Source organism: Lathyrus oleraceus, chromosome 2 (genome assembly GCF_024323335.1).
Source record: "Lathyrus oleraceus cultivar Zhongwan6 chromosome 2, CAAS_Psat_ZW6_1.0, whole genome shotgun sequence".
In the NCBI taxonomy this organism is placed as follows: Eukaryota; Viridiplantae; Streptophyta; class Magnoliopsida; order Fabales; family Fabaceae; genus Lathyrus; species Lathyrus oleraceus.
The window spans coordinates 22,155,155-22,299,333 of record NC_066580.1 but is presented as its reverse complement, the minus strand read 5'-3'; the positions used below and the strand labels follow the sequence as shown (position 1 = coordinate 22,299,333).

At 36.8% G+C, this 144,179-nt stretch overlaps 5 protein-coding genes and 2 pseudogenes across 5 annotated transcripts; 5 read left to right on the top strand and 2 right to left on the bottom strand.

Moving 5' to 3' along the window:
- The first annotated feature begins 44,927 nt into the window (after positions 1–44,927).
- On the top strand, positions 44,928–46,154 carry LOC127117781 (glutathione S-transferase F9). Its single transcript, XM_051047889.1, has 3 exons — positions 44,928–45,236; positions 45,314–45,362; positions 45,506–46,154. Exons 1-3 carry the CDS (start codon positions 45,093–45,095, stop codon positions 45,961–45,963), a joined length of 651 nt encoding a protein of 216 aa, XP_050903846.1. The 5' UTR covers positions 44,928–45,092; the 3' UTR covers positions 45,964–46,154.
- Positions 46,155–65,329: 19,175 nt separating this feature from the next.
- On the top strand, positions 65,330–66,810 carry LOC127117780 (transcription factor JUNGBRUNNEN 1). The gene is made up of 3 exons (XM_051047888.1): positions 65,330–65,692; positions 65,861–66,174; positions 66,336–66,810. The coding sequence occupies exons 1-3, from the start codon at positions 65,500–65,502 to the stop codon at positions 66,762–66,764; spliced, it is 936 nt and encodes a 311-aa protein (XP_050903845.1). The 5' UTR covers positions 65,330–65,499; the 3' UTR covers positions 66,765–66,810.
- Positions 66,811–66,896: 86 nt separating this feature from the next.
- LOC127117779 (uncharacterized) lies at positions 66,897–71,143 on the bottom strand. Its single transcript, XM_051047886.1, has 10 exons — positions 70,976–71,143; positions 70,767–70,874; positions 70,473–70,534; positions 70,293–70,376; positions 70,126–70,157; positions 69,938–70,019; positions 68,282–68,510; positions 67,963–68,190; positions 67,535–67,827; positions 66,897–67,369 (listed from the first exon to the last, which is right to left on the bottom strand). Exons 1-10 carry the CDS (start codon positions 70,985–70,987, stop codon positions 67,021–67,023), a joined length of 1,479 nt encoding a protein of 492 aa, XP_050903843.1. The 5' UTR covers positions 70,988–71,143; the 3' UTR covers positions 66,897–67,020.
- Positions 71,144–82,119: 10,976 nt separating this feature from the next.
- Positions 82,120–97,327, top strand: LOC127117778 (anaphase-promoting complex subunit 5). Its single transcript, XM_051047885.1, has 20 exons — positions 82,120–82,536; positions 82,618–82,780; positions 82,889–83,010; positions 83,567–83,813; positions 84,025–84,202; positions 84,305–84,383; positions 84,481–84,566; positions 85,640–85,766; positions 85,937–85,969; positions 86,200–86,448; positions 92,696–92,773; positions 92,864–93,126; positions 94,215–94,274; positions 94,633–94,700; positions 95,020–95,125; positions 95,222–95,363; positions 95,494–95,592; positions 96,457–96,721; positions 96,809–96,876; positions 97,017–97,327. The coding sequence occupies exons 1-20, from the start codon at positions 82,366–82,368 to the stop codon at positions 97,176–97,178; spliced, it is 2,766 nt and encodes a 921-aa protein (XP_050903842.1). The 5' UTR covers positions 82,120–82,365; the 3' UTR covers positions 97,179–97,327.
- Positions 97,328–110,324: 12,997 nt separating this feature from the next.
- On the top strand, positions 110,325–110,424 carry LOC127124287 (uncharacterized; annotated as a pseudogene).
- An 11,772-nt stretch (positions 110,425–122,196) lies between these two features.
- LOC127124286 (uncharacterized) lies at positions 122,197–122,296 on the top strand (annotated as a pseudogene).
- An 18,159-nt stretch (positions 122,297–140,455) lies between these two features.
- LOC127121703 (uncharacterized mitochondrial protein AtMg00860-like) lies at positions 140,456–141,686 on the bottom strand. Its single transcript, XM_051052152.1, has 2 exons — positions 141,519–141,686; positions 140,456–140,977 (listed from the first exon to the last, which is right to left on the bottom strand). Exons 1-2 carry the CDS (start codon positions 141,684–141,686, stop codon positions 140,456–140,458), a joined length of 690 nt encoding a protein of 229 aa, XP_050908109.1.
- Between the last annotated feature and the right edge of the window lie 2,493 nt (positions 141,687–144,179).

Sequence of the window (144,179 nt, the reverse complement as noted above, 5' to 3'; positions counted from 1 at the left end):
CGTCCGAGAAGATACGTATGCATAGGATGCGATATCCTAGCGAGCATGTGTCGTTTCCCCCAGTCCGAACTACTTCGACTCTGATGTCTATGCCTGATAGACTAAGTAGGCCCAGGATGCGATATCCTGCCGAGTCAGTTTCAGTCTTGTTTTCTTGTGTCTCTTTCAGCCAGTGTGTGTGTTTATGAGCAGTGTTTTAGCAACCATATTCCTTCCTTTTGTGCGTTGATCCCGTAGAGTACTACGGATGCGTAGGGGTGCTAATACCTTCCCTTCGCATAACCGACTCCCGAACCCATTCTCTTTGGTCGCGAGACCATGTTCTTTCCCAGGTTTACTCTGAGCGTTTCCTTTCCCTCTTTGGGATAAATAACGCACGGTGGCGGCTCTGTTGTTCTTTCTTTTCCCGCCGGTTTTTCGCGTGATGCGACAGCTGGCGACTCTGCTGGGGACATAAGAGAAGTTGACCTGTGCTGGTCCATCTTCCCTAAGCGAGTCTCTCCTAGCGCTCTCTAGGTTAGGGCTTTGGTTGCTTTATGCTGTTTTATTGCATTCTTTGTATATATTTGCATTTACTGTTTGCATTTATTATTTGCATTAATGTTTGCATTCATTCATATTCATCTGTTCATCTGGCTGTGTTTCTCTGTTTGGGGTGGGAATTACTCAAGGTAAAAGGCCCAATACCCAGGCTATGAGTGAAATCTAGGAAACCTAGGAATAGAGTGATTCATGGGAAGCGGGTGGTATGGCGCCACTTAGCGGAACATTGATATCACGAGCAGTTCAGACCCTGGTGGGATGCTGTCGTTACATACTTCGGGTGTGTATATGACAGTATTCTGCGAAAGGTTATTTATGCTGCGTTTCTCTCAAGCTTTACCCTGGCCTAGACTACACCCGTGAGTGGGGAAGGGTTATTTCATTACAGGTACCGTTGGTGACTCGGTTCTGTTGGTGACTTGGTTCTGATGGTGACTTTGTATTCAGACAGTGTTCAGTTGACCTTAAGTTGGATTTATGTTCTGATTTTGACTAAAGCTTCGACCTAGTGATCAGAGATCGCACAACCAGCCAGTCCAGTCTGCATCATGTGCATCATAGCATATTTATTTTTCAAAAGAAACGCAATAAAAAAAAATCAAAAAAAAAAAAAAAAGAAGAAGAAAAAAAACTAATCTCTGCATGCATATCATTTCTCAGGTACATTCCCGAGCTTGTCTACTGATAGAGATGGCAACAGTTCCCGAGTTGAAGCGGAAGACCTGTTCCTACAGTTTCCACCGTGAGCCGTTGACTCCCCTAGTTGAGTTGGGTAGCCTTGTTACAGACGATCATCTGAAGAAATTCGTTGGGCGGTATGGAGATATTCTGACAGTGTTGAAGACGGTAGTAGATCCAGTGCCTCTGCAGACACTACTTCAGTTTTATGACCCAGAACTCAGATGCTTCACATTCCAGGATTACCAGTTAGCACCCACTCTCGAAGAGTATTCTATCCTGTTGAGTATCCCTATTCAGCGTCAGACTCCCTTCTTGGACGTCCCAAAGGAGGTTGACTTTAGATTGATTGCCAGAGCTCTCCGGTTAAGTGTTGAGGAGGTTGGTAAGAATTGGAAACCCTGTGGGGAAGTTGTAGGTCTGCCGTTGAAGTTCCTTCTGAGAGTTGCTAGAGATGAAGCCGAGAAGGGGAATTGGGAAGTTTTTCACGCGCAGCTTGCCACCATGATCTATGGGATTGTCCTATTTCCCAGTATGCCAAATTTTGTTGACCATGCAGCTATCAGTATCTTCATTGGAAGGAATCCAGTCCCTACCCTTCTAGCAGATACTTACTATGCCATTCACAGCAGGCATGGTAAGGGAGGAGCCATCAGGTGTTGCCTACCTCTTCTGTTCAAATGGTTCATGTCTCTTCTGCCAGCCAGTGGACCATTTGTGGATACCCAGAGCACTCTTAAGTGGACTCAGAGGGTCATGTCGCTTACTTCCTACGACATCAGGTGGCAGTCGTACCGGATGGATGTGAAGGATGTCATCATAAGTTGTGGTGAATTCCGGGGCGTGCCACTCATAGGGACCAAAGGCTGCATCAATTACAACCCAGTTCTTTCTCTTCGCCAGCTAGGGTTTGTTATGAGTGAAAGACCGCTCGAAGCAGAGATAGCTGAGAGTTTCTGTTTTGAGAAGAAGGATGACCCTGCTAAGTTGGAGCAGATAGGGAAAGCCTGGAGAGATGTGGGAGTGAAGGATGGATCCGTCTTGGGGAGGAAGTTTGCCGTTGCTATGCCCGATTACACTGATTGGGTCAAGAAGAGAGTGGAAACTTTGTTGTTACCCTATGATAGGATGGAGCCGTTGCAGGAGCAACCACCTTTGATCCTTGCTGATAGTGTGCCTGCTGAGCACTATAAGCAAGCCTTGATGGAAAGTCGCCGTTTGAGGGAGAAGGAGCAAGACACTCAGATAGAGTTGTACAAAGCTCAGGCTGATAAGCTGCACTTGGCCCATCAACTCAGGGAGGTGCAAGGAGAGGATGCTAGCAGACTGAGAAGCAAGAAGAGATCCTACGAGGAGATGGAGAGTATGTTAGATGCAGAACACCGGGAGCGCTTGAGGCTGCAGAGGGCTGAGGCCAGTTATCAGAAGAAGATCAGAGACTTGGAGAAGCAACTCAGAGACAAAGATGCTCAGTTGAAGAAGGAGATGGAGTTGAGACAGAAATCAGAGGACCACCTTGGAGGAGAAGTCTTGGAGCTGAGAAGACAGTTGAAAGAGAAGATTACCCCTCTACCAGAATGTTCAGAATGCACACTGTTGATAGACCAGTGCCATTACCTGAAGACCCTCATTCCGGAAGACCGTCTGTCTTAGTTTGTATCTCTGATTGTATTTTGTTGAGAATCACCTCCAGGCTTGTTGGATGGGATTCATTTGCGTGTAAGCCATCTCTTGGATCTTTTGTTGAGAATCACCTCCAGGTTTGTTGGATGGGATTCTTTTTCTTTGTACGTTGTTTATTCAGATATTCTGTTGACATTGGTTGTATGCCTTTTACCCTTATGTATATATAAGGATGTCAGCATTTCCTTGTATCTGTTTGTTCTCTTGTTGCTGCAGGTTGCCATCTTTTCAGGATGGGTCAGGCTCTTTGAATGCCTGAGAAATGAGCATATCATGTGCATCATACGCATCATTAGCATCATACTCATATCATTTTGCATAACAGGTGTTCTTGATCGTGACTTCTCACTCTTGGTTCCTGTTCAGGCAGGATAGCTGATCAACGTCCGCACCGCTACTCAACAAGACTGAATCAACAGAGAAGTATGGATCAATTTCAAGCTGAGTTGGCTGAGATGAAGGCTAGCATGGCCCAGTTTATGAATATGATGCAAGGGGTTGCGCAAGGGCAAGAAGAACTTCGAGCTATGGTTCAGAGACAAGAGGCTGCAAATCCACCGGTCAATCACGCTCCGCCAGAGGGAGGCCCGGTCAATGATAACAATGTTGCTGCTGCTGTACCCGTCAACAACTATGCTGTAGGTGATGAGTTGGGGGGAATTCGAATCAACGGTCAACCTATTGTTCCAGATGCCGCTAATGCCAGAGTAGTCCGTGCTCCGGCCCGTAACCCTGTTCCGATTGTTGACAGACAAGAGGATATGTTCTCTCTGCTCAGTGAAGACGAAGACGTTCTGGGAAGGGTTAGTGAGAGAGACCGCAAAGTTGAGGCTCTTGCTGAAAAGATCCGTGCTATGGAAAGTCAAAATTCTCTCGGTTTTGATGTTACTAATATGGGGCTGGTAGAAGGTTTGAGAATCCCTCACAAGTTCAAGGCACCGTCCTTTGACAAATACAACGGTACTTCTTGCCCTCGCACCCATGTGCAGGCTTATTATCGAAAGATCTCTGCGTATACTGATGATGAAAAGATGTGGATGTATTTTTTCCAAGATAGTCTATCTGGGGCTTCTTTGGACTGGTACATGGAATTGAAGAGAGATTCTATCCGCTGTTGGAGGGATCTGGGTGAGGCCTTTTTGAGGCAATACAAACACAACATGGACATGGCACCGAGCCGGACTCAGCTGCAGAGTCTATGTCAGAAATCCAATGAAAGCTTCAAGGAGTATGCCCAGAGGTGGCGTGAATTGGCTGCTAGAGTTCAACCCCCTATGCTGGAGAGGGAGTTGACAGATATGTTTATCGGTACTCTTCAAGGTGTGTTTATGGACCGGATGGGGAGCTGCCCATTCGGTAGTTTTTCTGATGTTGTCATTTGTGGAGAGAGGACTGAGAGTTTGATCAAAACTGGGAAGATTCAAGATGCTGGTTCCTCTTCTTCTAGGAAGCCGTTTGTCGGGGCACCTCGTCGAAGGGAGGGTGAAACTAATGCTGTTCAACACCGCAGAGATCAGAACAGAATTGAATACCGTCAAGCTGCTGCAGTAACCATTCCGACACCTCAACCTCGTCAACAACAACAAATAGTTCAACAACCGCAACAACATCAACAACAACAGCAGCGTCCTTTCCAGCCTAGGCAGAAGTTACAGGCTGATAGAAAATTTGATCCTCTGCCTATGTCTTACGCAGAGCTACTACCCGAACTACTCAGGTTGGGGATGATTGAGTTGCGAACAATGGCTCCGCCTACAGTATTGCCTCCTGGATACGACGCCAACGCCCGTTGTGACTTTCACTCTGGGGCACCAGGCCACCATACTGAGAAGTGTCGAGCTCTCCAGCACAAGGTTCAAGATTTGATCGATGCCAAGGCAATCAACTTCGCTCCAGTGCCTAATGTCGTAAACAACCCTATGCCTCAGCATAGTGGGCATAGAGTGAACAACATTGAAGGGAAAGAAGCTGAAGATCTGGTTGTTAATGTTGATGATGTTCAGACTTCTCTGCTAGTCGTGAAGGGTCGTCTGCTGAATGGGGGTGTCTACCCGGGCTGTGATGAAGATTGCTTGGGCTATGCAGAATCTGAGAACGGTTGCGACCAGTTAAGGACCGGTATCCAGGGTATGATGGATGAGGGTTGTCTGCAATTCAGTAGGGCTGTAAAAGATCGTGGAACAGCGTCAACTATCACCATTTACTTTAAACCGTCTGAAGAACGTGGACAAAGGGTCGTCAGTGCACCTGCAGCAAATGGTACCCCAGTTACCATTCCCGTGCCTGTAACCATCAGTGTTCCAACTACTATCGTGGCGTCTGAAAGAAGGACTGTTGAGAATAGTAGAGCTGTGCCGTGGAAGTATGATAATGCTCACCGCAATTACAGAAGGGCTGAAAGTCAGACAAGACCAGTGAATCAAACTCCAGTGACAATTGGTTTACCGAATAGAGTTCCTGCAACTGTTGGTCCGGCTGTGGATAATGTAGGGGGTCCAGGAGGTTTTACCAGAAGCGGTCGTCTATTCGCACCGCAGCCTTTGAGGGACAATAATGCCGAAGCTCTCGCCAAAGCAAAGGGTAAACAAGCTGTGGTTGAGGAAGAGCCTGTTCAGAAGGAAGCGCCCGAGGGCTCATTTGAGAAAGACGTGGAGGAGTTTATGAAGATAATCAAGAAAAGTGACTACAAGATTGTAGACCAGTTGAATCAAACTCCGTCCAAGATTTCTATACTTTCGCTGTTGATGTGCTCTGAGGCACACCGTAATGCCTTGCTGAAGATGTTGAATCTGGCTTACGTGCCTCAGGAGATTTCTGTCAATCAACTGGAGGGTGTGATGGCCAATGTGAGCACCAGGCATGGTGTGGGTTTCACCAACTTGGACTTACCGCCTGAAGGGCGAAACCATAACAAAGCCTTGCACATCACCATGGAATGCAAGGGGGCAGTGTTGTCTCACGTATTGGTAGACACCGGATCGTCGTTAAATGTGTTGCCTAAGCAGATTCTGAGGAAGATTGATGCGGAAGGGTTTGTGCTTAATCCCAGTGACCTGATCGTTCGTGCTTTCGACGGATCCAAACGTTCTGTGTGTGGGGAAGTTACCTTGCCTGTGAAGATAGGTCCTGAGGTTTTTGATATCATCTTCTATGTTATGGACATCCAGCCCGCCTACAGTTGTTTATTGGGGCGTCCGTGGATTCATGCAGCAGGGGCAGTCTCGTCGACTCTCCATCAAAAGCTCAAGTATGTCTGGAACGGTCAGATCGTGACTGTGTGCGGTGAAGAAGAGATTCTGGTGAGTCATCTGTCCTCGTTCAAATATGTTGAGGTGGATGGCGAGATCCACGAAACCTTATGTCAGGCGTTTGAGACTGTGGCTCTTGAGAAAGTGGCGTACGCTGAGCAGAGGAAGCCAGGTGCTTCAATTACCTCTTACAAGCAGGCTAAGGAGGTTGTTGATTCTGGCAAAGCTGAAGGCTGGGGCAAGATGGTGGATTTGCCAGTTAAAGAAGACAAATTTGGCGTTGGTTACGAGCCTCTCCAAGCAGAGCGGAATGGTCAAGCGGGTCCGAGTACTTTTACCAGCGCTGGGCTGATGAATCATGGCGACGTCTCTGCAACCGGTAGTGAAGACTGTGACGGTAATTGCGATTTGGACAACTGGGTTCGCCCGTGTACACCAGGGGGGTCTATCAACAACTGGACGGCTGAAGAAGTGGTTCAAGTTACTCTTCTGACAGAGTAATTTTCTGTTGTTTTGTCATTTTGCATGAAAATCCTACGTTCTGCCCAAGGCGTAGTGATTCATTTTTGTAGGGCCTCATCATGTTTTAATGATTATCATTAATGAAGGACATTTTTTGAACAAACTTTGTGATCCCTGTCTTTCTATTTTTTGTTTTCATTTTCTTTTCCAAAAAACAATAAAAATGGCAATGTTTTTATTTTTTGCGACCTTTTTGAACTCTTTTTCTAAAAACAAAGCATTAAACATGCAGAAGCGATCTTATGGCATTCGCTATGAACAGTTCTGTTATGGCTCAGTATGATTTCGACAATCCCATCTACCAGGCTGAAGAGGAGAGTGAGGAAGACTGTGAACTCCCTGCAGAATTGGCCAGATTACTGAAGCAGGAGGAAAGGGTCATCCAACCTCATCAGGAGGAGTTGGAAACTGTTAATCTGGGTACTGAGGACGACAAAAGAGAAATCAAGATTGGGGCTGCTTTAGAGGACTCTGTCAAGAGGAGGCTGATTGAGATGCTGAGAGAATATGTGGAAGTGTTCGCCTGGTCGTATCAAGATATGCCTGGTTTAGATACAGACATTGTGATGCATCGATTACCTCTTAGGGAAGGATGTCCCTCGGTCAAGCAGAAGCTTCGTAGAACGAGTCCTGACATGGCAACTAAGATCAAGGAAGAGGTTCAGAAGCAGTGGGATGCAGGTTTTCTGGCTGTTACCAATTATCCACCGTGGGTAGCCAACATTGTTCCTGTGCCGAAGAAGGATGGTAAAGTCAGAATGTGTGTTGATTACCGGGATTTGAACAGAGCGAGTCCGAAAGATGATTTCCCATTACCTCACATCGATGTATTGGTTGATAATACGGCTCAATCCTCGGTATTCTCTTTCATGGATGGTTTCTCCGGATATAATCAGATCAAGATGGCGCCAGAGGACATGGAAAAAACGACATTCATTACACCTTGGGGCACGTTCTGCTACAAAGTGATGCCATTTGGGCTGAAGAACGCTGGTGCTACCTATCAGAGGGCAATGACGACTCTCTTCCATGACATGATGCACAAAGAAATTGAAGTGTACGTAGATGATATGATTGCGAAGTCGCAGACAGAAGAGGAGCACCTGGTTAATTTGCAGAAGCTGTTCGACCGGTTGAGAAAGTTCAAGCTGAGGTTGAATCCGAACAAGTGTACGTTTGGGGTGAGATCAGGGAAGCTTTTAGGCTTCATTGTCAGTGAGAAAGGGATTGAGGTTGATCCAGCGAAAGTCAAAGCTATTCAAGAGATGCCTGAACCGAAAACGGAGAAGCAAGTCTGTGGGTTTTTAGGGAGGTTGAACTACATTGCAAGGTTCATATCTCACCCAACTGCCACATGTGAACCAATTTTCAAACTGCTCAGAAAGAATCAGGCGATCAAGTGGAATGATGATTGTCAGAAAGCTTTTGACAAGATAAAGGAGTATTTACAGAAACCTCCAATCCTTATACCTCCAGTTCCAGGGAGACCTCTGATAATGTACCTGTCAGTGACTGAGAACTCGATGGGGTGTGTATTGGGACAGCATGACGAGTCTGGTCGAAAAGAGCATGCCATATACTACCTTAGCAAAAAGTTTACCGACTGTGAAACAAGATATTCACTGCTCGAGAAAACTTGCTGTGCTTTGGCCTGGGCTGCTCGCCGACTGAGACAGTATATGTTGAACCATACTACCTTATTGATTTCTAAGATGGATCCAGTGAAGTACATCTTTGAGAAACCAGCTCTCACCGGACGTGTTGCCCGTTGGCAGATGATTCTAACAGAATATGATATTCAGTATACATCTCAAAAGGCCATCAAAGGTAGTATTCTGTCAGACTATCTTGCCGAACAACCAATTGACGACTATCAGCCAATGATGTTTGAATTCCCTGATGAAGACATCATGTATCTTAAGATGAAAGATTGCGAAGAGCCTCTCGTCGAGGAAGGACCGGACCCGGATGACAAATGGACACTGATGTTTGATGGGGCTGTGAATATGAACGGTAACGGTGTCGGGGCAGTGTTGATCAATCCTAAAGGTGCTCATATACCTTTTTCTGCCAGATTGACGTTTGACGTCACCAACAACGAAGCTGAGTATGAGGCTTGTATCATGGGGATAGAAGAAGCCATTGATCTGAGGATCAAAACCCTTGACATATTTGGAGATTCAGCTCTTGTGGTCAATCAGGTCAACGGCGATTGGAATACGAATCAGCCGCACTTGATCCCGTATAGAGATTATACCAGAAGAATACTGACGTTCTTCAAGAAGGTGAAGTTGTATCATGTCCCCCGGGATGAGAATCAAATGGCTGATGCTTTGGCAACTTTGTCTTCCATGATCAAAGTTCATTGGTGGAATCATGTGCCACATGTTGCGGTGAATCGACTTGAGAGGCCTGCGTATGTGTTTGCAGCCGAGTCTGTTATGGGCGATGAGAAGCCGTGGTATTATGACATCAAGAATTTCCTCAAGACTCAGGAGTATCCTGAAGGTGCGTCAAAGAATGACAAGAAAACCCTGAGGAGGCTAGCTGGAAGCTTCTATTTGAATCAGGATGATGTGCTGTATAAGAGAAACTTTGACATGGTCTTGCTCAGATGCGTGGACAGACCCGAGGCAGACATGTTAATGCAAGAAGTTCATGAAGGTTCCTTCGGTACTCATGTCGGCGGACATGCAATGGCTAAGAAATTGTTGAGAGCGGGTTATTACTGGATGACTATGGAATCCGATTGTTTCAAGTATGCTCGGAAGTGCCATAAGTGTCAAATCTATGCTGATAAGGTGCACGTACCGCCGAGCCCTCTGAATGTCATGAATTCGCCTTGGCCGTTTGCCATGTGGGGCATTGATATGATTGGGAAGATCGAGCCTACTGCTTCTAATGGACATCGCTTCATCTTGGTTGCGATTGACTATTTCACCAAGTGGGTAGAAGCAGCTTCCTATGCTAACGTTACCAAACAAGTGGTTACCCGGTTCATCAAGAAAGAAATCATATGTCGTTATGGAGTTCCTGAGAGAATCATCACTGACAATGGTTCGAATCTCAATAACAAGATGATGAAAGAGCTTTGTAAAGATTTCAAGATTGAACATCACAATTCTTCTCCTTACAGACCAAAGATGAATGGTGCTGTAGAAGCGGCAAACAAGAATATCAAGAAGATTGTGCAGAAGATGGTCGTTACGTACAGGGACTGGCATGAGATGCTGCCTTTCGCTTTGCATGGGTACCGTACCTCAGTACGTACGTCGACCGGGGCAACCCCTTACTCCCTTGTATATGGTATGGAAGCTGTTCTACCTGTTGAAGTGGAGATTCCTTCTCTGAGAGTTTTGTTGGATGTCAAGCTGGACGAAGCCGAGTGGATTCGAACAAGGTTTAACGAGTTGAGCCTTATCGAGGAGAGACGGCTAGCAGCTGTATGCCATGGACAGTTGTATCAGCGAAGGATGAAGCGAGCCTTTGATCAGAAAGTGCGTCCTCGAAGCTATCAGATCGGTGATCTAGTTTTGAAGAGAATCCTCCCTCCCGGTGCAGATAACAGGGGCAAGTGGACTCCTAATTATGAAGGTCCGTATGTTGTGAAGAAGGTCTTCTCTAGTGGAGCCTTGATGCTTACAACTATGGATGGTGAAGATTTTCCGTCTCCTGTCAACTCAGATGTAGTCAAAAAATACTTCGCATAAATTGACCCGCTGGACAAAAAGAATAAAAGAGTCCAGGCAAAAAATGGGCATCCCGGCGAACCAAAAAAAAAACAGAAAGAAAAGGTTCGGGCAAAAATTAGGGATAAAAGGAAAAGAATTTGTACACCCGGTAAGTCGAAAACCCGCAAGGGCGGCTTAGGCAAAAATGGGTATCCCGGTGGATTGAAAACCCGAAAGGGCGATCCAGGCAAAAGTTAGGGATTAAAGCGAAGACTACAGTCTGAGTTGTCTGTACTTCATCACGCTTCGTCAGCTGCCATCTCGAAAGATGTGATCTGTCCAGTCATTCTTCTCAGAAAGCAAGGAGTTGGGAGGAAAACTGATGATCTGTGAGTTATAACAGAATTGGGAGATAGTGGATGCCGTGTTCACGTTGCCATTAGGATAGATTTTTTCCTTTTGTGCGCAATTACCTCTTTCTAGGAATTGCTTCCCAATGTATTTGCTTCTTCAGGCACATTTTCAATCAATAAAAATCGTTATTCAGATAAATAGCTCTTTTGTTTTTACTTTTACTGTTTTGTTTGCAAAAATGTCCGAATTCTTGATAAGCATTGCATATAAAAAACATGAAGGCTACACAACAATGTGCAGAATGATAAAACATTTGAAAATCATTTTGAATGTTGAGGACACTTGAGCGTATCTTGTCCATGTACCCCCTGGGGGCATTTTGTTGTGCTGTTTGTTTCAGATTGGCATCTGTGAGGACGTTTCCTCAACAGATATTTTCCCCAAGCAAGTTTGGAAGCTACCAGAGCTATGTTCCCCTGCAGAGACATCCGCGGATAGTGCCTTCTATTCCCCAACAGATCTAAGGATTGCCTATCCCCAGCAGGCCTGTATCTGCCGATTTCCTCCCCGAGTGAGGCAGGTTCATTAAAGTTATCTCCAGCATTTATCCTACCTGTGGACTGAAGGATATCCCCAGCGGAGTTTACCTTTTCCCAGCAGCAGTGCTTTTCTTCAACATGAGTGTGAAGTCGTTTCACCATTCCTCAAGCAGAGTTCCCCGCAGAATATTTCCCCAAGAGGAGTCTCCCCACAGAGTCAGAGTATCTGATCATTTCGGCTCCCTAGCCAGGGTTCATTTGCATTTTGCATGTAGTAATCATTGCATCCTCAAATTGCGTAGCATTTCCATTCATAAATGGAGCATTACGCCATGAAAAATCAAACATATGCATTCATGTGTTAACTTCACCAGACCGTATCCCCGGCAGAGGCGGATCATTTCATTCAACATCAGCACAGCAAGACTGCTACAGTTGCTCTTGACAGCATTCAGAATTGTTTATTCCCCACAGAGGTTTATTTCCTCACCCGATGGTGACAGAGGTTTATTTCTTCACCCGATGGTGACAGAAAGTTTGTTTCTCCTCAGTGAGACCCCCAGCAAGTGGTCAACCTTGCCTTGACATATCTCAGATGTCGTTCCTGTGATACCAGTAAGTGTCATGCCAGCACCCGCGTGTGCTTATTCGTTTGGTGTCGGTAAACACCATTGTTTCGGTGTCGGTAAACATCGAGTATTTTCTCCAGTCATCAGTAAATGTCTGGTCATCATTTTTGGTGTCGGTAAACACCATTATTTCGGTGTCTGTAAACATCGGTATTCTCTCCAGTCATCAGTAAATGTCTGGTTATTATTGTTGGTGTCGGTAAACACCATTGTTTCGGTGTCTGTAAACATCGAGTCTCACTCCAGTCATCGGTAAATGTCTGTTCATTTTTTTTTTTTTTTTTTTTTTTTTGATGTCGGTAAATATCATCTTTCGATGTCGGTAAACATCGAGTCTTTCCTTCAGTCATCGGTAAATGTCTGATAATTCCCCAACTAGAAATCCCCAGTAGAGTCATCTGTAAATGTCCTACCCGGTTTCCTGTTGCAAATATTTGTATCTCCCCAATAAATTTCTCAATCCCAGTCATCGGTAAATGTCTGGTCATTTCTTTTGATGTCGGTAAACATCATCTTTCGATGTCGGTAAACATCGAGTCTCATCCCAGTCATCGGTAAATGTCTGGTCAATAAAATCAAAATCCCCAGAAGTCGTCGGTAAACGTCTTGTCTGATTCCCCAAGTGGAGATCCCATCGGTAAATGGCCCAGTTTCCTTCGATATCGGTAAATGTCGAATTCCCAGTTGCAGCAGCCATCGGTAAATGGTATTGCTAAGTTTGACATCGGTAAATGTCAAATTTCTTTGAAGCCACCATCGGTAAATGGTCTCGCTTCCTTTCTGCATCAAATTTTGTTTCCCAGCAACCATCGGTAAATGGTTGTGCTGAAGTCGATATCGGTAAATATCAAAGTTTCCAATTTTAACCATCGGTAAATGGTTTTGCTTTTCAGAAGTTTATTTTCCCCAGCCACCATCGGTAAATGGTCGTGCTGAAGTCGATATCGGTAAATATCAAGTTTCCAGTTTCTAACCATCGGTAAATGGTTTTGCTTTTTCTGAAGCTGTCATACAGTTTTGTCATCGGTAAATGACGTGGTTCTTGTATCATATCCAGTACTGTGCAAATTCTACGGTTCTTTGGTATTCAATCCCTGTTTACCCTGAAAGTCTGACAGCCGTTGCTCTCATCCATTCGGGTTCCCAGCTGATTGAATAGGGGCAGCTGTAGCACCTCAAATTTGCACCTATCATTATGCATACATTTTCATATTAGGTCATAGCATATCATGGTCCATTGCATAGCATTTGCATTGTTCACAGTTGCCTCAAGAGCAAGCAATCAAGAATTAGGTCAAACTAATCTCCTGATCAGTCAACCAAGCAAGCAAAGGAATTTCTCATTGAACCAAGGCCTTGGGGTTTGTCCAACAAGTTCACATGGCTTGGAGGTCTATTTGAAGTATTTTGGTCAAGGGTTGAAGACTTGGAAATCCTCAGTTCATACACAGACAGTCAAAAACCCTAAAAAAGGTCAACTGTCAGTCAAAGCAGTGGATGGTGGTCATTCTTGTGGAATTTGGGCACCATGGTCAATAATCAAGAGTTCATACAACTTGGGACATCATTTGAAGTCAAGTTCTCAAGGAATTAGGGTTTGGAAGTCATCAGTCAATGCACAATCAATCAGAAACCCTAAAAGTCAACTGTTGGTCAACTGTCTGTTTAATCAGTGATTTGATGATTGGATTTGGTTTGTGAGAGTTCATTCATGTCCAAATAGTCATCATACATCATGCCAAACACCATCATGGAAGAATTTGAAGCCAGATCATGAATTTCCCAAAACAGAAACTGGGCCTGTAACTGAAACCTGCCATAAATGGAAAGTCTTGATCCTCAAACTTACATCATGATACAAGCCTCAAATGAATTTTTGCCCAACATGAAAGTTGAAGATCTTGTTCTCCCATTTCCAAAAAGTCCTAGAACTCTCAATTCCCATGTGTGGTTGGCAAGTTATGATCGAATCGATTTCAGAAAATCTTGAACTTCAAAGGGCCATATCTCCCAAACCGTTTGGCCAATTTTGGTGGGGTTTTTTCCTACAAGTCACATTTGATCCCCTCTTTCCAAAAATATAAATTTCATGTGCCAAAACTTCACCAATCAAAATGGCATATTTTGACTTTTCTCATTTAAATGCAAGTTTGACCAAGAGTTGACTTTTTGATTTAAACATTTTTCCAACATTTGGCCAATTGGGACAGCTCATAAATATCATTTTAAGTGTGTTTGCAAGCTCAAATTATGCAGCACATGTGAATCATTGCTTAGTTGCTTGGAATTTGCAAAAAAAGGACACTTTCATCATGCTAAACCATGCTACTTCATACCATGCCTTGTACCTCAAAAGGACAGCAGCATTATGCATCATTTGCTGTCATTTGAAGCCTCATTTGCAGCAAGATAACCAACAGAAAAAGCCATGCCAAGTTGCTTGGGATTTTGGAAGGCAAGTACATTTTCACCATATCTCTCCACAAATCCATGGACCATACCTTGTACATCAAAACAGAAGATTTTCTGTCATTTGTAAACCAGAATTGCAGCCATACCATACAGAAAAAACACACTGCACATCATTTTTTTTCACTCTCCAAAAACACTTCATTTTATGCATTTTCCAAAAACAGTCAAAAAACTCACAAAGAACTGAGCTTGGCCTTGCTTAATACTACATCTATTCATCATTTTGAACCTATTTTTAACAACATTCTCCAACTGGAAGCTCCTTTTCCTCTACTGTTTTAAAGAGGCATCATCAATGGCAAAGTTTGGTTAAAGCTATTTCAAGCTGTTTCAAGCCCAAGCATCTTCACCATTCATCATTTAGAGCATAAGTCTACATCTGTTTGAGCTTATAACATCAAAACAACAACTGTTTCACTCATTTCTTCAAAATCAAGTAAGATATCAAATCTCTCTATTTCTAAAATCATGAACTACATCTTGTAGATCTTTTTGCCATGAGCTTACTGTGCTTTGAATCGAAGGAAACGGTTGAGAATCGAGAAAGAAATTTGAAATCCAAATTTGATGTTCATTTACATTTTTACTTGATTTGTCCATTTTAGCATGATTTGGGATTAATGGAGTTTGGTTTAGGTTTGAGCATGTTTAGATGCACATATTGGTGTTTTTTATTTTTTAATTTGAAAAAAAAATTGGAGAAAAAATTTTTAGCATGATGGATACGTTGTTGTTGCTGCTGTAAGTAATATGTTTTCTGCAATATGTACTGTAGCATTTGTATGTGCCTTGCCTTTCCAAATAGCCTTTCCAAATAAATGCCAAAAGGTCTGGGGCGAGGGGGATTCGAACCCCAGACCTTTGCTTCAAATACCAAGTGTTTTACCACTGGGGCGCAATGCCAATTCATTAATTAAACGCCTTCCACAAAATATATGTTAAAAAAGGGCGCTGACTTTGCAAATTTAATGAAACGCTGGGTTTCATACTCAGCATGGGGGGCGTTTTGGTCATTTACCACAGCGCCTATTATTTAATCCACTTTAATTCATTTAGTCTCAATTTTTATTTCATTTACCATGCCAATCTTACAAAATTCATAGATCATTCATTTTAAATCCAAATTTCATGGGAATTTTTGCATAATGATCATCACAATCTCTAGTTTTTTATCATTATTTTTCCAGATTTTTTGGTTGAGTAATTTTTAATTGGCTTTAGGGTTTGTGACATGTGACCCATTCTTGTACACTTTGCCAAAACATTTGTGAAATGATGAGAATGTATCCAATGGCTCCCAAATTTTTTGTGCTTAAACTAGACACACTCATGGTGATTTTGGTATAGAGTTTGTGAATTTATCATTTGTGGTTTGTGAGTTATGATTTTTTGAATTAGGGTGTGACAATTTGTGTCACACCATTGATGTCCAACTTCATGATTTTCATTGCCATGCTTCTTGACCTCCAAATGACTTGATTTTTTGCATGAGCTTACTCTTGTATGTCTAGTTGATTTGTGAATTTTCTTGGATTTATTTGAACTATTTTCCATTTGTTTGAGAGTTTTCCTCCCTGCCTAGTCAAATGTTGACTTTGTGTGACACATGTTCCCATTTCATTTGTGAAATTCTCATACTTTATTAGATGGACATGAAATTTTGCATGAGATAACTAGACATCCTCATCTTTGCCATGGTTTTGATCCCATTCATTTATCATACACCATTCTTGACTTATGATTTTTCTAAGTTGATGCATGTTTGGTTGACCTCCTTAAGCATGTTCAAAATTTCCTTGACTTTCTGATTTTCATTGACTGCCTTCCACTTGTCCAAATGAGATGAAATTTGACATGCTCACCATGCTATGTGTTAGGATTGATCATGATTTATTTGGTGATTTTTGGAAATGTTTAGGATTGCTTTTGAGTCAAGTCTTGCTGTCGACTTCCATGAGCTTCTAAATGCCATGTCTTGACTTCTTTTGTTCATGAAATGATGATGATGATTGATATGAATGTGAACCCAATTGGTTTTGTTTCTTGAATGTTTAAACTTGACTTTGATTGGATATCCCTTGCTGTTTTGACTTCCTCATTCACTTTTAACCCTAGGCTTGCCCTAGTGGTCCTGTTACTCACCTTTGAGTTTGTGATTTCAGGTTGACCATCAAATGGCCATTGAGACCAATTCTTTTGACTGAGCTTGCTTGAATATTGTTGTCTAACCTCCTTGTTTTGTAGATGGCTTGGCTCACATGCCTTAAGCCTTGTGCCTTGCACATCCATGTGCCTCCAATTAACTGTTGGTGTCGGTTTCTGTTTGTTTTGTTTGAAGTTGTATACTAACGTCTGCTTGACTGTTTCAGGTGCTTTAGTTGCTTTTAGTTCCTTGTGAACTTTTGCTTTGCTTTGCTTGTATAAGCAATTTGCATTGAGGTATGTCTCTTTTACTTCATGTAGTCTGGAAGATCTGGCCTGTTACTTGGCCAGGCAACTGTCTGAAGCCCTCCTTAAGAGGCAATGTTTGTGAATGTTTAACTTTGTCCTTGCATAGAGTCAAAGACTTCAATGAGGCAATTGGTGGAAGGTAGGGATATGCAATCTATCCCCCACTATTCAGTGTGTCATCCGCTTTGCTCACACCACTGTGTTGATGCATTGCAGATACAAACCCAAGATCTTGTACAATTGTACAGTTGAGTCAGTTTTAATGTGTAGAAGGGTTCCCACTTTCTGAACCCACACATTCTTGTCTTGAGCTCTCCCAGGCCAGGGATAAGAGCTGTGAGGTCTCATCCTCACTTCATCCTTTCATCTGCTTCACCTTAGCCCCTCAATGGCAAGGTTAAGAGCACATTCACCCAATTCCAGAGGTTTGTTTGTCGAGGTTGATATGACCCCTTGACTAAAACCTAACCCTTGTTTGAGCCACTTGTTTGTGTATAGCGTGTGTTATCTGTGCTTGTAGGATTGTTTGACTTGCTTCCTGTGCAAGATAGGATTGTTTGACTTGCTTCCTGTGCAAGTTAGGATTAGTTTAGACTTGCTTCCTGTGCAAGATAGGATTGTTTGACTTGCTTCCTGTGCAAGTTAGGATTAGTTTAGACTTGCTTCTTGTGCAAGTTAGGTTTTGCTTGGCTTGCTTCCTGTGCAAGTTAAGTGTGTGTGGCTTGCTTCCTGTGTGAGCCATGCTTAAGATAGGTTGGCCCTTGTGCCATTTAGCTAGAAACCTTAACTTAGGGATGATCTGCATGATAACATCTAGGCTCGAGTCGTAGTCTCCCTAGTTGTGTCTCCCTCTGTTATCTGGTTAGGCTAGTCCTTCATCCCTGCGTAGGGGAACTACATCGCCCTGATCTTCATACCAGATGAAGTATGTAGGCAGGAGATTGAGCTGATCTCTCCGGGCGCCTTTTTCTTTTTTTTGTGTGTGTTTGGCAACTATTAGGCTCGAGCTCTGGTCTCCCTATTAGTTTGTCCTTTCAACCTTTGTGTTCCTTCTGACGTCTCAGCGTCTCTTTTTGTTTGCGTGGCAACTATTAGGCTCGAGCTCTAGTCTCCCTTTTAGTTTGTTTGTTCGCCTTTTTCTTTTTGTGTGTGTTGTCTGACAGTTGCTAGGCTCGAGTGCCTGACTCCTTAGCAACCTGTTGTTTGTTTGTTTGAGTGTGTGCTTGACAGTTATAGGCTCGAGTCCCCGACTCCCTATTAACTTGTTGCGTTGTTGTGTGCTTGGAAGCTGATGTAAGTCCATCGAGTGGCATTTGGGTTCCAGTGTGCGTGTGTTTGGTTCGGATGCTGATGTAAACCCAGTGATTGGCATTCAGGCTCCATGTTTGCCTTCTTGAGCGCGTTTTGGTTCGGATGCTGATGTAAGTCCAGTGATTGGCGTTCAGGCTCCATGTTTGCCTTTGCCTGTGTTTGTTTGTGTGCGTGTCAGCCGAGCTACGAATGCTCTGATTCTTCTCTCGTCCGAGAAGATACGTATGCATAGGATGCGATATCCTAGCGAGCATGTGTCGTTTCCCCCAGTCCGAACTACTTCGACTCTGATGTCTATGCCTGATAGACTAAGTAGGCCCAGGATGCGATATCCTGCCGAGTCAGTTTCAGTCTTGTTTTCTTGTGTCTCTTTCAGCCAGTGTGTGTGTTTATGAGCAGTGTTTTAGCAACCATATTCCTTCCTTTTGTGCGTGGATCCCGTAGAGTACTACGGATGCGTAGGGGTGCTAATACCTTCCCTTCGCATAACCGACTCCCGAACCCATTCTCTTTGGTCGCGAGACCATGTTCTTTCCCAGGTTTACTCTGAGCGTTTCCTTTCCCTCTTTGGGATAAATAACGCACGGTGGCGGCTCTGTTGTTCTTTCTTTTCCCGCCGGTTTTTCGCGTGATGCGACAGTAGCTACCAGAGGGGGTGGACTATTATTGCATGTGGGGAATTGATTGTTGTAGTCGGATGTACAAAGTGTCTCCTGAAGTATCCCCTAACTTTAGGTGGAGAATTGATTGTTGTAGCCTAATGTACAAAGGGTCCCCGTTAACACCCCTAAGTTTAGGTGGGGAATTTATTGTTGTAGCCAAATGTACAAAGCGTCTCTGGAAGCATCCCTGAATTTAGGTGGGAAGTTGATTGTTGTAGACATACGTAGAAAGCGTCTCTGACAACACCCCTGACTTTAGGTAGGGAATTGATTGTTGTAGCCATACTCACAAAGCATCTCCGACAACACCCCTGAATTTTTGTGTGCCAGGCCTCGAGCTCATAGGTCATACGCCAGACTCGTCGTTAACATGCACAAATTGAAAGAAACAAACATTTCATGAAATGCCATATATTATTTATAACCGTAAAATATCCATGTACATAAGGATGATGGTTATACAATCACATCATTTACTATAAGTGAGGCATAGAAATCATAACCAGGTGGGCTAGTTGCTCTTATTCCTTTTGCTAGCCTTTGTTGGTCTAGCCACTTTTAGGAGGATAAATACATATCCTGATGAGTTTTCTGGTGAGGGAGGCTACATTGATCTCCATTGATACTCCTTCTACTTGATCTTTCTAGAGGGCTTGGCATATTATTTTTTCCCCCTTTAGGTCGACGCTTATGTTGGCCGATTCTCCTTGAAGATTATGATACTTCAGCTTTAGGTGCATCGGCGAGGCTACGATGTCTAGCATGGATGCAAAAGGTCTTTCCATGATATAGTTGTAGATGCTTCTACAAGGGACAATAAGGAATTGTGAATTGACCACCTGAAGGTCCATCCCATCTCCTATAGAGACCATTAGTTCCACATATCCCTATGGACGGATGTTGGTCCCATTGAACGCTTGGAGGTCGGAATCCTCGTATGGACATAAGCTACCCCTGTCAAGGCTCGTCTTCTCATACAACTCCAAGTACATAATGTCGCAAGAGCTGCCACCATTGATGAGGATCCGGGATACATAAATATTCCCTATTGTGGCAGTGATTACCAAGGGAAGAATTTGTTAGGGATACCTATGACTTTCTCCGAGTTCTAGAACCCTAACATAGGTTGATATGTGACTTTTGCAACGTGCTTGCATCCTTTCTATAGATAACCATCATCTTGGATATCTTTCTCTTCACTGTCCATTTGGAGGGGAGGTTTGCTCGAGGCACACTTCCAATGATAAAGGTGATGTATATGAGCTTTCCTTTACTAGGTTCCTTGCTTTCGTCATTGGTCCCGACATCTGCAGTCTTTGAAAGTGATTTATATTTAGGTGATTCCTCATTATCTCTTTTTCCCCATTGACATACTCAGACAGTCGACCTTTCTTAATCAGCCATCCAATGACATCCTTCAGTTGGACGCAATCATCAGTGTTATGGTCGTTACTCCCATGAAAGTGGAAGTACTTCGACTTATCAATGCGAGATTTTTCCCTAACGGGATAAGGAAGTCGAACCCATGCTCTCCAAAATTCAATGTTGGCGCAATCTTGGTAGATCTTTTCCTGAGAGACGTCGATGGGGCGTACTTGTCATATTGTTCATGCATACCTCGATGAGATTCATCGCAACACCGTTGAGATTCCTTCCCGACATAGCGACTGGAGTTTGTTTCGACTGGCGCGAGATTGTCAAAATGCATACTCAACTTTTCCTCTACGAGCATGTACAACTCATCCATGCTAAGCATCTCTTGGACGAGTATTCACTTTCTTCGTCCATATCTTTGACTAGAATTGATGGTCTCTCAGGAGGCCATTCTTAAAGACCCACCACTGAAGGCCCTCTTCGACTTCTACTTTGACAACAACTTTCCTGAATCATTCGATGTAAGATCGTAAACTTTTCTTCTTTCTCGGGATGATCCCACTCATAGTGGCTTCAGTCACATGTAATCTCTTCCAAGCTGTGAAGCACGGAGAAAACCGCTCATAAGAGTTCACCCATGATATAATGCTACCGTCTGGCAAGCCATTGAACCACAACCTATCTGATTTGAAAAGAATTAATGCAAATAACTTGCACTTAGATGCTTCATCAACAATGAAGTAATTTTGTCGGTCATTGACGAGCTGCACGTGCTCTTCGGGGTCCCTTTCCATCATACCTGCCCAGGTTGGGAGGATTCTCCATGGACTTTGTATTTTTATTTCCAAGGTCCCTACCATCAGTGTATACTTTGGTTGCAACTTTCCCAACCGACTACTTTCTTGAGTCGGGAAAGGAGTGTGACTACCCCCCCCCCAATGGCTCTAGGGAGGAATCCAATGCTTCTTCCTCCTATGTTGATATCTCGATCGAGGAGCTTCATCTTTATTTGCCTCACAAGGCTCCTGGATGAAAGTATGGGTCTTCATTGATGAGACCCCTCGAACGGAGTTTCCGTGAGGTGGAGCGTTACGAGGGCTCTCTCCAATGTGTTGTAGCCATCCTTCGAGTGCAATTGAGTTTTGCTATCGAGCAATGTTGTACACATTTCTCAATAGCTCGTTAGCGCTTTGCACTCTTAGGTTTTCTTGCAACACCTGGAGACCAGGTAAGGCTTCTGGTAGCAAAACTGTAGGAGAAACATGAGGATTGATCGGAGTAGCATGAACAAATCTAGTTATCCGTGGAGCCTGGACCAGATCTGAATGAAATGGAATTGATGCTCCAGAGTTTATGACGCCTTGTGGAGAAGGGACAAGTGGTTGATTGATCGCTGCTAGAGTAGCATGGACTATTTCACGTGTAGAGGTAGCTTCGTGCGTGGCGATATATCATGTATCTCTAGATGCAACCATCATTGGAACTCATATAAATTGGAGATCTAGAAATTCAAGGAATCCAAACTGAGATGATGCTTGATTGAAATTAAACGCGATGGATCTTTGAAATTTATTCAGAATGTTTTTGATTAGGTGACCTGAATAGGTTACGGGCCGATGGATCAGAGAATAAATATGAAATTTCAGAAATCGTAGGAATCAGAAGTCGATTCCCACGGACGGCACCATTGTTCCATTCAAGAACTAGAAATGATTTGGGAAGTGGTGGTGATGGTGGTTCAAGACTTCTGATGTAGATGAGTGGATAGACCTACAAGGTTATCACTTCAATGCTTAAGTTAGTATATAAGAAAGAAGAGTGAAGTGAAATTGAATTTGAAACTTGTCACCTCAATTTGGCACCTTCTCTCTCTATATAGAGAGTGAAATAACAAACTTGTTATTTTTTAGGAGTGAATTACAGAGATACGTTGAATATTCTCGCAATTGAGATCCTTTGTAATCACCAAAAGGATACTTCTTGTGTGATGAGAGGTTCTGGAAAGAGTATGCTACCTTCCCGTTGGTCGTTTTGGGTCGATATGACTGACCCATAACATAACCTCTACATCATACTTGGCTTGATGATGGGTTAAGCCTTTTGGTGTTTAAATAAATTTCATTCTTAGGAAGTAGGAAACTTTTCCTAGTTCTGTCATTTCAAATTCAAATTCCATCTTCTGCTTGAATGCCTCAATTTTAATGTTTCAATCGCTTGTCACCTATAGGTCATCTACAAACAGGAAGATGATTAAAATTTGGTTTCCAACATTGTCCTTTGTTTACACACCACAATAAACACTTCATTGTTTTAATTCTGGCTGAACGAATAGTTTTCAATTCTTTCATTCCATACTCTTAGGGATTGTTTCAATCCGTAAATAGATTTTTGAAGCCTATACACCATGCCTTTCTTGCATTTTATATCAAAACCTGGTGGTTGGTTGAAGGATACAATTTCTTCTAATTACCTACTTAGAAATGGATATTTGACATCTAAATAAAATAATGGCCACTTCCTGTTGTAGGCTAAGAATGACAAGCCTAATTGTTTCATTTCTGGTCATAAATGATAATACTTAATAATAGTCAAGGACTTATCTTTGAAAGAACTCTTTTTCTACCAATCTTGCCTTATGCTTCACTACTTTTCCATCATGTTTTTTACTTTAGCTTGTAAACCCACTTCATATTAATGGATTTCTTGTTATTTCGTAGTTTGGCTAATTCCCAAGTTATATTTTTCTCAATAGATCTCAACCCATCAAGCATAGCATATTTTCACACTTGTTCCTTCAAGGCTACTTTAAAATAAATTGGTTTAACATTAACAAACATTGCACAATCTATCGGTCTTCACCAATGGTATTGTAAGAAATTACATCAAAATCAACCAATCTTCTAGGAGAGTTTATGTTTCTTTGTGCCATGGCCTCTATTTCAGGTTCTTTATCTAATCCTCCATCACTCTTATTAATGTTTGAATTTCAACATTTCTTGCCTTATAATTCAAGTTAACTTAACAATTTAAGTTGGATACACCACCTTATTTCCAATCTCAAGCTTCCTCTTCCATCACCTTGACATCCTGACTTACCTCAATCTTCTTCAACACAGGATTATACAATCTATATTTATTAGTCATGTGATAACCAAGAAAATTCGTTATTTCACTTGTATCAACTTGCTTTTTCTTCCAGCATCATGGATATGCTGGAAACATAGCGAGACAAACATTTTCAAATGAGTCATAATTTGCTTTCTTCTTGACCAACCTTCCTCAGGTACCTTATCCTTAAATCTCTTGGCATCTATTCAAGATATAAGCAACAATGTTAATTGCTTCTCCCAATAGATTGTGAGGTAGCCCTTTCTGATATAATATGTTTCTTTCCATGTTCATTACACTCTTGTTACTTCTTTCAACAAGTTCATTGTGATGTAGAATATAAGGTGTTACGACTTCGTGTATAATGTCATGTTAATTTAAATAGTATTCAAACTATTTGGATGTATGCTCTCCTCCTCTATTTTTCCTCATCATTTTTAACATCTTACCACTTAGTTTCTCAACAAGCCTCTTGAATATTTTGAACACCTCTAAAACATCACTTTTAGCCTTGATCTAATTGTAATACCTCAAAGTTTTCCCCCCTCATTCATGCATTCATTTTTAGGTCATTTAACATTTCATATTGCATTTCATCATGTCAATCGGAATTAGATCCAAGAAGCTTGAATATCATCCAAGACACTTTGTGGGTCCTATCTGGGTGATCAGTCAACACAAGGGAATGGCTTGAGATACTTCCAACATGTTCAAATGGGGTCTATTCATCAGTCAAAACGTTAATCTTGAAGAAGCAAAAGTTTGTTCATGAGCTGTCATGCTCGCTAGGCGAGCAGAATGGGTCGCCTAGCGAGTCCCAAGAAAAGCCACCAGAATCACCTACGCTCAGAGGAATTTCTTGAACTGTCATGCTCACTAGGCGAAGCCCATGCGTTTTGAAAATAATAATAATAATAATAATAATAATAATAATAAAAAACGAAAAAAAAAACGAAAATAAATAAATAATTAAATAAATAAAATATAACAGAAAAATCTTGGACTTGGACCTCTCTCATTTGAGCCCACAAAGCAACGAAAATCAGGTTATAAATTCTAAAAAAAATTCAGTGGAAAAACCCTAGAGAGATTCTAACTAATTCAGAGCAACCTCTAGAGACTGAAGGGAACTCATCTGCAAAGAACCAATTCCCTCTCATATAAACCCTAAGATTTTGTTCTGCAAAGCCAACGGTGCAATTCAATTTCAATCGATCCTCCCCAATCAGTTTTTTGTGAGGGCTCACATGACTCCTGAAAGGATAGCTTGCTTGGCATTCCACTTTATTTGTGGGATACCATTTGGAGATTTATTCCGATTACCTATATTGACTTGCTTTCTTTGATGGTGCCAACTCGAGAGATCTCTGGGTTTCTTATTTCTTTAGCTGTTATTACTTCGGATCTTTATCCGTGTGGTAGACCTCTTGATCCCTTTATCTTTCCCGCATTTTAACGCTTTCTTAGCTGGAAGACCTCGATAGGAGGCAATGTTTTCTTTTGTTTGTTTACTTTTGTGCCCAAAGACCTCCAAAAGGAGGCACCAGTGCTAAAGACCTCCACGAAGAGGCAATTGACGGATAAAAGGGATTAGTAATCAATCCCCCGTTATTCAGTGTGTCGTTCTGTATGCTCTCACTACGTGTCGAAGCTTCAGAACAAAAGCCCAAGATCTTTTGTCCGGTCAGTCAGTGGAGAGGGTTCCACCTTTCTGAATCCCCACTTTTTGTCATGAGCTCACCCTGTCCAGGGTTAAGAGCTATGAGGTCTTATCCTCATTACCCTTTTGATCTGCTCACCCTGACGTTCAATGTCAGTGGTTAAGAGCCCATTTGATTACCTATTCCATGGCTTGTTTGTCGAGGTTGATATGACCCCTCTTGACTAAAGCCCTACCCATGTAGGTTTGAGCCCCCTTGGTGGCATTTTACTTTATGCATGTTTGTTTTATATGGTGTGATCGTCTCCCCATAGGATTGCTAGGCTTCGTATAGTCTCTCGTTTGCATGTCAATTAAGGTAGCACTGTTCCTTCGTCTAGGACTTCCTTTTTTGCATGAGCATTCCTAAAACCCAAACAAACTCATTGATTTTTCTTCTCCTAAGAACACGTTAACTCCTTCTACTACAGGCGAGTAAGTCTCCAAAGGTCGAGCATCCGGTAGATTGCGTAGTAACGTCGTTCATCTAAAAAACACAACCCTTAACCCGTAGTTAGCCGAACTACGATTTGCTCTGATTCTCATTCCAGATGAGATACGTAGGCATAAGACGCGATGTCTTAGCGAGCACACTCCTCTTTAGCCCATAGGCAGTCGAGCTACGAAGACTCTGATTCTCATATCCAGATGAGATACGTATGCAGTGGATGCGATATCCGTGCGAGTCATTTTCTTTTGACCCCCTCTTTTAGCAAATAGTACATTAGATAAACCCACACCCTTTAGACAAGAACAACAAAAATGGATCCCGTAGAGTACTACGGATGCGTAGGGGTGCTAATACCTTCCCTTCGCATAATTGACTCCCGAACCCAAGATTTGGTTGCGAGACCTTGTCTTTTCCTTTCCTTTTTTTCCAGGTTTACTTCGAGCGTTTCCTTTCCTTCCTTTGGGATAAATAACGCACGGTGGCGACTCTTCTGTCATTTCTTCTTCGCCGGTTGTTTTTTCGCATCTCCTTTTTCAGGTTGCGACACTAATACAACATCAAAATTCTTGAAAACTCATCTACAAATGTGATGAATTATTTTTTCCCACCTATTGGAAACACATCAATGAGGCCACAAATGTCCGAATGGACTACATTTAGTATCTCAGTAGACCTTATTGTCAAGTTATTTATGAAATTTGATCTTGGATGCTTTTCCATTGGGAATTCTACGCAATAAATCTCAAGAGTTGTAATTGTAGGGATTTCTTAACACCATCTTCTTTGAATTAAGATGCTTAAATTGTTAAAACTCAAGTGGCCATACCTCTTATTTCATAAAATGATCTCATTGTCTTGACTCATGGTTGTAACACTGACAACCTTCATTGCATTTATCAAGGTCGTAAAGGTTCTATCTTTTAAAGCATTGATTTCAAACCATGTTTCTTTTTAACACCTTACATTTTAAGTGAATCACCCTCCGTGATTATTGAGTATTCATTCTCTACTAGGTGATAAACATTCATTAGATCACACTTCATCTCAGTGATGTATAAAACATTTTCTATCATTGCTTTCTTGCCATCTTAAATACGAACAATAACATTTCACACACCTTCCAATTCCATTGAATTATTATTAGCTAGCTTCACTATGATTATTTTGCTTGAGTCTAACTCAGTGAGTAGATTCTTATTGCATGTCATATGATTTAAGCATCCTATGTCAAGGTACCGAGTTATTAAATTCAATGCATTTTCACTTGTTGTCACCATCATCATCAATGGTTCATAGTCAAAACTAAATTCTTCTTGTGTAACCTTTTCTTCTTATTTATTTCTACGATATTTTTCGCCTTTCCTAGAATCATTCATCAACATAGTGTCTGAATTTGTCACAATTGTAACATTGTACATTCTTTTCAAAAATATTATTCTTGCTTTGATTCTTCTCATTCCCCCGACCTCCTATAAGAGGATTCAAGTTTGTCTTCATGCTTACCCTTTCCTTTCCATTTGGTTTGCTTCACTTCTTCTTGTCATCTACACTCTTATTGAATATAATAAGAAAAATTTGTTCTTTTTTCCCCACTATTTCTTTCATTCTTGATTTCGTTAAATTCCTTCATTTTTTCAATTATCACCATAATATGATCAATTTTTTTGGTCAATACTCAGATCAATTTCTCTATAGCCACTTCATGTGTCTTGACATCACCACATCTCTTCATTTGGTAGGTGAAAATCACCAATCTTATGAAGTAGTCAACTATCTTCTCATCATTCTTCATCTTTATCAACTCATAATGTCTCCTCAAGGTTTGAAGATTTAGTTTCTTTACTTTTGCATAACCTTCATAGCTCTTCAAAAGGATAACCATATCACTCTTGGAATTTATATATTTAACAATCTTCTCAAACACCTTAGCAACAACACATCGGTGAATGAGGAACAAAACTTGCTATCTTTTATCTTTACATCCTTCTAAGTTTTTCTCTATGTCTTTGATGGATTTGAAAACAGTGGTTTCACACTATTGATTACTTTTTCATACACACCATGAACTAAAAATATCAACTTTATTTACCTGAGCCACCTATCCGAATTTTTTCTATCAAGAATGAGCAAGTTAGCATGAAAGGCCTAATTTCCACCATCTATTTTTCTTTCACAAGATCTCTCTCACATCTTAAAATATCAAAACTTTCCTTTGTTTGTGTAAAGTCCTTAGATACTAAGATGTTGGATATTACAACCAAGTGTTTCCAGTTACCTTGCAACTCAAACAATCCATGAAATAAAGAGAATTGAGAAAATTATTGAATGAATTGTATTATTATTTATGTATTCAAATACATTAGGGAATGAGATGTTATAGCTCAATTACCACTTTTCGAACAAGTAAGTCAGTATAGTTTGTTAATCTTAACTAACTTTCAACCACATAACCACCTAACTTAACAAACTAATAACCACAAACACAACTAATTAATTAGAACGTAAAATTAACTTTGATGCAATCAAAGGATAACATTGATCAAGAAGTTGCCTTGTCTTTTTTTTCATGGTTACACCCTTCAAACACAAAATATTTAAAAATAATAGCCAAAATAACTAACTTCAAATTTATTTAAATTTTAAAATCTTTGAAACACATGCTTACCTACATTTTTTTAATCCGTAAAATAAAATAGTAACCTGAGATATTTTTCTTAACGTTTCGACATGACTATGAGATATGAGATGTACATAAATGTTGAGTGCAGATAGCTAAGTTATGTTTTCAACACCAAGTAAATCTTTTCACAAATTCGAAAATTAGACTTTTCGACATATATGATTAGGTAACTTGAAGACACTTTTGACATCAAGAACGATTTGAAGTTGTTCAAAAGACCAAAGATACGTGGAAACACATTAGAAGATGAAGACCCATGTAGCAAGATATGTGTCGAATTTTGGTGAGGCAACTGTTGTTGACAGTTATCGATGTACCTAGTATATAAGTAGATTTTGATGTTGTAATGAGGGTTCACATTTCATTCTATTCTCTTTAGATTTCACACATCCGAGTCACAAAATAAAGAATTTGCGAGAAATGTATGTCTCACTCTTAATTCAAACATTCTTTACCCAATTGCTTTACTATTTTTCTTCATTTACTTTATCCCTTTAAGAACTTCAACATTTATCTCTTTGAATTTTTATTCAATTTCCCTAAATTCAAACATAAAACATTTTAGTACTAGCATATTTTTCTCAAACGTTTTTCACAAGTTATCCTTTAAGATTTTTCGAATTTGATCATATAAGTGAATTAAAACTCGTAATTGTTTACTACAAATATTAGTAGATAATAATACCCAAACTAAACTCATATATAAGTGTTGTGAGATCATGTGTTTGAATTTGAAACATGATATTAAACCTAACAATATTCATATTATCTATTGCATTATCTCTTACAAATTAGATTTTTTTTTTCAAAATAACCAAATTTTTCAAAAAAAATCGAAAATAACCAAATTTTCAAAAAAAATACCAAAATAACCAAGTCTGGTAGAGGATGCGCCAGATGAATTGGCGCACCCCCATACCAATAAGAGGAGGCGCCAGTAATGTAACACCCTTCTAAAATACCCCAAAATTTAATTAAAATAATAAACATATAATCAGAGTAATAGTGCACCAAGGGTGTCACACAAACATTCCACACCATTTCAACAATATAACAATCATGCTCTTTTATTTAATTTAAATATAAAGTATTTGCACAATTACGCAGCGGATAGAGATCAACTCAATCATGCAAAACATGTAACATCACATGTAATTTAGTTCAACAACAACAACAATAATAATCAAAGTGTTCCCGCCCGATGTTACATCTATCAGAGCATGACCCACTAGGGAGACTACACTAGACTCCAAGCATTTGCTTCTACTCAACTCATTTCTCGTTACCTGAAAAATAGTTGTAAGGGTGAGTTCCTCAATCAATATAATAAGCATTATAAAACAACATGTAATGCCAAGTAATTAACACATCAATCACCCTAATTGCAATACACATTCAGTAATAGCTCATTGGCTTAAACATCATACTCAACATCAATATACAATACCAGTATAATCTCAAATCATACTTAACAACAACACAACACACGTATAATATTGGAACACATCCATTCATATTATACGCCATACATATTTTTATGCAATGAGACTCTACACATGCGGTACCGACTATTCTTGAACATATAGTTCAAGCTCACCGATCCCTCCAGATACGGCTACTAAGCTCACTAGTCCCACTCATTTGAGACCTAGTGACTCACTCACTAATTCCTCACCATGGGAATTAGCTACAGCCCCGAAGGCTAGACTATGCACACTAATTATCTAGTATGCAAACATCAACAACAAACCCACAATGGTTCACTCACTAATTCCTCACTATGGGAATTAGCTACAGTCCCGAAGGCTATGCCATGCATGCTAATCATCTAGCAATGCAACATCAACAATAATTCAAAAATAAACATATGCTCACACTCTGAGCCATACAACAGTCCATTCACACATACATGCATAATATATACATTCACAGCATCATGTACATCATTATACATCATCAATCTTTCATCACATAAGCATGTCAGATTATGCCAAACAACAACCACAATATTAGTACATTTCAATATTGCATATACTGCTCAAAACAGCGGGAATTTATCCCTATTACACCATAGGCAACATAGGCCAACCCTCAATTAGGTACACCATATTAAAAACAATAATTTTTCACTCTGCAACAGTGTTAACCGGTTAACGCCCCGGGTTAACCGGTTAACGCAGGAAAAACTCACTTTCTGGCAAAACGCAACAGCGTTAACCGGTTAACGCCCTGGGTTAACCGGTTAACGCAGGCAAAAACTCAATATTTTCACATTTCAATACAGTGTTAACCGGTTAACACCCTGGGTTAACCGGTTAACGCAGACCAAACAACAATTCCTGCGCTAACACACGGCAGAATGCAGAATTCCGCCGTTGGAGGACTTCCGGACCTCCGATTCCGATTCCGTAAACAGCTATACGATCGGGAAAACATTACTCACACAAATACCGATTTAATTTCAACTTTCAGCACAGTTCATCCAACAACATTTCAACATTTACAAATCCCAATTAGGGTCAAATTAACGGCTTATCACTACCCATGACATATTATCCCAAAATACCCATTAATCGACGATAAACCCCCTTACCTTAACAATCCGGCGAATCTTTGAGCTTCAAGCCTTTCCGTTCTTCTTCAAGCCTTTCCGTTCTTCAACCTTTTCTCTTCAGCTCCTTTCTCCTCTTCTCTGCCCTTTTCCCTTTTCACGATTTTCTCTGTTTTCACGTGAAATGTTTTTACTCCTAATGGGACTTTTTCCTTAATTCCAACTTATATATACTTTCCAAATAATAATTATTATTCCAAAATAATAATAATTCAAAAAAAATAATAATAATAATAAGATTTCCAATTATTTAATTAAATTAATAATTAAATTATTAACTCAATTCAAATAATTATTTTATTATTATCGGGGTGTTACAACTCTCCCCCACTAAAAGAGTTTTCGTCCTCGAAAACATACCTCAATCGAACAACTCTGGATAAGACTCCTTCATCTTACTCTCCAGTTCCCAAGTCACGTTGCCACCTGCTGGTCCTCCCCAAGCTACCTTCACCAAGGCAATCTCTTTACCCCGCAACTGCTTCAACTCTCGATCCTCGATCCTTATAGGTGATGTTTCAACAGTCAGGTTATCTCTCACCTGTACATCATCTATTTGGACTACATGCGACGGATCATGAATGTACCTCCTCAACTGAGACACATGAAAAACTTCATGCAAATTCGCAAGCGACGGCGGTAAGGCGATACGATAGGCTACTTCTCCTATCCTCTCCAAAATCTGATAAGGACCAATAAATCGAGGTGTCAACTTCTTCGACTTCAAGGCTCGACCAACACCAGTTATCGGAGTAACACGAAGAAACACATGATCTCCCTCTTGGAACTCAAGTGACTTCCTCCGCTTGTCATGATAACTCTTCTGATGACTCTGAGCAATTCTCATCTTCTCCTGAATCATCTTAATCTTTTCCGTAGTTTGTTGAACAATCTCCGGTCCGACCACAGCACTCTCACCGGACTCATACCAACATAAAGGTGTTCGACATCTCCTACCATACAAAGCTTCAAACGGTGCCATACCAATGCTCGAATGAAAACTATTGTTGTAGGTAAACTCAATCAAAGGCAAATAACAATCCCAAGTACCTCCTTTTTCCAAAACACAAGCCCTCAAAAGATCCTCTAGTGACTGAATCGTCCTCTCAGTCTGACCATCAGTCTGCGGATGATATGCAGAACTCAATCTCAGCTTAGTTCCTAAAGCCTTCTGCAAACCTTCCCAGAACTTCGATGTAAATCTAGGATCTCTGTCCGAAACAATACTAGACGGAATACCATGCAAACTTACAATCTTCTCAATATACAACTCAGCTAATCTCTCTAACGGATAATCCATTCTGATCGGAATGAAATGAGCCGACTTCGTCAATCTATCCACGATCACCCAAATGGCTTCAAAATTCTTACTTGTCCTCGGTAAACCAGAAACAAAATCCATACTGATACTGTCCCACTTCCACTCTGGAATAGCCAACGGTTGCATTAGTCCAGACGGCTTCTGATGCTCAATCTTTGACTTCTGACAAGTTAAACAAGAATAAACAAAACTCGCAATTTCTTTTTTCATTCCCGGCCACCAAAATAACTTCTTCAAATCATGATACATCTTCGTAGCTCCAGGATGAATACTTAGGCCACTACGATGTCCCTCCTCAAGAATACTCTTCTTAAGCTCAATAACATTCGGAATACACACCCGACTACCAAATTTCAAAACACCGTTCTCATCAACTCTGAATTCACCACCTCGACCTTGATTCACTAAAGTCAACTTATCAACCAAAAGCATATCGGATTTCTGACCCTCTCTGATCTCCTCCAGAATACCACTCGTTAACTTCAACATTCCCAATTTAACACTGTTGTGAGTACTCTCACACACCAAACTCAAGTCTCTAAACTGCTCAATTAAATCCAATTCCTTAACCATTAACATAGACATATGTAATGATTTCCGACTCAATGCATCAGCCACTACATTTGCTTTACCCGGATGGTAATTCAAACCAAAATCATAATCCTTCAGAAACTCTAACCATCTCCTCTGTCTCATATTCAGCTCTTTCTGATCAAACAAATACTTTAAACTCTTATGGTCACTGAAAACCTCAAATCTTGATCCATACAAGTAATGCCTCCACAACTTCAAAACAAACACTACAGCTGCCAACTCTAAATCGTACGTCGGATAGTTCCTTTCATGAACCCTCAGCTGTCTCGAAGAATAAGCTATGACCTGCTTATTCTGCATCAACACACCACCCAAACCCAACAATGACGCATCACAGTAAACTTCAAATGGTTCTGACGAACTCGGTAACGTCAAAATAGGAGCAGTAGTCAACCTTCTTTTTAACTCTTGGAAACCTTCTTCACATTTTGAGTCCCAAACAAACGCTTGCCCCTTTCTAGTCAACATCGTCAACGGTAACGCCAACTTAGAAAATCCCTCAATGAACTTCCTATAATAACCAGCCAAACCAAGGAAACTTCGAATCTCAGTAACAGACTTCGGAGCTTCCCACTTAGATACCGCTTCTATCTTAGAAGGATCAACAGCAACACCACCTCTTGAAATCACATGACCAAGAAAACTAACTTCTTCTAACCAAAATTCACACTTAGACAGTTTAGCAAATAACTGCTTTTCTCGCAGCACTCCTAAAACCACTCTCAAATGCTCAGCATGCTCTTCTTCAGATTTCGAATACACCAAAATGTCATCGATAAACACCACAACAAACTGATCCAAGTACGGATGGAAAATCCTATTCATGTACTCCATAAATACTCCAGGCGCATTAGTCACACCAAAAGGCATTACAGAATACTCATAATGTCCATACCTCGTTCTGAAAGCAGTCTTCTGAATATCCTCAGTTTTCACACGTATCTGATGATACCCAGATCTCAAATCTATCTTGCTGAACACACTCGCACCAACCAACTGATCCATCAAATCATCAATCCTCGGCAAAGGATACCGATTCTTGATCGTCACTTTATTCAGTTGCCTGTAGTCCACACACAACCTCATAGTACCTTCCTTCTTCTTAACCAACAACACTGGTGCACCCCACGGTGACACACTTGGACGAATAAACTTCTTATCCAACAAATCTTCCAACTGACTTTTCAATTCAGCTAACTCAACAGCAGACATACGGTACGGAGCCATCGATATCGGTCTAGTACCAGGTACCAATTCAATCGAGAACTCAACTTCACGCTCTGGCGGTAACTCATTCACTTCTTCCGGAAACACATCAGGAAAGTCACATACCACTGCTAGATCACGAATCACCAGTTTATCTTTAGCCTCTAAAGTTGCCAACAGCATAAACAACTCTGCCCCATCTGCCACTTCCTCATTCACCTGCCTGGCTGATAGAAACAGACTCTGCCCTTCCTCAATCTCAGGAAATATCACCGTCTTATCAAAACAGTTGATATAAACTCGGTTAAACACCAACCAGTTCATACCCAAGATAACGTCAATCTGCACTAATGGAAGACACACAAGGTCTATCCCAAAATCTCTACCAAAAATATTCAAAGGACAACTCAAACAAACCGAAGTAGTAGTCACTGAACCCTTTGCAGGAGTATCAATCACCATACTTCCACGCATCTCAGATATCTCTAACTTAAGCTTCACAGCACAATCCACAGATATAAAAGAATGAGTAGCACCTGTGTCAATAATAGCTATAAGAGGAAGGCCATTAATATAACACGTACCTCTGATCAAACGATCATCTGCAGAAGTCTCAGAACCTGATAGAGCAAAAACCTTGCCTCCTGACTGATTCTCCTTCTTCGGCTTAGGACACTGGGGACTGATATGACCCAACTCTCCACAGTTGAAACAAGTTACAGTCTTCAATCGGCACTCTGCAGCCAAGTGACCACCTTTCCCACACTTGAAACACTTCATCTCGGCACTGGTACACTCATGAACACGATGTCCAGCCCGACCACATCTATAACACTTAGCAGGAGCACTAGAGTCTCCCCCACTAGGCCTCTTCATCCCACTCTGCTTCTGAAAACCTTTGCCAGCTGCATACGGTTTTCCACGATCCATCTGATTCTTACCCTTCCTATCAACCCTCTGCTGATAGCTCTCTGCTCTAGCCTTGGAATCCTGTTCAAAAATTCTGCAACAGTCAACCAAGTCAGAAAACACCCTGATCCTCTGATATCCAATAGCTTGTTTGATCTCAGGACGCAACCCGTTCTCAAACTTCACACATTTCGAAAATTCTCCAGCAGCCTCATTATAGGGAGTATAGTACTTTGACAGCTCGGTGAACTTCGCAGCATACTCAGTAACCGACCTGTTACCCTGCTTCAATTCCAAAAACTCTATCTCTTTCTTTCCTCTGACATCTTCTGGAAAATACTTTCTCAGGAACCTTTCCCTGAACACAGCCCAAGTGATCTCAGTATTCCCAGCAGATTCCAACTCAGTGCGGGTAGCAACCCACCAATCATCAGCTTCCTCTGACAGCATATGTGTACCGAACCTGACCTTCTGGTTATCAGCACACTCAGTTACTCTGAAGATCCTCTCGATCTCCTTCAACCACTTCTGAGCACCATCTGGATCGTATGCTCCCTTGAACATTGGAGGATTGTTCTTCTGGAACTCACTCAGTTGACGAGCAGCTCCCATTCCTACAACATTTGGATTCCCTCCAAGTACTCCAGCCAGCATACCCAGAGCCTCAGCAATCGCAGCATCATCTCTACCTCTTCCAGCCATCTCTATTCTGAAAACCCAACAAACCAAAACAATAAGTACTGATAGGGTTACACAACACCTATCCCGTACAGGGGAAACAGAATAATTACGACTCGACTCGACCGACTATGCTCTGATACCACTAATGTAACACCCTTCTAAAATACCCCAAAATTTAATTAAAATAATAAACATATAATCAGAGTAATAGTGCACCAAGGGTGTCACACAAACATTCCACACCATTTCAACAATATAACAATCATGCTCTTTTATTTAATTTAAATATAAAGTATTTGCACAATTACGCAGCGGATAGAGATCAACTCAATCATGCAAAACATGTAACATCACATGTAATTTAGTTCAACAACAACAACAATAATAATCAAAGTGTTCCCGCCCGATGTTACATCTATCAGAGCATGACCCACTAGGGAGACTACACTAGACTCCAAGCATTTGCTTCTACTCAACTCATTTCTCGTTACCTGAAAAATAGTTGTAAGGGTGAGTTCCTCAATCAATATAATAAGCATTATAAAACAACATGTAATGCCAAGTAATTAACACATCAATCACCCTAATTGCAATACACATTCAGTAATAGCTCATTGGCTTAAACATCATACTCAACATCAATATACAATACCAGTATAATCTCAAATCATACTTAACAACAACACAACACACGTATAATATTGGAACACATCCATTCATATTATACGCCATACATATTTTTATGCAATGAGACTCTACACATGCGGTACCGACTATTCTTGAACATATAGTTCAAGCTCACCGATCCCTCCAGATACGGCTACTAAGCTCACTAGTCCCACTCATTTGAGACCTAGTGACTCACTCACTAATTCCTCACCATGGGAATTAGCTACAGCCCCGAAGGCTAGACTATGCACACTAATTATCTAGTATGCAAACATCAACAACAAACCCACAATGGTTCACTCACTAATTCCTCACTATGGGAATTAGCTACAGCCCCGAAGGCTATGCCATGCATGCTAATCATCTAGCAATGCAACATCAACAATAATTCAAAAATAAACATATGCTCACACTCTGAGCCATACAACAGTCCATTCACACATACATGCATAATATATACATTCACAGCATCATGTACATCATTATACATCATCAATCTTTCATCACATAAGCATGTCAGATTATGCCAAACAACAACCACAATATTAGTACATTTCAATATTGCATATACTGCTCAAAACAGCGGGAATTTATCCCTATTACACCATAGGCAACATAGGCCAACCCTCAATTAGGTACACCATATTAAAAACAATAATTTTTCACTCTGCAACAGTGTTAACCGGTTAACGCCCCGGGTTAACCGGTTAACGCAGGAAAAACTCACTTTCTGGCAAAACGCAACAGCGTTAACCGGTTAACGCCCTGGGTTAACCGGTTAACGCAGGCAAAAACTCAATATTTTCACATTTCAATACAATGTTAACCGGTTAACACCCTGGGTTAACCGGTTAACGCAGACCAAACAACAATTCCTGCGCTAACACACGGCAGAATGCAGAATTCCGCCGTTGGAGGACTTCCGGACCTCCGATTCCGATTCCGTAAACAGCTATACGATCGGGAAAACATTACTCACACAAATACCGATTTAATTTCAACTTTCAGCACAGTTCATCCAACAACATTTCAACATTTACAAATCCCAATTAGGGTCAAATTAACGGCTTATCACTACCCATGACATATTATCCCAAAATACCCATTAATCGACGATAAACCCCCCTTACCTTAACAATCCGGCGAATCTTTGAGCTTCAAGCCTTTCCGTTCTTCTTCAAGCCTTTCCGTTCTTCAACCTTTTCTCTTCAGCTCCTTTCTCCTCTTCTCTGCCCTTTTCCCTTTTCACGATTTTCTCTGTTTTCACGTGAAATGTTTTTACTCCTAATGGGACTTTTTCCTTAATTCCAACTTATATATATTTTCCAAATAATAATTATTATTCCAAAATAATAATAATTCAAAAAAAATAATAATAATAATAAGATTTCCAATTATTTAATTAAATTAATAATTAAATTATTAACTCAATTCAAATAATTATTTTATTATTATCGGGGTGTTACAAGTAACATTGGCGCACATGCATTGGGCCTCATGAGGAGGCGTCAATGCTTGTGGCGCCTGCATTGACCCTCATGAGGAGGCGCTAATGCCTCTGGCGCCTGAGTGAATTTTGCATGGTGGATGTATGCGCCAATTCATCTGGCGCATACACCCCATCCTATTATTTTTTCAATTTTTTTATATTTTTTTAGTTTTTTAAATTTTTAATTTTTTTTAACATTTAATATTTATTATTTAATACATAAGAAGTAATAATGAAAAAAATCATTAAATATGTAATAATTGGTTACATTGGACAGACAAAAAACTAATGACCCGACCGATTATAACGTCCCCCGGTTCCACATCCCGATGCGTTAGTTTGTCTCCGAGGTCTCCCACGATTTTCTTGAGGTGTTGGTGGTCTTTGGGTGCTGACCTGATCGAGCGATGGATGGTTGGAAGGTCCGGCGGAAGTTCCGGCGGTATTTGACAGATGTGTCATCATTTGCCTCACAATATTCGGAGGGGCTCTAGTCAACAACGTTTCCGTAATGGAGTTCGGTGCCCATGTCATCGTAGTTAGGGCGTTGGGGTTGGGTGAATTGGGGACGGTATAGTTGCCCAAATTGGGCCATTGAGTCGTTTTGAAAACAAAGTAATGGTTCCTGGCGCGTACTATAGTTAAACAATGGTTGGGTGTTCATTGGTGGAGGGCTATGATGAAGTGACCCATATGAATCATCTGGGCTATAGACGGTTGTGGTTGTGGGGTTTGATTCTTGGTTTTGTTTTTGGGTGGGTGGTATGAATGGATTGCGACGTTGGATGGTTGGTTGTTGGGTGGTTGGCATGAACGGGTTGCGATGTTGGGTGTTTGGTTGTTGTGTATATGTGGTTGGTTGATGTTGTGTGGTTGGTTGTTGGATTTGGGTGGGTTCACATTGGTGTTGGGTGGTGAATTGATGTGGGGCATACGATGACGAAGCAAGTTGGCATGGATCCATCAAATACCGCGGCTCATATGCAAATTGCTGAGTTGTTACAGACCTAAACCATGCCATATATTGCTGAGTGGGTCTTGCACCTTGGATGACTGGTTCGTTCAAGATGTGTTGTCGTTGATTCCTCCATTGACGACACATGTCTTTTGCGAAGTCTCTCCAGTCAGAATAATCCCACTGTGCATCGACCCTTTTTTGATGCCAATTCCCCAAACACGTGGGAGATTCTGGAATATGTTGTAGCATTCCGAACTGCAGTTTGACCCGATCACTTTGGTGCATTTCCACCGTAGTGAATCAGATAATCGGTGTCGTCGCTGTCCAAACTACAACATCGTCATGGTTCACATCATGATTTAGACCCAGATATGGCCTCCAAACAAACTGTAAAACAAAACCAAATGGTTAGATGGAAAATAATTTGAGAAGTAATTTTAAATTAAAATATAGTTCGGTAGGATTATTACATCGTCATGTCCAATGTGGTCCAATAGATTTCGATAGACTACAATAGCGTGTTTCGGACACCTATTGTAGTTCATTCCCCTTACTGACCACCTAAGATAATAAAAAGAAGTGAAAAATATTATTTACTGTTAATTATAATAATAAATATAATTAACTAAATGGTGAATGGTAAAGTGTTAGACTTACTTGGTTGCAAACGGGAACACGAATGGGCGCTCATTTATCGGGGCGAGCGACGGCATTCTCGACCACCCCCAAGCTTGAAGCAAATAAGCACATGAAAAAAAAGTACAGATATTCTTTTTTGCAGTTCTACACATTGCACTATATAGATGGGCCAACACAGCTGAACCCCAACTATAAGTGTTTACCTTATTAATGTTGCGTAATAAAGGTAAATACATTATATTCACCGAATTAACTGTACTTTCTGGAAACAAAAAGTTACCAAATAAAATCATAATGTAACACCGAGCTTTTATTATTTTCTCATACTCGGTTGAATCTCCAGACAATACTATATTGGCATAATATTATATTAGGTATTTTAAATTTATACCTTGCCCCCTTGCTTGACCGGATGTGTCTCCCTCAATTTCGTCGTCTAACAAAGCGGCACCCAATAATTCATTGCATATATTGTTGTCTTAGTTAACTCGCCCATTCATTGCCTTTCTGTCTATACGGAAACCCAACAACATGTACACGTCCTCAAGTGTGACGGTACACTCACCAATCGGAAGGTGAAATGTGTGGGTCTCGGGTCTCCACCTCTCTAACAAAGCCAGAATGAACTTATAGTCCACCGAGTACGAAACAATGTTTAGTAGATTTCCAAATCCACATCCTCTAATATATGATTCTATTAAAGGATCGTGGGGTACATAATCATGTACACAGCATTTAAACCGCTTCGGATCCTAATAACAAAAAAGTAAGAAAATACAATTAGAAGAAGAAATACAAACTCAACAAACACACATCTATAAGAAGTATTCCAAAAATAGAAACTAAAAAGAGAGAGATTACAAAGGTATAACACAAATAAGATATCTATTAGAAGTAATCCAAAAATAGAAACTAAAAAGGGAGAGACAATAAAGGTATAACACAAAAAAGATATCTATTAGAAGTAATCCAAAAATAGAAACTCAAAAGAGAGACATAACAAAAGTCTAACACAAAAAAGATATCTATAAGTAATAATCCAAAAATAGAACTAAAAGAGAGAGAGAGATAACATGCAAATGCCGAGATATTCTCGATTTTACCTTTGTGTTCATCGCCCATAGTCAACAAAGACATTACTTGAATTTGCAAAACTTGAATTTGCAAAATGGATACGACGAACAAAATGGTTAGACTATGTAGTTCATACCGTCAACCAGGTCACAATCGTAATAAGTGCCCTAGTGTTGGAATGAGCACAACCAGATAAATTCAGATGTACCTCTATTGTTATATATGAAAAACTAAATTTATTTCATAGTACCTCTGTTGCAATATATGAAAAACTAAATTTATTTCATAGTAGATGTCTGTGACGAAAATACCATTACATAAAAAATAACACAAACAATTAAAACAATTAGAATACAAAAACTATGCGATTACAACCATCAAAACAATTTTGAACATGTAATGCATCATCCTACGAGCGTCTTGGTCGGTCTTAATATCCACCCATTCGCGCACTTCTCCGTGTTGGTTGAACGTCGACACAAGCCATTGTATTCTTCTAATCCATTCATCCTCTCCAATTTCTCCCTCTAACCAATTGTACAACGTCCGATTAAGACGTTCAAACGTATATGCGTTCCAAAGTCGAACCTGTATTGGAGCCGCAATGGCAGAAAATATTACATCAGCATTTCGTTTCTGAATGTATGCAGATATTGTTGAAACAAAGAGAATTGAAATTGATGGTTGGACTAGACAACTTATGGTATTAGGAGATGAATTTGAGTGAAAATAATTGTATACAAGGCGTGGTATTTATAGAAACGGAACATCTATTGCACAAACCACATGGACACCAGATGAATTGGCGCCCACATGACCATCACATGCAGGCGCCAGATGAATTGACGTCCACCATGCAAAATGTACTCAGGCACCAGAGGCATTGGTGCCTCCTCATGAGGGCCAATGCAAGCGCCACAAGCATTAGCGCCTCCTCATGAGGCCCAATGCATGTGCGCCAATGCTACTGGCGCCTCCTCTTATTGGTATGGGGGTGCGTCAATTCATCTGGCGCATCCTCTACCAAACTTGATTATTTTGGTTTTTTTTTGAAAAATTGGTTATTTTCGATTATTTTTTAAAAAATTTGGTTATTTTGAAAAAAAAATCTACAAATTATTATGAAATAAATATTTTAACATAATAAAAACTATTTACAAGAATTCTATACCAATCTAGTTTTATATTTAAGACTACTATTAGTCCTTAATATTTACTCATTAAAATAAAGTTAATACTAACTTATTCATTTATAACAAATTCTAAAGAATCAAATATATATAAATATTCATCTTAAAAATTACATTCAAATTTTTCAAACTCAAAAATAATATATTATTTAATTAATAAAATTCTAATTTTTTAATTTCTAGTTCATTTTAATATCCTTAAAATAAAATATGTTTTTTAAGGTGTGACTTGTTGGTGCACAAGGTGAAGTGGATGAAGATGGAAGAAGAGAGAGAATAGAGAATAACAAACTTTCACTACTCTGCTAAAATAGTTACGGTAAATGATTGCACACACACACACACACTGCTATACAGATTTCTCTTACAACTATTACATTAGTGTATACAACTGTTGACAACTACAATATTATATATATACAAATAATAATGCCACATAGGATATATGCTAACCTATACTAGCTAGGTTAAGCTTAACAAAACTAATACTACACTACTGAATATGAATTACTTCTAACACCATCCCTTAATTCATATTAAGATAATCAAAATTAACCAAAACTATCAACACCAATTTCATCCCTCAAGTGAAAAAATTGATCAGTCTTGATCGTTTTTGTCAGAACATCTGCCAAAAGTACCACCTTCAAAGTCTGGAACATTTCCAGAGTCTGGATCTTTACCAGAGTCTGAATCACCATCAGAATCAGATTCACCTTCAGAGTCAGACTCGTCTTCAGAGTCACTTTCAGAATCATTTTCTGATTCTGACTCACCTTCAGCTTCAGAGTCATCTTCTTACTCTGACTCTGACTCATCTTCAGAACACTTAGATTTTGACTCTTCTTCAGAGCCTTCAGATTCTAACTCATCTTTTGATTCTGACTCATATTCAAAATCAGACTCGACTTTAAATTTAGAGTCTCTTTCAAAATCAGAAATCGTCAATCGCGCAGGTTCATTATCATCAGATTCATAAGCCATCAATAACACAAATTAATCATCAAAATCTCTTATGGCTATGTTTTCTTCTTCTAATTTCCTTTCCTTGTTTGACCACCAATCAGCAGCGAAGTGGCCAAACTTCTTACAATAGTAGCACTGCACTTTCTTCTTGTCATACTTCTCCTTCCCCTTATGAGCACTCTTTTGCCTTCCAGAAGTTGAGGTTTTTGACTTCTGAACACCATCAGATCTCTTCCTGGCTTCTGATCAAGACTGCTTCTGATACTTCTTACTAAAAGCTGCTTTCAGAGCCTGCTGCTCTACCTCCACTTCAGAGTTTCTCTCATTCATACACATCCCTTGTGCCTCTAGAGTGTTTTATAACTCTTCTATCCTCATGGTGCTAAGATCCTTAGAATGTTCAATTGCTACAACGATGTAATCAAACTGAGGAGTAAGAGATCTAAATACCTTCTTAATGATACTTTCTTCAGAGAGAGTTTCTCCATACGACTTTATCTCATTTGTGATTAGAATCACTCTGGAGATGTAGTCAGGTACTTTCTCATTATTCTTCATGCTAAGATTCTCATACTACTTACGTAGAGACTGAAGCTTTACCTTCTTCACTGATGCATCACCGTCGTAGCATCATACCAGTGTGTCCCACGCAACCTTCTTCTTCGTCGAATCGGTGATTTTCTCAAACACATTCACATTCTCACATTGATGGATGTAAAGCAATACCTTCTGATCCTTCTTCCCCAAATCACGTTGAGCATTTCTCTGCGCATCCGTTGCATTTGCTGGAAGTGCAACTTGAATGTAACTGTTGTTGACGAGATCAAGAACATCTTGAGTGTCAAACAACACATGCTTCTGAATCGACCACCGATTTCAGTTCTTGTCATCGAACACTTGAAGCTTGGTACTCATATTACTGTTCTCGTTCATCTTCAACCTTGTGCAATACACTCATATCTCACTAAACACTAGTGTTTCTCAATCTCGTAGGATTAAGAAATGTGATTTTGTTACTATTTCAATCAAAAGTTCAACACGAACTCAAGAAACAAACTCAAGAAACGAAATCAATCACACAACGCCTCCTTATTCACTCATGTTTCCTTGTGGATCTGAATCAGGGCTCTAGATACCAATTGTTGGTGCACAAGGTGAAATGGATGAAGATGGAAGAAGAGAGAGAAGAGAGAATAACAAACTTCCGCTACTCTCATAAAACGGTTACATTAAATGGTTGCGCGCGGGCGCTCACACACACACACACACACACTGCTACACAGACTGCTCTTTCAGTTATTACATTAGTGAATACAACTATATATATATATATATATATATATATATATATATATATATATATATAAATAATAATGTCATGTAGGCAACATGCTAACTTACACTAACTAGGTTAAATTTAACAAAACTAATACTACATTACTCCCTTATCACACAATAAGTGATCTAGTTGACCATTTTATACAAATTAAAAAAATAATATTTTTATTAAAATACTCCTAATCGAATATTAAAAATGATAAAAATAATATTAATTAAATAGTAGAATTAAAAAAAATACATTAAAAATTAAAATAGATCATTTATTTTAAGATACTTATTTATTATGAACCACTTATTATAGAACGAGTAAAATACTAAATATGAATTACTTGAATTCTTTCTCCCGTTACTTTCATAATAATCCATCACCTATTAGGAAGATCACAAAGATCGAATAACATGTGGTGTCTTTGTTTATTTAGATAATAATCGATAATTCTTTCCTATCTTATTAACATTACGTATTTCCAACGCTCTTCCAACCAATTTGATGTTAATTAGTCCTCTTTCCTATCATATTACCCTTAATCATAACGATAACCACCACCACATGTGAGTTAGCAAAGATAAGACGCAGTTCCAAAAATCAACTATATTGCAAAAAGAAACAACATAATGGTTTCTCCATATCTAGAAATTTGTTATTGAACAATGCTAAGAGATTATTTTAATCTTATTTCAAATTTGATGAGGGGTTGCTAAATATATAAAACCATTTTTCACTTTTTATATTACAATATACGAATGATAACCAAATAATATCAAGTTTATGAGTGCTAAAAATATTCACTTTAACAACTTATGTGCAATATTCATTTTTATATTAAATAAATTTACAAGAATTTCATTATTTTAATAAAGAATCTCACATAGTGCGACCTACACAATTTTCCAAATAAATAAGAAAGAGAATATTGAAAATATTTTTAATTTGACATTGTTGGATATTCATCAATATCAAAAGCAATAATGATATTAGTTTTAGTATTTGAAAATATTAGTTTTTTACTAATGAGATAACAATCTTTTATAAACTTTAGAAAATTAATTGCAAAAGAAATTACTTGTCAATTGCAAGAGAAATTATTTGAAACCTTTTTTCTTTTCTTAATACTGACACGTATTATGTTTTAAAAGTTTTATACGGAATTTTTATTAATATATTATATTAATTTGATAATATAATGATTTTACTATAATAAATCACTATAAGATGTGTGTAGAACATTCTCGCCGATTCTTCGCCAGACATGTGGTCCATCATCTTTAAATAAGAGGTTGATGTAGTTTTCGCAATTTCGAACCAAAAAGTTTTATAATCTTTGTTCTCTCTTATTGAAGCATTTTGTTTTGTAAGAAAAAGCATACCATGGTAGTGAAGGTGTATGGTCCTCAATGTGCCTCAGCCAAACGGGTTCTGGTTTGTCTGATTGAGAAGGAAATTGAATTTGAGGTTGTCCCTGTTAATGTCTTGACGGGAGAACACAAAGATCCTCAGTACCTCAAATTACAGGTTCTATTTTCCTTTCCTCTTTCTCAAATATATTTTTATTTATTTCTTCATTTTCTGACTCATCATGTATTCTGCAGCCTTTTGGAACTGTTCCTGTCATTCAAGATGGAGACTATACCCTTTATGGTTATACTTTTCTACTTAAATCTTATATTTTACCACGGAAATTACTATTTGCAACTATTATATTTTTATGAGTGATAATAACCACCGGAAACTCTCGAACCTGAGATGAACAATATTTTGCATGTTTTCATTTGTTTGTGCAGAATCTCGAGCTATAATGAGATACTATGCTGAAAAATACAGATCTCAAGGAGTTGAGTTACTTGGAAAAACAATAGAAGAAAAGGGTCTTATAGAGCAATGGTTAGAAGTTGAGGCACATAGCTATAATCCACCAGCATACAACTTGACGGTTCATGTTTTGTTTCCTGCACTAGCAGCTAGCAAGACTTCGGATCCTAAGGTGATTGAAGAGAGTGAGGCAAAGCTTGGGAAGGTGTTGGACATTTATGAAGAGAGGCTTTCAGAGAGCAAGTATTTGGCTGGTGATTTTTTCAGTCTTGCTGATTTGAGTCACCTTCCTTTTACTGATTATATTGTTAATAATATGGGGAAAGAGTATTTGATTAAGGATAGGAAACATGTTAGTGCTTGGTGGGATGATATAAGTAGTAGACCGTCGTGGAAGAAGGTTCTTGAGTTGTATAAACCTCCCATTTAAGTGCTTAAGTGCGTGTTCGGTTTCACGATGAATCGATTTTATCAAACTCAAAAGTGGAATTGGTATTGTTGAAGAGAATAAATGTGGTTGTAATAATAAGTTTGAAGGGAAGTGAGAGATTTAGGAACATAGTGGATTGTTGTCCACTATTAATTGTTTTTCTCTTATGAATTTTAGTAATGTTGAAGTTAGATGCGATCAAGTTTTTTTTTTCTTTTCATTTTTGATGAATCAATAAGATTATATAAATTTCAATAAAAGAATTGTTTTTAACTATGTTTTTCGACACGACACGGTCCGATTGAATTAAATTAACATGATAAGATATTATAATTTTGTATTTAGTCATTCATACATTATCAAATTTGATAATAACTATCTATTTAATATATAAAATTTAGATTAGATAAAATTAAAATAAATTAAAATAATAAACGTAAAATAATAGTATGAAATAATATATGAAAGAAAGAAATAGAGATGAGAGATTAATGAAGATGAAAAAAAAAACAAAAGAGAAAATGTGAATGAAAAATAAAGAATATAATAGAGTAGAGATTAAGGAAGAAAATGAGAGATCTTTCTAACGAAGAAGGCGTTATATTGCTAGAAGAGATTTGAGAAGATTGAAACTGAATATGAATCGAATCGCATGGTTTTGATAAAAAATTGTTCAAACCCATCTGAGATTTTCACTTTAGTTTGATTCGTTTTGCAATTTTTTATTAGGGTGGTTCGATTTTGAACATCCCTAACTATTAAAATTAAGGTTGATTTAATTTATCTATATAAAACCTGTAAAATTGACACCTAAATTATTTTTTAGCTTTATTTTAAAAATTAAATTATAATATACAAAGTTGGTTCAAGTATTACTTATTACTTTCTCATTTATAAATAACTTTTTTTTAAAATTTATTCAGTAATTAATGTATTTAATCTATTTAGATTTATTCAATAATTGATATATCTAATCTATATATATAGTTAAATATATAATTTATTTAATTAATCTAAAAAATAAAATTTGCTTATAAAAGAAAATGAAAGAAATATGTGTTTGTGAAGTTTCTGAATTGTCAAATTTCACTCGAATATGATTAATTTTGACACGTCAAGATCGAAATCTTCGTGAGTATTAATTAATAAATTTGTGACAAGATCATGTCCAATTCATTAAATTATTAGAGAATTAAGTAAATTTAATTCGATCAATTATCATTTTCGACTATCAATATAAAATATACTTAAATATATTTAAGTGTAATTTAAATCATTTATTTAAGAATATTAACTTGCATCCACAATGACTATTCTGTTAAGAGCATGAGAAATATATCTCGCGGAGATGGATTAAAATCCCCTCAAAAACATTTTGAAGATGAGGACAATCAACATATTCTTAGTTCCGAGAGTTTTTGTCCCGCTTAAAATACTAAAATATCTTTTGATTAATATAAATAATTTTAAGTTATTTCATATAATTTATTTTATAAAAATTGTTTCAAATATAATATAATTTTAATAAAATAAAAGAGATTTAATTGATTAAATTTAATTATAATTTTAATCCTCTTATTTTATCTGATTCAGATCATCAATCTCATGATTTCAAAATAAAATGTTTTTGACCCTTCTTTCACGTTTTCTTTCACTTAAAATTGACTATTTATCTATTTGTAAATATGTATCACTTGTAAAACTTAGAAGATCATCATATTAGAATCTTTTATGAAAGATTGATTATAAATAAATAAAAAATATAATTTAAAAAATACACATTTCATCGATTTGTAGTGTAAAAAGTGATAAAATAACCAAAATTATTTGATTTTAAAATAGATGATTAATTTTGTGAATGATATAAAATATGATCATCAAAACTACAATGCAAGTGCAACTGGCAAAATAATACAAAACCATCAATGTATGTGCTGATTTGTTGGCTTATTTGAGTTACATTTTATCTTGTTGGACTATTGATAATTAGAATCCAAACAACAACGATGTATCTTTGGTTAAAATTTTGAAGATAATATATAGATCAGAATAGCATGTGGGTGTAATAATAATAAATGAGATTTTTTATTGAAAAAGCCAAGAAAGCAATAAGCAGAGTTTGTTCGTAAGTTATCAAAAAAGAATTCACATGTAAAACAAACACCATTATAATATAGAAAAATGATTTTTATATTGTAAATAAAAAATTATATTGATCAGCTTTATAGTAATAATTAGAGTTTGTTTGTAATGTTTAAAAAATAACACACATGTAAAACAAACACTATTATAATACTTTTTTCATGAGTAGGAATAAACTTAATACCTCGGAGCTTATAACACTCACTCGCACACTTTGCATATACAAGATCAAAATCTTTTATTTAGGTTTTTTTTTTATGGAAAAGAAAATTTCAGTAAGCAACATACGAAAGAGGGACAAACAAATATAGCCTCCAATCCAAATTTTAGAACTATACAATTTTTCAAACCTATCGAATTGTGAACATCGACATTAAACAACCTAGGTAAATACATTTATTCCACCCACAGAGGGAATGTGATAACTCGGAATGGAGGAGAAGAAAGATTGTTTGGCCAACTCACAATGTAAGGGCAGATGGTGAACAGACTCAACAATAGACTGACATAAGGAGCAAGTGACTTCTAACATGATACATTTCTTCTGAAGATTGTCTTTGGTTGGAAAAATGTTCTTGGCTAACCTTCAGAGATAGTTTCGGGTTCAGTTGTGGAAAGGGGAACGCCAAATTTCCTTCCAAAGTTTCTGATTAGGGATACACGAGGGGTCAGAATTCTTTGCTTCTTTATTAAGCAAACAAATCTGGTACGCAAATCGAATTGAATACTCACCATTCTTTTCGTGGTGCCAAATTAGTTTGTCCTCTGTTTTCCTATGAGAGATGGGAATGCTAACAATCGGTTTTGCTTCCTCCATATCATAGCTTTCGAAAATCAGTTCCCTCTTCCACTTACCCAAGTCACTATCAATGTACTCCCCTTGGAATCCATCTCCAAACCTTTCACAGGGTCAAGGATTTTAAACCCAACATTTTGGGGAATCCATCTATCCTTGCCCATAAGCCCTTTCTATCCATTGCCAATCCTCCATCAAGCTTCCTATTGAATAAGTTCATTTGCACTTAGGATACTCCTCAATGCGTAACTTGGAGAAAAAACAACAGAATTATCCTCAATGGAACTCCTAGGAAAGTATCTTTTCTTGAAGACTTTCCCCAACAAGGTGTGGTCTCCTAACAAGAGGAACCAGTAATGATTGTCCAAAAGACTAGTGTTGAAATCATTGATGCCACGAAAACCCATCACACAGGCATCCTTAGCACGAGTCACCTTATCCCAACTCATCCAATGAACTTTTCTCTCCCCATTTTTAGAACCCCACCAGAATTTAGCCAACATGTCTTCTATCTCATGATAAATAGTCTCTGGAAGCTTGTAATAACTCATGATATAACTCGAATCGCCTGGGCAAAAACTTTAATTAGGACCTCCTTTCCTACTCTTAACATAAACTTTTCCTTTCAACCTTTAGTTTTCTTCAAAACCCTTTCAATGACTAATGCAAATATGTCCCATTTCGATCTCCCAAACACAACCAATAATCCCAGACATGTTAAGTGTCTTGACACAATCTTTATTCTCATCCTTGAATGGATCATATCTTTGTCTTCATCATGAACATTTCGATTAAAAGGCGCTTCGACTTATCTAAGTTCACCACTTATCTATAAGAGAGCTGGTACACTTGGAGGTAGCCATTATACTATCATCTTCAAGAGAGTTTGCTCGAGTAACCAATAAACTTTCATCGGTGAAGAAAAGATGAGTAACCACCATAGCCTTCCTAGCAACTTGAATCCCTTGAATCTTCTTTTCATGGGCCTCTTTCTTTAATAAAAATGAAAGCACGTCAGTGCATAATATGAATAGGTAAGGTGAGAGAGGGTCTCCTTGTTGGAGACCCCTCACTGGAAGGAAGCACAAGCTATGTTGGCCATTAACTAGTACTTTGTAGGAGACAGTGGATATGCACTTGTTGAGGAGATTAACCATGGAATTAGGGAATCCCGTTGAGTTAAGGACTGCTGAGATAAAAGGCCACTCCAAACGACCATAAGCTTTTGAAATATATAGTTTGAGTGCCATAACTCCCATTTTTCCTTTTGTCTTCTTTTTCGTCTAGTGTAAACACTCCATAGCTACCAAAACATTATCCGTTATAAGGCGGGTTTTTACAAAAGCATGTTTCTCTTCATCAATGATCTCAGGAAGAATCTGTTTGACCATGTTTGCAATTGTATTCGTAACCACCTTCATCTCCACATTGCAAATACTTATAGCACGAAAATCCTTAGGGATGGATGGTTTTTACACTTTAAGTTTAGAGCAATATGGGTGTTCTTTATCATTCCAGGATCTTCGTTGTTGTTTAGCACATCCAGAACCAATTTTCTAACCTCTAGACCAACAATGTCCCAATACTTCTGGAAGAAGAGAGCAGAAAGTCCATACAGACCTGGAGCTTTGAGGGGATGTGTTGGTTCTATGTGTTGGCAGCAATTTTGGTAAAACCTAGAATGTTCACAAGTGTTGTCTTGAAATAAGATAACATGTACCTGCAGGATGTTTAAAATGTGATTATGCAGGTTTTTACTGAGATGTCAGACCCAATGTCATGACATCTGTATACAGAACATTCAGTCTGAATGTTATGTATTATGTGATTGCGTTTTTAATTCTAATCTATGTATGATTGATGAGATGATTGAACGCGTTATCAATCAGTAATTACAACTAGATTGACTTATTTTCCAAAGAGATATAATCAACTGTCATGAGAAGATATGAATGGAAAATAGTTTTATGGTTTTATGATGTCCAAGCCCAGCCAATTGCTTCTATAAAAAGGACATGGAAAACCTGGTTTTATACACAAGAAATAACGAACGAAATATTGAGAGAGAATAAGGGTTTTAGTCTTGTGTGGTTGTGTGAATTGTAAGCCATTCAATTCATCCATAGATGATTGAATTGGTCTGATTTTTGAGTTGTAATTTGTCCACTCTAAGCTTTGAAGCATGAGTGTGTGTTTACTTGATTGAAGCTTTTAAGTAAGATCAAGTATGTGTCTTTAAAGAGTGTCTTCTTTTCATTGTAATTCTCGTTTTATATCACTGTTGTGATTGAGGGGGAGTGAGTAGGATCTCATATCTAAGAGTTCTTAGGTAGAAGTCACACGGAAAAACTGTAACTTGAAGTTGTTTACTGAGAGTCTTTGAACTGATTCTGTTTAGTGGATTTCCTTCCTGGCTTGGTAACCCCCATACGTAGGTGAGTTTGCACCGAACTGGGTTAACAATTGCTTGTGTCTCTTGCATTACTATTCTTTATCTTTTATCTTGTTTGTATTGTTTAGATATTAGTGTCGTGACATTACCTTCGACATCTCATATCTGATACCAGAATTTCAATTGGTATCAGAGCAGGCATCCTGCTCTGGTTCTGGGTGAGATCTAGGGACGTTACTTTCTGGTACTATGGAGAGAGACAGAGGATATGTTCATATACCACCTATTCTGGATGGATCCAACTATGACTATTGGAAACCTCTAATGGTAGCCTTCCTAAAATCTTTGGATAATAAGGCTTGGAAGGTTGTTTTAACAGGATGGGAACATCCAGTTATTACTAAGGATGGAGAAGCTACAACTGATAAGAAGGTTGAGGAACAATGGACCAAGGAGGAGGAGGATCTAGCCCTTGGGAACTCTAAAGCATTGAATGTTATATTCAATGGAGTAGATAAGAATATCTTCATATTGGTAAACAACTGTGAGGTGGCCAAAGATGCTTGGAACATTCTCAAAACCACTCATGAAGGCACCTCTAGAGTGAAGATGTCTAGACTGCAGCTGCTCACTACCAAGTTTGAAAATTTAAGGATGAAAGAAGATGAAAATATTCATGAATTTCATATGAATATTCTTGAAATTTCTAATGCCTCAGGAGCCCTGGGTGAGAAGATGTCAGATGAAAAACTAGTGAGGAAAATACTCAGGTCACTTCCTAAGAGATTTGTCATGAAAGTGACAGCCATAGAAGAGTCTCAAGACATTTCCAATATGAGAGTTGATGAGCTAATTGGATCCCTCCAAGCATTTGAGATGGGAATGTGTGATGGATCTGAAAAGAAAGTCAAAAGCATAACCTTCATGTGAAACACTGAAGAGAAAGAGGAAGAAAGTGGTCAAGATACTGATGATGATCTGGCAAATGATGTAGCATTACTGGGAAGACAGTTCAACAAACTTCTGAAAAAGATGGATGTAAGGTCTAAGTCTAATGTCAAGAACATCTCATCTGACATCAGTAAGTCCAATAATGCTGGAAGAAAAACAAGATCTGATGAAAAGACCAAAGAAGGAAAAGGAGTTCAGTGACATGAATGTGATGGTTATGGGCACATTAGAGCTGAATGTGGAACCTACCTCAAGAAACAGAAGAAGAGTTTTGCTGCTATTTGGTCTGATGAAAGTGAAACAGAAGAGTCTGCAAATCTTGTGACTGCATTGACTGGAAGATGGGGTTCTGATGAAGACTCAAGTGATGATGAAGTAACCTTTGATGAGTTAGTCACTACCTACAGAAAGTTGTGTCACAAAAGTGAAGAAGTGTGTCAACAAGTTGAAAGTCAGAAGAAAGTGATAACACAACTGGAGAATGAGAAGGTAGAACACTTGGAAACCATCTCTAAGTTAAAGACTGAAGCAGTGTTCTTGAATTCCAAACTGGATGAGATGACAAAGTATGTCAGAATGCTAAACAATGGATCTGGCTGTCATACCCCAATTTTGTCCGGGCATATTTAAATTTTTGTAAAATCGATTTCATTTTTAATTTGCATCATATGCACAACATGACATGCATTCCATCATGAATAATAACTAAAATATCAGTCAGAATAAATTTATTAAAAATACAGACAAATCGGTTGAATCATTTCTCAAGAACGTGCACAAATCAGCAGGTAAAAAGTTTCAAAATTAAAATTACAGACACCAGTATTATTAATCTACGGTTCACGTAGTTTAAACTGGTGTGCTCGTTGTTTATTTTAGCGGCTGTTTCGATTGCATTTTGACCCGCCTGAGCCTTTTAACCGGTGCAAATTTATTTCAGAATTTGAAGAAACGTTGTATTGTTTCAATAAGTATTTTTTGTGCTGATCATTTTTAGTGTGCCTGATTTAATTTTTCGAACAAATTTACGGCCGACTTCTATTTATAATCAATCCTTTTATTTCTTTGTTTTAATATTCAAAATTAGAGATTTGTCCTATTATTATAATTTTCTAAATTAAATTACTATCTAAGAATTTTTAATAAATATTTTTCTTTAAATAATAGATAATAAGAATTATTAATAAAAAAGAAAAATAAAATAAAATTAAGACACCTCACGTTTCCTCTCTTCCACAATACTCTCTCTCACACGTTACCCTCATTTCCATCACCACCTACCCACTCCATCAGTCTCTCCCAGCGAAAATAAAAAAAGAAAAGAATAAGATTTTGTCCGTTGGAGATTGTTATATTTTACTCTCTCTGCTCACTTCACAAAGGGGACCAACAGACACTAACTTACTCTCTCTCTCTCAAAAAATAAAGAAAAGGATTAAAAACGGAAAAAGAGAAGAAGCCTCTGGGTCTTTCCCTGAGCGCCTCACCCTTAACCATTACCATTCCTCTTCTTCAAATACTCCATCATCTTCCACCCTTTCACCACACTAACACCTCATTTTCACTTCCGTCAAAACAACCAACCGCGCCTCCGGCGGTTCTCCACCACTTCGTCCTCTGGATTCAACACCTCCAACCTTCGTCTCTGTTGAATTTCCATCTGGTTTAGAAGGCTCGTTCAGCCATCACTGTATGTTGCAATAGTGGTGGTGACGACGTTTCTTTTGTGACTTAAAAACTATGAAAAAAGACCAGGTTTTGTAAAGGTAAGACAATAACGACCACAACCTCGACTCAACCCGTGTTTCCGCAACAATGGGAATTTGAGCAACTTCGCCTCGTTTCTTTCCGCCGGGCTTCCATAACCGACGAAACCAAGAAAAAAACCTTCCAGCTCTGCAACGACAACAAATGACAGCAGTGACACAACTTTGGTAAATATCTCGATTTCGTATGCTTACTGTGTTATGATTTTGAGAATAATTTTGTTATTACAGTAAACTTGTATCACTGGTTTGTGTTGATTTCTCTTGTATCATAACTTGTTGCAACTATTATAGTAATATGGATATTCTGAAATTGATTCCATTTGGTAGTCGGTTTGAATACGACTTTGGCCTAATTATTCTCTACTGATTTCATATTGTATTTTAGTCTGTAGATTATCTTACCAAAGTGTTGTTGTAACTAACTCTAGAAGGTTTTTGCTGTTATGATAATTTGTGAGCATTATACATATTGAATTACAACTTATATTTGGCACGTCCAGTTGGTTTTCTGTTTGGCAAAGTGTTATATTATTCTTATGGGCAAGGCTTTTGTTTATTGTTATATCCAACAGGTTTGTTGATGTTATTCTCTTTACGTCCTGTTAATCGTATCATGTTGATTCTGTGGGCATATTGAACTTCATGATATGTTATGTCGGGGTAATTTAGTATTGATTACAATGGATTGGTTATAGGTTTACTGCTATTATTTTCTTGCTGCGGAATTAAAATGGTTTAGCATCGCGTATAACAGTTTATGTCATGTTTTCCTGGATGTTATGCTGTTTGTTATAGCCATAGATTTAGTTTTGATTCGGTTGCAGTAATCTATGCTGATGGGTATTTTGTAATATTCTTTTCCGGGGTATTTTCGATGTGACCGTGTTGTTGTTGTTGTGTGCTTAAGTTGTCGCGTTTAAAATCGAATATCATTCGCAGCTTCGACGTGTAAATGTTTCGATTATATTTCTGTTTCAATTGCATATTTACTTCCTTTCCGATTAGGTTATACCGTTTTGGTATTCGATATTATAATGTTGAAGATATTGTTATAAACAGGAACTTGTATCATATTCTGGTTATGTTCTAGCTGTTGAATCATGCTTATAGCTCTAATATTTGTTTCGGTTTCAATATGGTTGCATTACATATCGGCTTTATTGCATAAATTTCAATGCCGTATGTTTTGTGATGGAGTGTGTTTCGGGATGAATAACCTTGTAAATATTCATAAGTTGTTTTTTATTATGCTACATTATTATGCTAGTTTCTATAATATTGATTTCGTGGAAGATTCTTATAAGGTTCAAGGTATATCATGTACTGTTTTTCTATAGGCTTTTCTTGTTAATTTTGATTTGTTTACATTGTTGTTGGTGTTTGTTTTGTATAAAAGCATTTGTGAGTATCCTGTATATTGGGCATTTGGGGATTGTGTAGATGTTGTTAGCTGGTGCTCATTCTTGGCTTAAGTTTGATACTATTATGAACTTGCCATGAATTCTTTCGTGGTAATTTCTAAAAGGATGCACACGGAGTTGATGAGTGTTAATCATGTTTGGTGGATATTTCCCAAAACTTATGTTCTTCCGTTTCTAAACATTCTGATATTGTTAAGTTTTTTTTAAATTATTAAAGTAGTGTACATTGAATAATTAGATTTTAGTTTTGTTTCTAATAGTATAATGATTATTAGTTATTGAAACTCAATTTTATGTTTTGTTCCCAAGAGCACAATTGGTTTTGTTTTGGTTGGTTGTGTTAAAAGAAACATAGACTTTTTATTTAGTCTATGATGTAATCCCGTTTATTTTACCATTGTGAAAATGAATTTTATCTTTCTATCCATGGGTATCTTGTCATTTATAATGTGCCCATTAAGAGTGCAATGTAAATATAATATTGTGTTGCTACTATTTCATTCCATTTTAAACCGAATTTTTTTTACTTACGGATTCGACTCTATGTCGTTATGCCGCCAAAATTTCTATAAATTAATTGTATATTTTCACCGTGTTACGATCTTGCGTATGACACAAATCATTTTGTCATTTCGCTCTAATCGGTTTTGAGCATATTGTAACCAATTCAATCCAATCTTTTTTTAATCGACGTTATCACATATTTTCATTCTTTTAATTAAATTGATTAATCAATTGAAATTTTGCTTAATTAGTTAATTACTATTAATTAATTATAATTAACATGATTATTTGGTTTGAATAAATAATTTTGATAATTAATCTTAATTAATTTAATTAATCGATTTAATCAAACTTTAATTAATTAATTTGGTTAACTAAATATTGATTGATTTATTTCATTCCATTTCATCATCAATCCAAAACCATTAAAATCATAATTCTCGATTCAAAATCGAGCCCATTTTCAAAAACCTTTGTAAGTCGATCGCTTTTAAAGCATCGTCGTCAACCTCACATAGCTTACTCTTGGGCTTTCTTACAATGAGACCTATTCGATTTTTTAGTCGAGTAGATGATTAATTCACTAATAAAATCCATTTCATTCGTAAACACAAATTTAAAACCTTGATCCAACATCGAGTATTCTTATTTAAAATTAAATTGAAATACCTAATCATAATTAAACACCATTTCATTTGGAAATGAAAAAGGGGGATGGTTTTGAGTTTTCAACTCCTCTCCTCGATTATTTGAATACGAGTTCTCTTACTCGGTTAGTCAAATGGTCGTCACTTCTATCCACCTAAGCACAAACAAATCGAATCATTTTATAATAAGAAACGAAAAAGGAGATGACTTTGAGTAAATTAAGTAGTAGTAGGAAATATGGATATTTGCATGGAAGTTTAATGGAATTAGCTGGCCAAAGATTATTGTGAAGAAATGATGACACACTAATTATGTATTTTCCATCTCATTTGCAATTTTGCAAGTTGTTTACTTTTTTCTATAAGGTTTTCCAAAATTCAGATGGTGGGAGCGTGTCCCCCAAGAAGGCTATTAAAGGCATGTTGAATTTGATAGATTTCTGTATAAAATATAATAGAATTTAATTTAATTTCTATATACTATTAGAGACTCATAATTAAAATGTTTGATTTTTAATATATTTTCTTCATATTAAAATAATAATATCGTTGTCATTTCACAAAAAAAAATTTAAAAATTGTTTGAATGAAATATTATTAAAATATATTATGTTTTTAAGTTTTGTGATTTAATAAATATGTATCATCATTATAAAGAAATATTATACGGCCATTTAATAAGAAATCACAAATTTGTGAATTCATCAAAATCGTTTTTAAATATCAATAGGATGCATATTGTTGATTAAATGACGGTGTAAGCATCTTTTATTCCATTATTTTTTATAAATAAAATATTAAATTAATAGTGATATAAATAGTATTATGCATTAAAAATAATTATTTTAAAATATTTTTATTTAAATACCATTTTATCTACCAATCAAAATATAACTCAATTTGAAGTAGATAAAATTATATTTTAAATTTTTAAATATGACTATTTTGATTTATTAATAAGGGATTAATTACTATGCACTATCGATGTAAAAAGATTTACACGGTCGATTCATCAATCACCATCACCCGTGTATTACATAATAGATTTTTAAAATAAAAGTTAAATTTATTTTAATATTCAACGTTTAAAATTGATTGACGATGTAAAAAAAATTTATACTGTTAGTATATTTTAATTAAATCTTATTAATAATTTAAAACTTTTTAGCTGCTTAAAAACTAAACTCTTTATTGCTTGTTTTTAACGTTATCGTGACATAAAATTATGTACTTATATATTATTTTGGTCAAAGTGGAAAAGAAGTTTCTTTTCAAGACTTGACCAGAGTCGGTCTCCTCTGATATATAATGAAGAAATAAATATAAAATAAGAGAAAATGACACCTTAAGAAAATAAATAAATTATATTTTTTTCTCTAGTTATTCCTCCAATTTTGGAATTATTTAGCCATGTTATATTTGCTTTTCCACCGATCCACTATCATAGCAACGGTATGAACTTAAAACTTGACAAGATTCTCTTTGAATATAGGAGTCAATTAGAATAGTAAGAGAGTAAAGTTCAAACCAAAAGTTTAGTAAATCTAGCCATTTGCTAACACTAATCTTAAAATAAATAAATAATTAGGACTTTTAAAGGATTAAATATAGTTAACAAAAATATAATTAAGAGTACTCGTTGATATTAGAAAACCTTATATACATACCAAATGAAAATATAAAAAATTATTTAGAAATAAAATTTAAAACACACCACTATTTTTAGGAGTGTTTGATTTATAGTTTGGATCGACTTTACGATTAAAATTCATCTGATTTAAAGATAAATTTATCCAGAGTTCAATTTAATTTTGTATGATTGGTCAAAAAAAATTGATATACCTATAGTAGAAAAGCGTGTGAAAAATAAATTTAGGTGGTTTAGACATGTATACAGAAGATTGATAGATTATTGGTTTTATCATATAGACATAAGATTTGTAGATTATGTGGTAAGAATATTAGATCTGAGAAGTCAAATAGACAAAAATAAAGGAAGACTTAGTAAAACCATAAGGGAAGTTATTAAGAAATATCGTCGAGTTAACAATTTGAATAAATACATACTCTTTGATAGAACATTATGACAGATATTGAATCTTGTAGTCAGTCTCATTTAATGGGATATAAGACTATGTTGTTGTTGATAAAAGAAATACGATTGATTCCATCTAATTTCATATTGTTTAATTTGGATGAATTTTTTAATATTCAAATTATAAATTATATTTTTTTATTAAGATTATAAAATATATATAACATATAATATATAAAAATTAATATTATAAAAATAAGAATGATCATTTATACAAATGAAATAATTAAAGTAAATATATTAAATTAAACTAATAAATAAATAGTATTAAAAAATAAGTATCATCAAATAATAAATTAACACAACATATCATACGAATAAAAAATAAATAAGTATAAAAATATATGTGGTTGATTCAGTTTGATTTAGATCATTTTGAAAAATAAATTTGAAATCTGATCTAAAACGAACCGTTTTTATAAAATGACATTCAAACGCATCCAATAATATTTGATTTTTTGGATTGGTTTGTGATTTTGATTCAAGTCGGTTTGGATTTGAAGACTCTTACTTTATGAAAATTTTACATGCCACCCCCTAAATTTTAGAAGCCTTTGCAACTTGGATCTCATTGAGGTTTGCTCCTCTATTTCTTATCTCTTTTGCTGTAAGTTAAGGTCAACGGTATTAAGCATCCCTCTCAGTTCAAATTCCTAAATGTGTGGTCCTTATATCCATACTACAAAAGACTTGTGATTGATAGCTGGAAAAAAATGTTGTAGGGTGCCTTATGTACATCTTAAACATAAAACTCAATATCATCAATGAAAATCTTAAAACTTGGAACGATATTGTTTCTGGAAACATTCATGAAAATATTAAGAAAGTCGAGGCCATGTGGATGCAATGCGGATTCTCATTGACACCAATGGTCACTCTGACTTGCTTGTGAGCCAAGAAAAACAAGCTCAATTGGAATTTGAGCAAGATCTTACATATGAAGAGGCTTTTTGGGAGGAGAAATCTAGGATCACTAGGCCCTTGAAGGAGATAGAAACACTTCTTACTTTCACAAGCTTACAAAAATCAACAACACAACTAAAAGCATTTCCTCTTTGAAAGTGGAGGATATTTTGCTGACAGACCAAAGAGACATAGCTAGACATGTGGTGTCTCATTTCACTAACCTTTTTAATTCTACCTCTATTTTGTAGGAAAATGATCTAATCACGGAAGTAGTTCCTAATCTAATCACTGAAGACATTAACATTATGCACACTCTTCTCCCCCTCGGTAGAGGGAATCCATCTTGTTGTTTTAACTCTCAATCACAATAGTGCCCCTAGGCCTGATGGGTTTGGACGCCTCTTTTTCTATAAATTTTGGGACATCATTAAAGATGATGTGATCAAAGTTTTGTTAGAAATTTTCACATCCAATTGGATCTTGCCAAACCTTAATTACAACTCCATGATGTGCATACCTAAGAAGGATAATATTGAAAATATGTGTGAATAGAGGCCCTTAGACATGGCTAATTTAAGATTCAAAATCATTTATAAACTCCTTGTTAATATGCTTGCTACCATCATGCAATTCATCATATCCAAAGAGCAAAAAGGCTTTATACATGGAAGACTCATAAAGGATTGTATTGGCATAACCTTTTAATCTATTTTCCTCCTTCAAAATAAATATTTTGGTGGAAACCTTTGTCTCAGTATTGACATGTCAAAGGGTTTTGACGCGCTCGAATGGAGTTTTATTTTAAAGTTTTGAAACAGTTTAGTTTTTGCACAACTTTCTGTGATTGGATTAAGATTATTCTTCATTCAAAAAAGCTTTCAATCTCTCTAAATGGAGCTCATCATGGTTATATTTCTTCACAAAGAAGAGTCATACAAGGGGACCCCTTGTCTCAGCTTCTCTTCTGCCTTACAGATGAGGTTTTAGCAGAGGTATCACTAGTCTTGTAGAACAAGGAAAGATTGATTTGATCCCAAGGTGTAGAGCAATGAAGATTCACTCACACTCACTTTCTCATGATGATATAGTGATATTTTACAAAGTAAATATGTATAACATAGAGGTCATTTTAAATATGTTTGATATGTATGCCAATATTTTTGGACAGAAGATCAACCCCTAAAGTCCATTATTTTCTATGACTTCATCACCACCCAAAGACTCAACATAATTGCTAAAAAGTTGGGTTTCGAGATTGGTTGTGCTCTTTTCTCTTTCCTAGGGGGCTATTTTTAAAGGGAACCCTAAATCCAAGTACCTTAAAACTATTTGCTGACAAAATCAAAAACAAGCTTTCAACCTGGAAGGTATCTCTTCTCTCCACTGCTGGAAGGGTTCAACTTGTGAAAGTGTCATACATAGTATGCTTCTGCATAGCATACTCGTATACTTATGGCATATCAATCTTATCAAACAAATATAGATATGGATGAGGAACTTTATATAGAGTGGAGACATCACTAAGAGAAAATGGGTTGCAATTTCTTGGGCTAAGGTTTGTACACCTACTTCTAAGGGTGGCCTTGGCATTAGATATCTTTTTAAGCTTAATGAAGCATCTAACATGAAAATATTTTGGAGTTATTCTACTCTCAATAACACTAGGCAACCCTACTAAGGCATAGAATGCTAAGGAAAAAAAAGGTCATTGATCATCATATTTACTCTTCCATTGGGAGAAGCATCAAGCATAAAATCCAGATGATTATGGTCATGTATACTCATCTGAGACTACTTCACATGTATCTGATCTTGCTGAGCCGTTTCAAACATTTCTTGCCACTCAACCATATGTTAGGTTTGCCTCATCTGTTAAAGTTTTGACCCCCTCTAACTTATCATGTATATCTTCTTCCATGTTTTTTTATTTTGGTGTATCACATCATATGTCATATGATCATAAGTCTCTTACATCTTTAAATCCTGCATCATCCATGTTTGTCTAGAATGTTGACTTATCATTATTTGATGTTTATTATATTCCTAACCTCACTTTGAGTCTTGCTTCGGTGAGTCAATTATGTGATTCTGGTTATTCACTTGTGTTTTCTTCCATATCTTGTTATGTGTAAGATTCGTAATCCGGGAGGAAGATTGGGACAGGTCGTAGATAGGGGGTAATATGTCTTGGATAAGCTGAGAGTTTCAAATATTACAGCCCTAACTTCCATTGGTGATTTATCATCATTTGGTTTGAATTCGTCTTCTACTAGTTTTTATTTCTGGCATTCTCGTCTTAGACATATTTCCACCTCTAGATTAAAATATTTGGCTTCTACTAGAGCTTTAGGAAAGTTATAAACTAGTGATATTTCTGATTGTTGTGGTTGTAAACTAGCTAAGTTTTCTACTTTTCCATTTAATAAAAGTGTTTATATTTCAAATACACCTTTTGATCCAATTCCTTTTGATGTGTGGGGTCCATCATTGATTCTTACCAAAGGTGGATCTAGATATTATGTCTCTTTTATTGATAATTATACTCGTTATTGTTGGGTCTATATTATGAAAAATCATTCTAAATTTTTTGATATCTATCGTATTTTTTGGGCTATGATTAAAACTTAACATAATGTTGTTATAAAGTGTTTTCGTTTTGATTTAGGTGGTGAATATACCTCTAATAAATTCTATGAGTTACTTACTAGTTATGGTACTATTCATAAGAGTTCTTGTACTGATAATCCTTAACAAAACAGTGTTGCCGAAAGAAAGAACCATCATATTGTTGAAACAGTTCGTTCTCTTTTGTTGTCGGCTTCGGTTCCAAGTGAATTTTGGGGCGAAGCAATTTGTGTCGTTGTCCGTGTCATTAATAAAGTTCCAACATCAGTCACCTCAGATTTGTATCCCTTTGAAACTTTATATGGTAGTACTCCTGAATATTCTTACTTAAAAGTATTTGGTTCTACTTGTTTTGTTCTTCTTCCACAAGTAGAATGTAGCAAATTGTCTCCTCGTTCTACAACATGTGTTTTTCTTGGCTATGGGGATGGTCAAAAGGGTTATCATTGTTATGATCCTACTAAATATAAAATGTATGTTTATTGCCATGTTGTCTTTATTGAACACATATTGTTTTACTCTTTTTATTATAATTTGCATACTCATATTAGATCTGAGTTTATTCATATTGATCTTTTTTCCTTTGATGATGATATTTCTAGTGATTATAATGTTAGAATTGCAGGGCTGATACTGTTACTCTATATGCAATGTTTCTCTTGTCTTTGCGGATTCCTAACAACCTCTTGCGATTGTTGATCCTACTCCGCATACAACAACACCGCCACATCCTTCTCGTCCCCCTCATTCTCGTCGGTATCCTTCTCGTGATTGTAAGTCTACTAAATTGCCCATTTATGTTTACTCCATTTATTCTACTTATTTTGCTTCTTTTGTAACCTATATTAATAGTTTGACTAAGCCATCTTCCTATAAAGAAGTTATGTTTTATCCTCTTTGCCACCAGGCTATGGCAAAGGAACTGGCTAATTTGCACAAGACAGATACTTGGGACTTAGTACCTCTTCCATCAGAAAAATGTGTTATTTGATCTCATTGGGTATACAAGACCAAAACCAAATATGATGGGTCAATTGAGCGATATAAATCTTGTCTTGTTGCTAAGGGATTTTCTCAACAATATGATATGAATTATGAAGAAACTTTTGCTCATGTGGCCAATATGACCACTATTCGCACCCTTATTGTTGTTGCATCTATTCGCCAGTGGCATAGTTCTCAATGGGTGTCAAAATTGCATTTTTGAATGGTGATCTTCTTGAAGAAGTTTATATTATTCCTCTTCAAGGTGTTTCTCATAATCAATGGGAAATGTGTAAGTTAAAGAAAATCCTATATAGTTTGAAACAAGCTCTGCGAGCTTGGTTTGAGAAAATTTCTACTGTGATTACATCTTTTAGATTTCGCCCTAGTGATCACAACTCTGCTTTATTTGTCATGTATATTTCTCATGTTCGTATTATACTCTCCTTGTATGTTGATGATATGATTATTATAGGTGACGTTGATGATGGAATTAATAAGTTGAAGTTACAGTTATCTAAGCAGTTTGAGATGAAGGACTTAGACATTCTTCATTTTTTTAGGGATTGAAGTTGCCTACTCTCCTAGAGATTATCTTCTTTCTCAATCTAAGTACATTGTTAACATTCTTGAGCAAGCTCACTTATCTTATACTCGAGCAGCAGATAGCTCTCTTGAGCTAAATGTCAAATATGCTTCTTCTGATAGAGTTATTCTACCAGGTCCCACCTTGTATCGTACTTTGATTGGAAGTTTGGTGTACCTAACTATTATTAGACATGATATTGGTTATGCAGTTCATGTTGTGAGTCAATTTGTTGTTTCTCCTACTACAATACATTGGGCAGTTGTTCTTTGTATTCTCCGTTATCTCCGAGGAACACAATTTTAAAGTCTCTTGTTCCCGTCAACCTCTTCCTTAGCATTATGTGCTTACTCTGATATTGATTGTGCTGGTGATCCCACTGATCGTAAGTCTACCACAAGATTTTGTATCTTTCTTGGAGACTCTCTCATCTCTTGGAAGAGTAAAAAGTAGGACATTGCCTTTCGCTCTTCTACAGAAACTGAGTATCGTACAATGGCTTCCACCACTATTAAAATAATTTGGTTGCGTTGGTTACTCTCTAATATGAATGTCTCTCTTTCTGGACCGACTTCTATGTATTGTGATAACAAAAGTGTCATTCAAATTGTTCATAACTCAGTTTTTCATGAACGTGCAAAACACATCGAGATTGATTTTCATCTCACTCGTCATCACTTTCAGCATGGCACCATGACTTTGTCGTTTGTTTCTTCCGCTTCACTGATTGTTGATTTGTTCACAAAAACTCATTCCATCTAACGTTTTCGTTTCTTGATTGACAAACTCTCAATGCTTCATGCATCGTGAGTTTGAAGGGAGATGTTAAATAATATGCAATGAAATTTTAGTATAATTAGACTAAGGATATTATTGTATATTTATATTTTATTATATATTATCTTGATAAACCTTATATTTGACACTTTTAAACACTCCAATAGAAAATGTGTCTGCTTTTTCTTTTTACTATTTCTAATATTTACAAAAATATTTTTAAAAAAATAGCCATAAGAATTAATAAAGACAAATATGAACTTTCTTTCTAAATCTATCATTATATTTAATGACTAGAGAATCGGGGAGAATTTTAATGACTATACAAATAGAGAAATTTCATTTTTGCATCACTACTTTATTTTTCAAATAATACAATTTTGTAAACAATTTACATGCATAATGTTAATATCTTTTTGGTCTCAATTTTTTAGTATAAATTTTTTTCAACAATGATTATGTAATAACTTTGATTATGGCATAAACCAAATGTGTATGGCTATTCTATCCCATCCATATATATGCATGAAATAGTCAAAGTCATGCCCACTCTAGTAGACTTTCTTTTGATATTTCTATAAAAACCTAACACTCATTCAAGATTATTGTCATTGCCATTTCACCTTCCATCATTAATATTCAACGTTTGTCTTTTGGTGCCCTCATAGGGTAGGGACCCCCAAAAAAAAGTCTATATTTATATCATCCATTAGGTCATAAGCTTGAAACCTTTTGAACTATTTTTCTAACATACATACATCTCATAATGGAAATATTTGACTTATTTTCCATCTTAATTAAATGATGAGAAAAATCTTAATACTAACTCTCATTCTTTCTTCTCATATAAATAAATGCTTATATATTGAAAAGAAGGAAAGTTATTTTCATGTCATAAGAAGTTTCAAAAGTTTGTGGTGGGTGCTTAACTTTCACAAAAAATGGATGCAACTAAATTAGATAACTTAGAGAACAAGAAAGAAGATGAAGTTGTTCTTCCCGGATTTAGATTTCATCCAACGGACGAAGAGCTTGTCGGATTTTATCTTCGGCGAAAAGTCGAGAAGAAGCCTCTTCGAATCGAACTCATCAAAGAAATCGACATTTACAAATATGATCCATGGGATCTACCAAGTAAGATTTCATTTCCTCTATATTTATGTTACTAAAACTAGTATATATGATTATATTCATATGTTCAGATCATATTTTGTTTGATCGACAGTAACTATAGCATTATTTTGATATTACTATATGGTTTCTGATTTCAATTTATGAACATGTTTGTGATGAAACATGAAGAACCTAGTACTATGGGGGAGAAAGAATGTTATTTTTTCTGTCGACGAGGAAGAAAATACAGGAACAGTATAAGGCCAAATAGGGTGACAGGATCTGGATTTTGGAAAGCTACAGGGATTGATAAATCTGTGTATTGTGTTAAAGAATCACATGAATGCATTGGATTGAAGAAATCATTGGTTTACTATCGTGGAAGTGCTGGAAAAGGTACCAAAACTGATTGGATGATGCATGAGTTTCGTCTTCCACCAGCTAAAGGAAAATCTGGGAATAGTTCAGTTGTTAATCATCATGGCAATGATGTTCTTGAAGCTGTAAGTCATGATTTTTTGCTTGCATTTTTATTTCTCTTTCCACTTTATGCAACAAAGTCAACTCTGTTTGACCTAGCTAGCTTGTTGGTTTTTGTTGAAAAAACCAACAAAAGTGTCTTTGTTTCTAACGATGTACTTTATGATGTTTGTTTCTATTGCAGGAAGTGTGGACATTATGCAGAATATTCAAACGAATCCCATCATTCAAAAAATACATACCAAATTTGAAAAAAGACTCGGAAACAACACCACCATTCACTACCACCACCAACAACAACTCTTCATCTTCCAACACATGCAGCTTCGAATCCGACAACACCAAATCGTACTCGACTTTCACTGACTCGCAACTTTTTCAACAGAATCATGAAACAAAACCGTTCTTCAACGGACATGTTGACCAAAGGATTAACCACTCATTTCTAACTCAAGTTCCAACAACTTTGTCTCAATCAAGTTTATGGAACGAACATCCGAATGTGGTGGTTGACGATGAAGCATTCGCAAATGAGAATTGGGATGATCTTAGATCTATGGTTCAGTTTACCTTTGATCCTTCAAAGGTTTATGATTGTAAAGACTTTAATTAGTTAATTCAATAGCATCATAAACTACTACTACCACTACCTTATAGAACTTCACTACCAAGTTTGATCGCGTTTAATTGATATGTAAAGCATTTTTGTTGTATAACATTTTTGTCAGAACATAACACAGCTTAATTAAGTAACTGGTGAAATGAAAATCAATTAAGTTTACACGCTTAATCAACAAAATGGTATATAATTAATTACACTCTATAATGTTGAAAAAATTCTCTATCTTGTACATGTTTTTGGTTTATGATCAAGGCTGATGGAAAGAGTTTGATCCTTGTTCATGGTGATGATTGATACCTGGCTGGCTAACCACTGGAATATCCAAGCTGTTTCCGTCGGTTTCTGGTGCTGCTACTTCCCTTACGTCAGCTATTCTTGCCTCTGTCGCTTGAATATCGCTCCATTCGTTGTCACCAACTGTCTGGATGCTGTTCACCTGATCTGTCGCCATGTGAACTACGTTCTCGGCAGGGATAGGGTTTGCTCGAGAAACACTAAGGCATGCTTTATCGACATTCTCTTCTGTAGGGTCGACATGCTTTGTATCGGAGCATGACTCCGTCTTCTCCACAACTTGAGTTGCATCGATGTGTTGCCTGTTAACAAACCAAAAAAAAATATCTGATACGTCAGATTTGTTTTTCCGATACTCCACATAGGCGTGTTCGCGAGTACAGGTCAATCCGGTAAAGAAACCTAGTCGACAAATATAATTAACAAAGCTTCGTGCAAGACGTAAAGAAAACAAGATGCTGACCGACCTTTGAAGTTGTGCTTTTAGCATGTTAACATATGCAAGAAGCTCCTGCTTCTCTTTTGTTGCCGCCGACTCTCTCTGTACAGCCTCCTTTATCCTAGCTTCGGCGTTTGCCTCTGCAACCCTAACCTTCTCTTCTGCCCTTACTACAGTTGCTTCTAAGATCACACCATGCTCTCGAGCTTTCCCTAGTTCGGTACGCCACATATGTGCCTCCTGGATCGCAGCTTCTCTCTGGCTGATTAATTGCTCTCTTTCTTTGCTTAAGCCCGTAAATTTTTCTTCATACTCCTTTAGCTACAAAACGACGATTTAAAACAAAAGAACGTCGAGAAACTTTCATTGAAAGTACTAATAAACATTCAGAATTGAAAGTACTAAGAGCAAAGGGCCAATCATTCAAAACAGATTATCAGAATTGGTTAAATTTACCTTCTGTGCATAAGTCTCCTTCTGCTTCTCGGATTCTTTTCTCAAACGATCGATTTCTGCACAGGCGATTCTCCGGTGGTCATCCATAGTATAAGCAGCAGATGCTGCGGCCTCAGCAGCTTCGGCAGTCTCGGATAACTTATCTGCTATTTCTTTTATAGTTGAATCGCGTGCCCGAAGGTCTCGAGCCAAACTCTGTAGCTCCTCGTCCTTAACCCTTAGTGTTTCCTATAGAGTAAAACAGCATTTTCACAACCGAACGCAAATCAATAAAGAACCGTAAAAATCCAAGAAGACAATCTATATCTATAGGGTGTACCTTCATGATTGCTAAATCATCCATAGGACCATCAGTGGTCCTATTTGGCATCATTCCAAGAGCATTTCGCAAAGAAATCTGCATAGCTGCTTCGATTTCTTTAGAACATTCTGAGGCTGTTGAGTTGGCGGCGGCAACAACGGTTGCAACAGTTCCTAATTTCGCGGAGCCATTCCCACTTAAGGAATTCACAGCTTCTTTATGAGCTTTCAGAACCAACTGAGTGGCACTGGTGTGCGAGGAAAATAAATCAGACAAGGAAATAATTACAAACTATTAGACGAGAAAAATTGCAATACAAATTGATTCGGTTTAGTGGTAGCTAGAAGAACCCGAATAATAGAATAAATAACAATAAGATGAACATAGAACACGTCTCCCTTTCAAAGAAAAAGCATATTCCTGAGTACAGAATACATGGTGGAGAACACTTGCAACATTATCGAGAGGAGATACTACAATAATGAATCTCCCATAGTTTCGAATGGGGCAAGGAAGCGTAACTTTCAAAAACTAATTTTAGCAAGAAATTGGAGAATTAACGAAAGCGCCATATACATAAGTAACAGTAGTTTTACGCTAAGTTTGGAACAACAAAAACTAACAGAAAAGTTGGACGAAAAAAGGAAAGCGCATAACTCGAAAACTCTTCCGCAATTTGGAGTCCCGTAAAAGTGAGCAAAGATGGGAAAATGTTTGGTGGCCCCAACAAAAATACTCTCTTTCGTAATTCAAACTGTCTTTTTGTTACAGTGTTGTCGATGGCAGATGGTGGTCCATGGCAGAGAGCCAAAACCCCACCATACCGGCCGCTTTGTGGCGCTGTCATAGCGGGATTATGAAACACCCGCAATATTGGCTGAAATTTAATACTGCGGCGAGCCCGAAAACTGCCATAATATCTGCCAAGGCCGATATGTGATAACGCTGCTTTGTAATATCTCTCTTTCTGGGAGGTATTTATGTAATTTAATATGCATGATTCTTTCTTTCCTCTTACCTTTTACACAATCAAGCAAGAGAAGAGATATGTCATAACTTTTTTTCCTTTTGTTTCCTCTCCTACCAAACAACCAAGTGCAATCATCTTATTTTATACCAGAGTATTCAATAGCGGCGCTGTCCTGCTATAGCGGAGCAGAGGCAGGCCGCTATGAGATGTGTCTTAGCGGTGCAGAATACTATAGCGGCCGCTATAGGGTAAATAGCAAGTAGCGGGTAGAAGCGGTTTCTGTCCCGCTATCTTTTTCCCCTATGAAAACCCGAAATTACCCCTTAAAAATCACAAGGACCTCCCTCGCCTCTCTCGGCACTTCATTCTTCCCTATGCACTTCATACATTCATAATTATTCATGTAATTTGTCCAAAAAATGATCAAATAGCGGCAATCCAGCTATACGCTATCTCACTATCCTATTTTTGGGGTCGGCCGCTCCGCGCCGCTATCCGGAATCAACTACTTTGTTTTATACCCGTTTTCTTATTGGAACCCAACGGGGCCTTAAGCTCCAGTATAAAGATGCACCTCTATAAATATCTAATAAATCGTTGCATTACACATGACAATGTTGGTACCATTTAATTTCTTAACATACTGCACGACGATATGGTATTCATAAAAAGGAGAGAAAAATCAGGGAGTATAAAAAACATACTGCAAAGTTGACACCCATGCTCTAGCTGCGCCAGGAGTCTCCGCACAAAGAAAATAATCCTTTTTCTGTGGCGTCCCGATATCTAAACAAGGAAGTTAAGAGGCGACAAAAAAGAACAATTCCCATGCATAGGTTACCAATTAATGACTCGTAAGTGTCAAAAACATTAAAGTTACACAAAAGGATACAAATGCAGCACCCGTCATACTTCGTTGGCCCGCTGCAACACACCGAAATAACTAAATAAATACATTCTGAAACTAATATAAAAATAAAACAAAACTATAAAGCAAACACTCATTAATAATATCTAAACCATGCAAAATAGGGTTATGTTATAAAACACAATCCTTACTTGAAATTCACAGGAGACACAGTAATGGTGCTATTCGCGTCAAACAGAATCGTTCCCTTAACAGTCGGCTCATTTCTTCGTAACCTAAAAAACAAAGAAAAACAACAACAAAGAGGATCAACAACCAAAATGTTACAACTTTTCCCTTCTCAAAGAGAAACAATATATGCAAACACATACTTGTATTCCATTCTTCCGGTTGTCGGGTCCAAGATCACCCAACGTTCATTCCATTTCCTCAGCTATCATCCAAAAAAAAAAACAGTTTTTTTCACATGAACTACCCAACATTCAAAACAAGATTGAATATTCAAAGGATCACAAACCCCACCACACATTTGAATAATGAGTTAACCATAATTCAATTTACACAATAAAAAACGAAACTTGTAGGTTAATAACAAAAGGGTTAATAATCTTAGCAATGAAACAAAAATAACACAGTATTGAAAATTGATCATCAAAGTTGATTACAGTTTCGGATCTCTTGAGAAGTGGTCCCTGCAACAAGTTTCTACCAGAAGCGGAAGCTAGTTGGCGCTTGATCTTGTCCAAACTGTTCTCTGTGTTTTCGATAGCTCGCTGCATCATTGTGATTCAGCTCAGTGTTAACAACAACGTTTGAAGCTTCAATTCAACAATAGAGACACAGGGAGAAAAGGAGATAGAGAGAGATTGGTTACCGGAGAAGCCATAGACGTAGATCAACTCTTGTCGGAAGATTCTTCAAACCCAACAAAGGGTTTTTGTTTTTGTTTTTGTTTTTTGATGATATGTTTTTTCAGATTTGGTTGTTGTTCTGTTTTTTTTTTTTAATCTGCTTGAATATAAATATTTGAGAGTAAATTTTATTTTAAAATTTTTAATTTAATTTATTTGATGGGAAAAGGGAAGACTGGTTGGTAATTTGGGAATGCTGACTAGAAGGTGCACTTTACTTGATTATGTGTGATTGTTTTCATTGCTTATATTTTTTATGGGAACAAATTATATATATTACATCATGCATCATGATACATGAGATAATGTAAAAAGTTTATTGAATGGTTAATTGAGAAAAGAAATTTAAGAGAGTGGTCACTACAAGTGTTTGGAAATACATCATGTCCATTAATAGAGAGAACACAAGTTTCAAAAAGTTTGTGGGGGTTAAATTGTGTTTAGAAGGATTAGATGATGGTGTTTTAGGGTTTATGTATTATTTGAAAAAGTGTTACTATTATGAACCTCTAAAAATAATTTTGGTAATATATAAGTGATATTGCTAGTATATTTAATATTTTTTTTTGATGAATATTGATCTTACCTGATCAGGAGGGCCTTCCAAGGTCTTGGTGAATGGGCCAGAGAATGAAATGAGAGGGGGGTGTACCTGCAAGGTGCTCCAATGCTTAAGTCAGAAAAGGTACAGAATGAGGTTATCAGAGTGTGAGTTAGAATACCTGCCCCTTTGCCATGAAAGGGGTATTTATATTGAGCCCCCAGCGCTGGGCCAAGGCTCCTAATGGGCTGGATTAGCTAGGCCCAAGGAGGAGCTGCCAGGGGACGCGTAAGAAGCGTTAAGACCTAGACCAAGGTCTGCCCCCTGGTCCAACTGCCCCTATCCCTAAGGAGACAATATAGGGGAGTTGGGTGACGTGGTGAGTGAGATGCCGTTATGGCTCTGCCCGACACAACTTAGGTGTCCGCGACGTGGGTTGACGATGAGTGGATGGAGATCATATGAGGAGGACCCGCTCGTTGTCCGACACGTATTTAAGGGGCCGGGGAGACGTTCGTCGGGCGGACGGTCGTTCACCTGACGTGTCCTCGTGGTCGTTTGGACACGGTCGTTTGGACGTGGGCTTGGCGAGCATTGGGCCGTGCCGTGCCTAGTGTCATGGCCCAGTCCAGAACAAATATGTCATGATTTTTTATTTATTTTAGAGTATAATGTTTGTTGTTGTTCTCGTCTTATCATAGTTCCTCTAATAATTAGTATCAGAACTTTGATTCGATATAATGGAAAAGCAGAAGTTGTGATAAAATAATATATGTATAGAAGAGTTTGACTTAATGAAAAAATTGGAGATGTGAATTCGCATATCAAAATGAATTAAGGTTAAGTATGAATTGGTAAGATTTTTTTGTGTAAATATGGAATTGCATATCAAAATGGATATAATGAACATGACAAGGATTTCTACATGATTTGAGTTAATATCATTTGTCTCTCGATGTAAAGATTCACCGAACATTAATTTTAGAGCATATCTCTAATTTATGTATTGTCTATTTCGATGAAAGATTATACTAGTTATGATTTCAGAGATGAAATACTTTAAGGGAATATAATTGTATAATGTTATAAAGATATGCATGAAAAATATTATAGTTTAGGTGTTGCACGAAATGTGTGGTTGGAGTACGTATAATGTAGAGTGTGAAAGATGACGTAAATTATTTTAGTCATGAGCGCTATCAGAATGACATTTGTATACGAGAATGAAATGAATAAATAGTAGTCATGAAATTAAATTAAATGTTCAATATTTTTTGTATAAAGGCATAAGGGTGTCCCGGGAATATCTAAAGCATCACGACTAGGTCGGCACCTCAAATATACTACCACCTAAAATATGTGAGCGGCTTTCTCTTAAAGTAACTATGATTAGACCATCAATTCACTTTCATTAATAGATATGATGTATTTAAAACATATTTTTAAATAAGAAAGTACTAAAAATAAGATGTATATATTGTAACATCTGAAGTGTCTAAGGAACTTTTGTGCATGAGTAAATTCCTACAAGAATTAGGTGTTGAGCAAGAAAACTTTGTGTTGTTTTGTGAAAGTCGGAGTGCAATTCATATTGGTAAAAATCTGACATTTCATTTTAGGTCAAAACACATTGAGGTGTAATATCATTACATACGTGATATGTTGGAGACTCATTCATTTTCACTTGAGAAAAGTCATACTGACAATAATGGTTCAGATGTAATGACAAAGACTTTGCATGTGACAAAGATGATTACATGCATAAAGAAGGTAAGCATGATGGAACATCTCCTTTCCACTTGAGTCGCGCGATGGAAATTGCTAGGGTAGACTTACTCTTAAAGTGAAATCGACCATTTATTTCAATTTAAAAAATGTTTTTTAATGAGTCATGCCACATGTTACTACCAATAGGGTTTAAGTCATTTATTATATAAACAACACAATATCAAAGAAGAAAGGCAACAAAAATAATATCAGGAAAAAAAGAACGAAAAAAAAGAGGTTATTGTTGGGAGAGAAAAAAAAGGAAAATCTCTCAAGTGATAGACGAGTGTTACAAATTTTCTGGGTTTTCACTATAATAGTTAGTTGTGCATATCACCTAGGGAGGCAAAATTGGCTCAATCCATCAGGCATGCCCGTTTTACCCATACTTTTTGTGGGGTGTGTCGAGGTTTTAGACCCCCACCCTCTAATATTTATGTCCTATTTTTTTTGTAGGCGCATACATTAACATTAAATTTTGTATTTTAAAAACTAAATGGTGCAAGGGTCGCGGACTCCACCCACCCCGCCTCATTTTTTTTGGGGAGGGACAAGGTTTTACACTCGCACCCTCAACTATATATGTTCTGCTCTACCCTATTTTTTTGTGGGCTTTGCGGAATTGGCCTAAACGAGAAGGACATGTCTGTTTGTCACCCCTATTTTGACTAGACTAAATTCCATGATTTTATTCTCTCACTTTTAGGAAAGTTTTTCACATTACAAATTTGGTGTCTCTACTATTTAATTTTTCTGTTATTATTATCCTATGTAATGTAATTGGTTTTCTTGGCTACCTATTTAAATTACATAAATTTGAAAAAAAAATTGTTTTAAAGAGATTGATTTATTTGGTTATTTTCCAGTTGTTCTTGACTATAAATTTCCCTTGTGCTTTGAATTGAATTTGTCATTTGAAATATTATTATCAATGTATGGTTTGTTTTCATATATATATATATATATATATATATATATATATATATATATATATATATATATATATATATATATATATATATATATATATATATATATATATATATATATATATATATATATATATATATATATATATATATATATATATATATATATATATATATATATATATATATATATATATATATATATATATATATATATATATTATATATATATATATATATATTTAAAGTTTTCCCTTATTAATCATTAGTAAACAGTTGTGTGGTTTTATGTTAGAATGAAAGCTCAATGTTAAATACTTTGATAAAAATATTTCCGTCTTTCATTCTCAATGACTAGATATGAAACCTAATTTTTTGTTCCTTTTGGATTGGTTCCATTATCCAAAACAACATAGAGTATGTTCAAGTTGTTTGGGTGTTGAAGGGACACGTGTGGAACACAATGTTTTAACATGTGTGCAGTGCAACATCTTGTTGGACGATATGTTTAGATCTATAGGGGTGAATAGATCCTGAGTTAAAACTTTGACAAAAAATAGTTTTGAAAAATTTATGGAGCGGAAGCAAGTTTAAAAATATCCCAGATCAAAATCGTTTAACTGAATCCGCTATGAAAAAGCTCGGATATGCATAGTAGTGACAACAATATGATAATGATTCACAAATAGATCAACAACAACTAATCAAAACTAGTTGAATGCAAAGTAATAAGGAAAGTCTACTTCTAATGAAAATTCACACAAAAATATTGATTGAAACAATTTGTCGAACACCTAGTGTGCAATCGATAATGTTTGGAATTCTATGTGGTATTGTTGTTCTTAAAATTCAATCACAATTAAATGGTATGTGTTATACACAACAACACCAATTTCAAAATATGTTCAAAATTATGATCCAAACAAATCGAACGAATGATCGATGAAATCAACAATTTACAAACCGAAAATAAAATAGAGATAGATAAAATGATATATATATATATATATATATATATATATATATATATATATATATATATATATATATATAGAGAGAGAGAGAGAGAGTACACAATGATCTGTTTAGGAAGTTCCCCAATCGACCTCGTTATATGTATGTATGCCTCAATTCGAATGCTAAATAAGATAGTGTAATATATCTTACTTTGCAAATGTATGTATACAAGAGACGTGTAGCAATCTAACCATGCAAACCCTAAGTTTGATGTTGATTCTACCATATTTTCTTCCCTTGATCAAAGCTTGATCAAGTAACCAATAATGAAGCTTCGATTCACCATCTCACGCTACTTTTTTTGTAAGAAACCCCTTGTTCTTCAAAGCTTTCACTCGATCGAATACCAAACGTGCACTTGTTGAAACCAAAGATTTACCAATGTGATTCATCATTCCATGCTACTCCTTTGTAATAACCTATTGCTCTTCAAAGACTTCACTCAATCGGATCCGGATTGCGTAATCTTATCCAAAACCTTCAAACCCTAAAAGATCTTGAAGGAAAACCCTAGCTCGGTTTTCTGATTTGAAACCATCAAAGTTCTCAACCCAATTTTACAATACAATCAACATAAATTAAACGTTATCAACCCTAATCTAGATGACACTCAATCAAAAAATAATTATGTATAGTTTGATTGTGTGTATGCATAGAAAAAGGTTGAAGATGATGAGAATGATTTGAGATGCCAAATTCGTATAGGTTTTACTCACTAGAAACCTTACTAGTCAATGATGCATGTACCAAGTATATATATGTAAACAAGTGAGAAGAAAAAGGAATGCAAAAACGAATGTAAAACAATGCAATTATTCAAGATTTTTGATCTATAGGTCAACCTATACAATTCATGTGTCAACTTACTCATGTTATGTGTCGACCTGTAGAGACATGACATCTAAAAGAGCCTATAGACTTTAAAATTGTAGCACATATATCGACCTATATATCGTATGTGTTGACCTGTTTCAGAAAAATTTCTTCTATAGGTCCACCTATAATCGTATGTGTCGACCTGTAGACAGTTTTCACACAAAAATGAATTTTTGATGCATAAAATGTTTTCTTGATGCATGAATCTTTTCTAAACCATTTCCAAACATGTTAACATGCTTTCTAATGCTAAAATGTACAACTAGAATCAGATGATATTGTCTAATGTACATAAACGCCAAAGTATCTTAGTTTTGACATCATACAAAATACATCTAATAGAAAATTGCACTCACACATATGACTCTTGTCAGCATGTCATGGTAGATTTTGTTAGATGCAAAATTTATGATTGAGATTCAATCAGATTTGTTGCATATTATTTAGCAATATATGTGTGATTTGTTTAACAATTGTTGAAGATCAAATCATATTTAAAAAAATATTTAAATTTGAATTTGAAATATAATAAATCATATCTTTTTGTTGGAGATTTTTATGGATCAAATTAAATCCAACAGATTCAACTATTATTCTGGACAAAATTAAATCAGAAATCCAAAGGAGAAAAACCCATAATGAATTTCTATTTAAGGAGACTCAAATCTCGTGTTTGAGAACAAGTTTTGTGTGCTAGAATTAAAGTCTTTCTGCTAGGTTTTTGAGTTTTTGTTACTTATATTCCGTGCTAATGTTATCACTCATATCATAAGAATTAATGTTGGATCCAGTTTATGTACACCAAGTTATTGCTTTAGTAACTTGGCATGGTTGTTGGTTTGTCTTAGTTGAGTTGCAAATTCAACATTCAATATAGTTGTTATTGAAGTTGATCCCTTGGGATTAGTGATTGAGGGAAAGTGAGGGGGGGTCTCATATTTAAGGAGAGTCCCATATAGAAATTCATTAGGATTAGAAAGAGGCGTTGAACATCATGAAGTTGGTGGTCCTATAAGATTAACTATAAAAATTCAAAGTAGTGAATTTCCTTTCTTGGGTATAATACCTTAGGTGTTGTTTGCACCAAAATGGGTTATCAATCTCTTGTGGCATTTTATTGCTTTCTACATTGTGTTGTTAGTGTTTTTATATTATAGTCATACTGATTTAACAAGTTGGACTAGTTGTCCCAACATCGTGTCCAACATTTGTCCCTTCAGGAATATAATTTCAGTTGACATTAGAGCATACACCCTGTTCTGTTTGGGTAAGCTCCATAGAAGATATTTTATGTTCAAATGGACAAAACTAAGGATGGAAGTTCATCAACAAGCCGCCTATTTTGGATGGCACAAATTATGACTATTGGAAAGCCAAGATGATTGTTTTTCTCAAATCTATGGACAACAAAAATTGGAAGGTTGTGGTCAAAGGTTTGAAACATCATATGATCACTTCTCAAGATGGTTCAACCAGCTTAAAGCCTGAAGCTAATTACCTTAATTAGTTTTATTAAATCTTAACTAATTAATTTCATTTTCATAATCACGTAATAAGACAACTTAAAATGAACCTTATTCAATAAACAAACCATTGGTCAAACGACAAACGAATCTTTTATCTAATTCATTTCATCCTATTTCGATTCAATTCAAATTTAAACCTAGACAAACTCATTTTTGCAATAACTATAGGGAAAAATACTGATTGGGTTTAGATCATCCCCAATCTCTGAATGTTTGGACAATGCTATAGAGCTTCATGTTAGAACATTCGTCTTCTATATTAAAACACAATAATTAATTGGATTTAGTTGGCTCTCTTATAGAAGGAAAAAGACTGATTGAGTTTAGACCTTCCTCAGTCTTTGATCGTTTGGACACTGTTGTAAAGCTCTATGTGTGAATAATCATCTTCTGTTAAGGAATCATGACTGAAATTTGCCACACATCTTTAGTAATAATTAAGAAGAAAAAAGATTGTTTGGGTTTAGACCTTCCTCAGTCTTCGATTATTTAAACACTGTTGTAGAGCTCCCTGTTTGAGTACTCATCTTCCAAGTCTAAAACATACTCAAACACATTAAACCTAATTTATCGCCCTAGTGCGATCAACAACTTCTTTTCAAACGGACATTGTTTAGTCCTTTCTAATCCGTATACAAACTGACACTTAAGTCTCCCCCACGAGTAAACACGTCAATGTTTAAATGTTAAAATGCGATCTAAACACTTGTTCATTAAAAAACACCAACCATCAAATAGTAGCCTTCACCCGAACTACGAAGCTTTAGGACTCACAATCTCGTTAAGCATCCATTGATAAAAAACTTTTTGTGGTTTCCTTTATTTTTCTCTTTAATCTTTTTATTACTCGAAGAAAACAATTGGCATTAGTTAACATTCAAATCGCAAGTTTAACTAAAATGTTCCCGTTTGAGTACAACGAAGGTGAAGGGTGTTAATACCTTACCTTTATGTAATCGACTCTCGACCCTGAATATGGTTGCGACAACCATTTTATTTTTTAAAGGTTTTATTAATACTTTCCCTTTCCTTCATTTGAATAAATAAAGTTCAGTGACAACTCTGTTCGAATCAATTTTTTAGCGACCATCGCAAATGATCGTATTTTTCGAGATGCGATAGTCCCTGGTAAGAGTTTGTTGGGATGGTCATCATATGAAGGATTAATGAGATGACGTGGAAGGTGACAAGTGTCACCTTGGTGACAGGTAACCATTCATGCTGCCAGAATGAGCGTCATTCACTTAGTTGCATGTAATTGCTTTCTCGTTTCAATTTTTGATGTGTTATTGTGATTAGGCCACTGTTTGACCACTAGTTTGAGCTATTTGATGTTTCCTATTATGTTATTGTGGAATTAATTTACGTGTGTAGTATGAAGAATGTTGTTATGCATATTGGTGATATTCATATGGTGATCATTTTTGTTGATGTTGCATGTTATGGTGAATCATGCGTCATGGTGTACGAACTTTGATCTAGTTTTGGCGTGCTCTGGTCCGGTGGTATGGATTAAGGAGTATGTAGATAATTTTAATGAGGAATTAGTAAAACGTTACCTATGGTGATGGTAACGATTTTGGTGTGCTCTGGTCTGATGATGTGGATTTAGGAGCGAGTAGTCAGTTCCATATGGGAAACAATGAAGTGTTATTTATGGTGATAATAACAATTTAGTGTGCTATAGTCCTATGGTGGAGATTCAAGAGTGAGATGGACTTATGTTGTCCATAATGGTACCACATGCATTGTCGAGTCATGGTGTTGAGTATATTGCGTTTATTGTTGCATTTGTAATTGTCAATTATGTTGGTGTTGGTGATTGAGAATACTCATATTTGTTGATGTGAATGATTTGTGATTGAATAACCGACAATGGTTGTTTAGGCCACCCTTGCATACTTTTGCACCATTATGTATTATGAGTGTATTCTCACATCTTTGTTGTTTGTGTGATTTTGTGCTCCTTCTTGGGGTACATACGAGCAGGTAAATGAGTAGCTGTTTAGAGGCTGAAGGATGGCGTAGAGGTTATTCTTCTTTTTTTCTATTTTATGCAATTATTTAGATTTTGTTTCTCTAATCAGTAACACGGGGAAATTGAATGATTGTTTTACTATTTATTATTATTTGCGATGTTGTCGATGTTGAACGCATTTAGCCATGACCTTTTTTTGTGTTATGATATTTATTTAGTAGTTGAGTTATTTCAATAACTTTAAGTTTCGCTGTGATAAGCCTATGTTGAGGAGAGTATGTGATGACATGCGTCTAAATTATTGCATGTTTTATATAACATGTGTTACAAAGGAGGTCTATGTTGTGTTTGAGTGTCACTCTAAGTGTGTAATTGTTTTATCCTTGCATTATTTCACATTTAGGGGCTTAGAGTGTTACAACTATTGCTCCTTCCAAGAAGGCTAAAAAGGACATACCTAAAAAGGTTAAGTCCTCTCACGACAACGTTGATGGCATGATGTTTCTTACTTGCACGTCTACTAAGCACCATGAACACTTGCCAAATGAAACAACAAATGCAGGTCCGAGTCGTGGCAAGAAGAAGAAATCCTCCGTTGATGCCCTTAATTCTAAGGTGGTCGAGAAAAATAAGAAGAAAATGAAAAAAAAATGATTTTCATCCCTCTCATACCAAAGAAACAAAGGAAGGACTTGACCCCTAACTTCCAGGTAAAAATGACATTGCGTTGTTCAACCCTTTCTTCGGTCCATATCTTGACACAAACACTGATTTATTGTTTCGCATGGCAATCCACTATCCAACATATATGTGCCAACTCAAGGCACTAGCTCTCCATTTGTCCAACTAACAAAACTCGTGAGTCTGGTCGATGTTGTAGTCGTCGAGCGACCTACAATTGAAGAGGGTAATCAATCATCCATTTCAAATTTACATACTTTTAAGCGTTTGTCTCCCAAAGCATATCAAGACCTCGAGGGATCAAATAGCTCCCTTGTCACTCCACAACATCTAAAGCATGCTAATCAAACACAACAAATCCAGGATCATATGGTCATTTGGGCTGACGCCGTCGGTCCGACACAAACTCAGATTATTCAAGTAGAACCATCAGTGGGCGCTAGCAATCCTTCCCAGACTATAGCTACAATTGTTCAATGTTTTATCCTTGACTTTTCGTCCAATAACTTTCTTAGTCGAGAACAGATAATATCCATTAAGGATATAAACCGTGCAGAGGTTTTAAGGAGATTGCTAAAGAGTCGAGGGTCCAGTTCTGTTGGTAGATTTTCCAGCTTTTCATCTTTTTCTGGTGGTGAGATTTGTGGCGACCCTATCATTACGCTAGTTGCTCAGTTGAAGCAAAGGTTTTCGACGTGGACTTCTTCGCAGCTATGCAAAATGATCCTTCTGTCGAGTTTGAAGTTAAACAATTATTAACGCAACTTGGTGACCATGCTTTACCTGACCCACTCCTTCAGTTTGTGCCAGATTTTGACCTTTTCCTTGGACAAGCTTGCAAGAGCGTGAGGTTACACCAGACATTTGTCAATCAACTCCAACAGGAGACTGAAGTTGCATTGAAATAATGGTCTTTGAGTACCTTGTCTAATCAACAAGTTGACGCGTTGGAGGCTTAGGCTTAAAAGAACTAGAATCAAATTTCATCTTATAACCAACAAATCTTGCAGCAGATGAAACATATTGAAGATTTACAACGAAAGAAAGTTTACCTGGAGAAGTCTGCATCAAACAACTCTAAGGAACACATTTATAAAGATGCCATTATTAGTCTTCAACATGTCCAAGTCGCTGTTCGCTTGGATGATGAGATTGCACTGTTACACATTGAAGAATCCAAGTTAGATGCAAGAGTCAAGTTTTCCAAGGTGCAGTTTGAAAAATTAAAAGCCGAATTTTATTTCTAAATGTAACTGTCAATTTAACTTCTTATCTCCTTTGATTTTTATCTAATGCTATTGCCAATTTGGCCTTTAGATTAACGATATTTTAACATTACGCTATTTCGCGCATTATCATTTTATTATTCGAATTTCTTGCAACATAGACATATACTTTTTCAAATATTTGCCATCTACTCTTAGAATTTGACTGTCAAAACCTAACTCCTAAAATCCGTAAATATTATTTAAAAGCACGTGATTAACTCGAAACGGTTCTCAATTGGATGATCATTTTCATAAGACTATCCTTTAATCCATAAATAGGATTACCTTCCAGAAATAGTCACCAATTACAAAAACCTCCAACTTAGCTTGCTAATTTTTTCTTATTCAAAATTTAATATTATAAGTATTTTAAATTGTCTCAATGTTGCATGTGGTAATGAAAAACACAATATTTATATTTTATTTATTAATTTTGATAAATACTTTTTAAAAATATCTACACTTGAAATTTTGAAAACCAAATTTCAAAATTGATTCAATTTATTTGTTCATAAAACGAGGAAAAATATATTATTCAAAAATAAATTTCAGTTTTAAATTTCTAAACCGGAGACACATAAATAATTTTCCCGGTTAGTTAATTAGTAGCATGTGTTGTTCGTTCCCCACAGTTTTCTTTTCTTTTTCATTTTCATTTTGAAATAACGAAGTCCAAAATTCAAACCCTACACAAAACCTCCATTTCTCGTTTTGTCATTTCATCAAACAGAAAGTAGGCAAAACACAGCGAGAGAAAAATTTGAGAATTAATGGCTGGGATGTTGAAACAACCAGGTTCATTTGCAATAACGCCACACAAAGTATCACTCTGCATACTCTTCAAGATCTACGCTCCTCCATCTCAAACTTCAGTTCCTTTCCCTTTCACCTCCGTCTCTCAACACAATCGTCTCGGTCTCTTCCTCTTAGCTCTCACCAAGGTACTTTTCTCATCTTCATATTCGTCACTATCATTGATTCTATTGTATTACATGCTTGTGACTCTTCTGTGAGTTCTGCAGTCATGTGATGATATTGTGGAGCCAAAATTGGATGAACTCATTCATCAATTGAGATTGATAAGTCAAGACTGGGAAGCATCTTGGCTTATTGATCAGTTGATAAGTAGACTCTCGTCTATCTCGTCACCGGACGATTTGTTTAATTTCTTTACCGATATACGAGGTTAGTTTATCACCATTATTCATTCCTTTGGCTTTCTATTTTAACGCGCAGGTTGCAATGTAGTTGGTTGTTTCTATGTTAATTGACATGGAAATGTTGTTTTTTTAGGGATACTTGGAGGTCCTGATTCAGGTGCTATTGAAGATGACCAAGTTATTTTGGATGCGAACAGTAATTTGGGATTATTTCTTCGCCGATGTATACTTGCTTTTAATTTGCTACCGTTTGAGGTATGATGTTTTGCTTCATTCCTTTTGTGACTTCAATATTTATATGGTTATGTTATAGGAATTAGTGAAATGTAGGAGAAGGTGCAACACTGAGCTTAGTTAGTGCATGTTAGTCCACTTTAATTTGAGTATTGTTTTATCTTCATTTTGTTCGCATCGTTCTGTTATTTTGCTCTCTTTTTCTTATCTATCTACTACACTTTTTATTTGAGCATTTTGTAAGTTTCACTCTGTATGGTTCAGTTATTTTGCTCCTCTTTTCTCCACTAGTTCACTTTGCTTTGAGCATTTCACCTTTGCTTCACTTTTGTTTAATTTATTACATTCTGTTTTTTTGGGTATATTTTATTTGTAAGGCCCTGTACTTCTTATTGTTTGAAACACCACATGCTATTTCTTGGGTTTGGTTTGCCTCCACGAACTTCCATCCGCCATTAATAACATGTTCCCATCAAAGAAAATATATCACTTTCTCTCTCTCATATGCCCAGTTTAAAATTTTACACATTTTACTTTTATTCTTATCCTCCCGGTAACCATTTATTTAAATGTCCAGGGTGCATGCCATCTCTTAACAAACATAGGGATCTATTGTAAAGAATTCTCAAGTTGTCATCCGTATGAAGACACTAGTTTAGACGATTCTAGTAGTAATCTTGAGACATATTCAGAATATGAGAACATGGACTTGGAGAACTTTGTCTATGAAAAGGTTTCAGAAGAAATTGAAGCAAGAAAGGAGGCCAGTGAAAGAGTTCCATTTCATCTTCATACACCCAATGCACTTTTGAGTTTAGTAGATGGTATAAGTCTCAAATTCACTGGGATCCTTTTTTTTTGTTTTATGTAATTGTGAAAGTACTAAGGAGTTATAAAGACCATAATTTTTTCAAGTAACAAAATCCCACTTTTCTGCTCCGACTCTTATTTACCCCAACTTCACTCTTGGTTTTCTCTATTTATGCCTTTGCTTTTAGTCTTGCTGATTGACACAATGGTGGAACTCATATGCAGATATTGATGTGCCTGCCGATTCTGTATCCAAACAGAGTGGTAAAGTAAGAGGAGCTAGTTCTTATGAAGATCCTCAAAGTAGCATGGTACAGGATGTTGATCCCAGTAGTGCAGTGTTTTTGCGCACAAACTGGCAGATACAGGGTTACTTGCAAGAACAAGCTGATATCATTGAAAAGTACGCAACTCGAAGTCCTGAAACTTTTAGGAATCTTTTGAACATAATTTTAACTGTATAGTTTGTATATATATTATCTTTCAAATTTTATTCATTTTGCAGAAATGGTAGTGCTGTTTCTTTGAATGGGTTTGAAGTTATTCTATGCCAGCTACAAAAGTTGGCACCTGAACTACATCGTGTAAGTTTAGGGGGTTATTTTTTTAAACATTCATTGGACCTGTTTTTCTTTTCTTGATTGCCCTGAAGTTTGCTGCTTGAATTTCACTTCTATTCAGGTTCACTTTTTGAGCTACTTGAATAGTCTTTCTCACGATGATTATATCTCTGCTTTGGAAAATCTTCATTGCTATTTTGATTACAGGTAATTGAACTATTGATTATGTATCTAAAATCTCTATTGCCTGTTTATATTACCAGAGGCACTGTTACCCTGCCAGCATTCTACCTTCTTTTTTTCTACAATCTCTCTCTCTCTTGAACTACGATTTTGCTTTATACTTTTCAGTTTTCTTTATGTAAATTTAATTGTAAATTCGAAGTAGTAGTTTACTTTTTTTTTTTTTTTTTGCAAATTCAATTATAAACTTTTAGTGGTTAACTTCTTCTGATGTTCCCAGACTTTCCTGACCATAACTCACCGTTGATACTGTGTCTATAAAGTTGTTGATTCCTAGTAATATACTGTAAACTCATAAATATAAAGAAAGGTCTTGAGTTATTAAAGAAACAATACAAATAAAATATCCAAAAAATGAGTTGTTGCCTAGGAAGTAAGTACCTCCTGTTAAAAGAATTCTGTTTCATTGTTGTCTTCCACGCGATTACTGAGGCTGCTCCACCTTATTAATACTTCCAGTCCCAGTCCCAGTTTCATTGATATTGTTGATTGTCAAAATTTAGAATCACTACAGCCGCAAGTTTAAAGTTTTCCCCATATTGTCATTTTTAGTTGTTGTATTTTCCTGGGAATTATAGGACTTTAGTGCTATACCTCTTCTCATGTACACATACCAATTGTTGAGTGCCTTAATAGTCAATAGAAAGTGCTTAGATCCCATACCGGTTAGGTGTATGTATGGCCAAAGTAGTCCTTAAAAGCACAGGAAATCGTCACCTGTTGAACAAATTCTGAGATTAAATTAGGCCCAAATTCTAATACGAACTTGGAGCGTATCCTAAATCTTATACTGGACACCCCTAGATGTCCAATCCCGCAATCTTCACAATTTAGATGTCCAGCTCTAGACATGAGTGGGGCCCGTTAAGATCCCACATAAATTTTCTACATGGCCAAAGTAGTCCTTACAAAGGCTTGGGCAGACAGAAGTCTTCACCTATTGAGTTAGCTTTCACGCTTGTGTTAAGCCAAGATTATTATAAAAGGGATAGAGTGAGACCATTCTGAACTGAACTTGTTTATTTGTTGGATAAAAGTGCAGGGAACGAAGGATTTGATTTTGTTCCTCCGGCTGGTGGAAATAGCTTTGGAAGATATGAAATTGCTTTATTATGTTTAGGGATGATGCATTTCCACTTTGGGCATCCAAAGCTGGCTTTAGAGGTGAATTCTTTTTAACATTTTGATTTTGATACGTGCTACATGTTTCTAGCTTTCTTAGACCTCAAGGGTTTATATCATTTATACTATGTTGTCCACAGACAGATATCAGGACATTGTTCCTCTATCTATTATATTTCCGTGCATTACTCACATTGTTTTGTTGTGTTTAGGTTTTGACTGAAGCAGTTCGTGTATCTCAGCAGGTAATAATCATATAAAAATGAAGTTTGTTTATTCATTAAAATAGCTGACTTTGTGTTCAACAAGTGGCACAAAACTAAAGTAACAGCAAGTTCAGCCTTACAGTATATGTGCTTTACTACCACATATACATGGAAAAATAAATCCTAGCAAGTGTGGGTGGCCATTTAAACTGAAATATGTCTTCCCCATACATTAGTTATGTGAATACTGACACTTTTCGTTTATGCAGCACAGTAATGATACCTGTCTTGCATATACTTTAGCAGCTATCTCAAATTTGCTGTTTGAAAATGGCATATCAAGTACTGCTGGGATACTGGGGTCATCATATTCACCATTTACTAGTATGGGTATTTCTCTCTCTGTTCAGCAACAACTGTTTGTTCTCTTGAGAGGTTCTTTGAAGAGAGCGGAAAATTTAAAGTTAAAACGGTTGTTGGCTTCAAATCATTTGGCAATGGCGAAGTTTGATTTAACGGTAATGTGATTTTCTGACCACATTAAACTTTTTCATTACACAGTTAAGATGTTTTTTGTATGAAAGTGGTCATATAGCATTGTCTTTGAATTTGTCCCCTAAATGATAAACTGAAATCATTAATGTCTTGTCAAGTTGTCAGTATAAGAATATTAGCTTGTTAGTATCGTAACATATTCAACCCTAAAGTATATTGCTCCCTCTGTTTCACAATGAGTGTCACTTAGCAAAAAAAATGTTTCCAAATGAATGTCACTCTCAATATAACATTATTTTTTTTCTTTGATAGAAACATGGTCTTGGATAGAACATCATGACGGAATCTGATCCATGTAGCCGACTCCACCCGGTGGAATAAGGCTGGGTTATTGTTGTAATTGTACTCTCTAATTAATATTATGTACACTACTTTCAAAGTATTATATTCCACTTTTCATCTATAATTGAGAAAAACACATCAATACTAACTAAGGCTACTTTAGTAAAATTACTATTATCTTTCTTTTATTCATTGCATATTTTAATCTGTGTTTAACAACCTTAAACGTCTTAATGTCATTCATTTTGAAACAGAAGGAGTAGCTTCTTAGCAGAAAAATATGAGATACAAAATTGTGCAAATTTTAGACAAAGCTAATCAATGGAACTATGAGAAAGAGTTATTGAGGGTAGATTTAGATGGGATATGCGTATCAGAGAGTTGTTTTGGTTTTATGCCAAGGAGGTTAATGACAGAAGCTGTATATCTATTGCAAAGTTTGATGTATCTATATAAAATGAAATAAAAAGAAACACATGGTCACCATTGAGATTTGGAAAATCTGTGCTGGGATACTTTGAGAAGTTTTTCGGAACGCTCTAGAGGAGGGTTGAATTTTAGTTTGTCTTTGTTAAGCTAAATTGATTATGACACATTTTGTCACACAGTGCAAGATTTTCCTGTAGGTATGACCTAGTTGATTATATATATATATATATATATATATATATATATATATATATATATATATATATATATATATATATATATATATATATATATATATATATATATATATATATATAGGTGTTGAAATACAAGAGACTAAGAGACATTTGAATAAACCGTGTGTTTTGAAAAGCACTACGGAGACTTTATTATATATAGAGAGATTATAACTAATTACATGATATAGTCGATGTGGGACTATTCGATATACAAATATTCTTAATACTATATTTACAAATATCAACACTCCCCCTCAAGCTTGAGCATATAAGTCAAATGCACCAAGCTTGTTACATATATAATTAGTTCTGGGACTTCGCAGAGATTTTGTAAACACGTCTGCCAATTGATCATTAGAGTTGACAAAGTTTGTGACGATGTCACCTGATTCAATTTTCTCTCTGATAAAGTGACAGTCTATCTCAATATGTTTGGTCCTCTCATGGAAGACTGGATTTGAAGCAATGTGCAATGCGGCTTGATTATCACAAATAAGTGTCATTGGTCGTGCTTCTTCAATTTGAAGTTCCTTGAGCAATTGTTTTAACCAAATAAGTTCACATGTTGCCATGGCCATGGCCCTATACTCTGCCTCGGCGCTTGATCTTGCAACTACGTTTTGTTTCTTACTTTTCCAGGATATAAGGTTTCCTCCAACAAGTACACAATACCCAGAGGTGGATCGTCTATCAATGGGTGACCCTGCCCAATCAGCATCGGAGTATCCAACTATCTGAGTATGTCCTTTATTTTCATACACTAGACCTTTTCCTGGAGCACATTTGATGTATCTCAGAATCCGGATAACAGCATCCATGTGTTCCTGACAAGGGGAGTTTAAGAACTGACTTACGACACTAACTGCAAAAGAAATGTCTGGACGAGTGACTGTGAGATAATTCAACTTTCCAACCAATCTTCTATACCTTCCTGAGTCAGATAAAGGCTCCCCCTGATTGGGAAGTAGTTTGACACTTGGATCCATAGGAGTATCAGCTGGTTTAGCATTCAACAAACCTGTTTCTTCCAAAATATCCATAGCATATTTCCGCTGAGAAATCACCAAACCATCTTTAGATTGAGCTACCTCAATACCCAAGAAATAGCGAAGTTTACCAAGATCTTTTGTCTGAAATTGATTCGAGAGATGTTGCTTTAACTGGAACATACCCTGCTGATCACTACCAGTTATGACAATATCATCTACATACACAATAAGATAAATACACCCTTGGGCTGAGTGGCGATAAAAAACAGAATGATCAGCTTCACTACGGATCATACCAAACTGTTGTACTACAGTGCTGAATCTGCCGAACCAAGCTCTCGGAGATTGCTTAAGACCATAAAGAGACCTGTGTAACCTACACACCATATTCGATGACTCCCCCTGAGCAACAAATCCAGGTGGTTGCTCCATATATACTTCCTCTTCAAGATCACCATGTAAAAAAGCATTTTTGATGTCAAGTTGATGAAGAGGCCAATGTCGAATGGCTGCAATGGCTAGAAGAAGTCTAACAGATGCCATCTTGGCTACAGGCGAGAAGGTATCACTATAATCCAATCCAAAAATCTGAGTGTATCCTTTGGCTACCAAACGAGCTTTAAATCGATCAATCTTACCATCTGGACCAACCTTCACTGTATAAAGCCAACGACAACCTACTAAAGATTTCCCATGGGGTAGAGGAACCAATTCCCAGGTACCACTGCTTTGAAGAGCACACATTTCATCAATCATTGCTTGCCTCCACTCAGGGTGAGATAATGCTTCACCTGGAGTTTTAGGAATAGAAACAGAAGACAAAGAAGACAAACAAGTATACTGCAAAGGGGAAAGACGATGATAACATAAATCAATATAATGTGGAGAAGGATTTCGTGTTTGACGTATACCTTTTCGAAGGGCAATCGGAAGATCGGACTCAGGTTGCAAGATCAGATCCGGTGATGACGGAGGCGTCGGAGGAGAGTTTTCAATGACCTCAGGGACAGGTATGACTTCCGGGACAGGTATGACTTCAGGGACAGGGACGACAGGCGTTGGGTGACGACGCTGATATGTTTGAAGTGGTCGAGAAGTGGGCGGGTCAGGAGCCCTAGACTGATGGGGGATAATGGTAGGTGGGACATTAATAACTGCCGGAAAAGGTGTGGGAGTACTTTCTTGAATGGGTTCTGGAGTTACGTGACTGGACTCGAAATATGGAACCGACTCGAAGAAGGTAACATCGGCCGATACTAGGTATCGTTGTAAAGTTGTAAAGTATGTGAATAACAACGATAACCTTTTTGGGATCGATGATAACCAAGAAAGACACACTTTAGTGATCGAGCTGAGAGTTTATCAAGACCAGGAGAGAGATTGTGTACAAAACATGTGGACCCGAAGACTCGAGGAGGAATTGGGTGAAGTGGGGAATTGGGAAAAAGGATTGAATGAGGGATTTTATTGTTAAGGACAGATGAGGGCATGCGATTTATAAGGTAACATGCCGTTAGCACAGCATCCCCCCAAAACCGAAGTGGAACATTACCATGGAGAAGTAGGGTCCGAGTGGTTTCTACAAGATGCCGATTTTTGTGTTCGGCTACCCCGTTTTGTTGAGGTGTGTGAGGGCAAGATGTTTGATGGAGAATACCATTGCGTGACATAAAATTCTGAAATTGTTGGGATAAATATTCACGGGCATTGTCACTTCTTAAGGTACGGATAGACACACCGAATTGAGTTCTTATTTCTTGATAGAATTGTTCAAAAATAGAAAATAATTCAGACCTATTCTTCATTAAAAATAACCACGTGCAACGTGAAAAATCATCAATAAAGGTGACAAAATACCTAGACTCAAGAGTAGAGACAGTACGCGAGGGACCCCAAACATCGGTGTGAACTAAAGCAAAAGGGGACGAAACTCGTTTATTGACTCGATTGGGAAACTGACCACGAGTGTGTTTCCCTAGCTGACATGACTCACAATGTAAATTAGATACCTTCGATAAATTTGGCACCAACTTATGTAGTTTGGAAAGACTGGGATGACCTAACTGAGCATGGATAGTGAGTGGAGAATCTTTGGCTGAGCATGTCTGAGATGACACTGAGAGGTAATAAAGGCCTTGAGACTCACATCCGACACCAATTGTCCGTCCCGAACTCCGATCCTGCAGGGTAACATTATTGTTAGTGAATGTGACACTACAATCAAGAGAACGAGTTAAACGATTGACTGAAAGTAAATTAAATGGACAATTAGGTACATAGAGGACAAAAGTAACCGAGAGAGAAGGTAGAATTTGAACAACACCAATCCCTTCAGATCGGGTTTGAGAACCATTGGCAGAAGTTATAGTAGGTAAGAAACCGGATGTAGAGAGGGAAGAGAAAAGATTTTTATTACCGGTAACATGATCAGACGCACCAGAATCAAGGACCCAAGATCCAAGAGAAGATGATTGAGAGAGACAAGCAGATGAATTACCAGTGTGTGCTACCGAAGCAGTAGAATCTAAGTTCTGATAATTCTGATACCACCTGAGAAAATCATCGTAGTTTGGCGTAAAGTTACGAGGAGTAGCCATGAGTATCGGATCTGAAACAATTGCCCTATGGAGAGTGGAGCGGTGGGAAAATTGCCGGGATAGACCGTCGGAGGTGCTGTCACGTGCGGAGGTTTCTGCCGATGAAAAGTGGGGAGCGGCTGGATCGGAAGAGGCGCTTTTGCTGGTTGGTTACCGGAGAATTTTGAAAAGTGAGAGGCAAACCGGAGTGATGACACGGTTTGCAAAAAAAATAATAATAATAATAATTCACCGGAAGACAGTGGGTCAACCGGGTAAAGCACAGCGAAGAAGAAATTGCCTCTTAGCAGGCTCTAGATACCATGTTGAAATACAAGAGACTAAGAGACATTTGAATAAACCGTGTGTTTTGAAAAGCACTACGGAGACTTTATTATATATAGAGAGATTATAACTAATTACATGATATAGTCGATGTGAGACTATTCGATATACAAATATTCTTAATACTATATTTACAAATATCAACAAGGATTGAAGTTTGTTCAGAATTTGATTTCTATCATGCATAAACTTCAATTTATAGCATTTTGCACTATACCAAGTAAGAAGGTATTTGTTGTAATGATAAAAGTTTGTATCTTTTTATCCCTCAAAGAACCTCTAAATGGGTCGTTCAATCTATGTCTTTGGTAAGATGTCCTTACTGCTACCAAGTTTGGATCATTGCTTTAAATGTTGTAGGTTGCAAATTACCCTGTTTGAGAATGAACATTCCCAAATGTGGGACAATTTTTGATATTTCTTGGTACAAGCATAATATCAAGAACCAAAATTGCATGTTGGCTGTATTTCCACCAACGAAACCGACAGACAAGAGTGTTGTTGTCTGCAGCACAACGACTACAAAGAGATTCACCGCATTCTCCAACCTACTTAGGGAAGGCCAACAAATGCCACTGCAATAATCTCAAAATGCTTGGTGATTTGTCCTCCCAAGTGTGGGACCCAGGGGGGATATTGGGTTGCGGGATGCCAATAAAATAGTTTTGTAATTATTGCTTTTGATTTTATTTTCTAGTAATCACCTTGAGGACAAGGTGATAGTTTAGTGGGGAGCATTGTTAGATACGAGCCTCAATTAGGATAGTAATAGTAATGAGTCTTGTTAATCAATATTATTCAGCAGTTCTATTATTAATAGGCAGTATTAGTAATTTATTTATTAGTAGGCAGTTTTCATTAAAAATAACTGTCATATGTAACTGCGCTGCATAATTAGGAGAATGAAAGTGCTTTCTATAAATAGAGGGGGTGATGAAACACAGACATGGACACGATACCGACACTAACACTTTGACACTGTTAATAATTTGAAAAAGTGAATAAATTGAACGTAATCAAAAGTTTTGGTGTCATGTCGGTGTCAGTGTTGGTGTCCAACATTGACACGGACACACCTTAGTCCAGAGGTGTCAGTGCTACAGTGATTGAGAGAGAAAATATCTTGGAATTTGATTGGAAAGGGGCCATTATGGCATTTCTACGAATTTTTTTTTTGTAATCAAAGGGATTTTCCCAATTTACTTTTCTATATGACTTGGTTTCTATCAAATCCCTAGTCCATGTTGCTAATAGTGTATCATCATTATTTGTCATACTTAAGTTGATTCAAACTCTACCATTGTGAACTGAATTAAATAATTTTACATCATAATAGTATCTTCTCTGCAGCATGTTCAAAGGCCCATGTTATCATTTGGTCCAAAATCTTCCATGAAGCTCAGTACTTGCCCAGTTAACGTTTCCAAGGTACTATAAATCTGTCATTATTCTTGGTTGGCGACTGTTTGAGAACTAGAGAATTATACTCAACGCATTTTTTTCTTACATATTTGGTAGGAGCTCAGGTTGAGTTCTCATCTGATTAGTGATTTTAGCTCAGAGAGTTCTGCAATGACAATCGATGGCGCCTTTAGTACAACTTGGCTCAGGGATTTACAAAAGCCAACAGGTTCTCTAGTTTTCTGTCAGGATTCTGGATCTGGCAGCAGTTCCAGCATTCCCCAGTTCTGTGCCCAACCAACCTCAATTCCCGGATCTGTGTTGCAAGTACTGGGTTCATCTTATATACTCCGGGCAACTGCATGGGAGTTATATGGAAGGTAAAGTTGCTATCTGTGTTGTAGATACGCATGATTATATGAATTACGGCTGTTGCACTAAATTATTATTCTCTTTTTCTTGAAACTGCCTGTTAACAAAATATAATATAGTTGATCAGCGTTTAAATTGATTTAACTATGAATTCTTATTAAAAGAAAATAATCCCTGCTTTAGAATGATGGTATTGCTTTTCTTTGAAGTATTTGGCACCAACACTTGGAACTCATTCTCTTTGCAAGTTAGATTATAGTTCTTGACTTATTAACAACATCCTATATAGGTCATACCAATTGTTGGGCAAAAGCAAAAAGATGAGCACCAAATATATCGATTTAATCAAAGATTGTAAATGAGCCTTAATAGAAGGGCCAAAACTCTGAAATAAATTTGTATACAAAAAAACTAATATTGGGGAAAATGATATCATAGAGTGAGAGACAGAGAATGATAAACTCCTATTGGTTTTATGTTAACATGTATTTAAGATTGAGTACCACAGTGCGAATGAATGCAGAAGGTGAACACCAGTCGCTCCGATCAAACTTCTGAATTAAACTAACGAAATAAATTAAATATCCTCTTTATTAAAACATATGCTTGATAGGGAGAGAGAGAGAGAGCTTCAGAATATGCACTTTTTCTGTGTACAGACCGATATACATGTAACGTTATATACTTATATCCCATGATTAAACAGTTTAGTAGGTGGTACGGCCTTACAAACATGCATGCAGAACCCAATTTTCACAAAATGTTTTCTTTATCTTGATGTAATCTAATGAGTATGGTTTTCAAGCTCATCAAGATAAATTGTATCATAATGGGCACGGCCAATATTCTTGAAGCCTTGACTTTGTTGCATCAGACTTTTGGTTATAAATGAAATTGAGCAAAATGCTTGTTTTTATTCTATCAGTTTATACAAGGTTGTTTTGTTTTGAGATTTTTTCATCATTATGAGGTGATGAAAGATATTTAATTGTAATGTTTTTTTTCCTTCATAATTTTATATTGTCTTGGAAGCTTGTTGTGTGTATCTCATAATCTGATTTTGTTCTTTTCCTTTTCTTTTTTGAACTGTCATTAGCACTCCCATGTCTCGCATAAATGCGATAGTTCACGCAACTTGCTTTGCCGATGCATCAAGGTAGCTACTTAACTGAATGTACCACAAATTACAAAGATCATATTTCAAGTTGCTAATTCTGTATCACCTTTGGTTATTAAAAAACAGCTACTGAACAACCATTTTTCCTCTTCAATGTTTTTATCCCTAAATTTTTTTAAAAAAATTATAAACTCTATCATCTTTTTTTGCCTCAGTCTCTATATTAATAAAAAAAGACTTCCAGTCCTCGAATGGACTACAGCAAACTATTATCTACTAAATGTTTTTTACTAACTATATATATTTTTTTAATTTAAAAAAATCATATTTTTAGGGATTAAACTTATATGTAAGCCTAATTTTGTGTTTGCTTTAACTTTGTTCATGGTTACCCCAGCTCATCAGATGCAGCATTAGCATATGTAAAGCTCATTCAACATTTAGCAGTTTTTAAAGGATACAAAGGTTAGATCGGTTGCATTAAATAGAACAGACTCCCGCCCTTATATATATATGTGTATGTGTGTTTTTTTTCTAAAATTTCATCGTTTTACTCTGTTTTATGCCATTTTTAGTGGTTTGTAAATCAATAGATTAATTGTTTATGAATAAATTAATGGCAATTGTTTGTAATGCAAATTGCCTTTTGTAAATACGGAGTGGTTTTTCTCTCTTTTTGTTGTGAATGTTGATAGAAGATTAGAGGGTAAAAACCCAGTCAATTACACAGCACACATTCCTTCTCTTGCTCCTTATTGTTCTTCTGTTTTCATTCTGTGTTCAGAGGCCTTTTCTGCCCTTAAAATAGCAGAAGAGAAGTTTCTATCTGTCTCAAAATCACAAATCTTACTGCTAAAGCTGCAGCTGCTTCACGAGCATGCTTTACATGGGTATGTAGTCTAGGTCAAAAGTTGTGTTCATATTTTTACATACTGTAACCAGATGCGACTTCAGCATTGTTAATAACTTAATTGAGAATTATGTAGCGGACGTTTAAAGTTGGCCCAGAAACTGTGCGATGAACTTGGTGTTTTGGCATCACCTGTTACTGGTGTAGATATGGAGATAAAGACAGAAGCAAGCCTTCGGCATGCCCGTACATTGCTTGCAGCAAAGCAATTCCGAGAGGTTCCTCCCTCCCCCTCTGTCTGCACTAAAGATTAGTATAATGCACATGTAATCAATCATATTTTACTCCAATAAAAGAACAGAAAATAATTGTTTTATTTAATTTTCGTTTAATTATTTTCTTTTTCAGGCAGCTTCAGTGGCACACTCCCTCTTTTGCATGTGTTACAAATACAATCTGCAAGTTGAAAATGCCTCAGTTCTTCTTTTGCTTGCTGAGATTCACAAGGTATGCGATCACATCGGTCTGATACACTACGCAGTTCATGTAGTTGAGATCAAGCTATTTTATCTTGTTTGATCTCTTTTCGGGCAACTTGGCTATTTTATCTTGTTTGATCTCTTTTGGGGCACCTTTTTATTTAATCAAAATTTACTGATGGGTTACAAATTACTGCGGGGTGACATCCCCTCTCCAATTCATTACACCAAATGATAATTGTGTTTCAAATAGTTATTACGTGTTACACAAGTCTCCACAAGAGAAGGAAATAAAGAGGGAAGAATTGAAAAAAAACAAACAGAAAACTATAATATGAATATTCAGTAAACAAAAACAGATGTTCCTAAAATGTCTCGTTATGCATGTATTAAGCACTCATTGACATCCTTCTTTTATTCAAGGAAAAGTATTTCCCAAGATTCAATGTGCATGTTTTTACTTATTGATTTAACTGTATGATAATTTCTTTTCTTTTTTAATGCTTTATCTGTTGGCTCATCCTAAGTTAATTGATGTGTACTACACTTCCAAACCACCAGCTTTCATGAAAAAATAAAACAGAAAAAGATTATATGAACATTTAGTAAACAAAGACAAAGATTTGTTTATAGTGTCTCTTTATACCTGTGATAAGCACATTCTTTTATCCAAGGAAAAACATTTTTTATTAGTCATGAGTTATGACAATGTATGTTTGATTTCTTATTGATTTAAACTGTACAATGATTTTCTTTTATTGCATTATCTATTGGCTCATCCTAAGTTAATTGATGTATACTACACTTCCAAACTACCAACTTTCATATTGCTGTGTTCTCCACAATTTGTTTGCTTTAAATCTCTGATTTTTATTATATTAAATTTTATCAGAAATCTGGCAATGCGGTTTTAGGGCTACCATATGCTTTAGCAAGCCTCTCATTCTGCATATCATTTAACTTGGATCTTCTAAAAGCCTCAGCTACTCTTACTTTAGCTGAGCTATGGCTCTCTCTTGGATCAAACCATGCAACACGGGCTCTGAACCTTGTTCATGGAGCTTTTCCGATGATTCTTGGTCATGGAGGTTTGGAGCTCCGCTCACGAGCCTATATTGTTGAAGCAAAATGCTATCTATTCGATACAAATTTCAATGGTATGTTGCTGAAGGTGTAAATGCCATATTCTCTTCTTTTCTCCCCACAACTAAATCTCCTTTTGCTCATTTGAATTGTGATTTCAGTCTTTGAAGATTACAATCTTGTGATAGATTCATTAAGACAAGCTTCTGAAGAACTCCAACTTTTGGAGGTAAGCAGACATATGCATTTTAATCTTTTGGTTATTTTCTTTATTATAAATAAAATAAAATAAATGGTGCTATCATTCTTGCCTGGAAAATACTTGCCTTCATTATTGTCTGTCAAAATTATATCTTGAGTGCCCTGCAGTTTCATGAATTGGCAGCCGAAGCCTTCTACCTGATGGCCATGGTCTATGACAAAGTTGGGCAATTAGAGGAAAGGGAAGAGGCTGCATCTTCATTTCAGAAACATATATTGGCTCTCAACAATCCTCAAGATCACGATGATCCTCTTGTTAGTATATATTGAATGTTCCGTCTACCCAGTTTTGTTTTATGATAGACTGCTTATCAAATTATATACAATACTAAACCCTAAATCCATACACCATGTTCTGTAATTATCATTAGTTGTTTATAACATTAGCCTTTTTGTTTTTATTGAGGCTGATTGTCAAATTCGCTAAAGTTCATGATACCATAAACCCCTTTAATATTTCTGGGCCAGCCACACCATGCCACACCTTACAGAGGACAACAGTTGAGTGATGATTATAACCATTGACAGTAAAATTACAGACATCAATGTTTATAACTCGTTAATGATGATTATAGCTCGTTAATGCTGTATTCACCACGCCTTCTGGACATTCTAAATTTAATACTAAAAGTTCTTGTACTCGTAGATTTTTTGATCAATCGATGTATTTATATTTTAGAATAAAGTTTTGTACACCAGGTTGATTCAATAAAGGGATTTTACTATTATGGAGATACATCTTCGTATTTTGGTTGATTCACACATACTTCAGATGAAATTACCGAGAAATCTTTATTTTGTTAAAATCTATTTTGGAGATACATCTTCGTATGAATTAAAACTTAATCTGAAGATGCATATCCGTAACCCCTTTGGTTCAATATTCAGTGAGTTATTTTAGAGATGTAATTCTATAATATGCTATTAGTTCAAATTAGAAACATGCCAGAACAATGGCAGAATGAAAAAATAACATAAAATAATATCAAAATAAACATTATATAGATATTTGTCAACAGATATTTGTCAACGTTTATAGATAAATTTAACATTATAAGTCATTACAAACGGGTGATTTAGGATGTAGCAACATTCTTATAATATCTTTGGTTGCTCTTGTAATCGTTGCATCAACCTTAATCAAATCATTTGTTGAGTAACGATAAAAGATACTCCATATAACCTTTAAATTATTAATGTCTTCAGTTCAAGCACGGTGAATCATATATTCCATTTATTGTCAATCGAGAGTGAGCGGTATTTGAGCTTGACAACTCTCTGATTTTCTGGTATTGTAGGAGAGTATTTAATTTGGATTTCAGATCGACGAGAAGTATGTTTTTGGAGACGCTAAATTGAAGTGAGAGATTTGCACTATTGAAATACACAAATGCAAGATCTGAATATGTATTAATTTTGATTTTTGTAAAGAAAAAGGAATGAGAGCTTATTTATAGAAGTTGTAGATCAATAAGGACATTACAAACCATATCCTATCATTAGGACATATTTCAGAAATGCATTTTAGGATACGTTTTTTTTTCTTTAAAAAAGAAGGATCTTTATGGAGATGCATATTCCCATATTTGTTTTTTAAAATAATTAAAAAATATGTTTGAAGATGCATTTTCAGACCTACCAAAACCACTGTTCACACATAACCTGTGTACTATGTTGTGCTGACTTTAGAAACATAAAAATTGTCCAAAAACTAACACCCAGTTTTATAACATTATGGATAACATTACATACAAAAAATGAGTTACATTGTTAGATTAATACTGAAATGTATTAAGACATGTGCCTCTACCTATTTTTTTTATCGGTGGTTCATTCTTTGACATTTTCTTATTTGCATCTCTTTCAACGTCGCTCAACATGGTGAACTCTTCCATCCTTTTCAGAAAGTGATTCGGCCAAATTTTAGCATCTTGTGTGAAATGTGCATCCACTCTAGCGACATTTTGGTATATGACATCCCAGTTTTAAATAAACATGAACAAAATGTTGTTTTTTGATAGCCAACAATATACATGATGCATTCAAATGGATTTTGAGGTGGTTTACTCCGAAGTGAAAAGAATGTTTTCGAGAAACCATATCGTGTTAAATCAATAAACACCATATCATAAACACTTGCAATAAGGTGCCCCATTCCCGAGAAGCACATCTATTTGTCAAACTGAGTCAGACCATCAAGACAAGGAAGAAGAGCATTGAGAATTACATTGTAATTTTCTTTGTTTTAGTATACCTTTGTGTATGATTTCCTATGCGTCATCATTTCTTGTATAAGATGTTGACGGACAAATTTGTAGTCACCCTCTCTTTTACCGAGCAAACACGAAACAACTCTAAAACCACAATTGCCGTCACCTTCAACATTAACAATCCGCTCAATGTATTTATGCATAAAAAGAGGCATCTCGTCAATGTGTTTGATTTTTGGTAATGGAGGTGGAGAAAATAGTTTGCTAATGATTTTTTTTGGGATTTTGGAGTCGGAGAATACGAAAAAGTGAGTCGACATGTTCAAAGTATGAAGTAGACCGTCTCGTGGAGTTGCCGGTTTGACTTTTTAAGGACACCCTTTGTTTTAACTGGTTCAGACGACGGTTTCAAATCCGTTGTTCCTGGATAGACAATCTTCCTCAAACAACATTAGTGCAAGGAATGAGACAATCTTCTTCAACTCCGTTATTTCAAATCCGTTGTTGTATTTCGTATGAAGATACATATCCAAATTCAAAATTCATTTTTTCATCTCAAACAACACATTAATGCAATGAATAACAGATGAAATGAATGAACTTTACATGCAATTCCAGCTTCTTTTCCTCCCTTTGATGTGATGAAATAAAACAATGATGTTTGGTGTTGAAGAGTTGATTGAGAATGAAAATAACTTTTTTAAGGGTTTTAAAAATGAAGTATGTTTGGGCATGAAGAAGAAGATCATACAAGGTGGTGTTTTATACAATTTCCCGCTTGACATTTTCGGAGATATATCTCCGAAAATATTGCCGAGTTATTAAACAAACCAGCTCAATGAATAAAAACACCATAAGTGAATACAAGAGATAATTCAGAGATGCATATCTGGATACATCCAGATAATTTACGAAGATGTATCTTCAAATCATATTTTATTTAATATGGGATGAATTTCAGAAAGGCAAAAAAGACTTATATGATTTTAGATGTGTCTGGAGATATATCTTTCGAATACATATAAACATTTTTGAATTTTCAAAAATGTGGGGCACATCTCTAAGAATAGAAAGAACATTTTCCAATTAATATTAGTGAATATATTTATTAGATCAAAATAAATGATTGAGATTGAGCAGAAATATTATATCACTGATGACAATCTAGAACTTTGGAATTGACGAAGAGAAAATACCAATTGATAACTATTTTTGAAATTTAAAATTTTAAAAATGAAGCAAATTTTGTTTTCAAGAGTTGCTACCTTAATAATCTCTAGACTTAATAACAATTATGTTCTCATTGTTTTATCAAATTTGTGAAAATAAATTTTCTTTTAAAAATCGAATGTTATAGGTCTTTCACTTAATATATCTATTATAGTTCTGGTTTCAATTACGTTACACTCTCTAAAAATAGTGATTTATGATCCTGAAATTAGTGACTTAATACTCCAATTTTGAACACTAAAATTTAGATTTTTTAGCTAAAAAAACAAAAACAGTAGGATGTTAAATGTATATGTTGGTCAGTAGGTTTGGTCTCACTTTCTCACCTTTTCTAATGGTTAGATATATGGAGATATCAACTTGATTCACTTGGTTGCGGTCAAGAGGGCGATGAGGTATCTCAAAAGATCATCTCTTTTTGGCATATTATATTAGAAGAACATAGAGATAAAGCTGCAAGGATGATCTTGATGATAAAAAAAAATACTTTAGGGTATGTTTTTATGTTTGGATCGGGAATTATATCTTGGTCAATTTAAAAACCAAAGGGCAAACATTACTTCTCCAATTTAACCAGTGGAGAATTATCTTATGGAAATGCAAAAATGTTAGAAGTATATTTTTGAATGTAGTCATTTATAGCAAATTCATATATAAATGAGACACAGATGGAGATGCACTTTCATATTTATCTTTATATGCACCCCATCTATTCCTAACTTAAACACTTTTATTTTGGCATAAATTTGTTCAAAGATGCAAAATTACGGATATACACTTATGTATTCATCCAATAGATAGTAAATTTTGACATTTTTTTTAGAAACACACCTATGTAATAGACTATGTATTATAAATATTTTATCATAATAATTTTTTTAAATAAATTAAAGGTCTAATGCATATTTTGGTCCCTTAGCTTAATTTATTGTTTCACTTTAGTCCCTTAACTAAAAAATGTTACAAAGTAGTCTCTTAAAAATCATTTAGTTACCTGAAATTGTCCATTTCGTTAGTTTTTCTAGAAAAAAGTGTTAATTTTTGCCTTGTTGGACATATAAAATATGACCTGATTTTTTTTATTTCTCTTTGTATTTTAATTATGTATCTAAATTCTGAAAATTTAACAAAAGAAGAAGAAACGAAACTCGCTGCATTCCTTTTTTCACTTTCAAACCCTAAAATCAGTTGGAGAAGACGAGTGGTGCAAAGAAGAGCAAGGTAACGAGACATAGAAGAATCCATTTGTATACTAAATGAGTGTTAACATCCATTGTGCATTTCCAGACGAAGACCTCCTCAAGGTATGATTACTAGTGTTAACCATTATTCCTCATCGATATTTTTCCTTTTAGGACTTTCTCCAATAAAGCATTCATCTTTATTTATCCTGATTAGGTTTATAATATGAAGTTTGAGTGTGTTGTACATCATGGGGGTGAGTTTCCTGAGTTTAAAAAATAAGGTTACAAGGGGTTAGAGGAGGTTTGGGTTGTAGACCATAATTACTGGATTTATTTTAAAGTGTTGGGTGGTTTAAGGGACTTAGGGTATCCAGTTGTAGAGAGTTTGTGGTATTATGTTGCGATGGATATTGATGAACTTGTTTTGTTGAAAGATGATATGGGAACCAAAGAGAATGAAAACCATAACAACGCTTAATGGGTCTATGCATTTAAATGTCATTCATCCCGTAGGACAACTTGAAATTATTGAAGAGCCACTTTTGTCCTTTGAATATGATGTAGTAACCAATGGAAATGAAATTGAAATGGACATTTTTGAAGTTATGAATAATGAAGAAAACAACTCTTTTGATGATGTGAGTTAGGAGAAAAGGGCAAGTTTGAACAAGGAAGGATCACTGCGCTAAAGTGGATGTTAATTTGGATGAGACCACTGATGGAGTTAACTACAAGATGTTAATTTGGAGGGGACTACTGATGGAGTTAACTATAACCAACAAGATGTGAATTTGGAGGGGACCACTGACGGAGTCGATTGTAACCAACAGGATGATAATTTGGAGGGGACCACTAATGGAGTAAATTGTACCTAAGCTGACATGAAGGGACCAAACTGTAATGGAGAAGAAGTTGATGGAGTGGACTGTAACCAAGAAGATGTGGATTTGGAGGGAACCACTAATGAAGTTGACTATAACCAATCAGACATGGATGAACCAAATTGTAATGCAGAATAAGTTGAGGGAGTTAACTGTAATCAAGAAGACGTTGAGGTGGAAGGGACCATTTACGGAGTTGACTGTACCAAGCAAACATGGATGAACCAAACTGTAATGCAGAAGAAGTTGAGGGAGTTAACTGTAAACAAGAAGATGTGGAGGTGGATGGGGAGTTTGAGGGTAGTGAAGATAACCAAGAAGAAGTAGAGGGTAGTGAAAAAAATTATTTAAATGTCAATTTTGAAGGCTCAGAATATGATATATGAATTGTTGGAGAGATAGTAGTTGACGATGAGGAAGTAACTTGTGAAAACCAAGTGAAAATAAAGGGAAAAGGCAAGACTAAAGGTGTTAGACGATAGTACCGATCTAGAAGAGGGGTTGAATAGATCAGTATTTGAAATTTAGCGCTTTTTAAAAATATTTTCAACGGTTGCAAAAGCTCCTAGGTTACAATCGTCTAAACAATTCGTTAATGGAAATATCAGATATGCGTGAAACTGGATGAAATAACTACGATAGAGATAATCAACCACTATCAAAATCAATCCATTAACTACCACAATCCTTGATATCATTAGCTCTAATAATGCGTTAACACAATAAGAGAGCAAGTAAAATATTAATAGATTTGTGTGAGATTAATTTTATCGAACACTTGGTGAGCACTCCTCACCAAGTCTCAATTTCACTCAAATTGAATATGGCGAATTTTACTCAGTTGCAATCAAAGTGATTGCACCAATTTATCGAACAGCTACTATACACAACAATCAAGCGAGATCGATTTTACTATTAATTTAACACAAAATGTAACTAATGCAGAATTGAAAGAGTTAAGAGAAAGCGAGAACAACACCATATTTGTTTAGGCAGTTCCCCTACCGTCCTCGCTTAGGGCACGTCTGCCCTCAATTATAAATCTAGAATTGAGATATATTTATTATTAAGTTGCAAAGTTGATACAAGAGAAGAAATGATCACCACCAATCAACCCCTAGTGTTGTTGCAGATCCTATTCGCTTCTCTCCCCTTGATTCGAGCTGAACCAAGTCCTTCAAGCGCTTCGAACAAACCTCTGGTTATAGCTACCTTATTGCAAGAACTCCATATTCTCCAAAACTTTAGCTCGGTTGATTTCGATCATAAGTCGCTAGAACCCTAAGCTTTCTTCACAATCCTCCAGCTACCTTTACTTATTTGACCGAACCCACTATTCTTCAAACTTTTCACTCGGCTGAATCTGTGAAGCAAAGGTTAGTGCAGAAACCCCCAATTCTTAGAGGATAAAACCCCAATGGTTTTATTCAATAAAAACCCACACAAAGCCTCAACCCAAACTAAGATTACACAATCCTATTTGGACGTTATCACCACAATAATGCACAATGATCAACAAAAATTGTTATGTGTATTTGTTGAGAAATCAATGGAGAATGAAGATGAAGAGCACTTTGGTGCATATCTTTCACTTTTATAGTTAATTGTTGAAGAAGAGACTCTAGAATATTTATATGACGCATGGACAAAGTAACAGACATAACAGAATAATTTTGCAAAAATGCATAGTAGAAAATTGAGTGCCAACAACGACCAGTCGACCTGTTCACACAGGTCACTCGACCTATTCAGACCCGAGGAAAAAAAATACTCAAATGAAGCAGGTGATGAGTCGACTCAAACAGGGGATGAGTCGACTCAAACAGGGTTTTTCTAGAGTTGAGTCGATTCATGACTCGACCTGTTCAGACCCGTGGCAACATGGTTCAAATGAAACAACCAATGAGTCGACTCAAACAGGGGATAAGTCAACTCAAATAGGTTTTTCCAGAGTTTAGTCGACTCATGACTCGACCTGTTCAGACCCGAGAGTTACGCTCCAATTCATGAGTCGACTCATAGTTCTACTGCTCCAAGTCATGAGTCGACTTATAACTCGACCTGTTCAGACCCGAGAGTTACGCTCCAAGTCATGAGTCAACTCAAAATTCTTAAACCGTCAAAAATGAGTTTTTGATATTTTGGTCAATTCAAACCATTTTCTTATGAACCTAAGGTACCAATGATGATCAAGTGCATTATTCACATCTATGAAATGCTCCTATATGCATGGACACATTTCAATTATACTTTGAGCATGTTGGAGGATAAGCATTCTATGATATGATGACACTGTCCAAAGCACACATATGAGCAACTAAAAAGGTTTGACATTATTAAAATAAGGATAAAGGATCTTTGCCCTCACATACTCCCCCCTTTTGATGATGGCAAACCGTGGCACAATCGCGTACTTTAATAGACATCCTTCCCCTGATTTTATGCATGCCTTCAAAAATTCTGCTATTATAAATCTGCTATTGTGTTTTCATTGCTTCTCCCCCTTTGACAATATCAAAAAGAAACAATGATACAGTCAACGTGAAACAAAGATTTTTATAAGCACTTAGTCAACTACTTTGCAACAGATAGACATTAACAACCATGCACATAACATGAAGTCAATGTAAGAATTATAGGCATAAGTATTGCACGGAGCCAAAGAAAATAAGTAAATAACATTGCCACATTCGTTTAGCATAAACTTTAAGAAAAATAACTAAATATAATAACATGCATGTTAAATATGATACCTAAGCAAGTTCAAGTATAATTCAAACATAGAAATTGATCAAACTTAGATCAAACCATAAAATGAACATCAAGAATTACATAGATCAAGTATATACATACATAGTTGATCAATATAGGTCAAATAGATAGGAATGATATTACCTCCAATGATGATAGACGATGAGTGCCCTTGTAACACCTTTCTAAAATACCCCCAATAATTAATTAAAACAACCAAACATAAATCAGAGTAGATATGCAATTTAAGGGTGTCACACTTGACACTTCACACCATGTTCCAAATTAACTCGTCATGCTCATTTATTCATCAAAATAAACATTTGCATAATTCGCAGCGGATAGAAATTAACAACATGCAAAACATGTAACACATTACATGTATAGTTGTTCAACAACCAAAATGAAAACAAGGTAAAACATCCCGTCCCGATGTTACATCTACCAGAGCATGACCCACTAAGGAACTACACTAGACTCCAATGACTAGCTTCTACTCAATCACTGCTCGTTACCTGAAACATAGTCGTAAGGGTGAGTTCCTCAATCGATATAATAAGCATTATAAAATACCATGTAATGCTAAGTAAATTAACACATTTCATCACCCAAATCAGATCACACATTCAGCAACGGCAACATCAACTCAAAATCATAATCATACTCAATCCAACATAAAACACACGTATAATATTGGAATACATCCATTCATATTATACGCCATACATACATTATGCAATGAGACTCCATGCATGCGGTACCGACTATTCGTGAACATATAGTTCAACCTCACCGATCAAATCCAGATACGGCTACCAAGCTCACTAGTCCCACTCATTTGAGACCTAGTGACTCACTCACTAATTCCTCACCATGGGAATTAGCTACCACCCCAAGGGCTATGCTATGCACGCTAATCACCTAGCATGCAAACATCAACAACAATCCACAATAACTCACTCACTAATTCCTCACCATGGGAATTAGCTACCACCATAAAGGCCACAATATGCAAGCTAAATCACTTAGTCATGCAAACATCAACCATCATCCACAATGGACATATGCTCACACTCTAAGCCATAAACAGTCCATTCACAATTGCATACATAATATATATATCCACAGCATCATGCATACAATCATACATCATCAACATATTTATCACATAATCATATCATGTCATGCCACATAATCAATCACAGTATTAGCACACTCTACTAATACCTATACAGCTCAAAACAACGGGAAAATGATCCCTCCGATATCATACACCAATATAGGCAAATCCTCAATTGTACACAACAATTAAATATCACTTTTTCATTTTTCAAACAGTGTTAACCGGTTAACGCCCTGGGTTAACCAGTTAACGCAACACAGAACACGCTTCCTGGCACATTTTAACAGTGTTAACCGGTTAACACCCTGGGTTAACCGGTTAACGCAAGACAAACAGCAATATTTCACAATTCATAACAGTGTTAACCGGTTAACACCCTGGGTTAACCGGTTAATGCAAGACAGAAAGCTGTTCCTGCGCTAACACTAAGCAGAATGCAGAATTCTCCGCATTTTCCGCCGTTGGAGGACTTCCGGACCTTCGATTTCAATTCCGTAAGAAGCTACACTTCCGGAAAATCAAGACTCATCCAATTACAGATTCAATTACAGCTTTAACATAACTTATTCATCTCAATTTTTCAGCATTCAACATCCCAATTAGGGTCAAATCAATAGCTTATTACTACCCATCACATGTTAACCCATAATACCCATTAAACGACGATAAACCCCCCTTACCTGAGTTAATCCGGCAATTGATTCTTCGACCTTCAACAATCGTGAATCCTCCTCTGAGCCCTAGCCTCTTCTTCTCCCTTTCTCAGTTCTTCTCTTTTCTCCCAATATTACGTGTTCTCTGTTTTCACGTGAAAACCCTTTTTACCAAATTGGACCTTTATATATATATTCCAACTTTATATTCCAATAATAAAATCCAATAATATTTCCAATTATTTAATTAAATTAATAAATATACTATTAATTTAAATTAAATAATTAGCCTTATTTCATCGGGGTGTTACAGCCCTCACTTATAAATAAAGGAATAGACAAGCATAGATATAGAGCAGACATCATATATAGATTTAAACGCGGTCTGAGATGTCGAGAACACCAAGTTCCTTATAGATGTGGAAGAAAGGCTCTGTCGCAAGTGGTTTTGTGAAAATATCGGCAAGTTGATTTTTGCTATCAACATGCTCGAAGACAACATCACCTTTCTCAACATGATCCCTAAGGAAGTGATGCTGAATTTCAATATGTTTAGTGCGCGAATGTAGATAGGATTTTTGGTTAAATTGATGGCGCTTGTGTTGTCACAAAAAATGGGAATACGTTCAAGTTGAACATTGAATTCGAGTAATTGTTGTTTGAGCCACAAAATTTGAGCGCAACAATTACCCGCATCAAAGTATTCCGCCTCGGTCGTTGACAAAGCAACTGAAACTTGCTTTTTGCTGTGCCAACTCACTAAGGAATTTGACTAAAATTGACAAGTGCCATTAGTGCTTTTCCTATCCGATTTGCAACCGACAAAGTCGGAATCGGAGTAGCCAACCAAAGATCAATCACTTCCCTTAGAAAACCAAAGCCCATACTTTGAAGTACCACAGAGGTATCTACGTATGCGCTTGTCGGCCTTTAAATGTGATTCTTTGGGACATGATTGATACCTATCACACATACATACACTAAACATAATACCTGGTCGAGATATGGTAAGATAGAGGAGGGAACCGATCATACCTCTATACCTTTTTATGTCTACGACCTTACCATTTTCATCCTAATCCATATTAACCGCAGTAGGCATTGAAGTGTTGATTACTTTGGAGTTTGCCATATCGAAGCGCTTGAGTAACTCATTGCCATACTTTGTTTGGCTCACAAAGTTCCTTCTTCAAGTTGCTTGATTTGAAGTCTGATCGCTCGACTGGGTGAGTCGAGAATGGGATACAAACTGCAAGTGCACAGTTCTATCGCGTAGTTTTAAAAGATATCGATCCCACAGGGACTTATGAATCGATATACCGTTATCTAAGGTTACTACGTAAATCTAAGGTGAAAATGTTTGATTGTTTGGGAAAAACTAAGAGCTAAACTAATATCTAGATTAAATATTAATAAGACGGATATCGGTATGTAGTTCGTCAAAACTAGGGAATCAAGTCTTTGTCGGTTTCTTAGTTGTAAAATGAATCGTTTCGGTTAACTTTATTGGTTAAAGGTTCTATCTCAAACTCTCGCTCTGTTGAATAAACCATGATTTTATATTAATGTTGCTGTCACTTATAATTAAGTCAAAAACCATATTTTGAAAACAATAAAGTTGCGAAAACTCTTTTTAAGAAAATACTGACCGTTTTAAACACCCTTATCTCAAACTCTCGCTCTGTTGACTTAGGTTATATAATTAAATCCAAATGCTTAACTCTCGTCCTCACATTCAATCTTTAAAAATACTTTTTGGAAAAGGTCAGAATTTAATTAACTCTAAAACTTGCTCTCGCCCTGATCTAGAATTAATGCCTAACTTACACTGTCCAGTTAAAATCTCAAACTCTCGCTCTATTGATTTTAACTTCTTTATGTCTTTTACTTTTGTAAAAAATCTTGTCATTAAACCTGTAAGTTGAAACCGTAAAAAGATTGATTTTGATTTTAAGTTTAGATAGACCGACTCAGTCTTGATCCCTTATTCTGCTTACTTTACATACCGATACCTAGGCAAATTAGCCAGACATGCTAAATAAATAAGAACTTATATCATGCATAAACAGACTCATTCCAGGCAGATAATATAGATAAATAATAAAACAAAATATTAAATAACGATTAAAGAACCTGAATGCGTAATACAATGGTCTTGAACACTCCACCACAAGCCGGTAGGATTTGTTCTTGGATTCTTCAATTGAACAGTAAATTAAATCAAGGAAATAAAACTGCGTAATAGAAAGAATTTCTTTTAAGAATTTAGCATATGAGGGCATCTGCGTAATAGCTTCGGTAAACGGAATTGTAACGTTTAATTGTTTAAGGAGATCAACAAATTTTCTAAATTGGCCTACATCTTTGGTTTTAACAAGCCTTTGAGGGTAAGGTATAGGTGGTTTGTAAGGAGGTGGAGGTACATAAGGTTCCTTCTTTTCTAGGGTTTCCTTATTACTCTCTTCCTTTTCCTTAGGTTCACTTTCCTCAGTAGATTTCTTAGGGTTTTGGTTTTCTATCCTTGGGTCAGACGGTCCTTCCACTTCCGTTCCACTTCTCAATATAATTGCATGAGCTTGGCTTCTCGGATTGGGTTGGGGCTGTCCAGGGAATGTACCAGTTGGTGCAGCAGTAGGTGCTTGTTGTTGAGCTACTTGAGATATTTGCGTTTCCAGCATTTTGTTATGGGTAGCCAGGGCATCTACTTTGCTTGCTAGTTGTTTAAGTTGTTCGCCAGTGTGTATGTTCTGGTTTAAGAAATCTTTATTGGTTTGTTGTTGGGAAGCTATAAAGTTTTCCATCATGATTTCCAAGTTGGATTTTCTAGGGGTATTATTGTTAGGATTCGGTTTCTGATATCCCGGAGGTATAGATGGGGCTTGATTTGGAGACTGTCCAGGTGCGTATAAAGCATTATTACTCTTATATGAGAAGTTTGGATGGTTCTTCCAATTTGGGTTATAGGTATTCGAATAGGGGCTTCCTTGAGCATAGTTTACTTGCTCTGTTTGGATTCCAGTCAAGAGTTGACATTCCGCAGGAGTGTGGCCTTGGATTCCACAGACCTCGCAATTCTGAGTTATAGCAACCACGGCTGCTGGAGGCGATACGTTTAAACTTTCAATCTTCTGGACCAAAGCATCCACTTTTGCATTGACGTGATCAAGGTTACTTATCTCGTACATGCCAGTTTTCGGTTGAGGTTTTTCCACATTCGTTCGTTCGGTTCCCCACTGATAGTGGTTTTGGGCCATGCTCTCGATAAGCTGGTAAGCATCAGCATAAGGTTTATTCATTAGTGCACCACCTGCAGCGGCGTCTATTGTTAACCTTGTGTTATATAAGAGACCATTATAAAATGTGTGAATTACTAACCAGTCTTCCAAACCATGGTGTGGGCAAAGTCTCATCATGTCTTTGTATCTTTCCCATGCTTCGAAAAGAGACTCGTTGTCTTTCTGTTTAAATCCGTTTATCTGGGCTCTTAACATAGCTGTTTTGCTTGGCGGAAAATATCGGGCAAGAAAAACTTTCTTCAACTCGTTCCATGTGGTGACTGAGTTGGAAGGAAGAGATTGAAGCCATCTTCTAGCGCTATCTCTTAATGAGAAAGGAAAAAGACGAAGTCGAATTGCCTCTGAAGTGACACCATTAGCTTTAACAGTATCAGCGTATTGGACAAATACGGATAAATGAAGGTTTGGATCTTCGGTAAGATTTCCAGAGAATTGGTTCTGTTGCACAGCCTGCAACAACGAAGGTTTAAGTTCAAAGTTGTTTGCTTCGATTGCGGGCGGAGCAATACTTGAATGCGGTTCATCTTGCGATGGAGCGGCGTAATCTCTAAGAGCACGAGCTGGTTCTGCCATCTCGGTTAAAGAAGGAAAATCTTTGAGATCAGGAAGTTCTATAGGAGGGAGATTGTTTTCAGCACGATATTCCCGAATTCGTCGTAAGACTCAGAGATATAGTTCGATATCGTTGATTCGTAAATAGAGCGGTTCGCCTTGAGAGCGAGTGCGTGGCATACAAATCAACGAAAGAAAGAAAATAGAAGAAAAAGAAACCTTAGTCTCTACAGCGTAACGGAAGAGTTACGATATCGATTGAATAAAAGTCCCTGGCAACGGCGCCAAAAACTTGATCGCTCGACTGGGTGAGTCGAGAATGGGATACAAACTGCAAGTGCACAGTTCTATCGCGTAGTTTTAAAAGATATCGATCCCACAGGGACTTATGAATCGATATACCGTTATCTAAGGTTACTACGTAAATCTAAGGTGAAAATGTTTGATTGTTTGGGAAAAACTAAGAGCTAAACTAATATCTAGATTAAATATTAATAAGACGGATATCGGTATGTAGTTCGTCAAAACTAGGGAATCAAGTCTTTGTCGGTTTCTTAGTTGTAAAATGAATCGTTTCGGTTAACTTTATTGGTTAAAGGTTCTATCTCAAACTCTCGCTCTGTTGAATAAACCATGATTTTATATTAATGTTGCTGTCACTTATAATTAAGTCAAAAACCATATTTTGAAAACAATAAAGTTGCGGAAACTCTTTTTAAGAAAATACTGACCGTTTTAAACACCCTTATCTCAAACTCTCGCTCTGTTGACTTAAGTTATATAATTAAATCCAAATGCTTAACTCTTGTCCTCACATTCAATCTTTAAAAATACTTTTTGGAAAAGGTCAGAATTTAATTAACTCTAAAACTTGCTCTCGCCCTGATCTAGAATTAATGCCTAACTTACACTGTCCAGTTAAAATCTCAAACTCTCGCTCTATTGATTTTAACTTCTTTATGTCTTTTACTTTTGTAAAAAATCTTGTCATTAAACCTGTAAGTTGAAACCGTAAAAAGATTGATTTTGATTTTAAGTTTAGATAGACCGACTCAGTCTTGATCCCTTATTCTGCTTACTTTACATACCGATACCTAGGCAAATTAGCCAGACATGCTAAATAAATAAGAACTTATATCATGCATAAACAGACTCATTCCAGGCAGATAATATAGATAAATAATAAAACAAAATATTAAATAACGATTAAAGAACCTGAATGCGTAATACAATGGTCTTGAACACTCCACCACAAGCCGGTAGGATTTGTTCTTGGATTCTTCAATTGAACAGTAAATTAAATCAAGGAAATAAAACTGGAATATAACGTAAGGTTAAATCCAGTATAAAGTTGCACAATAGTTTCCGGTGTAGAAACTATTATGCGAAAAAATATCTAAAAGTTAAAATTGGAAAGGTAAATTTGCAAGGGGAAAAAGAATGTAAAGCTTGCAAAAGAAATAAATAAAATAAACAATGCTAAGTGCTGGAAAGGAAAAAATAAGCAAAAGGCGTGAAAAGAAAATTTGGCAGAGCTTCGGCAATGTGAGCGTGGAAAAACCGGTCCTTTGAAACTTCCCAATTAGCTGCTATTTATACAGCTGCTGGTGTAACTACTTTTCAAGGGTTTCCGTGTGCGTGGTCTCGTTCCGAGGGTTAAGCGTGCGTGGAAGTAGGCTTCAACGTGGTCAGTTGAGTTCCTTACGCCAAAAATATAGGGGACTGGTGTGACGTTCGTCACACCATGTGTGACGCTCGTCACAGGAGTGCTTTTAGTGTGACGCTCGTCACAACCCTTGTGACGCCCGTCACAGTCATAACGCGCACTTTCTTTGGGCTGGGCTTGGTCTTTGTTATTTGTTTCCTTTTTATTCCTTTTTACACCTCCTTTTCTTCCCTTTTTCACTTTTGCTTCAAAATGGATACCTGACATAAATAGCAAGGAAATACTGCATAATATCTGATAAAATGAGATAAACTAAAGTAAATGATAATATAATCTAATTGAATTAAGTCTTAAAATGTGATATAATTTCGTGTTATCAAACTCCCCCATACTTAAATCTTTGCTTGTCCTCAAGCAAAATTCAGTATAGAACTTGTTAAAAGTTTTAGCCAGATGAAATTTCAAAGCACACATCAATTCGTACTAGGTTGCAAAAGGATTTTTGTTTAGGAGGACTTGAGTTTAATCTTGACATCAACAACTACCGTTACAACTTAGATAACCCTACCCTATGCAAATCAGTTCAAGTACCCTATGATAGCTATCCTGGTTCCTTTAGTCTTATTTTACCCGTTTTCATTCTAGCGAAATCACATTAAGCCCTTTATCTTTTCGCGCACATAGTGGAGTAACCGGTTAGTGATTATGATCCGCTTTTAGCTAGAAGTTCTGGTACATAAGTCGGATAACTTCATTATTCAGTCCATTGCAAATTGCGGGGGATCGAACCGTAGTCCGCCTTACCAAGTTCAGTACCAGATTCCTACTGAACCAACTCATAATGGATCTTTCGTATTGTGCTTTTGCATGATCTGCAACCTTTAGATTAAATGATCTGGTAAGGATCACCTAATTTAATTAGTGCATTTCTTGATATATTTATATATTTTAGGTTACTTTGGGGATCATTCACTTATATTCATCGGCTCTCCACGTAGTTTGCTATTAAGATGGTGCTGACTTCTGTATAAACTACTTGGGGTTGCCATAGAACTAAAAGTTCAAGGAATCGGTATAATAGGTACTTTATCCTGATCTAACATATTGAGGTTCTCAGAGTGTTGTTACGGTAATGATTTTGTTTTGATCTCACTCAAGTTTTATAAAGTAAGCAACCTTTATACTTATTGGGTGTGTTAAAATTTTTTTTTGTTATGGCTCAAGAAAATTGAGGGGAATAGATAATAAGAATTTTTCACACTAGGGACTTGACTTAAAATAAATATATATTATAATAATTTTTTTTTTTTTCATAATAAGAAAGGGAAATAACAATGAAAGGGAAAATAACATACTTGAAAAATGGTAATAGGAAGAATATTGTTTCCCCCCCATACTTAAACTAAACATTGTCCTCAATGTTTTAAGGGAAGGAAATACAAAATGGAAATGAAAAGAAAATAACAACTAAGGCTGCCTTCCGCCTCTGGTTCTTGGACCTGGTGATCTTTGACGTATGTCTAAGTTGTCGAACCTGCTGAACAATTCAGTAAACCGCTGGTCGGTTATGGCATTCCGAGCGTCCTGTTGCTGTTGCATTTGACGCATCATCTGCATCATCTCTGCATTCTGTACCTGCATTCCATCGATAGCATCCATAATGTCGTCGTTGGTCGCAGGCCTTCTTCGTCGACGACGTTGGGAGGATGGGCCGGCTGCATTTCTGGAAGGGTTGAGCGGGGCTGAATGTTGTGTAGGAGGATGATCACCTTGTTCCATTTCTTCAAACTCATCTGTTTGTGGGTTTGTTTGTAAAGGCTCGGTGGTTTCAGGAGCGTTTAGATCATAGAGGTGGCGGTCGGGGTTTGTGACATCAGTTAGGGCGATATTTGGTAGAACAACGCTTGGGACAGCCTGGTTGTTCACCATAAGATAATACCCTCCGCCGACTCTGTTTTTAATCAGGCGGCTGGAGCGGCAATAGCTGATATCCATAGACAGGGGAGGTAGGGATTCTAAAGTTTGGAGTCTATCCCCTAGGTGTAGGCCAAGTGCTATGGAGGTTATTAATCCACCAATTATAAAGGGTTGCCGGCCTCTAGCACATAAGGTGCGGATATGATGAAAGAGAAAAGAGGCGGCGTTTACCTGAGTATCCGGTTCGAAGACGCATTGGAGGAAAAATAGCTCCTTTGAGTTGACCTTGCTGTTGTTTGGTCTTCCAAAAATTGTGTTTTGTAAGATGCGGATGAAGTACCAGATAGTGGGGTTATGTATATGGGAGAGAAGGAGTTCTTCCCAGTTGTAGGTATCTATACCGGTAATTTTCTTAAAAAGGCCAAAAACGCCAACTGTGTTCCAGTTTGAGTTTGGAGGGATTCTGGGATGTACCTGACCTTCTATGGGAAATTGTAACATGGTACTCAATTGGTTTTGGGTTAAGGAGTACTCAGTGTTGAACATGCGGAAGGTTGCGGTACCGGTTAAAAATTCGTCTTCACCGGCGGGAGTGGTGTAGTCGTATGAACTTAAGAATTCTAAGGTTAGGGATGGGTAGGTGGGTTGATTATGAGTGCAAAGGAAGGTTAAGTCGGCTAGGCGGAGCATCCATTCGATACCTTGGAGTAATCCTAATTGTTGTAAACAAGTTAAATCGGGGTACCTGGTGGAAGCGACGCCTCGCTGTTGGAAACGTTCGAATTGCTCTTGCTGGTAGTTGTCATCTCCGGATCGGAAGATGATATTTCCGAAATTTTGATTTCCCGCCATTGTGATGAATTTTTGAAGGGGTGATTTGGAAAGAAATGTATTTGATATGAGAGAATTGTTTTGTGGTGAATGAAGGAAGTTTTGGTAGGTATTTATAGGAGAAGGATTGGAAGATAAAAAGAAAAAGTGGTTGAAGAGTAATTAAGTGTGGTAAATGAAAAATGAATGGGGAATGTAAAAAAAATTAAAGTGTAACGTTCGTCTCCAACGGCTCCCTAACGTTCACATGTCTGAGGGGCGTTACGCTCGTCACAAGGCTGTGACGCTCGTAACAGGCAATAGGCGTGCCGTCCGTTATGGGTAGTGTGACGCTCGTCACACATTTCTTTTTGGAAAGGCTTTCAGCAGCGCCTCACAGAATTACTTTGGTAGGTATTTTAATGTTTCATTTTGCTTATGATCATTTTTAGTCTGCAATTTTAATGTATTGTGCACGCTTACTTGCTTTGTATAATAATAATAATAATAGGTAACAACAGTAGAGCATAATAGCCATTGCATAATAAAATTAACTAAACAGCTTCAATAAGAATGATCATAATGTATTACAGGGAAAAAAAAACAATGAAATGAAATAGAAATAAACATGAATTCGAACAACATTAATGAAAAATCTAGCCTAAAACTAAATAACTTAGAAAGAAATAACTAAATTCCATCTATCTTCGGATCTCTGGCCGGAGGAGCAAAAGAGTTAACATGATGCCGTAAGATACGTAACTGACTTGCAGTGCTGCTCATGTATTCTAGGATTTCAAGTCTCAAGTTATGGAAATCTTCCCTGAGGGCGTCTTGTTCTGACATCAAGGCTTCAATGATGGTTTTAATATCTGTTCCTGGCATATGATGTCGGAGATCAGGCATGACTGATTCTTCGGTCAGGGCAGGCTGAGGGGGAGGATCAATATCATAGTAGCCTGAAGGTGTCTGAGGGTCAGATTCAGCAAGAGAGATATGGTCAACATAGTGCTCATAGTCATCACAAATCTCATAATCCTGGATGGATTCAGTGGATCCAGCAGGAGTTGGGGTTTCATTCAGGTTATAGAGCCAGTTCCTTTGATTATGAACACTAGTTCTAGGATCGGGCATGGTGAATAGGCAGAGAACCTGGTTATCAATAATAAGCTCGAACTCATCAGACCCTATGTTTGCTATAAACATAGTGTTGAAGAGGAAGGGTATACTCATAGTGGTAATGCCACAAAAAGGGCTAAGGTCAAGCATAGGCTGACGTAATCCAATAGCATTACCTATCATAGTGATCAAACCGCCTATTCTAATGGGTGCTCGCTCATCCTGGATAAGGTGGTCCAAATTAGCTAACATAAAAGTAGCACCGTTTACTGGACGGTTCTGGGAAGCACAAAATATGATGAAGAGTTCATCACGTGAAACTGAAGTACTATTTGGCTTCTTCCCAAATAAAGTGTGGGTCAGGATCTTATGGAAATAGCGAAAAGCCGGGTTATGTATGTTTCCAGAGAGAAACTCGTGTTCTTCGGGCTCATCATTTCCAGTCAGCTTACCCCAAAAGTGTTCAAGCTCTCTATATTCAAAAAGTTCTTCCTGGCTTACAGTGAATGTATCAAAGGAGGTAGGAAAACCCAAAAGGTTGGTGAAGTCTCTAATATTAAATTGGTACTCCATATTGAACATTCTGAACTGGATAAAACCTCTGCTAATTCCTTTTCCATGGCTAGGTAGATAGATTAATGAACTAAGGAATTCTAGTGTGAGTCTCCGGTAGGTGGTGAAATGTCTCAGGATAGGGGAGGTCTCCCATCCTATCTGATTCAGCAAAAACAGGACACTCTGTCTCAATCCAAGGGCAGTCATAGCCCAATCATCAGCATATAAACTAGGTAGCATCTCTCTAGCGGCTAGTTCTTCAAACTTTCGTTTCTGAGCCATTCCTCTGAACTTGATACCCATACGATCAGAATGTCCCATCTGGTTAGTGTTAGCTAGAGAAAAGAAACATGAGTTTAAGTCAGGATTTGGCCAAATGCCGAAAGAAGAAAAGAATTATTATTATTATATATAGATATATTTTTTTTCTTTTTGAATAAATCAATAATGAATACTAAATAGAAATTAAAAGAATAATTAAGAGAAAAATAAGGAAATGATAATAATAATAGAATAGTAAAATAACAAATTAATTTGTGGGTTGTCTCCCACTAAGCGCTTTGTTTAAAAGTCGCAAGCTCGACAAAGAAATTGTTAAATATAGTCTATGAGTCCTGGGGGCGTTTCGTCTAAGTGTAGAATTTACGAATCCTCGTTGGTTTCCGCATAGTGATAATGTTTCAGACGTTGCCCGTTTACGGTGAACGGTTCTGTAGATTGTCCTTTTATTTCTACCGCTCCACTGGGAAAGATTTTAGTGATATGAAAAGGTCCTGACCATCTGGATCGTAGTTTTCCCGGGAATAACTTTAGTCTAGAGTTAAACAAAAGTACTGCGTCGCCTTGCTTGAAGATTTTCCTTGATATACGCTTGTCATGCCATTGTTTTGTTCTTTCTTTATAGATTCTGGCATTTTCATAGGCGTCTCTTCTGAGTTCCTCTAATTCGTTTATGTCAAGGATTCTCTTTTCACCGGCGGCTTTATAATTCAAATTTAAATTTCTAATAGCCCAATAGGCTTTATGTTCTAATTCTACCGGGAGGTGACAGGATTTTCCATAAATGAGCTTAAATGGGGTCGTCCCTATGGGAGTTTTATAAGCAGTTCGGTATGCCCATAAAGCTTCTGGTAATTTCAATGACCAATCTTTCCTTGAAGTGGCGACCGTTTTTTCTAGTATTTGCTTGATTTCTCTGTTAGATACTTCCACTTGTCCACTGGTTTGAGGGTGGTAAGGTGTTGCTATCCTATGTCTCACTCCATATTTAAGTAGTAGTTTTTCGAGTACCTTGGATATAAAGTGTGATCCACCATCACTGACTACTATTCTTGGGATGCCAAATCTCGGAAATATTATATTTTTAAAGAGTCTAGTTACTACTCGGGTGTCATTTGTTGGAGAAGCTATAGCTTCGATCCATTTTGATACGTAGTCAACTGCCACGAGTATGTATTTGTTACCGAAAGAGGATGGGAAAGGTCCCATGAAGTCTATCCCCCACACGTCAAAAATCTCTACTTCCAAAATACCTTTTTGTGGCATCTCGTCACGTCTAGATATGTTTCCCGTGCGTTGACATCTGTCACACTCCTTAATAGCCGCATGTACGTCCTTCCATATAGTTGGCCAATAAAAGCCAGCTTGTAGGATTTTAGAGCAGGTCTTGGATGTACTTGTGTGTCCACCATAAGGCGCAGAGTGACAGTGTTGGATTATATTTTCTACCTCTTCTTCGGGTATGCATCGACGGAAAATACCATCGGGGCCTCTTTTGAAAAGTAAGGGATCATCCCAGTAATAGTGTTTTATGTCGTGGAAGAATCGTTTCTTCTGCTGGTAAGATAAAGTAGGTGGAACTATTCCGGCAGCTAAATAATTGACTAGATCAGCGTACCATGGTGTGACAGATATAGCTAAGGTGGTTTCTACTTGCATGTCGGAGTTGTTCTCTTCCAAAGTAGCTATGAGTTTATCATACGAGAAATCATCATTAATGGATGTTCTTTCCGGTTCAAGGTTCTCAAGTCTAGAGAGATGGTCTGCTACTACGTTTTCAGTTCCTTTCTTGTCCTTGATTTCTAAGTCGAATTCTTGTAGTAACAAGATCCATCTTAGGAGTCTAGGTTTAGCATCCTTTTTTGTTAAAAGGTACCTGATAGCAGCGTGATCAGTGTAAACTATTATTTTGGCTCCTACCAGGTAAGAACGAAATTTATCTAGCGCAAATACCACTGCTAGGAGTTCTTTCTCGGTTGTGGCATAATTCATCTGCGCTTCATCCAGGGTTCTGCTAGCGTAATATATAACATGAAGCTTTTTATCCTTTCTTTGTCCTAGAACAGCATCTACAGCATAATCACTGGCATCACACATTATTTCGAATGGTTCATTCCAGTCTGGTGTCTGCATAATGGGTGCGGAGATCAATGCTTGTTTAAGAGTTTGAAATGCTTTTAAACAGTTATCGTCGAATATGAATTCAGCATCTTTCATCAACAGTCCGGTTAAGGGTTTAGTTATCTTAGAGAAGTCTTTGATGAATCGTCGGTAAAAACCGGCGTGTCCTAAAAAGCTTCGTATTTCTCTCACGGTTCTTGGGGGTTGAAGATTTTCGATTACCTCTATCTTGGCTTTGTCTACTTCAATTCCTCTGTTCGAGATGATGTGTCCTAAAACAATTCCTTCTTGTACCATAAAGTGGCACTTTTCCCAATTAAGTACTAAGTTTACTTTTACACATCGCTCAAGAACTCTTTCCAGGTTTTCAAGGCATTCTTCGAAACTTTGTCCGTATACAGAAAAGTCATCCATAAATACTTCCATGATGTTTTCGAGAAAGTCGGCGAAAATCGCCATCATGCATCTTTGAAAAGTTGCAGGGGCATTACACAGACCAAACGGCATTCGTCTATAAGCGAAGGTACCAAAAGGGCATGTGAATGTTGTCTTTTCTTGGTCATCAGGGTGAATTGGTATTTGAAAGAAGCCTGAATAACCGTCTAAATAACAGAAATGTGAATGTTTAGCTAATCGTTCTAACATTTGGTCAATGAATGGTAAAGGGAAATGATCTTTTCGGGTTGCTTTGTTTAGTTTCCTATAATCAATGCACATTCTCCATCCCGATTCGATTCGTTTAGTTATAGTTTCTCCTTTTTCGTTTTCAATAACGGTTATGCCTCCTTTCTTTGGTACAACGTGTACAGGACTAACCCATTTGCTATCAGATATAGGATATATAATACCTGCTTCCAATAACTTGGTTATTTCTTTCTTTACTACCTCACTTAGGATCAGATTTAGTCTTCTCTGGTGTTCCCTAGAGGTTTTACAGTCTTCTTCTAACATGATGCGGTGCATACAAATAGAAGGGCTTATTCCTTTAAGATCGGTTATGTGGTATCCTAGTGCGGTTGGGTATTTTCTTAAGATATGTAGGAGTTTTTCTGTTTCGAGTCTTCCTAGATCGGCATTAACTATCACAGGTCGTTCAAGTTCTAAGTCTAGGAATTCATATCTCAGATTTTTGGGAAGTGTTTTCAAATCAGGGGTTGGTTTGTTAAGACACTGCGTAGGGTCCGGTGTTATTGCTAAACATTGGTTAGATTTGTCCTCTAAAAGATAGTCTGATGATTTGTCTTCTCCTGACTTTGCTTCTTTTATGCATTCATCGATGATATCCATGAAGTAACATGTATCTTCTATTGCAGGTGCTTTCAAGAATTGGGAAAGAATGAATTCAATTTTCTCTTCACCTACTTCGAAGGTGAGTCGTCCTCGTTTTACGTCTATGATTGCACCGGCAGTTGCTAAGAATGGTCTTCCTAGTATAATAGGTGTAGTATCATCTTCTCTAATGTCCATAATTGTGAAGTCAGTGGGAATGTAAAACTGACCTATGCGTACGGGAACGTTTTCAAGGATTCCTACAGGATATTTGATGGAACGATCTGCTAATTGCACAGACATTTTGGTCGGTCTTAATTCTCCCATTTCCAGTTTCTTACATATGGATAAAGGCATAACGCTAATTCCGGCTCCTAAATCGCATAAGGCTTTGTCGATGACAAATTTTCCTATGTGACAGGGTATAGAGAAACTACCCGGATCCTTGAGTTTAGGGGGCATGTTTTGGATTATAGCGCTACATTCGGCAGGGAGTGTAACGGTTTCGCTATCCTCAAGTTTCCTCTTATTAGAAAGGATTTCTTTTAAGAATTTAGCATATGAGGGCATCTGCGTAATAGCTTCGGTAAACGGAATTGTAACGTTTAATTGCTTAAGGAGATCAACAAATTTTCTAAATTGGCCTACATCTTTGGTTTTAACAAGCCTTTGAGGGTAAGGTATAGGTGGTTTGTAAGGTGGTGGAGGTACATAAGGTTCCTTCTTTTCTAGGGTTTCCTTATTACTCTCTTCCTTTTCCTTAGGTTCACTTTCCTCAGTAGATTTCTTAGGGTTTTGGTTTTCTATCCTTGGGTCAGACGGTCCTTCCACTTCCGTTCCATTTCTTAATATAATTGCATGAGCTTGGCTTCTCGGATTGGGTTGGGGCTGTCCAGGGAATGTACCAGTTGGGGCAGCAGTAGGTGCTTGTTGTTGAGCTACTTGTGATATTTGTGTTTCCAGCATTTTGTTATGGGTAGCCAAGGCATCTACTTTGCTTGCTAGTTGTTTAAGTTGTTCGCCAGTGTGTATGTTCTGGTTTAAGAAATCTTTATTGGTTTGTTGTTGGGAAGCTATAAAGTTTTCCATCATGATTTCCAAGTTGGATTTTCTAGGGGTATTATTGTTAGGATTCTGTTTCTGATATCCCGGAGGTATAGATGGGGCTTGATTTGGGGACTGTCCAGGTGCGTATAAAGCATTATTACTCTTATATGAAAAGTTTGGATGGTTCTTCCAATTTGGGTTATAGGTATTCAAATAGGGGCTTCCTTGAGCATAGTTTACTTGCTCTGCTTGGATTCCAGTCAAGAGTTGACATTCCGCAGGAGTGTGGCCTTGGATTCCACAGACCTCGCAATTCTGAGTTATAGCAACCACGGCGGCTGGAGGTGATACGTTTAAACTTTCAATCTTCTGGACCAAAGCATCCACTTTTGCATTGACGTGATCAAGGTTACTTATCTCGTACATGCTAGTTTTCGGTTGAGGTTTTTCCACATTCGTTCGTTCGGTTCCCCACTGATAGTGGTTTTGGGCCATGCTCTCGATAAGCTGGTAAGCATCAGCATAAGGTTTATTCATTAGTGCACCACCTGCAGCGGCGTCTATTGTTAACCTTGTGTTATATAAGAGACCATTATAAAATGTGTGAATTACTAACCAGTCTTCCAAACCATGGTGTGGGCAAAGTCTCATCATGTCTTTGTATCTTTCCCATGCTTCGAAAAGAGACTCGTTGTCTTTCTGTTTAAATCCGTTTATCTGGGCTCTTAACATAGCTGTTTTGCTTGGCGGAAAATATCGGGCAAGAAAAACTTTCTTCAACTCGTTCCATGTGGTGACTGAGTTGGAAGGAAGAGATTGAAGCCATCTTCTAGCGCTATCTCTTAATGAGAAAGGAAAAAGACGAAGTCGAATTGCCTCTGAAGTGACACCATTAGCTTTAACAGTATCAGCGTATTGGACAAATACGGATAAATGAAGGTTTGGATCTTCGGTAAGATTTCCAGAGAATTGGTTCTGTTGCACAGCCTGCAACAACGAAGGTTTAAGTTCAAAGTTGTTTGCTTCGATTGCGGGCGGAGCAATACTTGAATGCGGTTCATCTTGCGATGGAGCGGCGTAATCTCTAAGAGCACGAGCTGGTTCTGCCATCTCGGTTAAAGAAGGAAAATCTTTGAGATCAGGAAGTTCTATAGGAGGGAGATTGTTTTCAGCACGATATTCCCGAATTCGTCGAAAGACACGGAGATATAGTTCGATATCGTTGATTCGTAAATAGAGCGGTTCGCCTTGAGAGCGAGTGCGTGGCATACAAATCAACGAAAGAAAGAAAATAGAAGAAAAAGAAACCTTAGTCTCTACAGCGTAACGGAAGAGTTACGATATCGATTGAATAAAAGTCCCCGGCAACGGCGCCAAAAACTTGATCGCTCGACTGGGTGAGTCGAGAATGGGATACAAACTGCAAGTGCACAGTTCTATCGCGTAGTTTTAAAAGATATCGATCCCACAGGGACTTATGAATCGATATACCGTTATCTAAGGTTACTACGTAAATCTAAGGTGAAAATGTTTGATTGTTTGGGAAAAACTAAGAGCTAAACTAATATCTAGATTAAATATTAATAAGACGGATATCGGTATGTAGTTCGTCAAAACTAGGGAATCAAGTCTTTGTCGGTTTCTTAGTTGTAAAATGAATCGTTTCGGTTAACTTTATTGGTTAAAGGTTCTATCTCAAACTCTCGCTCTGTTGAATAAACCATGATTTTATATTAATGTTGCTGTCACTTATAATTAAGTCAAAAACCATATTATGAAAACAATAAAGTTGCGGAAACTCTTTTTAAGAAAATACTGACCGTTTTAAACACCCTTATCTCAAACTCTCGCTCTGTTGACTTAGGTTATATAATTAAATCCAAATGCTTAACTCTCGTCCTCACATTCAATCTTTAAAAATACTTTTTGGAAAAGGTCAGAATTTAATTAACTCTAAAACTTGCTCTCGCCCTGATCTAGAATTAATGCCTAACTTACACTGTCCAGTTAAAATCTCAAACTCTCGCTCTATTGATTTTAACTTCTTTATGTCTTTTACTTTTGTAAAAAATCTTGTCATTAAACCTGTAAGTTGAAACCGTAAAAAGATTGATTTTGATTTTAAGTTTAGATAGACCGACTCAGTCTTGATCCCTTATTCTGCTTACTTTACATACCGATACCTAGGCAAATTAGCCAGACATGCTAAATAAATAAGAACTTATATCATGCATAAACAGACTCATTCCAGGCAGATAATATAGATAAATAATAAAACAAAATATTAAATAACGATTAAAGAACCTGAATGCGTAATACAATAGTCTTGAACACTCCACCACAAGCCGGTAGGATTTGTTCTTGGATTCTTCAATTAAACAGTAAATTAAATCAAGGAAATAAAACTGGAATATAACGTAAGGTTAAATCCGGTATAAAGTTGCACAATAGTTTCCGGTGTAGAAACTATTATGCGAAAAATATCTAAAAGCTAAAACGGGAAAGGTAAATTTGCAAGGGAAAAAGAATGTAAAGCTTGCAAAAGAAATAAATAAAATAAACAATGCTGGAAAAGAAAAATAAGCAAAAGCTAAAACAGAAGGTTTGAAAAGCTTCGGCAGAGTAGACGGCAAAAGAGGGGAGAGGAAGCGGAACCCTTTTAGGTTTCTAATGTAGCTATTTATAGTAGTGCTTCTAACTGCTTTTTGTTTCCCACGAGTCTTCAGCATGGCTAAATACACGGCGTGGGCATAGGACACGAACTCTCTCAACGTCTCTTCAATTCTTCTGAGGGCGTGACTTGCGCCAAAAAGCTAGTGGAATGGTGTGACGCTCGTCACACCATGTGTGACGCTCGTCACAGGGGTGCTTTTAGTGTGACGCTCGTCACAACCCTTGTGACGCCCGTCACAGGCACAACGTGCGCTTTCTTTGGGCTGGGCTTGGTCTTTGATATTTGTTTTTTTTTACTCCTTTCTACACCTCCTTTTCTTCCCTTTTTCACTTTTGCTTCAAAATGGATACCTGACATAAATAGCAAGGAAATACTGCATAATATCTGATAAAATGAGATAAACTAAAGTAAATGATAATATAATCTAATTGAATTAAGTCTTAAAATGTGATATAATTTCGTGTTATCACCTATGCCAAAGCCACGAGTCTTCACTCATGGAGACGAGACATTTAGCGCTAGTCAAAGATACTTCATTCAAGTCAAACATGTATACATTATTTTCCCTCCATCCCTTAATCACATCATTATTTTTATCATTATGTTTAATCATGCAACAATCTTTTGAAAATGATACTTTATATCCTTTGTCACATAATTGGCTAATACTAATGAGATTGTGCTTAAGGCCTTTAACTAAAAGGACGTTTGAGATAGTAGTAGAGGAGGGATTACCTACACTACCTTTTCCGAGTATAACTCCCTTGTTATTATCATCGTAGGTTACAAACCCTTTCTTCTTAGCCACAAAGTCAAAGAACAAGGAAATGTCACCCGTCATGTGTCTTGAGCATCCACTATCGAGAACCTATGTTCTCTCCGTATCCTCAAGACATTCCACCTACACATTTAAACAAGGGAAGGAGGTATCCAATTTTCATTGTGTCCTAGTGTGTGAGTGAAACTTTGGTTGCATTTGGGCAACCATTAAAAAATGCCTTTAGGAGCCAAGAATCTCCTAAATTGACATTTAGCAATAATATGTCCCCTTTTGCAACAATATAGACAATTTAAGTTTGGATGAGAGTTGCTTTTGCTAACTTGATCCTTTACCATATAAGTGTACTTTTGATAAGGATTATTCATGTTACTTCTAAAATGTGATTGATCAATAACAAAGGTAACTTTAGGTTGTAAAACCTTGTCTAATTTATCTTGAAGAGTTCTAACTTCTCTTTGCCAAATGTGACAAGTTTCACATCCAGACCATCTAAACCAAAATCCCTTATCATCTTCAGTTTTGCCTTTAGTAACCTCTATCATAGATTTCTTAAGAGTTTCTAATTCCTTTTAGGAATCAGAAATCTTCTTTTCTAAATAACAATTTTTTTTCTTATTTGAGGCCAAGCGTTGAAAAGTTTCCTTGGCCTCATTGTGTAGAGTACTAAAGGCATTTTGCAAATCCAAATAAGAAATTTTATCAACATGATTATACTTAGAATGACTTACATTCTTTTTCTTCTTTTGATGAGCTGTAAGATAAATATTGACATTTTCTTCTTCATCACTTGAGTTATCATCGTTTGAGGACTCACTATCGCTCTCCCATGCAATGTATGCTCTTCTAGCTTTGCTAGATTTGTTGTGACGTTTGTCTCTTCCTTTGTCTTTCTTCAACAAGGGACAATCTGACTTATAGTGACCGGCCTTTCCGCAATTATGGCATGATCCTTTTGACTTAATTATCTTACCTTCCTCTCGATTCGGGAATTTTGATTGTCTTCTATAGTTGACAAGATTTTTATCCGAATGTTGAATTTCATTCTTTCTAAGGTATCAGTTATACCTCCTTACAAACAACCCCATGTCTTCATTCGAATCTTTATCATCATCACTTGATTCACTCTCACACGCATGATTGGTGGATGACTTATATCTTGAAGCCTTTAAAGCGATAAACTTCATTTCAGTGTCCTTAGCTTTCTCCTTCTTTTCCTTCTTTTGACTCTTCTCATGTTTCACAAGGTTCATGAGCTCTTGCTCATGCTCTTGAATCTTACCAAACAATGTTGTCATGTCCAATGTTCTTAGATCGTTGGCTTCCTTAATCGCGGTGACCTTTGGTAGCCAATCCCCGTTAAGACATATTAAGATTTTGTTAGTAGCAACATCATTAGGGGTAGTTCTATCAAGAGCATTTAACCAATTGATTAGATGAGAAAATCGATTTTGCATATCGGCAATGGTTTCACCATCCTCCATATGAAAAAGATCAAATTCTTGAGTTAGAGTGTTGATTCTAGCTAGTTTGACATCATTGGTTCCCTCATGGGTAATTTGCAATGAGTCCCACATAGCTTTAGCACTAGTACAATGGGAAACCCTATAATACTCATCAACACCTAAGGCGGAGATGGGTATGTTTTTGGCTTTCCAATCATAGCTATACTTTTTTTCATCTTCTTCATTGCATTGTACTTCAGGTTTAGGTATAACAACACCATCCGCATTGGTCATGGTTATTTCCATAGGACCATCTTGGATGACTTTCCACACCTTCCTATTAATAGAGTTGATATGGATACGCATACAATCTTTCCAATAACTGTAGTTTTCACCGGTAAAAAAAGGTGCCCCATTATACGTCCCTTTAGGATCGTTACTCATTTTCTAAAAAGTTATATGCGAAGCACTAGATGAACCGCCGCTCGTGATACCACTTGTTAGACGATAGTACCAATCTATAAGAGGGGTTGAATAGATCAATATTTGAAATTTAGCGCTTTTTAAAAATGTTTTCAAAGGTTGCGAAAGCTCTCTAGATTACAATCGCCTAAATGACCCGTTAATGGAAAGATCAGATATGCGTGAAACCGAATGGAATAACTATGATAGAGATAATAAACCACTATCTAAATCAATCGATTAACTACCACGATCCTTCATATCGCTACCTCTAATAATGCGTTAACACAATAAGAGAGCAAGTAAAATATTAATAGATTTGTGTGAGATTAATTTTATTAAACACTTGGTGAGATCTCCTCACCAAGTCTCAATTTCACTCAAATTGAATGTGCAAAATTTTACTCAGTTGCAATCAAAGTGATTGGACCAATTTATCGAACAGTTACTATGCACAACAATAAAGCGAGATTGATTTTACTATTAATTTCACACAAAACATAATTAATGCATAATTTTTAAGAGAAAGAGAGAACAACACCGAATTTGTTTAGGCAGTTCCCCTACCAGCCTTGCTTAGGGTACGTCTGCCCTCAATTCTAAATCTAGAATTGAGATATATTTATTATTAAGTTGCAAAGTTGATACAAGAGCATAAATGATCCCCACCAATCAACCCCTAGTGTTGTTGCAGATCCTATTCGCTTCTCTCCCCTTGATTCGAGTTAACCAAGTCCTTCAAGCGCTTCGAACAAACCTCCGGTTACAACTACCTTATTACAAGAACTCCGTGTTCTCCAAAACTTCAGCTTGACTGATTTTGATTGCAAGTCGCTTGAACCCTAAGCTTTCTTCACAATCCTCCGATTACCGTTACTTGTTTGACCAAACCCACCGTTCTTTAAACTTTTCACTCAGTTGAATCTGTGAAGCAAAGGTTAGTGCAAAACCCCCTAATTCTTGGAGGACAAAACCCTAATGGTTTTATTCAAGAAAAACCCACACAAAGCCTCAACCTAAACTAAGATTACACAATCCTATTTGGACGTTATCACCACAACAATGCACAATGATCAACAAAAAATGTTATGTGTATTTGTTGAGAAATGCAATGGAGAATGAAGATGAAGAGCACTTTGGTGTATATCTTTCACTTTTCTTGTTAATTGTTGAAGAAGAGACTATAGAATATTTATATGATACATGGACAAAGTAACAGACATAATAGAATAATTTTACAAAAATGCACAGTAGAAAATTGAGTGCCAACAGCGACCAGTCGATCTGTTCGCACAGGTCACTCGACCTGTTCAGACCCGAGGCAAAAACTACTCAAATGAAGCAGGAGATGAGTCGACTCAAACAAGGGATGAGTCGACTCAAACTGGGTTTTTCCAGAGTTGAGTCGACTCATGACTCGACCCATTCAGACCCGTGGCAACATGGTTCAAATGAAACAACCAATGAGTCGACTCAAACAGGGGATGAGTCAACTCAAACAGGTTTTTCCAGAGTTGAGTCGATTCATGATTCTACTCACAGTTCTACTGCTCTAAGTTATATGTCGACTCATGACTCAACCTGTTCAGACCCGAGAGTTACGCTCCAAGTCATGAGTCAACTCAAAATTCTTAAACAGTCAAAAATGAGTTTTTGATATTTTGGTCAATTCAAACCATTTTCTTATGAACCTAAGGTACCAATGATTATCAAGTGCACTATTCACATCTATGAAATGCTCCTATATGCATGAACTCATTTCACTTATACTTTGAGCATGTTGGAGGATGAGTGCATTTTATGATATGATGACACCATCCAAAGCACACATTATGAGCAACTAAAAAGGTTTGACATCATTAAAATAAGGATAAGGGATCTTTTACCTCACAAAAGGGAATGGGAAAGGCAAGGGGTGGGAAAGTCTAAAGACAAGGGGAATGGGAAAGCCAAGGTTGGAAGACCATATAAACAAAGCGAAATGGAAGGATCATGTGAAAGGAGTGGTTCACTTGATGATGTGAATGAAAAATGCGAGGTCTTAAAGGAAATTTTAAGAGGATTAAGTGATATTAAGGAATATGATAGTGATGAGTTACCTTATCATTATGATAGTGAAAATGACAATATTAAAGGATGGCTTTGTAACCTTCAAGCCTCATAAAAGAATGGAAGACTACAAGTGGGAATTAGGTACTTATTTTGCTACAAATAATGAATTTAAAGAGGGAATAAGGAACTTATGATGTATATTATATAAGGAACCTAAAATTTAAGAAAAATGATAAGAGGATAAGAGTGACATACATGTTAGGTTGTCCATGTGAGGCATACTGTGCAAATATCCAAGATGAAGAGACTTGGAAATTGAGGAAAATAATGGACAAGCATAAATGTAGCAGGGATTACAAGGTTGGGTTCCTTACTTCCAAGTGGTTAGGAAAAAATATTCAAAGTAATGTTAGAGAGAATCCAACTTTTAAGTTGGCTGATATAATGGAAAAAACACATGAAAAATGTAATGTATGGATCAGCAAGACACTTGCATATAGAGCAAAGACACTTGCTATTTATATTGTGGGTGGTTCATTTAGGGATAAATATACAAGAATTCATAATTATGGCCATAAACTATTAAAGGAAAATCTTGGTGACACTTTGGTGAATAATATGTAAGAGGCTTGCAACTCTGTATTTGTAACTCCAAGAACCAAGCCTATTGTCACTATGCTTGAATAAATAAGAGTGTATCTTATATAGAGATGGGAGTCAAATAGGAAAATGATTGTAAAATATGAAGGTACAACTCTACAAAATATCAAAAAGAGGATGGAAAAGGAGTCACAAAAAAAAACCATTGGATTGTGAGGTAATCTGATCATATTGTGCTTTCAACATGTAATATGATTATCTTACAATTGTATTATCATCATATTGTGCTTTATACATGTGTTACAGACATGCATGTGAATATGACTACGAGGTTAGGCATAGATCATTTAATGGAGAAAAATACGCAGTTAATCTTTCTAAAAAAGAATGCTCTTGTAGAATGTGGATGCGGACATGACTACCATGCTTTCATGAAATGTCATGCATGAATAATCAAAACTAAGAAATTAAGGATTTTGTGCCTGACTATTATAAAGAGGAACACTGTGATGCTTGTTATGCATCAATGCTTTATCAAATTATTGGGAAAACTTTATGGACAAAAGATGACACTGTTAATCTACAACCACCACCCATATAGAGACAACCTGGTAGTCCCAATAAGAAAAGGAACAAGAAGGCTGGAGAATGGTGAAATGAGAAAAACATGGAATCAAGTGTATTAGTTTCCATAAGGATGGTTACAACATGACCACATGTAAGCTACCAATGCTACAAGCACCTCCCAGTCTTCCACTAGAGGAACTTCCTAGTCAAGCACCACCTACTAGTCAACCACCACAAGCACCTACCAGTCAGGCAACATTAACACCTTCAACTCAGCCACCACCCAAAAAGAAAAAAATACTTCAAAATAGGGGGGGGGGAGCTGTTTCAAGTCAACCATGATTTCTAATTTATGATTTCTATTTTGATGTTTTGTTATGCTGTTTTGGAATGTAATGAATTATGGGAATGATATGGATTATAATTTCATTTCTAATTATGCACTGATATGTAATTTTGCATTATGAATCATAATGCCATTTTGAAGTGATATGTAATTCTATTAATGCTTATTGGAATGATATGGCTTATAATTCCATTTTGAAGTATGCACTGATATGGCTTCTATGAAATTATGACATCACTTTCTTTAACTTTATTTTAGTCCCCTTAATGCAATAAAGTTTCACATTAGTCCCTTAATTGTATTATAGATTTCAAATTGGACCCTTAACTAAATTGTATCATTCCACTTTAGTCCATAAACCAGTATGTTACATCAGTTTTTTCCTATTTTTTTATACTAGTGTTTTGTTTCATTATTATACCATTATTTTCTGTGTGTGTTATACCCGTGTTTTGTGTGAGTTACAATGGTACAATATAATGAATATATTTTTTCTTATAACAATAATTATTAAACCGACAACAATGTTACATATAATTCTCATGATATGTTCATAATCTGAAGTACATTGATAAACTCAAAATTCAACAAACATAGTGCTTTGCCCAAATCCTATTTGAAATACATTGTTACAAACACAAGATTTAACCCGAAGCTCAAAATCCCAACCACAATGGAAATTTTCAACCATCCTCTAGTGTGGAGAACCCCGTTCTTCAATTTTTTATTTTGCTTCTTTTGCCTTTCAATCTTAAAATTCATTTCATCAAAATTTTTATCACCTAACCACTTAAAGAAATTACAACCCTTATCCATGTGATTTCTATAATTTATACAACTCTAAAATTTTCTCCCATAGTTCACATTGTTCATATTGCTGACAGTACAAAGAACACTTTCATCTTGGAAAAACCACTTCGTCCTCTTGTTTCTACAAAGCATAAATTCAACAGTCCCAAAGCTTTGGTTGTTTGACATTGAAGCACTGCTTGCATTCCTTGACATTAAGGACAAAAATACGTAACAATGGAAAGGTGATGATTGAACAGAAGGATAGGTAATGATTCAACAAAATGCAGAATAAAACGAAAGAAGGAAACAAGGAACAATGATGATTTCAAAAGGCGCAGAAAATGAAAGATGGAAGATGATGATTCAACCATATAAGGCGTTTATAACACATTTTTCGAGTCAACATTTTACCATTTACCTACCTGTCATTTTACCACATGCCACGTAGTCAGTACTTAACGTTTTTTCTAAAAAACTAACGACAAAGATCCTTTTAGGTAACAGAATGGTTTTTAGCAGATTACTCTATAACACTTCTTAGTTAAAGAACTAAAGAGAAACATTAAATAAAGTTAATATAGTTGGGGACTAATTATGCCTAAATTAAACCATACACTTATCTAATATGATGAAAATTCCATATATAAATGAATCAATCCTGAATCCATAATAAAGTCAAAATAACAAATTATAAACGAAAATACTATCCATAATCTCTAATACAAATACAATGTTGTTGAGTATATCAGATTCCCTTGTTTCTTCGTTGCTTTCTATATTGCAATGACGTTTGTGCCTCAGTAAGAATGAAATTACAATGGCCCTTCTAGAAGAGCCTTCCGAAAGGTCTCCTTTGTCTATACTCTGCGCACAAGATCTATAATATGACGACATTTCGGAAACATCAACGACATGATTTTCCCTAGCATGTTCCTCCTCTAATATCTCCGAATGAGTTGGACTAGGTAGCTTTCCCTTAACATCTAGTGTCATATAAGGATGTGACACTCCATTCGCTAGTAGCTACAACACCTCATGCTTTAGCTGTGACTAGATGATTTAGGAAACCATCATACACGACCATCTACATCTCTGTGGGCCATAATAGAAGGAGAAGACACAAAGTGTCTCTTATAATAACGTGCATATACCTGATTTGGCGCATGAATCGCTTAGGCAGATACAAATACATCACCGTGAAATAGAAGCCAACCATCCAGAGTAGAAGGCTATGTCATCCAAGGGACACACTCGATGGTGATATTTGTACTACCAAAAGCATATATCATATGCTTTTTTACAGTCAAGATACACTCTAAAGGGTTCGATTTGATGATTCCCTATGAGCGAGATGAGTGAACAAACACATGACATATCCTTAGTGTAGTGATCAACATATGACCATCCAGAGATGCGTGGGAGGTGTAGGAGGATCCATGCCTGAAAATTGTACAAATGAATTATTACTAATGGTGTAACACAAGTGTTATGAAAATGTTATAAATCAATTATTAATAATGGCATAGCACAAGTATTATGAAAATGGTACATAAACAGTAAAGGATGAAAATATATTACCATTAGCGTGTAACTAGTTGTCATATGTCAGGTCTTCCAAAGACAACCTTCAGCTAACTTGGAGTATAATTAAACAAAACAAGCGCCTCTCAATTGTACTCATGAATCCTCTCCAAGTCACTAAAGTATCTAAGGTAAACTACATCCATATAAAAGGCACTATTATCCACAAATATGAATGTGTCAATCAAGTACAACATGTATGTCCTCAATGTATATGCTCTATGTTGTATAACATGTTCATCATCACCATTGATTGCTTTGCCTCCATCAGATGGTGTGCATACAACCTCTCCACAAATTAAAATATAGCATGACACCCTCAGGTTTCTTCTATCTTATTCAAGGAATCATCTGTATCAACTCCTAAATAGTCCATCATCATCTCCAATGCATCGACTTTGGTAATACTGAAGTGGTATAATCTCCCCTTGATCAGAAGATGCAACATCATGACACATCATGTAGTGTGATGGACATCTTACCATGTGGTAGAAGAAAATATGACATTCCAGAGTGCCATCTCTCAATAAATGCTGATAACATACGATAGTTAATAGTAGTATAACCGTTCATGCGTAAATCTCATATCCCAAATAGTTGCACCGCATCATGAAACCACTGCTCATCATGCCACTACAACCTTGCAATCTTCTGACCATGATTAATGCATTTTAAAGCATCACGATACTGTATAAAAATAAATTATTGTCAGAAAGTTCAAATATTATAACACATTTGTTTCAAAGAAGAAATACAAATAAACTTTACCTCTCCGTCCCACACGCCTAACATCATGGTTCGTATATAGAGGTAATGTGATAAGTCATACAAGCCTCCTCAAAACTCTCTAGGAACGATTTCATCAATAACTGGTGTATCAATCTAGACTGGTGGGACTTTAGAGGCACCAGGAGGTGATACATGCCTCATCTAGGAAGACATAGCCAAAGATGGATGGGACCTCGAAGTTGGCGCATCCGCATCAAATGAAGTAGCATCTACCAGTTGTTGTGAGAGCCTGGATCTTTCCTTGTGAATCCATGCATGTTGGGACACTCTGCCGAGCCTCAATCAATCTTGGTTTTCAACAATGTTACCTATAGTTAAACCAGACAAGCCAAACAATGTAGAAAAAAATCAAATCCAGATGAAACATGTAATGCCCAAGACGACTTTCAGGATTACCGATTGACCCCAAAAACCAACACGGATCTTTTCAGCATGTTTTGTCCTCACTCACACGCTTTCCGAGAAATGTCCCAGAAGGTCACCCGTCAAAATACTACTCAAAGTCAAACACACTTAACTATGACTTTCTTATTTTTTGAGGCTACCGAAAAGAAGATACATCTTATTTTCGGTAGCCTAACAAATAAGAACTCCATAGTTAAACGTGCTTGACTTGAAGTAGTATTTGGATGGGTGATCTTATGGGAAGTTTCCGGGAAAGCGTGTGAGTGAGGACGAAGCATGTTGAAAAGACCCGTGTTAGTTTGTGGAGTCATTCGATAATCCCAAAAGTTGTCTAGGGCATTGCAAATGGTATCAAAGCTCGAACTCTCCCAGTACAACATGGTTCGGGGACGAACCAAGTGAAAGTTGGTGGACATGTAACACCTGAGGCCGAAAAAAGAGGAGAATGAATGTAACACTCGAGGCTGAAGAGGGCGGAGAGTGGTCGTTGAATTCACATCGAAATGAGAGGGATCATGAGGCTACGCAGGGAAGTGACTTCATGGTTTAAGGAAAACTTGTAAGGATTGATTGGTATTACCTATACCAACAAGGTGTATCTTATTTTCGGTAGCCTAACAAATAAGAATTCTATAATTAAGCGTGCTTGACTTGGAGTAGTATTTGGATGAGTGTCCTTCTGGGAAGTTTCCCAGAAAGCGTGTGAGTGAGGACAAAGCATGCTGAAAAGACCCATGTTAGTTTATGGGGTCAGTCGGTAATCCTGAAAGTAATATGAGTCGTTACAAAACACATTAAAAATCAAGCCAAAGAATGCAAACATACAAAATACGTAAAGATACTTCCGTATTTTTGAAAAATCAAAATTCGAACAAATACAGAAGTACATTTCCGTATTTATATGCAACTCATAAAAAAGGAAATTGACAGAAGTGAACGGAAACCAAACATGCTCAAAACACATTGCTCATGTAAACTACCTATTAAACACATTGCTTAGTTATACTGCCTAATGTATATTGATTTATATTACACAACCTAATGTTCAATTTCCACAAATGCTTGTATAGAGAAATCAAATGTTAAAAACTAGGATAAAAAACTTACCAAGTGTGAGTTTGATATTGACCACTTTGATTAATTGGATGTTGATAGTATAAACTTAGAAGTAAGTTGTGAGAGTTTGATAGAGTATGCTGAAAATAAGAAAGGGGAGGGTCAGACGCATTTTTGATTAAACCTGTCAGGAGGTGCATTTCCATAAGTTCTACGGAGATGTACTTCCGTAATAATTTATGACAAAAATTAGGGTTTGACTCACTTACAAATAGGTTGTGTGTGAACTGGGGTGCGTCCATGTTGGAGAGTTTTTTTATTATGGAGCATTGAACATCGTGGGACTTATTTTAGAGCAACACCTTTGTGAGAGACACATCAAATATTCACCCAAAATCTTAAGGTGATAGGTGAGTGGGCTCTCTCACTTATAAATGCTCAAGTCTCCATATTTCCAACCAATGTGAGACTATTACCCACACTACTCAAACTCACTATATTCTCAACACTCCCCTTCAAGTGTGAGTTCACAATGTTCCCCCTCAAGTGGAAGCTCTTCTTACTTCTACAAACTCTTGTACCTCACATAAAGTTTCTTAGTCACCACCCTGGCGCCATTGACACTCTTCAATGAAACGTTTCTTACTCATCACCCTTGTGGCGCCGTTGACTTTCGATACAAGTAAGTCGGTCCATTTCTCTAACCAAAGGCTCATGATACCATTTGTTGGGGGAGTTTTTTACTAGGGAGAATTGAACATTGTGATACTTCTTCTTTTAGAGCAATACCACATATTCATCCAAAACCTTAAGGTGATAGGTGAATGGGTTCTCTCACTTAAAAATGCTCAAGTTTTCATATTTCTAACCAATATGGGATTATTACCCACACTACTTACACTTGCTACATTCTCAACATTCCCCTTCAAGTGTGACTCCACAATTCTCCCCCTCAAGTGGAAGCTCTTCTTACTTCTATAAAATCTTGTACCGCACTGAATGTTTCTTACCCACCACCCCTGTGGCACCGTTGACACTCTTCAACAAAATGTTTCTTACTCACCACCCTTGCGGAGACATTGACTTTCGATACAAGTAAGCCGATCCCTTTCTCAAACCAGGCTTTGATACCATTTGTTGGGGGAGTTTTTCACTAAGGAGCATTGAATATTGTGAAACTTCTTTTCTAGAGCAATACCTTTATGAGACACACACCACATATTCACCAAAAACCTTAAGGTAATAGGTGGGTGAGTTCTCTCACTTATAAATGCTCAAGTTTCCATATTTTTAACCAATGTGAGACTATTACCCATACTACTCACACTTGATAGATTCTCAACAGTCCATAAATACATTTTCGTATTCCAAGGATAGTTTTAATTTTTCACAAGGATGTGAAAGTAACCTTCAAAATGGGAAAAGTAACACGAAAAGTAAACCACCGTCAATTATTTCACCATATAACATGAGTCTGTGGCATCAACTTCTTCTTGTGCCTGTCTCTGTCATAACATATGATTTAGAATTCTTGATCATGACCGATCTCAAACAAAGCAAACTGTGATATTCTGTAAGAGTAGCTCTTCTAAAAACCTATAAAAAATTGAATTATACATGAAAGATGCAAACACATATACATGTGATATCCCTTCCTTAGAGATCATACAAGATAAATAAAGGGCGAGCTAAATCATTATAACTCTCAATATTAACTTTCAAACATAATGCCTTTAAAAGCTTGAGTCATTTTGCAAGATAAAGGAGAAACTACACATTTGCTATTTGTCAAGTTTAGATGAACTTGGTTGTAATTATGTTACACTGGACTAATCAGTTGTTTTGTGATGTCGCGTTTAGTTTAGGGAAACATGTTATAATTATACATTTTAATTAATGAATTAATTTGTAGTTTAGCCTACTTGGTTATGATGCAAGTAAGCCATCAACTGCAAATGTTTTTAAATGTCATCAAATTATATATATATATATATATATATATATATATATATATATATATATATATATATATATATATAAAAAATTCCTTTCAAGAATCAGAATTAGTATGCCGTTGAGGAACTGATGATCTTGAATCGGTGATGCCAATCTCCGGTACGGTGGCGTGAGGTGGACCTACAAGGTTAACACTCCAACACTTAAGTTAGTTCAAGGTTCAAGATGAGTGTAGTGAAAAATGGATATCAGAGAATGTACCTTGATTTCTGTTTGAACTGAATTTTATACATTGGGTCATGTGGAGTGGATCTAAAATGAATTGGGTCTTAGCTATATGGGCATTTGGCCAGCCCATAAAAATTGCCCATAAGGCTTTGCCGAACACTGAGAGAGTCCAGGAAACCTTTAGTGATTTTGGCTGGCCTCCAAGGATGTTGTTAGATGCTATATGAAAATGAAACGCTTTAGGTCAGTTGAAAAAGTAGTGAGAAACAAGTGTATTTAATGCATTTTCATAATTAAAACATTTAACTACTTCCTTCAGACACATGGGTTGACGTGACAAATTAGGGCATGGTGTGAATTATAGTGTGGTCGAGTGCACTTGAGTTTAAGTGTATTCCCAAGGGGAAATCCATCTGTTGATTTCACACTCCATTCAATTGCAAATCTGGATCATTCAAATGTTTTCGCTTATAAATAGGAGGATTTGAGCGCTAAAAAATATTTCGAAATCCTTGGCCTTTAAGTTTATTCTTATTCACTTTATTAGCAAACACTTTTGTCTCTTCATTTTTGAGAGTCTTATCCAGAGTAATTTTAATTCCTTGATCAAATCTTTGCCCCTCTTAGCTAACTTTTCTTCATCAACTTCACACAACCAGGTACCTTTCTCAACTCAAGATTTTATTTACGCATTTCATGTTTTCCAACCAATATGAGCGGTAACACTGTTAACCTAGTGAGTTATTATGAGAATAATACTTCTTTGGATATGGGAATTGGGGCATATTTTGATTCTCATCATTCTCCCATTGCTCCCAATCACATGGGCCAAAACATTTACCCTTATCTGAAGATTCTAACTCATAATGGATATTTAGGAACACACTTCATGAAGGAGCTTATTTATTTGATTATTTTGAAGCCTTCTTATTAGATGATGGAGAATAAGGGAGTCATATTGAAGTTCCCATCCCCCCTCGCAATTTGACCGAGGAGGAAATACAAGCCATCAAGAAGATGAAGGAACACACTAACAATTTCATTAAAACCTTTCAAGAGAACCAATAACCGAAAGCCCAACGACATTGATGTGAATGCCCACTTGGAGTTTCAGGGAAGGTTAAATGTAGTATCTTGGATAACACCCAAAGAACATTCTAAATCTAGCCATTTAGACCAGAGAGGCATAGTGTTGGTGGAACCAAATGATGCAATCAAGTATGGTTGGGTGGATGTCGAGGTAATGAGTATGCCGTCTATTTTGAATACTGAATTTATAATAGAGGCTATCTACATTGTGGTTGGAGACCCTCAAGATTGACTGATTCTTCCAGTGGGTCTGAAGAAAAGGAGATGCAACTCTTTTGACGAATGCGCTGTCCAGTTTCACAAGTGTCTATTCACAAGAAAATTACCTGGCAAAAATAACTTTGGATAATACTCCTTCATCCGACTCTCCATCTCCCACATAATGCTCCCTCTAATAGGTCCCCCACACTCCACTTTCACCAGAGAAATTACTTTACCTCTTAATTACCTTACTTCTCGATCCTCAATCTACATGGGTGATGTCTTTACAATTAAATTATCTCTTACTTGTACATCATCCATTTGAATCACATGTGATGGATCATGAATGTACTTCCGAAGCTGAGACACATGGGTGACATCATGAAGGTTCGAAAGAGATGGGGGAAAGGCCACTCGATAGGCAACAACTCTAACTCCCTGGGTAATCTAATAAGGACCAATGAAGCAAGGAGTGCGCTTCTTAGACTTCAGCATGACCCACACTAGTCATGAGATTCACTCTCAAAAACACATGGCCACCCTCTCGGAACTCAAGGGAATTCCCACGCTTATCATGGAAGCTATTTTGCCTGATCTGCGAGACCTTCATCTTCTCTTGGATCATCTTGACTTTCTCAGTAGTCTGTTGAACAATCTCCGATCTAGTACCAAACTCTCTCCAGACTCAAACTAACACAAATGTGTCCTACACCTCCTTTCATACAAAGCCTCAAAAGGCGTGATTACAATACTATAATGGAAATTGTTGTTGTAAGTAAACCAAATAAGTGGTAGTTAACTATCCTAAGTACCTCATTACTCCAAGGCACAAGCCCTTAACAAAGCCTCTAAATAATAAATAGTTCTCTCAGTCTGACCTTCCATTTGCGGATGGTGGGTAGAACTCAACCTCAGCTTAATGCCCAAAGCTTCCTGTAAACTCTCCCAAAACCTGGACGTGAATCTCAGATTTCTGTCAGAAACAATACTCGACGAAAAACCATGCAACTTCACAATTACACTGATGTAGATCTCTACTAGTCTTTAGAACGGAAAACTGATCTTAATCAGAATGAAGTGAGCCGACTTAGTTAGTCTATCCACAACAACTCAAACCACATCACTTCCTCTAGGAGAATTCAACAATCCTATCACAATATCCATAGCGATGATGTTCCATTTCCATTTAGGTATTTCCAACGGTTGCATCAGTCCAGATGACTTCTGATGCTCAATCTTTGACTTTTAATGAGTCAAACAAGCATAAAAAAACTCTGCAATTTATTTTTTCATTCCCGACCACTAAAACATCTTCTTAAGATCTTAGTACATTTTAGTAGCCTTGGGATGAATACTCAAACTGTTTCCGTGACTTTTCTCTAAAGTCATCCTCTTAAGCTTCAACACATCAGGCACATAAACTCTATTCAAGAACTTTAAGATTCCATTATCATCAACTCTAAAGTCATCATCTTTATTCTGGTCAACTGATGACAAACGATCAACCAAGCCTACATTCAGCTTCTGACTTTCTCTGATATCATGAAGAAAACCACTAGTCGGCTTCAGCATACCCAACCTCACACTATTAGGAGTCACCTTGCATAATAAGCTTAGATCTCTAAATTGTTCGATCAAATTCAGTTCTCTAACCATTAATGCCAACATATACAACAATTTTTGACTCAAAGCTTATGCTACAACAATGGATTTACCAGGATGGTAATTCAAACCAAAATCACAGTCCTTCAAAAATTATAACCATCTCCTCTGCCTCATATTGAACTCCTTCTGATCAAACAACTATTTGAAACTCTCGTGATCGCTGAATACCTCAAACATCGAACCATACAAATAGTTCCTCTATAATATCAGCACAAACACCAATGCTGCCAACTCTAAATCAGGGGTAGGATATTTCCTCTCATGATTTTTTAGTTGTCGCGAAGCATAATTTACTACTTTTCCATATTGCATAAGTACACCACCTAAGCCCATCTTGGACATATCACAATATACCACAAAGGCTTCCTTCACATTTGGTAAAATTAGAATTGGCGTCATCGTCAACTTCTTCTTGAGTTCTTGAAAGCTTTCTTCGCACCGGACATCCCACACAAAATCTTGACCATTTCGAGTCAACTGAGTCAAGGGCAGAGCCATCTTCAAAACAATTTCGATAAATATTATGTAGTAACCAACTAACCCCAAAAAACTTTTGATCTCTATAACAGACTTAGGAGCCTCCCATTGTAGCACTACGTCTACCTTGGACGGATCTACCACTATCCCACCACCAGAAATCACATGACCAAGAAAACTTACTTCTTGCAACCTGAACTCATATTTGGATAACTTGACATACAAATTCTTCTCCTTCAAAAACTGAAGCACAACTCAAAGATGTTCAGTATGATCTTCATTCAATTTAGAATACACTAGAATATCATCAATAAACACTACAACAAACTGATCCAAGTAGGCATGGAAGATGTTATTCATATACTCCATAAACACACCAGGGGCATTAAACACACTGAACGACATCACCGAGTACTCATAGTGACTGTATTGTGTCCTAAACATAGTCTTAGGGATATCTTCATCTTTCACTCGGATCTAAGGATAACCTGATCTCAAGTCGGTCTTACTAAACACACATGCCCCAACCAACAGATCCATAAGGTCATCAATCCTATGAAGAGGATACTTATTCTTAATTGTAACCTTATTCAACTGCCAAAAGTCAACACATAGCCTCATAGTACCTTGTTTCTTCTTTACTAACAACACTGAAGCTCCCCACAATGGTATACTTGGTCTTAAACTTCTTTTCAAGCAGATCGTCTAATTGAATCTTCAGTTCACCCAATTATGACTCAAAATTTCTATATGGAGCCATCAACACATGTCTATTACCATGTACTAAATCTATGGCAAACTTAATTTCACGTTTCGAATGCAAGTCACAAATATCTTCAGGGAAAACATCAGGAAATTTACACACCACCGACATATCACTAGCCGCCCAATCGTTCTCCACTCTCAGAGAAGCGAACATCACAAGAACTTGATCACCCTCCCACAAAAACATCTCGACTTAATCGGCGGACATGAATCTCGAATTTGTACTCTATTCGGGTTCGAGAAAAAACAGAGTCTCATCTAAAAACAACACTCCTGCAATCAGCAGCACGCTAAACCAACCCTCGACACCATGCAACATCTCATAGAAGCATAAGCTTCTCCCCCACTTGTTTTAATCCTGCTCTTGCTAGCAAGAAATTAGAAAAACAAATAAGCACCGGCAGTGCTTCACACACATATCACATACCAGGAAACAAATAAAAATCACAGAACCTGGCCGAACGGACGGACCTACTCTGATACCAACTATGTAACACCCTAATTTTCTGACTTACAAAATAATACAATGATTAAAGTATATTTTCACCTAAGGGTGTCACACATTCTCAAATAAACTCCTGTTGTTAAATTAAAAATCTCACAGCGAAAAATGAAAACATTTAACAATACTTTCACATAGTCTCATATAATGAAATTACTCAATTAAAAATATTAGTTGCGAATGTTGGTTCTAAGTGTTGGTAGCAATTTTGGTAAAACCAAGAGTATTCACAAGGTGTCACATGTGTTATCTTAACATAAGATATCATGTACCTGCTAGATGTTTAAAATGTAATTATGCAGGATTATTCCAGGATGTCAGACCCGATATCATGACATCTGTATACAGAACATTCAGTCTGAATGTTATGTATTATGTGATTGCGTTTTTAATGCAAATCTATGTATGATTGAAGATATGATTTACACGCACATTCAATCATTAATTATAACCAGATTTACTTATTTTCCAAAGAGATCTAATCAGCTGTCATGAGAAGATTTAAATGGAAAATAGTTTTAGGGTTTTATGATGTCCAAGCTCAGCCAAATGCTTCTATAAAAAGGACATGGAAAACCTGATTTGTAACACAAGAAATAAGGAACGAAATATTGAGAGAGAATAAGGGTTTTAGTCTTGTGTGGTCGTATGTTTTGTAAGCCATTCAATTCATCCATAGATGATTGAATTGGTTTAATTTTTGAGTTGTAATTTGTCACTCAAAGCTTTTAAGCATGAGTGTGTGTCTACTTGATGTCTACTTGATTGAAGCTGTTAAGTAAGATCAAGTGTGTGTCTTTGAAGAGTGTCTTCTTTTCATTGTAATTCTTGTTTAATATCACTGGTGTGATTGAGGGGGAGTGAGTGGGATCTCATATCTAAGAGTTCTTAGGTAGAAGTCACACGGGTAGAGATTAGGTGAAAAAGACTATAACTTGTGTTGTTTACTGAGAGTCTTTGAACTGATTCTATTTAGTGGATTTCCTTCCTGGCTTGGTAGCCCCCAGACGTAGGTGAGTTGCACTGAACTGGGTTAACAATTGCTTGTGTCTCTTGCATTATTGTTCTCTATCTTTTATCCTGTTTGTATTATTCAGATATTAGTGTCGTGACATTACCTTCGACATCTCATATCTGATACCCGAATTTCAGCGAAAAACAACTCAACAATCATCCAAATAAAAGAAACAACGTCCCATCCCCTATGTTACAGTACCAGAGCGACACGAAGGGCACTAAGCAAAACGAAAAACAAAGGAGAAGGCAATGACAGTCATATACTTCATACTCACGACACAACCTTTTGTCCCTTTCCAACGGGAACACCTCCAAGTCCAAGGAAAGAACCACCTCGATAAAAGCATGATTTAGTTCTCTTTTCCTGGTGAACACAAAAACGGTGTCCAACGTCTCATGGTCCACCTAGGATATCAAATCTCCGTCCCCTCCATTCTAAGCAATTCAATGATTGTTTTCTACATTTCAATCTAACTTCCAATATATAAAAGGAACGAGTGTAAGTATAAGCACGAGATATGGATTTCAAAAACCACATTACTTCCTTATCTGTAGGGTCGTGACCAAAAGTGTGACAATGTACACTGATGTATGTCTGGGCCATTTGTTCTTGCTTGAAGTCGTTTACGATAATTGGATAGGCTAAATTGGGAAAGAAAACCCCTTGGGTATTTCCCCATAATCAAGGCCACCAACCTTCTGTCCACCTTTAGCAGTAACATCTCCTTTCGATTCTTCTATAATTATCCTCACAAGAACCCTGGAAAACGATAAACAAAAATAACATAAAAGACATGCTTATTGTTACCTTTATAAAGTAGCAATTTTCAATGCACACGTGAAAATCAAACCACCAGAGCACTGCAAAGGATGTCTGAACTGTAATTGGCATAAACTATATTTGAAAATGGGATTCAAGGTAAAGAAGGTGACGAGAGAGTCTTTGGAATTTTAGAGACAACGAACGCCAAAAGAAGGGAACAATTCTCTCTTGAATAATTGTATATTGCTTGTTCAACTACCACACGATTACTATCGAAAGACACAGGGAAAGGTATCCACCTTATCAACGACCATGATTGAACCTCGAGTTGCTCAAGTACTCGAGTACTCTAAAGGGGTCACTTTTATATCTGACCTATGGTTGTTTGTTGAGTTTAT

Coding starts and splice junctions, on each gene's coding strand:
- LOC127121703 (XM_051052152.1), bottom strand. CDS start 141,686: ATGTTTTTGTGGGAGGGTGATCAAGTTCTTGTGATGTTCGCTTCTCTG. Junction 140,978..141,518: donor TTAAGTTTGCCATAGATTTA/GTACATGGTAAT, acceptor GTTGTGCTTCAG/TTTTTGAAGGAGAAGAATTT.
- LOC127117781 (XM_051047889.1), top strand. CDS start 45,093: ATGGTAGTGAAGGTGTATGGTCCTCAATGTGCCTCAGCCAAACGGGTT. Junction 45,237..45,313: donor CTCAGTACCTCAAATTACAG/GTTCTATTTTCC, acceptor TGTATTCTGCAG/CCTTTTGGAACTGTTCCTGT. Junction 45,363..45,505: donor TGGAGACTATACCCTTTATG/GTTATACTTTTC, acceptor TTGTTTGTGCAG/AATCTCGAGCTATAATGAGA.
- LOC127117780 (XM_051047888.1), top strand. CDS start 65,500: ATGGATGCAACTAAATTAGATAACTTAGAGAACAAGAAAGAAGATGAA. Junction 65,693..65,860: donor TGATCCATGGGATCTACCAA/GTAAGATTTCAT, acceptor TGAAACATGAAG/AACCTAGTACTATGGGGGAG. Junction 66,175..66,335: donor GCAATGATGTTCTTGAAGCT/GTAAGTCATGAT, acceptor TTTCTATTGCAG/GAAGTGTGGACATTATGCAG.
- LOC127117779 (XM_051047886.1), bottom strand. Junction 70,158..70,292: donor GTGTCTCCTGTGAATTTCAA/GTAAGGATTGTG, acceptor GGTGTGTTGCAG/CGGGCCAACGAAGTATGACG. Junction 67,828..67,962: donor AGGAGACTTATGCACAGAAG/GTAAATTTAACC, acceptor GTCGTTTTGTAG/CTAAAGGAGTATGAAGAAAA.
- LOC127117778 (XM_051047885.1), top strand. CDS start 82,366: ATGGCTGGGATGTTGAAACAACCAGGTTCATTTGCAATAACGCCACAC. Junction 84,203..84,304: donor CAAGCTGATATCATTGAAAA/GTACGCAACTCG, acceptor TTCATTTTGCAG/AAATGGTAGTGCTGTTTCTT. Junction 85,970..86,199: donor CAGTTCGTGTATCTCAGCAG/GTAATAATCATA, acceptor TCGTTTATGCAG/CACAGTAATGATACCTGTCT.